Source organism: Telopea speciosissima, chromosome 7 (assembly GCF_018873765.1).
Source record: "Telopea speciosissima isolate NSW1024214 ecotype Mountain lineage chromosome 7, Tspe_v1, whole genome shotgun sequence".
Classification (NCBI taxonomy): domain Eukaryota; kingdom Viridiplantae; phylum Streptophyta; class Magnoliopsida; order Proteales; family Proteaceae; genus Telopea; species Telopea speciosissima.
Window position 1 is genome coordinate 17,604,381 of NC_057922.1, and position 118,561 is coordinate 17,722,941.

The 118,561-nt window shown below is 39.0% G+C and overlaps 5 protein-coding genes across 7 annotated transcripts; 2 read left to right on the forward strand and 3 right to left on the reverse strand.

Moving 5' to 3' along the window:
* The first annotated feature begins 13,481 nt into the window (after window positions 1–13,481).
* Window positions 13,482–21,204, forward strand: LOC122666914 (nuclear transcription factor Y subunit A-10-like). Of its 2 annotated transcripts, XM_043863027.1 has the most exons (8): window positions 13,482–13,683; window positions 14,180–14,356; window positions 14,393–14,446; window positions 18,475–18,593; window positions 18,710–18,778; window positions 19,868–20,008; window positions 20,459–20,869; window positions 20,963–21,204. In XM_043863027.1, the coding sequence occupies exons 2-7, from the start codon at window positions 14,245–14,247 to the stop codon at window positions 20,861–20,863; spliced, it is 900 nt and encodes a 299-aa protein (XP_043718962.1). In that variant the 5' UTR covers window positions 13,482–13,683; window positions 14,180–14,244; the 3' UTR covers window positions 20,864–20,869; window positions 20,963–21,204. The 2 variants fall into 2 exon arrangements, with proteins under 2 accessions (XP_043718962.1, XP_043718961.1); XM_043863026.1 differs by having other exon boundaries at window positions 13,484–13,683; window positions 20,459–21,204.
* Window positions 21,205–22,581: 1,377 nt separating this feature from the next.
* On the reverse strand, window positions 22,582–59,180 carry LOC122669878. The gene is made up of 3 exons (XM_043866757.1): window positions 58,777–59,180; window positions 23,316–23,423; window positions 22,582–23,232 (listed from the first exon to the last, which is right to left on the reverse strand). The coding sequence occupies exons 1-3, from the start codon at window positions 59,077–59,079 to the stop codon at window positions 22,921–22,923; spliced, it is 723 nt and encodes a 240-aa protein (XP_043722692.1). The 5' UTR covers window positions 59,080–59,180; the 3' UTR covers window positions 22,582–22,920.
* A 10,255-nt stretch (window positions 59,181–69,435) lies between these two features.
* LOC122670060 (glycosyltransferase BC10-like) lies at window positions 69,436–70,799 on the reverse strand. Its single transcript, XM_043867012.1, has 2 exons — window positions 70,614–70,799; window positions 69,436–70,580 (listed from the first exon to the last, which is right to left on the reverse strand). Exon 2 carries the CDS (start codon window positions 70,517–70,519, stop codon window positions 69,455–69,457), a length of 1,065 nt encoding a protein of 354 aa, XP_043722947.1. The 5' UTR covers window positions 70,520–70,580; window positions 70,614–70,799; the 3' UTR covers window positions 69,436–69,454.
* A 6,936-nt stretch (window positions 70,800–77,735) lies between these two features.
* LOC122669459 (protein IQ-DOMAIN 5-like) lies at window positions 77,736–95,492 on the reverse strand. Its single transcript, XM_043866227.1, has 7 exons — window positions 95,302–95,492; window positions 92,817–92,934; window positions 88,604–88,852; window positions 86,991–87,218; window positions 84,636–84,749; window positions 78,595–79,075; window positions 77,736–78,160 (listed from the first exon to the last, which is right to left on the reverse strand). The coding sequence occupies exons 2-7, from the start codon at window positions 92,898–92,900 to the stop codon at window positions 78,006–78,008; spliced, it is 1,311 nt and encodes a 436-aa protein (XP_043722162.1). The 5' UTR covers window positions 92,901–92,934; window positions 95,302–95,492; the 3' UTR covers window positions 77,736–78,005.
* An 11,981-nt stretch (window positions 95,493–107,473) lies between these two features.
* On the forward strand, window positions 107,474–116,192 carry LOC122668864 (dnaJ protein homolog). 2 transcript variants are annotated; one of them, XM_043865419.1, is made up of 8 exons: window positions 107,474–107,734; window positions 108,971–109,139; window positions 109,239–109,380; window positions 109,465–109,741; window positions 109,855–110,053; window positions 110,208–110,551; window positions 113,087–113,097; window positions 116,179–116,192. In XM_043865419.1, exons 1-6 carry the CDS (start codon window positions 107,585–107,587, stop codon window positions 110,531–110,533), a joined length of 1,263 nt encoding a protein of 420 aa, XP_043721354.1. In that variant the 5' UTR covers window positions 107,474–107,584; the 3' UTR covers window positions 110,534–110,551; window positions 113,087–113,097; window positions 116,179–116,192. The 2 variants fall into 2 exon arrangements, with proteins under 2 accessions (XP_043721354.1, XP_043721353.1); XM_043865418.1 differs by lacking the exons at window positions 113,087–113,097; window positions 116,179–116,192 and having other exon boundaries at window positions 107,475–107,734; window positions 110,208–110,744.
* Window positions 116,193–118,561: the final 2,369 nt, after the last annotated feature.

Here is a 118,561-nt window from a genome sequence, read left to right on the forward strand (position 1 = left end):
TACTTCATTCAGATGTTATAGAATGAATAGATATTATGAATATATTTCTTATTTAGGTACCTTTTGTCTCCAGGTCAAAACCTTGTAAGGAAAATTATAAAGTAAAATCATCTCTTTTTATATAATTAGCTGAAAAAATTCGTTCTATGTGGGTTTTACCTGAAAAAAAACAGAACCTTACAGAAAACCAGTTCTTTTTCCCATGAGTTGAATAGTAGTCACATAAGTTTGTATGTAGTTACTATGTCTTAGTAATTGGCAACAAAAAAATAAAAGAAAACTCATAAACATGAAATGTTGAGCTTTCTAAACGCATATAGAGACTATATGTAAGTAGGGAAGTGAATTCTGTTTACAAAATGTACAAACTAGTAAGTCATTATACGATTGTCAAATTTCAATTATGTGCTGTAGGAAGTTCTATCTACATGAGCAACTACTCCAGAGACAAGAGCCCAATTTAAGAGGTTAAGACCCTGAGTTAGCTCATAGCCATAAGATTATCATCTTTCCCTCAAAGTTCCTTGCTTTTCTCCTCGTAATCCCCCATATTGTGGCCATAGGGGTCATATCCATAAAACATTGCCTTAAGAACCAAACATATCAGTGGAACATAAAACAACAAGTTAATCTGATATCTCTATGATTCCCACATAGGGAAGCTCCAAGTAGTAGCTCCATATTATCCTTGCAGTCTCACATTATGGAGCCAAAGTCCTATTCAAGGTCACTTACCAATTAAAACCGACCACCCTCCCTTCGAAGGGCAACTGATTTCTAAATTCTTGCATTATCTATTCATTCCCCCACTAGAAAGATTTGACCTGAATAAACCATTAGCTCCATAATTTTTTAAACCAGACCGAACTAGCATCGAACTGGAAAACCCATATTATTTCAATTGAAAAAGACTGAAAATGGAATTGAAATTGCCAAAATCCCAGGCAAGCCCGAATCACCTACCTTTGGCTTCGGATCCCTTGAGGATACCTATATATATATATATATATCAAAAGATGTTATTTCGAGGAGAAATGATTGAGAAAAATCATGGTTGGGATTTTTTGTTCATAGTTTATTGGGGTTTTTTTTCCTGGTTTTCTCCTCAAACTGATAAAAAAAAATGGGAAAAAGCCAGAACTGGGGTGTTTTTTTATTTGATCTCTGAGCTGGTTTTTAAAATTACAATATGCTCCATCCCTCTGATGTGTCTGTTCCATAGTTCAAGAACTCGCGAGATCTTGGCGAGTTTCTCGATTTTTTGAGAAACCGAGACGAGGTGGGATACGATACAAAATAATACAAGATCTCGGATTGACCCATGGAAATGACCCATTTACTATGTATTTACTTGCCTAACTCGACAGAACTCTTATATGCTTGTTGTGGAGCACTATATGCAACATTACAACAGCAATATGTCATGGGAAGACTATGTGACACTAGCGGGGACTAAATACTTGATTCAAAGTCATTTTATGTGATGATAGTTGTAACACTGTTAAACAATTTGATGTATCACTTTAATATTTCTAATTCTTATTTAAGTTGTTTAGCTATTAATTGAATGTTTTGCTTGCTTTCTATTACTAAATTATGTGTAGAGTAAGGTATTTTAGTGCGTCATCGCCTACCAACCTATGGTCGGAATTGAAACTCATATTTGGACTTTGTTTTTGCAAAATCTGATAATGCCATTGTGTTTCCTAAAATAGACTGAATACCTAGTTTCAGACCCAAACTAAGTCTAAAACCCACCGAGTTGAGGTTTCGAGTCGGAAAAAAAAAATGTACCACCTCGGCGAGGTCTCGACTCGACTCGGTTTTTCCAAGGGCCGAGTTGGTACCGAGACCCGAGTTTTAGTACCTTGGTCTGTTCTTGATTGTGAACTCTATTAAACCATTGATATCTTGTTTCAGATATCCGAAACAATCAAGATATGAGGCATTATTTTATGCTTCAAAGCTCTTTAAAGTGCCCGAATGCCCGAACCTTGTTTACGTTCGGTTGATGATGGTTCACTTATCCTTCTGATAATATTTATGTGTGTCTACTTAATTTTCATAGTAGACCATTTCTGTATGCAAGTTAGTTCAATAATGGCAATTGCTGTTGAAACTTGTGAGTATTCTGAATCATTCAATTATTTTTGTAAAGAATATTGTGAATCATCCAGTGGTTTAGCTCCTTCCCCCTGCTACTCTTCTAATAATGTCTTCTTTTTTTTTTTTTTTCTGATATTTTTCTAATTAGCTCAATAACTTCTGGCATTATTATAATGCAGTAATCTATTCTTATTGTATTGTGAATAACTTCCAAATCATAAATTATTCTCTTGTGATGCTTATTTCATTCAGAACAAAATTTTGAAAGGTGTTGTTTTCATGGATTGTGGAACAGACTTGGGATCTGGCCAACTCATTCCAGGTCAGTTACATGCTCTCACGATAGATCCCCTTATGTTAGTTCTTATTGGAAATTATACGACACTATATGTTTGCTAATAGTTATTTACATGTTTCTCAAATTCAATACAAATTTCATTGGAATTGCCCACAACAACTCTGCTTAATCTAATTAAGAGGCATCTGGCTCCCCTATTTTCCAATTGAAGGAAAGTGAAATTAAGAATTAATGTCCAAATATTTCCTCTAGGGGTTATTGTTCTATCAAATTTAACTGCAAGGACTCATATACCAAGGATGAAGATAAGAGTGAATCTATGCCACTTATACAGTGCCGAAATTAATTACTAAGCTCAAAATAGTCCATCTTTTCAGTTGATTGGCCCAATGCTTTTTATTTTCCAAGAGGTTCAAAGCTTGGATTAAGGAGGGTTGCCAATCAAAAGCTGATAGAAAAAATCTTAAAAATAAAAAGGAGTTTAAATCACTCTGGAAAGGTTGGGTTCTACATTAAAATTCATTGTTTTGAGCTTATAGAGAGATGTTGTATTTGGTAATCTGTAGGCAAATCCAAGTAGATGGGTTATGGAGTTCTTGAGATGAGTTTATGTTGCTATTACTATTCTTATATTTTGTCCAAGTTGAAATGTTTATATCTGTTAGGCTCAGGTAGATTCCATAGAAAATATCCCTAGTTGTGAACAATTTAAGGTCTAACCTTAGGACAGACAATTGCTCTTAATGAGAGAATGCCAATCAATTTATTTTAAATACTTTGAATTGGGTTTGATGGACACATTAATCCAACAACTCCAAATTAAAGTACACTATAAAAGGTTCAAGCTAGAATTTGGATTGTTTCATTTCTTGTGTTCCTTGTACTGTGATAAGACTGTTCATATTATTGGCTATTGTTGAGTGGGTTGGCCCCACATTTGATCCTCTGTGTAATCACCTCTCTAGTTACAAATGCTATGTTAGTTACCTGTGCTTATCCCCCACCTTCATTTCCCTTCCCTCCTCTTCCTTCCCACCCCCCATCCCTCCCACCCACCCACCCACACACAATAAAGAGATTTAAAAAGAAAAAAGGAAAAGGTTATCTGAGCTGCCACGGCAGAGTACGCTGGCACCTCTGTGTCTATCTATCTCCTTCTCACGTGAAAAGACCTCGATGCTCTCCAACATAAGATATCATTTTGTCACACCTTATTGGTGTGCTCCCCTTTGCTGCTTGCTTAGAGAACCGTCTCCCAAACAAATTATGGATCACTATGTCCTTGGAGAAAACTCGAAATTCATAATGAATTTTACTATGCCTTTCCTATGTCATTTACCTTGTTTAGGATTACGGTATTATATATATATATATCCTCAAAGTGGGGAAAAATGGAATACAATATTGAAGAATATATGACAAATTATTTATGGGATTTTTTGATTGGGATAGAAGATGACTAAGTTTGATTTGTATGTCTTCATATCTATATAAGGTTCTCTTTGTTTGGATATCAATCTTGCTTTCAGGTGGTGATTTCATTTTTAGAGTGTTTAGTATGATTTTTGCACCCTTTTTTTGGGAAATAGAAACCAACGGAATCTAAAAATTATTTATTAATTTTAAGAAATCAATCTGAAATTGAAATCCAAACAAAAGTGTAACCGAAGTTTAGCTTGCCTTATGGTGTACATTTTTTATATTTTTTGGTAAAACTTATAGTGTACATTAATGATCTCTTTCTTGTAGGTATGTAGGAATATCTATCTATGATGAAGGCTTCAATATATGATGAGTTACTAACTTCTACGAATGTGGAGAATTGAAATAGTTCAAAGAACCCTGCAAGTTAATTACTATAAGGGAAAGAGAACGCTACCTGGTTATGTGTGGTGCGCAGCCCCTATGCCAACCACATGGTCATGCAAAATGACCGGCACACCCTTAAAGATTTCTGCATTTTCTAGGGGGGGGCATGATGAACATTTCATGAGGCCCTATGTCTGGGCATAGGGTCCGCACGTGCAGATCAAGTCTTTTGTTCACATATAAAATTTCTGTCCAAATAGATAGTCTAGTGGCAAAGTAGAGATTTGAAAATTCAAGATTAAGGGAGAGTACGCAATAGTGGTTGAATTATCATCGGTGTGCAAGTAAATCCCATACATTAGGATGCATTACAATACACGAGAAGATATTTGATTGAATTATTCTGGAAATTTATGAAATGGCTAATTTAGAGTAGACTATATACCATCCAACGGTCAAAATAGGTACCATGATATTTCGTGGCACATTGAAGATGGATTACTTTGATAAACTTATCTTTTTTTTTTTTTTGGTAAAGACTTTGATAAATTTTTGGTAGATTCAAAAAAAAAAAATTTATAATACTTAAGCATGCCAAACCCATTTAAAAAGAAAAAAAAAAAAAAAAAAAAAAAACTTAATTATTGACTTGGAGCAGCAGCATGATAAGTACCGCAGTGTGAACATCTGAAATTGATGCACTACCATCTAATCAAAGGGGAAAAGGATCCTGTCGGGGAGCATGGCCTGTGAGCCCGACACAAGATGGGGTGAAATGACTATTTTGCCCATATGAAAACCAAAAAAATCATGCCATAATGGATGCTTTTGGGTGCTTGGGCAGAAAATTCTTCCCCTAATTAAAATCACATTAATATGTTATATTGAAAATTTTTTAAAAGCTTTATTCAGGAACATTAACCAGCTGGAAATTTGTCAAAGATGATAGATAATGCATCTATCTACTCATCTACCACAAAAATAAAAAAATTATATTTTGATAATCATCTACTTCAATCGATGTAGACTAAAACAAATGGGAACTGAAAAGGAATAGAGAAAAATTAGAAGAAATACTTAGGGGGATCGGACCGCTTTCAAGGAGAAGATACCTAGATTTCGATTTTTAAAGGTTTACAATATTGATACTCGCCGCGTCCCCACCCTTGTCTGCCTCCCTAGCTAGCTAGAAATTAGGGCTGATTCGATGATGTTAATTCTGCTAAACTGGTTAGAAAACTGGTTCATCTTGCCATGACACAGGCTTTAGTTTTGTATATCATGGGAACAATGTAGATTTATGTCTCATTCTCAATTAAGGCATTGGTACCTACCAAAACTAGATATGAGGAATGTGGGAATATAAAAATTTTTCAAATTGCCATGTTGACATAGTATTATTGTATGGCTCTGGTTCTTCTAGCCCTCGGTACGTTAGACGTGGCGTCTTCATCAAACCTTCTGAGACTAATGTGTAACATTATCATTATCATTATCATTATCATTATCATTATAAAGAAAGAGACTCACTTGATGATCGATTTCGAAAAAGAAAATCCTCATAACATTTTAAATGCTTGAAAAGAGATTCAAATTGAGATGAACAAGTTGTATTTAAATTTCTAATTGTCACGAGTCATGATATATAGGGGTGATCTATGAGAGAATAATATATTTGATGCTAATCCCCTTGCTTAGTGGCAACTGATAAGTCATTTGGGTCGAGCCAATTAAGTCCAATCTGTTCCTGTTTCGGATCATAGAAAATCATTTAAGAATCTATCAGAATCGACCATAATCTGCCCTAACCCTAGAAATCAGATAAGGATTTATGGTCGATTCAAATCAGCTGGAATTGAGATCGACCTTGGCTGTCCGGTTTTTGAAACCGTGTTCTTAATGGATTCTTTAAGCAAGAAAATTAGTTGATACTAAGATCTTAGATTTCCTTATTTGCTTGAGAAATAGAAGGTTATCCATATTCATTAACTAAGCCGTCTAAACTAACCTTAACATTTAATCTCCCCCCCCCCCCCCCAAAAAAAATATTATAATCTAAACATTTTAAAGTATGAATCCCAGTCTTACGTTTGCTAGATGCTCGGGAGAGCTCCGCTTAGTTCGATCTCACGCGCGTTACAGCCATTTCAGTGTGTCAAGAATGGAAACATTGGAAAACTTGCATTGTTTTTTTTCAGTAGCAGTTAGTATTCTAAACATGTACAGCTGGTCCTTGGCCGGATCATTATCCTCTCCGTTTCCTGTCCAGAACAGTTGTCCGGTTTCTCTCATAGGTGGCCCAAAATGACGACCTAACCTCATGCCCGAGTCAGGTTAAATCGTCATTTCTGCCTCCTTATGAAAGGAACTGGACAACTTTACCAGACAGAGAATCGAACAAGATAAAAATTCGTCCTTGGCCTGGTTGTTTAACAATGTTCGGTTAAGAACTTGTCCGAAGGTAGAAGTGTGGTCTCCATAGACCCTGTTGAATCCCTTCGTGGGCCTTTGTGTTGGGCCCTATAGTAGGTCGTCTTGTATGGCCTACGGACCCTTGAATTTTTGCTAAAAAAATAAAAGAATTTGTCGGTAGAGAAAAGAGGAGAAATGAGTGGGTGAATTACTTGGAAGATGGACAAAATTGAGATATAATAATATCACACACACTCTAAAGAGAAAATGAATAGTGGTGTGGGGACCAGAGAATGTAATACCATAGAGATGTCCTTTTGCTTATACTGATTTCCTACCTTACCACTATTAGTGTGTGAGGCATTTATCTGTCACGGAGTGTGGGCCAGTGTTTCTTGTGTCTGTCTTTCTCCTTCCTCAATGAATGTTAGAATTGTCATTTTATAGGGGAAGAAGATAGATAGACATGTGGGAGTGCTGGTGTAGGTCACGTGGGAAATATTTTTCCAGATATATTATATATTAATTGAAAAAGTGACACCCAAAAATATATCAATTTGAAAATTCAGTATAAAGACAATTTTTTATTTGTTTTCGTGAAATTTTTTCTTCTATTCTATGTAACGGCTTTGGTGTAGTCTGTCTGCCTTGTATAGTTTTGGAGGCATTTTTGTTGTCCTTAGCCTTTTTCTTTTTCCTTCAATACAGTTGTTTTTCTGAGGACCTAAAACCCACACAAAAACAGCTATCAAAATATAAATAGCTTCTCCACTTTGCGCCAAGTTACAAGTATATATCAACAACATCATAGTCTTATCCAAATTAAATGCGGTCAACTATATGGATCTTTGCTCTCCAATCAGCTTTATTCGAATTCATACAAGATACGTGGTCTAAGCTCTGCGTGTCTTTGTTCACCACTTCTCCTAGTGTTATTTTAGACTTGTTCTTAGTTCCCACAGTGAGCCTGTCACCAAAGGAGTTGTTGTGCAACCGAGAATTGCAGCTAAATTGCCATCTTCAGACAGTAGCCTTATGGAAGAAAGATGTGTTCTTATCTCCTTCACTCAACCATTGGACTTGAGAACATTGTGCCCAGTACCTCTCTTCTTCAAGCCAGGCCTCCTCAAGCTTCCCAAGTAAAGGCACCTCCTTTACCTAGAGAAGATCATGATTTTGGTGTTGTTGTACTTTCCCCAACTCCTCAGAGAGCCATGCATTTTGATATTTAGATTGAAGTAGGTGATTTAAGTGTGATATGTCAAACATTGAAACTTCAATCCAAAATCCTTGATGTGAACTGTATTATTATTCAAAATAGAAACATATATTTATGAGAGAATTTTGTTGTAACAAAAGTTGGTGATAAAGATGTTGTAACTTTACTTTTTAGTTCTTTTAATATAATACATTCATTTTTTTTTCAATAAGGGTAAATCATGTCATTTCATTTAGATAATGAGAGCTCTTAAAATGACATAATGATAACAAGTCACTTTCAAATTATTTTGAAAATCTTTTTCTACTCCTCACTTAAATAACTTTTAGGAATAAGACAAGTGGACAATCAAAGAAAGTTACTCACTAGATAACAAGATGCACTCTTAAGGATGTAAATAGAGCAACTCATTCTCTAGCTAAGAAAGTCATGTCCATGGCATGTAGGACAGTGTGGCCTAACTCCACTCTTTGGCTTACGGAGTCTGATTCTGCTTCAATGGTTCTTTTTGTCCAAACGAGAGTTATCCCTTGGTTTGTCCTCCAAGATTGGATAATTAGTCAATCTTTCTTGAGATTCATTCCTTGGAAGATTACTCACTGCTACAGAGAGACTAATCATATTACGGATTTCTTGACGAAAGATACTGCTACTTTTGGAAATTCTGGGTCCATGATCAAATTTCCAGATCATATTGCAGAGGAACTTGCTTTTGATGCTATGTCTCGTCCTAGATTCAGGTTTTGTTAGTTGTTGGAGGCAGCCTGAGCCGATGGTTAGTCCGTAGGCAGGTGATGTCTCCTTTTAGCCTGGGAATGCCCAGGTTTTCTTATTGCCTTCTTTAATTTTTTTCTTGTATTTTTCCCAGATCCTTTGATTAATGAATCCTTTTAACTAAAAAAAAAAAAAAGGAGAAATCTGTAATCAAAACGCCTTGTCCTTGGCATCTCCTTTCAATTAAATATCCCTTTACCCAAAAAAAAATATGCACTCTCTATTTTTATATAAATTAAGCAAAAGACAAATAAAGACATGACATCATCAGGAAGGGGACCGTGATCCAACTTCAGTTGATTATTTTATTTTGTAGGAAACTAGGTTGATTTTTTTAGGTGAAATTAAGATTTCTATTAGATATAACCTAGTTATTAAGTGAGATCAGGTATGAAATTAGGTCATTTAAGATGGCCTAGTTAATAATTGGATCCTAAGATCTAGACAGTTCATCATGCAATATTCAAGGAACCAGCTTGGAGTAGGCATTAAGGATTCCTCTCATGATTGGCATTTATTTCATTGTAGTCTTTATTAAGAAAAATATTAATTATTATCATAAATTTTCTTGTTCTGCAAAATTTTGAGACAAATTATACCTAAAGAGTTGGTGAGCTTGGTTTGGGTTGGTTCCAAAATACAGATAGATTTTACAATAAATGACTCCACCCGACGTGGATCACAAATCCTAACGTGCACTTGTGTAATGTACTGTAGTGTAGTGTAGTGTAATGTAGTCTCAAAAGGGATCTCCACTTGGTCGAATATTGTTGACCCACAAGAGATCCACACGTACGCGTCTATACTTCTAAACTAATTATATATAGTGGAGAAACTTTTTTTTTTTTTTTTTTTTTTGGTTGAGTATACAAGCAATAAGCATCATCTTTAATTAACTAACTAGTTCATGGGGCTTCATGTTCATGGGGGAGCGAAAAATATATAAATCAAAAAAGGAAATAGATCATGGATGAGGGGACCAGGGATGTAGGGTAGCCTTGTTATGGGATTTTCCTGTTTCTTTTTCCCTTTTGTGTTGATTGATTAGCTACTACTCTTAGTGTGTTAGGCATGCATGTGTTTGCATTGTCTATTTTGCAATTTGAGACCATAAATATATATATATATCTAAGTGAAACTATAATGGATGACCCACACACCCATGCCAAGTTCTGATCTTTATAACACCCCCCCCCCCCCCAATAATAATGACTTTAATTAGTTTTAATTTTGCACTTTCAAGGGAGACCTTCAACTATGGATCGAGGCAAAGTTCTCCCATCTTAAAAATAAATTAATTAATCCTATCTTAGGAGTATTAATGCTTAACTAATGAGAGCCCAAAGGAAGTGCATGGTTTAATTAAGCTTCTCACTGTTTTTAATAGTCCTTTTTAGTACTACTCTAAGCCAAGAACCCTTCTTGCTTTAGAGATTTGGCAATGTCATTGCAGATTATAGAACAAACCCTTCTAGGCTACAAGACAAAGATTATGAAAGTGTGATACCCACTTAACTCAGATTTAAAGGTCGATACACATTGGTTCAAATTGCTGTTTTTGAGCTTCTTGAATGTTAAATCAGACAATTTTAACTCTTAACCCTTTTTAGGATTGAGATTTAATTAATAATGGAACTAATTAATCTACAAGTTGGGCATAGGGCAGTGGTACAAAATTCTTGTTTCATAATGCTTCAATTATTTTGGACATCTTATCTTTGGAAATGATAAATGAATTAGATGATTGGATTTTATAAACAAGCCTAGATGGTTGACATTTTGGCTTTGGTCAACGAAATGTTAACAAATTCACAAACTTTATTTGAGAATATTTTTCTAAAATCATAATTTTAAAACTTTGACTACTCTAATAATTGGCTGCTCTCAATTTTCGTATTTAAGAAAATTTATTATACTAATCCAAAACAACATTTTGACCAAAACATAATTTTAGTTTATTTAGCTCAAGTAGAGTAATTGTTTTCCTTTGGTATCTAAAATATCTAACATGTATAAGACCAATTCTTTGATAAATAGGTCACCTCCTTTTTTTTATTTTTTGGGAGAGGGGGGGGGAGGGGGGAGGGAAAACAAAATATAAAGGTCAACTCTAATGTAATATTCATTAATTCAATCTTAGTGTACTACCTATTCTTGTTTCTTCTACCTTGTACCTTGTATCTCTACGGGAAAAAAAAAAAGAATTTATCTCTTTTCATTGATATATATCCAAAACCTTCCTTACCTGTGCTAAAGAATATCGCAATATAATAAAAAAGATAAATATTTTAAGAAAATACCAACGATTCTTGTCTACATTGGAATATTTTGATTTTTATTAAGGAATACCTTCATCTCCTCTCCTTTTCCCACAAAAAAAAAATAATAATAATAAAGAATAGTAATATGGAATAAGTAAAAAAGTAAGCCAGTTTGAAAGATACATACGTCAAACATTACTAATAGAAAAAATATATGATTTGGAAAGATACGTAGATTACCATCAAACTTTTAAGTTCTAATGAATCTAAACCCTATGCAAACCCGCCTCCCCCCCACCCCCCAAAAAAAAAAAAAGAATTTAATGCTGAATTTAGCTTGTCTTCCAGGGAGGCGTGCGCCTAGGGTGCTGCCAGGGGGCATCCAGCGGTTGAGCTATGCCGCACACATCTCGATGCACGCCTAAGGATGTGTGCAACACAACCCAACGGCTGGCAGTTCCCTGGGCGTTCCCTGCTCCCTGGAGACGATCCTGATCCTTTAATGCTTATTCTATTAGGATATTTAATCTTATAAGAAAAGAAAATTCCTTTCAATAATTCATTAATTTGGTGATGACTGTATTATGGATAAAGATTACTCCCAGAGTCCTAGATTGTACCTAAAGAGGGGGGAAAAAGGTTGGGGGGGGAGGGGGACAAGTGGATTAGTTGCATTGGACCATGTGTGATGATGGCCCCACCACTTACTCCTATCAGACTTTGGACTTTCTCCACCACCAAGGTCCCAAACATGGATTTGTATAATAATAATGCAGTTATTAATGAGAAAGAAGTATACATATATAAGAAAGAAAGAAAGAAAGTATTTATAAAAAAAATGACATCAATTGTGGGGGAGGAGAGGTGATCATCAACAATCCAAGTAGGTTGAATTTTGATGTTCACTATGGAAGTGTCGATTCAATTTCCACCAAGATGTAAGTTCTAAGTAGGGGTAGTGGTCCAATTAGAGGATCCTAAGATCTTATGAGTCCCCATGTGTTTTTTTCTGTGGGATACATTTTGGTTCGGTATTAACTTTTTAAGCATTCTTAGTTGAGGCTGAGTGAGAGAGAGAGAGAGAGAGAGAAAGAGAGAGAGGGGATTAAATTAATGCACAAATGCTTTCTTTTAACTTTTGGTTTTGGGAGTTTTTTTTGGGGTAAGGAAATAGGAATAGTGGAGGTTTGGAAATTAAATTAACTTAATTAGTGACTTAGGAATCATCATGTAAAAGGTGCTAAAATCAAACTTTTCTACCACCACCGGACATTGTCAGTCAACAGCAGCTTCAACTCCAAATAGCTTATTGGAGCTCCACTCCAGCTTGGCCAAGGTGGGCTTGCCGGCTTGGTTAAATTGTCAACTCAGGAGATCATAGACAATAAATTTTAAATTTGAGGACCTTGTGATCTGAATTCTGAACCATGGGGTTTAAGTAAGCAAAATCTGGAAGCAAGGGATCGGCCTCCATGAATTCCAATTCTTATTCAGCCGGAATCGCCCTGAACCCTAGAAAATTAAGTACCGATCCAATTGGGTCGGAATCTATTGTCTGATTTTGATTCCTCAAATCATAGTCTGAAGTGATCAAATCGGTTATAATGGGTAGTTCTAAAATTCCACACTTTCTGTCTAAAATCTGAACATACCACATGGAATCCTTTGGGACGTACCCAATGTATGAGGCTCTCGCTATTGCAGAGTCTGAAGAGGCTGTTTCCAGAATGATCCTGTGCATATAAAAAAATAAGATTTTTACTGATATTTGATTGACTGTGCTGGTGTGCACGCTATCATAGAAGCTAAGAGCTTAGCATTTTGGTTTTACCATTTCATATGCTATTTTGAACCGGAATGATTTGATCCGGCCCGACCATGTACTAATGTAACCAGTTCCCTGTGATCAGAAGCCCAAGACAAGCCTAACTCAAACTAAAAGGTTGAGCCGAAGCCGAATTTGGAATTTGGCTGAGTTAAGCTCAGGTGGAAGTTGAGATGAACCATCATCCAGGGGTAGACCATATCCATGGATGGAGGAGGCATGGACCATATGAAACGGGGACCATCTATATGACTCATTATCCCTCCAGGTGTTAATCACTTATCTTAAGATAATTGTCATTATTAATGAATATCGATCTTCTTTAGTTTTACAATTTGACTGTTATGGTTTTGCGGTTTTGCCTCGTTTGGCCATTTACCACATACTTAATTTGTTTTCTTTCCTTGGGGCTTAATAATAGTTTAAACCCAGAGAGAAATGGAGCCATAGAAAGCCATAGAAGAATAGTTTTTTTTTTTTTTTTTGTTTTTTCTCAAAAGAACCCAACTTGGATTAAAGATCTGTAAGGGGAAAGGATTCTAACCGTTGGATGTTTAGAAAATTATATAAATTAGAACAAATATCAGATTTCAGATGAAAGATTCAATATTTCCTCTTATATATATGTATAGGCAGGCACATACCCTCTTATACATGTCCATGCACCGAGTTGCAGACCCTTTTTACAAATACTTGCATGAAAGCTTCAGCCCATTGGTCTCTGTAATGTAATTCCACGTTACTATATATAAACATACTTTCTCATTAGTCTCTCTGTCTCTCTCTCTCTCTCTCTCTCTCTCTCCACTTGATATTGTACAGGGCACACGCTCTTGCCAAATGGGGTTTCCTCCTTATGCGTGAGCTGGTTTGGCAATTGAAAGTTTGAAACGAGTCTTTCATCCCCCATCCCTTTCCTTTTCTTCTCTTCTTTCGTTCTTTCTGTGTCAAGTCTTTCATTATTGACTTTCCTTACTGAGTAAGTACTCATCTTTAACTTGCCTCTTCTTGTTACCCTTCTTTCTTCATTCATGGACTGTTATCCGTTTGTGCTTCATTTGTTTTAATCTAATGATTGAAGGTTTCCTGGGTTTCTTTAGTTAAGTGGCCTACAGTGAATTGCAGTCTGCTCTGTACTCATCTCATGTGTTTTCTTGTGAAGAATTGATTATGGGTTTTGTGTGTTTGCTCTGAATAGTGATGTGGGTATCCGGAATTTTGCCTTTTTTGGGCAAGAAAAGGAATTTGAGATAATTCTCACTTCTTCCAGTCTGATTTCTCACTCCTTAGTTTTGTATGTCCCTCTTAATCGAGTTGGGGGTTACCAGAATCAGCTAGACTTGGTTACCCTGTCACAGTGTACTGATTTCAAAGATATTGATTTTATCTTCTTGTTAGAAGTCGCCCATATTTGCTTCTCTTATTTGTTTCTTCATTCTTTTGGGAGAAATTGTGATTGAAACTTCGGTTTGCAGGTGACTCGGTTGAACTTGTGAAGAAAATTCGGTGGTTTGGATTATTAAATCTGTGGGTATCGAGGATGGAGACTATTTCTGCAAAAGAACATGGAAGCAACTTCAATAATCCCATTTTCCAGCTGTCTCCGGTTACTTCTGTGCCTTGGTGGAGCGCTCTTGGATCACAGCCGGTCTACCAAGCTGCTTCTCGACAGGTACAGCGTGCAACAGACCCTGCGACGTATAAGGAGGACAACAGTACCGCTCAGTTCACTATCTTTCCTGGTAATCTTCTCACCTTTGCCATTTGATTATGCCATACTTGCTATGTTAGTGGTGTTTCTAGAATCATATTTCATTGCTCCTTGTTTTAAGATTAATTGGGTTTGGTATGTGAACCGAAAAGTTCTATACAATTGTTGCCTTTAGCTTCCATACAAACTTTTCTGTCAGTTTCAAATAGATTTGACAGTCTCTCTGTTTCATGATAAACATCTGCTGTTTCCCTTTCCTGCATGGCTGGACCAATAGGAATCATTGTGTTTGAGGAGCTAGAAATTCACTATGTTTAGTGGATAAATGAGTTAAACTCCACAAGATAACCTATTGGATAGGTTCTAAAGTCTAAATGTTGCACTTTCTGTTTAATTTTAGTCCTTTTTTTGGTTGCAGTTCTTCACTTTCTTCATTTGTAGCTATTCTTCAGTTTCCAAGGCTCGATATTGATTTTCATGTACAAAGAGCAGACACTGAAGGTGGTCCAGGACAGCCAGTTAAACAGTTAAAGGGCATAGAAGTGATAGACTGGGAATTAATAGCTTATGGATTAGAATGGCAGTATTTGATTGGATATGGGATAATGTATTTCAGGGAAACTGTGTATATAAGGCTGGGAAATGGGCTGTGTGGAGTAATTGGTTTAGAATGGAGGGGTAAAAGAGATATTTTAAGGTAATGAAGAAGGGTACAAAAGACTACCTCATATCCCAGACGCGTGGTCTGTGGTGTCCACCTTCAGTCTCTAAATGTCTTAATAAAGTTTGGGTCACACGACTCACCAGTGGATTAACAGCCAGACTAAATTCTAGATCCAATAGTCAACATTTTAAGTTTATATGGACTGTCATGTTCATACTTGTTGATATAGAGTTACAGCTTCTTTGTTCTTGAGAATTATGCTACACATGGGCATCCGTTTGATGTCATTTAACACTTGCTAATGTTTTTTTAACCTGCAGTCATTTGGAAACCCAGTCAAAATCTGTAAGGACTTTGTGTGGTAACTATAAGAATTAAGAGGACTAAAGATAGATGTTAGTCATGTTCTGATTTTGATTCAAATTACAAGAGTGAGATATACAATAAAATATCTCTATGATAAACTTTTTTATGACATCATTTTGCCTAACACCACCTGACCCATTCATGCATGCCAGTATGAGGAGAAGCATGTGGTCGTAGAGTGTCATTTCCTTAAAAAAAAGCTGATAGTATATATGTCCTTCACAGCATCCGTTAAGCCCCCACATATTTCAATAGGTTCACTGGTGAGAAGCCAAATATTACTGGTAGTCCTCTTTGGGAAATTTAGAAACCTTATTCCCTTGGTTAATAGTGGAGCACCAAGTCATAAGGATAGGTTTGCTGCCTAAATCTCGCCTTAATTATCTCAACCTCTTGAATGAGATGGTGGGACATGTAGGTATTGGTGCAGTACCCCCAGAGACCCCAATCTGTAACACCATATGGTGGTCTTTAGGTGTATTGAATATTATTTCAGTACGCCAACTGCTATATGAGAAAGAATCAAGATCTATGTGAAGACCCTAATCTTTGGGTACATACAAGCTGGAAAGATACTAAAGGGAATCCTGATTGTCATTTTATTAGAAAAAAAATCAAACAAAATAAAGGGTATCTGACTAGTTAATGATCGAAGGGTTCCGTCGACCATATGGTGCCCTTTTAACCCACACTAGGCACTTTCGGGATAATACAGTTCCATGTTTACCTTAAAAGGATCCTGATTCCTGAGTTAGTGGAATATCAGGCATCTGAATAAAGATAAGGTTGGATTTTGGATCTAAGCTGGATGAGGTTGTGTTTGATCCGATAAGAGATGAGTCAGGGAACTAGGTTAAGATGGAAACTGGGGGTAATATAAATTCATATGAAAGCTTATGGCATTCTGAACTGGGAAATTCTTGACTACAGGGAATGCGGATTACGGTGCAAATGTAATAAGTGGTTGAAGACATGTTACTCTTAAGGCATCCTTCTCCATTCTTGTTAACAGGTCTCCGGCAGTTTCCTTTAGGGGTTTGTGGGATTGCTGCAAGGGGATCCTTCATGCCTCTTACTTTTTTTATTTGCGTCCAAACCTTCCTATAGATTGACAAGAATATCTGTTGAAGGTGGAGGATGGTTTGGGTTCCAACTGTTACAATTCACTGAAGTTCATTCAGAGCGATTTTGACAGCATTTGCGCATACCAAATAAGGTTTGACCAGAACATAACTTCTTCAATATAAATCAGATTTAAGCAATTTGGGATTTGTTGGAAAGCTGGTTTTGTGTTCTACCTAATACTAGAAGTCTCATGTAAAAATAAAATCATCTGACTAGTCAAACTTCTTAGAGAACAAGAACATTTCTCTAAATCGTGAACAATTTAATTACTTATAGATAAGATCATATTGTCTAAGAACAGTATAAATCAAATGTATGTTGGATTGTTTCAAACTTCCAATAGCTTGCTTCTTCAGTTCTGTTGTCTTCTAGTTCTATGTTGATTTTTGATGACTTGACGTGACTTAATGTGGCTTAATGTTGATTTTTGATGATATAAGGTATATATTGTAGCATACTAAATAATGTTAGAAAAGGGAGAAATAAAAAACAACACTTGGGGGCGCTTTGGTCGCCTAGGCGGGCGCCTTATCGCCTAAGCGCATAGACACCCTCCAACGCCTTGGGTCGCTTTGCCGCCTTGACAACTATGATCCTGGCACCAGTTGTAGGTAGGTTAGAGAAGCTCCAATTAGAGTTTTAATGGCATAGGAAAGGCGATCAAACAAAATACTATCTTGTAGAGTGGGAGAGAGGATGATGGGGTAAAATGTGGCATTATTGGGGGGAGTGGTTGTCACAGTTTGGTGTAGAATTGGACAGCTTGTGGAGGTGGGTGATTGTGTCTAAATGAAATCACATTGACTTTGAAGGGTAATTGACTATTATTGTGGGGGTGGTCAGAGAGTATAGTCTTGGAATGACCATGGTGGGTGTGGGTGTGCTGTGTATATGGGTTACCATTTGAAGCTACAATTCCCAGAAGCGTTCTCTATCGTGTGGAATGAGGAGGCTACATATACGGATCAAAGTGAAGGTGAAAGAGCTTAGGAGCCTAGATTCCAACAAAATTTATGTGATTTAGGAACTCAACCCCTGTGAAAGATGTGAAATTTATTGGAAATTACTAGCACTAGGGATGGCCAAGACCTGAAGTTGGTAGAAGAATTAGCTCAAGTAGTAGAAACCATCCTTGGTGCAATTATAAAAATCTTCGGCTTCCAGCACGAAGTATTTGCAACTGAGAGCAGCCACTTTGTACAAAAAAAATGTCTAATCCAACCCTCCTGGGACCCTGCGAAAGCGGGACTTTCACTGGGTTATGGCTACTGATCTTCTTACTAATCTGGTAGCTAAGTTGAATTTTTTGACCCTTTTTCTCCTCTTGGATGTGACAGAAGTTTACTCTGTATGCCCTTGGTGGCAGCAAAATTCTATTAAAGGTGGGAATAGTTTCTGCTTTGTTATAACATGTGGTGGATGATTATGGTGTTTCATGTGAGCACTTGTTTGATATATAAAGTTATTTGCAGTTTTCTCTTAGTACATCACAATTAAAGAGAAGAGGTATATAAAGACTCAGATCTGACAGTACTTCTGCTGATGATTTAACCATTGAGAGATTGAGTAACTTTATGTAGAATGTATTTATGGCCTTCTCCCAATTTGTAATTCTTTTCCTGAATCCAACAAGAAAATGTCTAATTCTGTCTCTTCTTCTTTTATACAGTTTCCATTGTATCTTATCTGGCTTGGACATTCTTCTCCCCCACCCCTTCCTTTCCTTCTTTGAATAATTGTTTTACTTCCAAAAAAAAAAGAGTGAAAATAGGTCTATCAATTTCCAGGAGTTGTTGATCACAAACTTTTAGTCATTGTTTGGATTTGTCCCCACCATTCCTGGTCTTCCTGGTAACAGAGGTTGGTGCAACTCTTATTTGACCACCTGAGAATTTCTTATTCAGGTGATGGCAAAGACTATGTGAAGGCGCAAAAAGCTCAGCACCTTTCCTCAATCTTATCTCGGCAATCATCTCTGCCCGAGTACCAAGCTTCTGTTGAACTAGGACTTGCTCAACCGATGGTTATTTTCCCATTTTGCCTTGTGCTTTGGCCATTTGACTTGATTGATTCTTGATTACAGTAATTTGGATTCAGTTGCTGATACTTCTCTTGTGTCTCTTTGTTGACAATCTGTAGGTGTGTACGAATTATCCCTATATAGATCAATGTTATGGTGTGTTCACAACCTATGGAGCTCAAACAGCGGTAGGTTTTTCTTTCCCCGTATACCTCTTCTTCTAGTGCTCTTCACTCTCTAGTAAAGTTGTCAGAATTTCAAGTTCTGGAGTTTCTATTTCTATGGTTCTTGATGGATTCTTGATGGAGCTAAGTAGCTTTAGATATATTGCATATCTTGATGGAATACACAAAGATGTGTTGGACAAGTGACACCAACAGACCAAACAGATAGACTGGATGATCCTAATAGTGAAAGTTTTTCCTTTTGACAGCAGGGGTTAGGCAGGAGCCTACCAGTTCTGAGGGATAAGAACCTTAACTCTTGGAGGTTACAAAGACAAGTTTAATGTGAAGTATCCATATCATTGAATTCGAAAGGAACAGCAGGAAGAACTGGAAATTGCAAATATATTATTAAAGAATACAAAGACAATGACCTATTAATTCCTTTTACTAATAAAAGAATTGAAGCTTATGCTACCAATAAGCCTCAGAGTGGGGATAGTAGGCATCAGCATATTTTCTGTACAACATGACAAATCTAATACCCGGGTTGAATCTCTAATTGTTTTCAGGAATCATATTTTATAAGATAATTGAACATTTATAAGGCCTATGCATGATGCTGGGAATTGAAAATTTTGTAAATATGAAATCTCAAAGCCAATTAAAGGGAGTTGGAGACTCCTCAAAAGGCATCAATAATACAGGAATCTAGATCTCTCAATACTGTTCTAAAGTTTCCAAATAGATTCAGCATAGAGTTCTGGCATTCCATAATTCATGGATGCTGTGCTACAGACTTCTCATATTAGTATGAGTGTAACCAAATATAAGATGGGAGAATTATGTATGCATATGTGTAAAAACAAGAAAAGGAAAAATTACCTGAATATATTTGGAGAATGAACTAGAGAAGACAGCCTTATTGAAATATGTCAACACGGCTAAACTTACTGATATTTGAGTTTTATAGCTCTTCAGTTATTTTTCTTTTCTTATGTGTTGTGTCCGTAAACTATTCAATCCAATCTCTGGCTTTGACTTTTAGTAGTGATCATCTTATTTAGTCTGGACATGTGATGGCTAATTCCTTCCCCTTTCACAATGATTCAGGGTCGCATGTTATTGCCATTAAATGTGACAACAGATGATGAACCTATTTATGTAAATGCTAAGCAGTACCATGGAATCATTAAGCGCAGGCAATCTCGTGCAAAGGCTGAGTTGGAGAATAAAGTGTTTAAAAATCGGAAGGTGCAGTGTTTAAATCTGAATGAACCTTAAAATCAGATCCCAACCCCAAAGAATACATTATTTTGCAAAGTTATTGTTCTGTTCGTGGCCAAATATGTTGATGTGAATGATCAGGTGTAGTTTAGAGGGCCATTACCCAGTGTTGGTCCCGCCTATGCGGGTCCGGTTAGGGGCGAGTTTGGGGACGGTCCTAACTTCTGGATTTTTTTTGCAAAATGGCCACTCTCAAGACTCAAACCTGGACATTTGCCCTGGCAGTCCAAACCTTTTCCCATTGCTCCAAGCAATGGCCCCTAGGTGCTTAGTTTGGAGGGTATACCCCAAATAACCTTGCCTGTTTATAACTTCTGTAGCATGGCTTGCCAGTCAATTTTATTAGTCTATTTTCCTTTGACTGGGCAATAGTTTTCAATGTTGCATTGATCTAGGTTTGGATTTTCTTTTCCACAGCCTTATCTACATGAATCACGCCATCTCCATGCACTGCGTCGAGCAAGGGGATGCGGTGGCCGCTTCCTGAAGACAAAGAATGGAAACAGTGGGAAGGTAGGGACTGACACTGGCAAAGCAGGTGAGGGGCAACTTTCAGAGTCTAATGGTTCTCCAAGTTCAGACGCTCTACAGTCCGAGAGTGGCAATTTAAATTCATCAAAGGAGGCATCTGGTGGTTGTTCAAATCTGTCAGGCTCAGAAGTGACTAGTGTGTACTCTGGAGATCTCAATCTGTTTCAGATTGATCATCTGCGCCCATCTACGTTCCACTCTCTTTCAAACATCATGGTAAGTGGGCAGGGTATCAATATTTCCAATAAGTGGGTTGCAGCAGATGGCTGCTGTGACCTCCTCAAAATTTGAATGTGGGGATGGCTTTGGGGTTGTGTAGGTTGTAGCTTCAGTTTGTTGGCAAAGCTCTAGAGCTATGTAAATCCTACGTAAGCAACCCCATCCCTGCAGCAGCTAAATGGAGCTCTGTTGCAGCGTTGTTTGTGGCTGTTGCAATGGGCTCTTGTTGAGGGATAGTCCCACCACCATTTGGCTGTTTAAAAGGCAAATCATTCTTGGCTTATCTGCATTGAGGTTCTCCTGGTCACTCACAGTCTTACGGCTGTTGATGGTGCTGGAGATCTTAATTGTATTGTATTATAACAAAACTCCCTATCAGTGTTTGGTCAGTTGGTGCACTAGACTTGAAAATTTGGATAGAAGTGTTGTTGGGTCTCGTTCATGTCAAAGACTGATTTCTGCTTGTATCTCTTTAACTCCTTTTAGATATATTGTAAGAATATCTGGTGTGTGTGTTGTTTTGTCAGGCCATTTGTAATGTTTTGTATGTGCTCCTGTGCACTTGTTGCAGATATTTTAGTTGACAATGAGATCCCTTTCTCGTGTAAATACGAATTTTCTATTAGCCCAATTCAAGGTCTTGCTCATCACAAACAAACTGATGCCCCAGGGACTGTTTGGATTGGGGTTTCGGGCTTGGCCTGGACCTGCCCAGAAAAACTTCCATGCCTATGAAGCCCCAAAAAAAGCCCACAAAAAAAATTTTGTTCTTGGTGAGAGCATGTGGGAAGCTGTGCAGTGGATACTCTTGAATTTGAAGTCACAGGATTACCTCAGTTTTGTGTACTAAATCGATCACTGATGTGTTAAACGAATATCAGAACCTGGAAATCCAAAGGGTCATCACCGTGGCCTTAACTTATCAGAATGGGTTTTTTTTTTTCTGGGGTTCTGTATTGATGCAAATGTCTTTTTTGCCGAAATAAGTTGTTCAAGGGTTTTGAGTCTCGGAATCCGACTGGGCAGGCTCCAATCCAGCTGATAGTGGCCAATATGACCGATATTGACAGCATTGGGGCCGTATTCTTCAATCCATTCTGCCATACCAAAGATTTAAATCGTTGTTGTTCATGGACTTGAGCCAATAAGATCTGATGCCTGTACTGGGTTCTTTGCTACGACCCACCGTGATGTGAGAAATACTGGACAGGTTGGCAGGTAAAGGTTAAAAGAAACAACGTTATACCAGGGCTGTGATAGGTCGACCCGGTCCTGGTCAAGGATTGCTTCTTTATTATATTTTGGGTCAAAGAGTACGCTAACTGGCTAACCAGTCGCGTAGCTCCTGCAACAGTTGCAGTAGCCAATGAAAATTGTGCACAGAGGCACTGGCTTGGATGCAAGCCCTTTCTCTATCTTTTGCATGGCTTCACTGATGATCCTCAGAGTGTTGTGTAAGGTTCTTGGGTTCTTTAACTGTGAATCTAGACGAACTACTGAAAAAAAATGCTCCTGTGAAGGACGCAAGATCGTACAAGATTGCTGGACATACAACACCTAGTTCTGCCGTGTGGCAAGTCGGATGGTATTCTGAAATTTTAACAGTGCCAAAGTCGAATAATTAGCTCATGCTGAAGAACAGGAAAACCATTCATTCTCAAGAAAATGCTCTCACCGTGGAAACCTTCTAATTATTTTTCCGTTCCAAAACATCATTGTCAAACCAGGATTTGGTCACTATAACAAAAAGTATGACTTTTTAACAACTGTTGGGGGGAGGAACTTAAACATTGGCAGCCCATAAAAGATCCAGTTCATTCAATACAAAGTCTACTAGTCACAATAATTCTGAGATCCAGTGCAGTTAAAATACCAATAAGGTCGAAAGGAGAGGGAAGGGGAGAAGAGATCAGGTAGTATCAATTTACAGAAACTTTTCAGAACCACAAAGAGAAAAAGTAAGAAGTATGAAATAAAGAACAGTGAACATCACAAAAACTTCCAAAGAAAAAAAAAAGGTAAGAGATGCAATACAATACAATGCTACAAGCTCCATGCTCCAAGCGGAACTCCATGAAAGACATGCACCATCACCCATTGGCGTAATCCGGGCACACATCAACCAACAATCAGAAGAAATTGTTATACTGGCTGGTAAGAGAATTCTTGAGGTTTGAATACAGGCCATAGAGGGAGTACTGCCGCAGGTTTTCCACTTCATACCATGAGTTAAGTGAAACATAATGCTTATCTGTGCCTGAGAATGCCAACTGTATCCCAAGGCTACAATCTGCAGAGCCCCCTTGTCCTTTACATTGAGAAGTTCTGATTGCACAATACTGTTTGTTCAGGCACACGAAATTAGACTTCCCTGAGCATGAAGAGCATCCATCACTCTTCCAGTAGAAGTTCTGCAGCCGACCTTTATTATATTCAAGAACCTGCATTCATAAGATCAAATCAGTTCTGGTAGGACCGGAATAAAAGAAGGAAAAAACCAACCCGAACTGATACCATCTCCTACCAGAGTAAAGCTGGTAACAATATAGGTATTGTTTGCAACAAATTCAGGAATGGACCTTGCCGCATACTTCCGACCCGCAAATGCCACCATGTACCCGCCATAACTTGCCTGGATGATCAGTAAAATTACTCCATAGAGATTAATTATCATATCAAATGGTGATACACATGTAGGGAATCAAGGAAAAGAATGTCCTTTTTATATCTTTGGAAAATCATCCTAACATACATAGTAGAGGGCATTTTCATTATCAGTGGGCTTAAATGTGATAGATGCCTCCAGAAACGATGAAACTTTGGAAATAAGTTCTCTCACTCCGAGTTGAACTAAAGGAAATTATCAATTTCATTAACACTCCCCACACCCCAAACAGAAGAAAAAGGAAAACCTTAGAGTCCTTGGCGGCTTGGTTGACTACAGGTAAACTAGAGTTTAACAAGTAATCATATAAAGATTTCTGAAACTAAGAAAGTTGGAGGTCAGGACTCAGGAGGGTGAAAAACCAATAAAGATATGCAATATACTTATTTTAAATCCGCCAAAAGAGAAAATTAAGACATCTTATTTAAACAAAAAAACGAAAAAATATACAGCAAGTGAGGGTTCTAGCTTCTGTCCATTAAAAGCAAGACTGCATGCAGAGCTTAAAATATAAAAAATAATATCAATAAAATAAAATAAAAGCTGTTTATTATGTAAGAATCAAAGAAATAGACAAAAAGAAGAAACAGGACCAACCATCCATCCATCCAGACCAAAAAAAAAATCAAAGTAATAAACTATAGCAAACAAAGATGCTTAAGTGAGCAACTGTCCAAATAACCCCTTCCCAACAGATCTACTGTTCCTCTAACGCAATTGATCGTGTGCCAACTATTCAGCAACTCAGCCCATTTGTGGCCTATTGAAACAGAACCATAATTTCAAGAATATCCTTTCTTGCTGACACAGATTCCTTAATATCTGAAGTTTCCACTCCATGCAAAGAGATAACAAGAGGAACCAAATGCTAAGGTCATCTACCCATAGGACCGAAAGCCAAAGTCCTCCAACTTAACAGCAGCCTAAAAATGGGCAAACCAGAAGATTCCATAAAGGAACAAAAAATTGTTCTAAAATATTTCTGGAGATGGAAAATTTTGTAACAGCATATGGCAAAACACTTCTAGCATCATCTGATTTATCTCTACAAAGACCGTCTCTATTCAAAATATTCGATCTGCCATGGATCAAATGATCAGTGATTGAAATCTTGCTTTAGTTGCAGTCCACATGCCTGGAACTTTAGTTCTACAAAAAGACTTGGAATAGACAGATGGAAGGTTTGTACTGCACAATTGATGGTAACATAGTTCAACTGAAAAGTAGCATTACCAATTTTAATTCCCTTGATTGGAAGAGAACAGTTGATTCTCTTTGCAACCTACACAGCCCCTGATGCAGTTGCACAAGCCTGGCTGGACAAAGCCCAGGCCAACGAGAACAGGGCCTACATTTGGCCTCCAATTACAGTAGGGGTAGTTATGGTATTTTACCTTTAGTATTTTTGTAAACAAAAATTGATTTGAAGTGGGGTCTTTAGAAGCTACCAACCGGCATTGGAACAGGGGTCTAGTTCAGTTTTAAGTTGGTCTTTGAGTTAGATGTAGAGTAGTTGAGTTCAATTTTAGTTTTTAATAATTTATTCAATTTCAGTTTGTAAATAGGAAAACATATATGGATTTGTTCTGTTAGCAGCTATATATATAGCTGCTAATAGAATGATAGGTGGAAACACTGTGCCAACGGACATGGCTATATTAGGGCATAACCAATATAGCACCTAAGCGACCAAGAAAGCAAGGCAAGCTCTACTGCAAAGATCCATATCATACTGACTGGACTTGGTAGCTCAACCGCTCAACCTTACTGAAGAGACCAGACTCCAGTCCATCCTTCAACAATTTCATTGCCTGGACAGCCAGCCCCAGCCTATGATAATTGAGCTTAGCTGGCTCTTCAGCTTTCGAGAAGATTCGGACCGTCACTTCTCTGTGTGGAGAATGCCCCCCTTATTTAGTCAGTTATTTTCATAGTTCAGAGAAGATTCGGACCGTCACTTCTCTGAAAGCAAGGTTCTTGCCTCCATCTCTCCTCCCTCCTTGGAGTGGGGGGAGAGCGAAGCGAGGGGGGAAACGATCCATTCACTAGAACATAATGGATCAAAGTTCAAGTACTAAAAGTTCTCTTGAGAGAGCCCCTGTATCAACTTTTTGTAAAAAATGCCTTTCTCTACGGTGACTTGCAAGAAGGGCAGCTGCCTATTGTAGGAAATTAACAAGAATAAAGGAGGGAAAGGATGGGTAACACCTGAGAAGAACTCAGATCTGAATCAAGCTGGGAGAGAGAAAGAACAGAACTGTCAACCAGCTAGCATGTGCAGTAGTAAAAAAACTCAGAAATTCTATTATTCCACTGTGTGTTGATTAGAGGGATAATATATATCTATATATAGTTGCTTATCTGGTGATCTGACAACCTAATGTCCTAATGGTTGTACCATAAACTGTGTTTTATCTTTCAAAACTGTATTTTGCATGCACCCTAAGCATTTCATACGCTTCTTGATCATTTCTATGTGTATCTTGCGTCTCTCCGATATGATACAATATGTCTCTTAAAATCATCCTACCATTATAATACCCAATACCGATTCTTTAAACCTTGGTTTGATCACATCTCCTAGGATGGTATCTTCTCCCCTATTAGCAGAAATGGTTTTTATCCTACAAATAATGCATAATCATGTTCTTATAAGGCTTCCACTTCATCAAGCTTCAATCAGGTTCGGTGGGTTGTCTGGGAAGATCCAGTCACATCCAAATCTTGCTTGTTCAACTTGAAATATTTTAACTTTTAATGATATTCTTCCCAGTAGACGTAGTTTAAGTCAAGCTGTAAATGAACTTAATGTCTAGGTCCATTATATATGAAAATGAGTGAAACCTGCTGGAGTATTTGTTTCTCTTATCTCTTTCTGTGAAATATGGGAAGCTTCTCTGCTTGGCATTTCCCAAATGCTACCTGCCAACTCTTGGCCAGACCCTATGGTGCAATCCCGGGTTCGAAAACCCAGTCTGGGATTGCTATGGGACCACTCAAACACTAATCAACTCAAATATTAGAAGTAACGGCAAATATGCAATTTCTATAACAGTTCAGCACTCTATAAATGAAAAGTAACAAGCATGGTTGTAAATTCACTACGTCAAAACAACCATGATTTCGATCAGGTTTTTGACTATATTCAGCACATTTCGCAAGTTTTGACCCCGAACCTGATTGAACATTTGAACCATCTATATAAATTCACTTATATCTCCATCGAAACTTTACGAAACCTGGGCTCAAAATGGTATCAAACCAAGTTTGGCACTGATTTATGCCAAATATCATTTAAGTAAATGATTTTATAAAAAATCATACCCCCTATTTGAATCAAATAAAAAATAGTTAAAAAATCAAGTTCCAACAAAATAAAGAGACAACCACCCATTTCAAGAACAAAAACTAAATTTTCAGTTGTAGGGGCAATTTTCAACTTTTAAATGCTAGGGTTTTTCTCAAATCTAAAAATTTCATAAATCTTATTGTGATAGAACATCACTAAAAACCAAAATAGCAAAAAAACAATCTTTGGTTTTGATGTATAAAATTTATTTCCATTCAGGGCGATTTTAAACAGCATTCGTGCACACCATATAAGGTTTGACCAGAACATAACTCCTTCAATATAAATCCGCTCTGATACCAGTGGAAACTGAAGGATCGTACTACGAGTGGAAACTGAAGGATCGTACTACGAGTGCTCAGTGTGTGTGACTGTGTTCAGGGAAATAAGGCGGAAAAACTTATGATAAAACTTGGTCTTATGAGATTTGAAGATAAGTAAAAAATGCAAAGAAATTATAAACTTGTGCTTTTACAGGAGATCTGAATTACATTCTTGATATCATTCAAGTCTTGGAAATAACTTACTGGTTTTGGGAGAAGACTAATAGTAACTACTTGCAGGAGGCAAGCCTTGATCGGGGACGAAAGCTTGATACAGGTTTGGTTACAAGATTGGGGCTTGAGGACAGGACTTGTGCTTCGATGTTCGAAGTCTTTTACAACTTCAAAAATAAAAATGAAAAACTAAAATGCTTGACGAAGGCCTGGAGAGGATAGAGCTGAGTTCTCTTCTCCAAAAAACTCCCCCCTTTCTTCTTGCGAAGTTCGGTCTTAAGTAGACTTTTTTGGGTCTTGAGCAGGGCTTGCGAATCACGAGGTGCCTCCGTGAATCACGCGTCTTTTGTCCTTTTGGCCGAAAGAAGAATGGAATCAAACTTTTACTGTGGCCGAAAGATGATTGAGAAATGTCGGGTGGAGGGTCCCAACTTGGACGGATGTGCCGACATTGCTTTCTTGTTTGCCTTGTGAAAGGCATCTCGAAAAGGGTCTTCTAGAAAGATTCTTCCCGGTGGTAGTGGGGACACGTGGCATTCCATATCCGGGGGCAGATTGTTTTCCACATTGTGTTCGTACTTGTTTAAACTCAATATTTTAATTGCCGAGTTGTGGCAATAGTGTGATAGGAGTTATCCTTACGTCACACTAACGTAGGCATCCTTTTCCCTTTCGGGTTGCCGGATTGCCCGTTAGCTAGGATCCATATACCCGGAATCCGGGTGTGCTAATGGATTACTTCACGGGTCTCGAGGCTGCCCGAGTTTCTTCTTGTAGACTTGGGCGATGAGGTGGAGAATTGTTGCGTTACTTCTTCGGGCTCCTTGTTGGGATCTTGGGCGTATTCTCCTTGATGGAGATGCGGCCCAATGGATCCTCACTAGAATGGGCTCCCCGAATGGGCTTCTTCTTCTTGATTCTATTGCGACCAGTTGAGCGCGATTTACGCTGCCGGGCTTTGGAGCGACTCTGCTGCAGTTGGACTTGGATTTTCTTGAGCACATTAGCTGGGCCTTAGTTGGGCTGTAATTTGGGCTTTGTCTTTGGACTTGCTAAGGGCTTTGATGAGGGTTTCCTTGGAGCATTTTGTGAGATCACATTTATCCCACCATTTTACTCGAATCCTCGATGAGGGATTGATGGACCACTCATCGGTCTCTTGTCCGGTGGTCTCGTATTCCCGATACATTATCCATGCAAGTTTGCGGTGGATAAAAAACCTTAAGAGATCTTGCTTTCGGGGATGCATTCGGTGTCTTGACAAAATACATGATAGGCTTCAAAAATGGGATCGGTAAGATGTCGAGGATTGGACCGTAAGTGGTCCACCATTTTGGGAACGATGGGATAGAGCTGGAGAATTTATAATCGAAGCGAGAAAAACCACGAGTGCTTATTCGCGGTTACGTACAAGAATGCATGGTGCCATGCATCGATGTAATCAAAGAAGTGGTACTCTTGTGGTGGTAGTTTTGTGAGAACTTCTTATGTTGTAAAGGGTGTGCGCTGATCGGTAGTCTTGAGGATCTTGAGAATAGTAAGCGATGTGTGGGTCACGAGATTAGGGTCTGTTTTATCAAAGTTTTGTTTGATCTGATGGAATCGTGTATCTATGAGGATGAACTCATAGAATTCTTGGGACTTTGCATTCTTGAGGTATAGTATTGCCGGTCCTTAAAAAATACTCTCAGGCGATGTCATTAGGGGTTTGGCGGCCTTTGGTAAGTTGTTCATCGAGGATACTAGGACCTCGTAGTTTGTTTTTGGATGTCTTGGCTTTTGGGGGTAAAACTTGGTTTGAATCGATGTTGTCGGGTCTGAACAGCTATTGAGGTGGTTCTTGTGTTGGGACTATTTGGGTGGAGCTTGTGGCTACTACTTGGTTGTATGGGACACTTGGAAGAGGTCAAGGCCAATTGTTTTGATGGGGCTGGTTTTGCGTAGGAGCTCTTGGATTTTGTTTTTGGTAGGAGGCTCCTTAGGAGCCATGATTCGAAATGACTCCGGGTCTGCAAAAATTCCCTTGTGAGAAAATCGGGGATGGAATTCATTTCTCCTTTTATGTGTTCTATTTCAAAATCAAAGCTTGATAAGAGTGCTTGCCATCTTGCAAAAATCTGTTTTGATGCAATATTTTGAACATCATTTTTAAAACTTGTTTGGCACTGCTACGCAATCAACTCTTACTAAAAATCTTTTGTTTAGTAAATCACTCGAAATTTACGAATGCATAAGACTCTGATAAAATTTCCTTTTTAATGGTACTATAATTCTTTGGGCTTGGTTCCATAGTCAGGAAGTATCTTGGCTCGGGGTTTCCTTCCTCGTCAATTGTTTGAGGACTCCTCCATATCCTAGGTCGGAGGCATCGGTCTCAACAATTTTTGGGAGGTCGGATTTGCCGAGGAACTAGACGGGATTTCTTTTACTAGTTTCTTGATATCTTGAACGGCCTTGGTATGGGTCTCACACCAGTGGTTGTTTCTTTGAGTCTTTGGTACAGAGGTTCACAGTGTCTTACTTATTCCTGGGAGGAAGTCTCTAACATAATTTAGGCTTCCTAGAAATCTCTGCAATTGCTTCTTTTCTAGGATTTCATCGGGAAACTTTTCTGCAAGACCATTGTCCTTTACATGGGAATGATGGTTCCACGATGTATGTAATGGCCTAAGAACCTAATTTTAGTTTGGAATAGGTCCATCTTCTTTTCGATAGTACTAGCCCATTGGTTTTGACTACTTGGTAGAAGTTTCTAAGGTGCTTAAAGTCTTTGGTCTATGGTGTCCGAGAATATTAAGACATCATCTATGTAAACTATTGCGTGACTCGCATGCGGGTTGAATATATCATTCATTATGTTTTGGAATTCACTTGGGGCATTTTTTAGACCAAATGGCATTACATTCCATTCGTAATGACAAAGGTGTGGTGAAGGCTGTTTTGTATTTGTCTTGTTAATGAACCTGGATTTGCCGATATCCAGTTTTAAGTCAAACTTTGAAAAGATCTTGGCTTTGTGAATTTTTGGAGTAGGTCTTTCTTGTTAGGGATTGGGTATCTAATCCATTGTAGGACATCATTAAGGGGCTTATAATTTATGACCAATCTTGGTCCTCCTCTTTCTATTTTGCATTCTTGTTTACATAGAAAGCGTATGCAACTCAGGGAGACTTCTTGTTTCTAATGAGGTTTTATTTAATAACTCTTGGATTTCTTTTTGCGGAGTCTCTTGAAGTTCTGGCTCATTTGAATGGGCCTGGCCTTGGTTGGAATGTTTTTTTACGAGAATTCCTTTTCGTATGGTAATTTTACTATGTGTCTTTTCTGTGCCAAAAAGCATCGGAATTGAACATAGATTATCTTACTGGGTTCTTAATCTATCAACCAGGTTTTATTGGCTGTTCTTGTAATTGTTCCATGATCTTGATGTGCATGATTTCATTTTTAAATGACTTAGGTGTCTTTCTTTGGCTTTTATACTTCTAATGGTAGGATCCTTTGTTATAGATGCGACTTTTGCTGCGTCCTATTTGTTACAGTCGAAGGTTCTAAAAATTCAAACGTAATTCTTTGTTTGCCTATCTTGGTGGTTAAGCCTTTGTTGGTTACTTTAAAGGGTTTAATTAATTCTATGAATGGTTGTCCTAAAATTACTGTCCATCTAGATTCTTTACTAGGATAAAGGCTTGTTTGAAGCATATGCCCGATTGCATATATGTACTTCGGGTAATTTATCTTGAACATTCATGTATTCACCATTGTTCGTGGTAAGCCTCTGTGCAGTTTTTGGTAATCTTGGGTTGGAATTATTCCTTCTTGGATCTGAGTTCAGGTGGGCTCTGAGTGCATGAGACTCTTGAAGAAAACTTATAGGAGGAGCCTATGGTTAATTTGACCTTTACATGCCATTTTTGGGGAGAAGTATATATGCTTGCTATGAAATTTTGGGAGCACGATTCTTGTCACTGGTTCTGTTTCTTCCTGAATTTGTTTTGATTTTCCTTTTAGTTTAATTAACTCGACTTTTACTTCTTTTATTTCTCTTTTTAAATCTTGGGTAGTAACTTCCGATTTGTTATTCTAGTGTTTTTGAATTACTTGCGGTCTTCCTTTGTTCGAAACCTTTTGGCGACCTGGTTTATATCATAAGCCTTAGGTCTTTCTTTGTTTTCTTCTAAAGCATGCGGCTTCTTCGAGCCTTGTTTTCTAATTTGAGCGTCGCTATTTGTTCAATGGCATCAAAGAAGGATTGTCTTATCATGCCGATGGATTTGGTTTTGAGCCTTGGCTTTGGTGGTGCGGGAGCATTCGCCATTTATGGCGGAGAGGTTATGCGATTGCGTACAGCGCATCCGGTCCCCGTGTCACTGCTACTTTGGACTTTGAGTCTTGATCTTGGTTTATTTGGTTGATGGCCTCATAGAAGACTTCTTCTTAGAGTCCAAATCCTCTGAGTCGGACTTAGCGAATATTTCCGAATATTTTTCTTTGGGTATTCTGGTCCAGGCTAAGTAAGCTAACCCTTTTGGCTATTCTACGATATTTGGCTATGTGGCACTGGTTTCCCCACGATTAAAACAACCTTTGGGTTTTTTACGAGGTAGTTTTGGTATCATCCTTTTTTGGTTCTTACGTGGCTTTGGTTTGGTTGAACCGTTTTTCTTATTGAACCTTGGTTTTGAATAGTACTTACTTGGTTCATATTTTTATACTTGTCTTCTTTGTAATGCTTGGATGATTCTTTGAATTTATGGGATTTTCTTTTATGTTTCTTCTCAGATTTTGGGGCGGGGAACCCATCTCATTCCTGAGAACCCTCCTAGTTCTTTTTTATAGGACTTATTTTCTTTTTTTCATTTGTTGGGCTAGTCTTGGAGTGCGTACGAAAGACATTGCTTCTTCGTGGATGATACTATTTAATTCCCCGTAAGTGTAGCGTCGTAGGGAATTTCTCCGTTGTTCTCTTTTTCTCGGTTTACTGTTTTATCTTTTACGAAAATATTACGGGAGGCACATTAGGAATTTTTCTTTCCAGAATGGGAGATTTGCATCTTCCCTGGACATAACTCGTCATGAAGATATCTTTGTACCACTTAAGGTCATGTAATTTCTGCATTTTAGGTTTGATAATTGTTCGTGAGATCCATCTTTGAGTTTAGACGGATCTCTAGGAAATGTTTGGTTAAGTTGAAGATGAGTGTATTCTGCATCCTCGATAGGTCCATTCTGTCTTGGATTACTTCTCCTTGGTCATCAATGCATCGCATACGGGATTGCTATTCTTTGTTCTTGGGTTAGGACGAAGTCCACCATCCTTTTAATTGGCTGTAAAGCACGAGACTAGAAGATCGGCTCTTTGCACGATCGGAAGTTTCTTTTATCCGGTAGGCATTTGCTACCATTGTCATCTCATGTAACTTATTTTTGATGTTATATTCGGACATACCGTCATGTTCCATTCATGGAGTTACGCCGCTGATAAGAGGCACGGGGATACATTCCCTGTTCTCTATTTGTAGATCTAAAAAAGCGGGTTTTGGCTTGGACCTTTGGTAATAGTCTTCTTGATCCTATGTATGGGCGGGTTTATTTTCTTGAGACCTTATTACATCGACTTGGGCTCTTGCAGAGTCTTGGGATTCCTTGTTTGGTGTCTCTGGTATTACTAAGCCTTTGAGCCTCTGTTGATTTCTTTGATGCATCGACTCTGTTGAAAGCTTTTGCAGATCTCAAGCTTATGTTATGAGGTATGAATAGAGGCCTATGCCTCGAATACTTGGGTGTTCCTCGAGATGGTGAAATTCCCTGGGAATCTTGGGTTTTGTTTGTACTATGTTCTCTATCCTGTTTATTTGTCTTCCATGGTTAGGAGGTCTTTGGTTTGAATAGTTTTCTAGGCTGATTAATTTTTTGTCGCTCTCGGTGTTTCCAGGATGTTGATGCAAGGTGCCCCTATGGTCTCTGTTGCTCCTGTTTTTATCTTGATTATGTTATAGGGAGGATGAATGGATTGATCTCCTCATCTTTATCTGTTATCCAGGAGTTGTAGTCTTGGGTTGGGGCTATGTTTTCAAATGGGTATTCTAACCCACGTGGGCCGGCGTAAATGTCTAGGTAGGTGAAGAATATTATGTTGGTTCTATGTTTGTTCATTTGTTCGTACCAATGTTCTACGATTTTAGCTTGTTGGTGCGGAGTAGTGTTTTTAAAAACCATTCTTTCTTGTCTTTATTTATTGGAAGATCAAAATCTTTTCTTAACATTGGTTTGTCTATTTCGAACTCTTGTTACGCTATTATTACTCCTACCTTTCCTCTTGGTGGCTCCATCCGGGAGAAGGATGGGGAGTTTGGCCTTGTATTGTTTCATCCTGGTTTGATCCATCACTTAGATTTTCTAAACTTTTAAATTCATCATACATCCCTCTACAGGATGCTTCCATGTTGTCTAATTCTGTTAAGTTACTAGTTGGATGAGTGGCGTAATTTGAGGGTGTGCCAGTCGGCTCGGCAGGTTGTTGATGATTTTTTCTTCGGGGTCTTACGGATGGAGACTCGGCGGGTTCTTTGTCCTTAGGCTGGTTTCTAACAAACACGATGGACACCTCGCCATCACATGTTTGGGTTATGTATTCTACCTCTTTATTTTCTACTGTGGCACGGGGCTTGAACTGAAGTTTCCATTCATCCGGGAAGGCAATGTCATCCCATTTAGTCATTCGGGTAAAATTGCCCTGGCATGAGCAAAGTCTGTTTCTACGAACTTGGTGTATCCTTTTTCAGATTTACGGAGGCCACTAGGTCACGAGATTTTTTCATGGCCTTATCTTGGATCCTATGGACTCTGCTATGGGTATTGATCCAGGCTTCATATTGTAGCCATGGGACTTGAAGTTAATTTTTAAAGAGTCTAGTATGTTAGCATCTTTTAAGGGTAAATTGATATCCGGGTAACAATTAAAATGGACTGGTCCAGTAGACATTTGGTTTCAATGGCTCTCTATGAGGAGTCATCAAAGTTGAAACCTGGCGTCTCTTAATGCCAGGAGGATGGATGTGTTTAGCCCTTCCCTATGGAGGGCTTTACGCAACTTGGATTAAACCTATATGCGAGATAGTTATATTTTTGTTTTAAGCTGTTGAAGGGTTGTTGGGTTGAAGAGGCATATTTCATGCGTCTCCGGACTAAAGTCAGCTGTTTGTTCAAGCTATCTTGATAGCCGGTGAAAGTGTGCAGTGTCTTGTTTATAAACTTGTTTGGTCGGAATCTTTGGGATGGTCCATTTTTGGAGGTGGTTATCCCTCCTAAGTTCATCGCTCACGATAATCTTGGAGTTTGAACTCCAGTCATCAATGGTACTTGAAGACATGGTCGATTTAATTGGTCCATCAATGGCACTATCCCCCTTTTAAAAGTGCATTTTACCGTTTTTGAGCGGGAAAAGGCCGCGAACTATAATACGCGCCCGATCGCGGGTCTTACCTCTTTACGCCCCTTGAGCGGTCAGTGCTAGTTTACCCAACCTTTTCTTCTTAAAAAAATGAAAAATCGAGAAGTAGGTGAAGAGCACAAGAAACGAGCCTATTCTTGTGCTCTTCACCTACTTTCAGTGATTTTTCATTTTTTTTACGAAGAAAAGGTTGGGTAAACTAGCAATCGACCGCTTCAAGGGGCGTATGAGCGTAAGACCCGCGATCGGCGCGTATTACTAGTTAGTGCCTTTTCCTACTCAAAACGGTAAAATGCACTTTTAAAAGGGGGATAGTGCCATTGATGGACCAATTAAATCGGACCATGTCTTCAAGTACCATTGATGACCGGAGTTCAAACTCCAAGATTATCGTGAGCGATGAACTTAGAGGGATAACCACCTCCAAAATGGACCATCCCAAAGATTCCGACCAAACAAGTTTATAAACAAGACTCCATGCAGCTTCATCAAGCTATCAAGATAGCTTGACTTTAGTTCGGAGACGCATGAAATATGCCTCTTCAACCCAACAACCCTTCAACAGCTTAAAACAAAAATATAACTATCTCGCATATAGGTTTAATCCAAGTATGGTAAAGCCCTCCATAGGGAAGGGCTAAACACATCCATCCTCCCGCATTAAGAGACGCTGTTTTGAACTTTGATGACTCCCTCATAGGAGCCATTGAAACCAAGATGTGCTACGGACCAGTCCATTTTAATTGTTACCCGATATCAATTTACCCTTAAAAGATGCTAACATACTAGACTCTTTAAAAATTAACTTCAAGTCCCATGGCTACAATATGAAGCCTGGATCAATACCCATAGCAAGTAGTCCATAGGATCCAAAGATAAGGCCATGAAAAAATCTCAGGACCTAGGGCCCTCCAAAAATCTGAAAAAGGATACACCAAGTTCGTAGAAACAGATTTTGCTCATGCCAGGCAATTTTACCTGAATGACTAAATGGGATGACATTGCCTTCCCGGATGAATGGAAACTTCGTGTTCAAGCGCCTGTGCCACGGTAGAAAATAAAGAGGTAGAATACATAACCCAAACATGTGATGGCGAGGTGTCCATCAAGTTTGTTAGAAACCAGCCTAAGGACAAAGAACCCGCCGAGTCTCCATCCGTAAGACCCCCAAGAAGAAAATCATCAACAACCCGCCGAGCTTCGACTCGGGCACACCCTCAAATTCATCGCCACTCATCCGTAACTAGTAACTTAACAGAATTAGACAACATGGAAGCATCCTTAGAGGGATGTATGATGAATTTAAAAGTTTAGAAAATCTAAGTGATGGATCAAACCAGATGAAACAATACAAGGCCAAACTCCCATCCTTCTCCCGTGATGGAGCCACCGAGAGGAAAGGTAGGAGTAATAATAGCGTAACAAGAGTTCGAAATAGACAAACCAATGTTAAGAAAAGATTTTGATCTTCCAATAAATAAAGACAAGAAAGAATGGTTTTTTAAAAACACTACCTGCACTCAACAAGCTAAAATCGTAGAACATTGGTATGAACAAATGAACAAACATAGAACCAACATAATATTCTTCACCTACCTAGACATTTACGCCCAGCATCCATGGGTTAGAATACCCATTTGAAAACATAGCCCCAACCCGTAAGACTACAACTCTCCTGGATAACAGATAAAGATGAGGAGATTGAATCCATTCATCCTCCCTATAACATAATCAAGATAAAAACAGAGCAACAGAGACCATAGGGGCACCCTGCGTATCAACATCCTGAAACACCGAGAGCGACAAAAATTAATCGCCTAGAAAACTATTCAAACCAAGACCTCCTAACCATAGGAAGACAAACTAAATAGGATAGAGAACATAGTACAAACAAAACCCAGATTTCCGGGAATTTCACCATCCGAGGAACACCAAGTATTCGAGGCATAGGCCTCTATTCATACCTCATAACATAAGCTTGAGATCCGCAAAAGCTTTCAACAGAGCCGATGCATTCAAAGAAATTGAACAGAGGCTCAAAGGCTTAGTAATACCGAGACACCAAACAAGGAATCCCAAGACTCGCAAGAGCCCAAGTCGATGTAATAAGGTCTCAAGAAAATAAACCCGGCCCATACATAGGATGAAGAAGACTATTACCAAAGGTCCAAGCCAAAACCCAGTTTTTAGATCTACAATAGAGAACAGGGAATGTATCCCCGTGCCTCTTATCAAAGTGGCGTAATCTATGAATGGAACATAGACGGTATGTCCGAATATAACATCAAAAATAAGTTACATGAGATGACAATGGTAGCAAATGCCTACCGGATAAAAGAAACTTCCGATCGTGCAAAGAGTCGATCTTCTAGTCTCGTGCTTTAGTGCCAATTAAAGGATGGTGGACTTCGGCCCTAACCCAAGAACAAAGAATAGCAATCCTGATATGCGATGCATTGATGACCAAGGAGAAGTAATCCAAGACAGAATGGACCTATTGAGGATGCAAGAATACACTCATCTTCAACTTAACCAAACATTTCCTAGAGATCCGTCTAAACTCAAAGATAGATCCGAACAATTATCAAACCTAAAATGCAGAAAATTACATGACCTTAAGTGGTACAAAGATATCTTCATGACTGAGTTATGTCCAGGGAAGATGCAAATCTCCCATTCTGGAAAGAAAAATTCTAATGTGCCTCCCTTAATATTTTCTAAAAGATAAAACAAACCGAGAAAAGAGAACGGAGAAATTCCTACGACGCTTACACTTATGGGGAATTAAATAGTATCATCCACGAAGAAGCAATGTCTCTTTGCATGCACTCCAAGACTAGCCCAACAAATGAAAAAGAAAATAAGTCCTATAAAAAGAACTAGGAGGGTTCGTGGAACAGATGGGTTCCCCGCCCAAAATCTGAGAAGAAACATAAAAGAAAATCCCATAAATTCAAAGAATCATCCAAGCATTACAAAGAAGACAAGTATAAAAATATGAACCAAGTAAGTACTATTCAAAACCAAGGTTCAATAAGAAAACGGTTCAACCAAACCAAAGCCACGTAAGAACCAAAAAGGATGATACCAAAACTACCTCTTAAAAACCCAAAAGTTGTTTTAATCGTGGGAAACCAGGCCACATAGCCAAATCGTAGAATAGCCAAAAGGGTTAGCTTACTTAGCCTCGGACTGAATACCCAAAGAAAAATATTCAAATATTCGCTAAGTCCGACTCAGAGGATTTGGACTCTAAGAAGAAGTCTTCTATGAGGCCATCAACCAAATAAACCAAGATCAAGACTCAAAGTCCAAGAGTAGCAAGGAACAGAACCGGATGCGCTTGCATGCAATCGCATAACCTCTCGCCATAAATGGCGAATGCTCCCGCACCACCAGTGAGGCTCAAACCAAATCCATTGGCATGATAAGACAATCCTTCTTTGATGCCATGAACAAATAGCGACGCTCAAATTAGAAAACAAAGTCTCAAGAAGCCGCAAGCTTTAGAAGAAAACAAAGAAAGACCTAAGGCTTATGATATAAAACCAGTCTTCAAAAGGTTTGAACAAAGGAAGACCGCAAGTAATTCAAAAACACTAGAATAACAAACTGGAAGTTACTACCCAAGATTTAAAAAGAGAAATAAAAGAAGTAAAAGCTGAGTTAATTAAACTAAAAGGAAAATCAAAACAAATTCAGGAAGAAACAGAACCAGGACAAGAATCAGGCTCCCAAAATTTCATAGCAAGCATATATACTTCTCCCCAAAAATGGCATGTAAAGGTCAAATTAACCATAGGCTCCTCCTATAAGTTTTCTTCAAGAGCCCTCATAGACTCGTGGAGCCCAAATGAATCAGATCCAAGAAGGAATAATTCCAACCCAAGATTACCAAAAATCGCACAGAGGCTTACCACACAAATGGTGAATACATGAATGTTCAAGATAAATTACCTCAAGTACATATATGCAATCGTGGCATATGCTTCAAACAAGCCTTTATCCTAGTAAAGAATCTAGATGGACAGGTAATTTTAGGACAACCATTCATAGAATTAATTAAACCCTTTAAAGTAACCAACAAAGGCTTAACCACCAAGATAGGCAAACAAAGAATTACGTTTGAATTTTTAGAACCTTCGACCTAGAACAAATAGGACGAGCAAAAGCGCATCTATAACAAAGGATCCTACCATTAGAAGTATAAAAGCCAAAGAAAGACACCTAAGTCATTTAAAAATGAAATCATGCACATCAAGATCATGAACAATTACAAGAACAGCCAATAAAAACCTGTGTTGATAGATTAAGAACCCGGTCAAGATAATCTATGTTCAATTCCCCGATGCTTTTTGGCACAGAAAAGACACATAGTAAAATTACCATACGAAAAGGAATTCTCGAAAAAACATTCCAACCAAGGCCAGGCCCATTCAAATGAGCCAGAACTTCAAGAGACCGCAAAAAGAAATCCAAGAGTTATTAAATAAAAACCTCATTAGAAACAAAGAAGTCTCCCCTGAGTCAGGTCTCGCTTCTATGTAAACAAGAATGCAGAAATAGAAAGAGGAGGACCAAGATTGGTCATAAATTATAAGCCCCTTAATGATGTCCTACAATGGATTAGATACCCAATCCCTAACAAGAAAGACCTACTCCAAAAAATTCACAAAGCCAAGATCTTTTCAAAGTTTGACTTAAAATCTGGATATTGGCAAATCCAGGTTCATGAACAAGACAAATACAAAACAGCCTTCACCACACCCTTTGGTCATTACGAATGGAATGTAATGCCATTTGGTCTAAAAATGCCCCAAGTGAATTCCAAAACATAATGAATGATATATTCAACCCGACAAGAGTCACGCAATAGTTTACATAGATGATGTCTTAATATTCTCGACACCATAGACCAAGACTTTAAGCACCTTAGAAACTTCTACCAAGTAGTCAAAACCAATGGGCTAGTACTATCGAAAAAGAAGATGGACCTATTCCAAACTAAAATTAGGTTCTTAGGCCATTACATACATCAGGGAACCATCATTCCCATAGAAAGGACAATGGTCTTTGCAGAAAAGTTTCCCGATGAAATCCTAGAAAAGAAGCAGCTTAAGAGATTTCTAGGAAGCCTAAATTATGTTAGAGACTTCCTCCCAGGAATAAGTAAGACTCGTGAACCTCTCGTACCAAAGACTCAAAAAGAAACAACCAGCCTGGTGTGAGACCCATACCAAGGCCGTTCAAGATATCAAGAAACTAGTAAAAGAAATCCCTGTCTAGTTCTCGCAAACCCGACCTCCCAAAAATTGTTGAGACCGATGCCTCCGACCTAGGATATGGAGGAGTCCTCAAACAGATTGACCAAGGGAAGGAAACCCGTTCAAGACACTTCGGACTATGGAACCAAGCCTTAAGAATTATAATACCATTAAAAAGGAAATTTTATCAAGAGTCTTATGCATTCGAAATTTGAGTGATTTACTAAACAAAAGATTTTTAGTAAGAGTTGATTATAGTGCACCAAACAAGTTTTAAAAATGATGTTCAAAATATTGCATCAAAACAGATTTTTGCAAGATGGCAAGCACTCTTATCAAGCTTTGATTTTGAAATAGAACACATAAAAGGAGAAATGAATTCCATCCCCGATTTTCTCACAAGGGAATTTTTGCAGGACCCGAGTCATTTCAAGAATCATGGCTCCTAAGGAGCCTCCCTACCAAAAACAAAATCCAAGAGCTCCTATGCAAAACCAGCCCCATCAAAACAATTGGCCTGACCTCTTCCGTTGTCCCATACAACCAAGTAGTAGCCACAAGCTCCACCCAAATAGTCCCCACAAGAACCACCTCAATAGTGTCTAGACCCAAGACAACATCAAGATTCAAACCAAGTTTTACCCCAAAAGCCAAGACATCCAAAAACAAGATTACGAGGTCCTAGTATCCCTCGATGAACAACTTACCAAAGGTCGCCAAACCCCTAATGACATCGCTCGGAGAGTATTTTTAAGGACTCGCAATACTATACCTCAAGCAATGCAAAGTCCCAAGAATTCTATGAGTTCATCCTCATAGATATCGATTCCATCAGATCAAACAAAACTTTGATAAAACATACCCTAATCTCGTGACCCACACATCGCTTACATTATTCTCAAGATCCTCAAGACTACCGATTGGGGACACCCTTTACAACATAAGAAGTTCTCACAAAACTACCACCACAAGAGTACCACTTCTTTGATTACATCGATGCATGGCACCACGCATTCTTGTACCGTAACCAAGCAGATAAGCACTCGTGATTTTTCCGCTTCGATTATAAATTCTCCGCTTCTATCCTACCTGGTTCCCAAAATGGTGGACCACTTACGGCCCAATCCTCGACATCTTACCGATCCCATTTTTGAAGCCTATCATGTATTTTGTCAAAGACACCGAATGCATCCCCTCGAGCAACAGATCTCTTAAGGTTTTTTATCCACCGCAAACTGCATGGATAATGTATTGGGAATACGAGACCACCGCACAAGAGACCGATGAATGGTCCATGAATCCCTCATCGAGGATTCAGAGTAAAATGGTGGGATAAATGTGATCTCACAAAATGCTCCAAGGAAACCCTCATCAAAGCCCTTAGCAAGTCCAAAGACAAAGCCCAAATTACAGCCCAACTAAGGCCCAGCTTAATGTGCTCAAGAAAATCCAAGTCCAAAGAAAGAAGAAGAAGCTCCACTTGAAGCCCAAAGAAGTAAATCGCAGCCCAACTCGGCCGCAATAGAATCAAGAAGAAGAAGCCCATTCGAAGGAGCCCATTCTAGTGCAGGATCCATTGGGCCGCATCTCCATCAAGGAGAATACGCCCAAGATCCCAACAATGAGCCCGAAGAAGTAACGCAACAATTCTCCACCTCACGCCCAAGTCTACAAGAAGAAACTTGGGCCACCTCAGAGACCTGTGAAGTAATCCACCTTAGCACACCCGGATTCCGGTATATGGATCCTAGCTAATGGGCAATCCGGCAACCCGAAAGGGAAAAGGATGCCACGTTAGTGTGACGTAAGGATAACTCCTATCACACTATTGCCACAACTCTCGCAATTAAAATATTGAGTTTAAACAATAGCGAACACAATGTGGAAAACAATCGTCCCCCGGATATGGAATGCCACGTGTCCCCACTACCACCGAAGAATCTTTCTAGAAGACCCTTTTCGAGATGCCTTTCACAAGGCAAACAAGAAAGCAATGTCGACATCCGCCCAAGTTGGGACCCTCCACCCGACATTTCTCAATCATCTTTCGCCACGAGAAAGTTTGATTCCATTCTTCTTTCGGCCAAAAGGACAAAAGACGCGTGATTCACTGGGAGGCACCTCGTGATTCGCAAGCCCCGCTCAAGACCCAAAAAGTCTACTTAAGACCGAACTGCAAGAAGAAGAAAGGGGAGTTTTTGGAGAAGAGAACTCACTCTATCCTCTCCAGTGCCTTCACAAGCATTTTAGTTTTTCATTTTTATTTTTGAAGTTGTAAAAGACTTCAACATCAAGCACAAGTCCTCCGTCCTCAAGCCCCAATCTTGTAACCAAACTCAGACAGCTTTCGCCCCGATCAAGGCTTGCTCTCGCAAGTAGTTACTATTAGTCTTCCCAAAACCAAGAAGTTATTTCCAAGACTTGAATGATATCAAGAATGTAATTCAGATCTCCTGTAAAAGCACAAGTTTATAATTTCTTTGCATTTTTTACTTATCTTCAAATCTCATAAGACCAAGTTTTATCATAAGTTTTTCCGCCTTATTTCCCTGAACACAGTCACACACACTGAGCACTCGTAGTACGATCCTTCAGTTTCCACTGGTATCTGATTTATATTGAAGGAGTTATGTTCCGATCAAACCTAATTTGGTGTGCGCAAATGCTGTTTAAAAATTGTCCTGAATGAAGAACTCAAATAATGCAAGTAGTGGCAATACTGTAAATTATCGGTAGTTCAAGGCTACAAGAGGAAGGAAACAATGGAAGGGAATGTATAAGAATGGAGTGGTAATCTTGGAAAGCATGAACAAAAAGGGGGTTAAAGATAACCCACGATAGAGGATGTCTTCAACCTCACGATAGGGGCAGTAGTAAACCAGTGGTTTCTACCACAGAAACCCTTCGAATGAGAGATCTGTTCCTTATGAGATCTAATCGACTTAATACTTCAAGTACTATATCACATCACCCAGCCCTGTTGAATCCAGCAAAATTTAATTCTAATCATCAACTCAACTAGCAACTGAGTAGAGAACTCTAAAATGATGGACTGGCGGTAAAGCAATACCAGCAGTGATTCTAGACCTGGTTCTCTCATATAACAAGAGTTTTATGGCATAACCTCCTGGGAGTGTCTTTGGTAGGTACATACTCCCAAGGTATGAGAAGGAATAGAAGAGGGATGAGGGAGAATCGAACCAGTTCATGAGGTCCGACAGTGACGCGGGGACAGGAATAGAAAGAAAGGAAGAAGAAAATCCCAAGAGGGTGGTTCAGTTGGCAACGATCAACACCTCACAATTAAGAGGTCATGAGTTCAACTCTTCTTCGGGCCTATCTATCCAAAAAATAAAAAAAGAAAGGAAGAAGAGGGGAACAAGGGAGAAGAGGAAAAGGCCACACAGCCTGCAGTAGCACCACACTCACAGCGTGAGAAACTTTAATTCAATATTTCATTATCAAAGCTGAAAATCTTAATTGAGGTGCATTCATATAAATAAGAAAATAAAGACTCATAATCCCCCCCCCCTAAAATAGAAATTAGCTCAACTAAGGAAACTACAACAACAACAAACTCAACCGTCATGGAAAAGGTTGAGTTGGGTTTGGCGTTTCGTTTCACAAGGTGCTTTTGATTTTCTCTAAATTTCTTTCCGCCCTCTCTCCTCTCCCTTCCATTTCCTTAACTCTCTCTTAGTTCGGGTTCCACGTCAGATAGGTGTCCCGGTTTCTTCGTGGGAATCTATGTTAGGAATGGGCTTTTAATACTTTTCTCGGTCCCAGCCATTCTTCTCTCGTGTGGGTCCCCTTTCTTACTTTACTCCTCCTCGCTTTTTACCCTTTCGTTTCGATTTCTCTTTTTTACACTTCTTTTTCTTTTTCCTTTGCTGGTTACCTCTGCATTTCCTTTTGTCTGGTTTGTTCTTTTCGCTCGGTGGTGATTACCCTCGTCTGTGCTTGCTCTTTGACGGTTTTTGGAGTTCTCTGGTCCCCTCCTCTGCCTCTCGGTCTGGTTTCAATGTCGCAGCTCCGTGTTTCTGGACGACGGCCCTCTTCCGCTGCTTCACCTGCCCCTCCGGGCCGGGATCGGGGAAAGTCTGGGGTTTGGGAAGACCGGTTTTATCTCTGTCTTGGAGGACGTTCTTCCGCCGTCTGGAGGGCTCCAGTGCAGGCTCCTCCTGCTGGATCTGCTGTGGGCTCGGGTACTAAACCTGTTTTTCGTTCTAAGATTTTGTTTGGCTTACTGGCGGCCTTCTAAGGATACTCTATGCTCTAAATTAGTGGACATTTGGGAATCTCTTGGTCTGGTTTACATCTGTTGTTACGATCGCAGAAGGTTTATGGTGGAGTTTCACTCCAGTGATGATCGAGAAAAGGTCTATGCCCTGGGTCCTTAGTGGTGTGGAAGGTGTTTAATCAATCTGGTTCCACATGCTCTGGATGATGACCGTTATGCTTACGGAAGGTTTTCCCTGTCTGGGTACAGCTCAGCCCGGTTTCGTCTGAGGTGTTCTCCTTTCATATGATTAAACATGCGGTTTCTGGGTTCAGCAAAATGTTGGATCTTCATCCCAACTGCAGCGAACTACCTCCTAATGTGGCTCGGGTCAAGATTCTGTTTAACCTGAAACAACCTGCTGTCCTTGCCATTGAAACCAGAAACCTTATGGGTGAAGTTCTGCCAATTTCTATCAAATATGAGATTTTCAAAATTTGTTTTCGGTGTGGGCGCTTCTTCCATGTTGCTGATTATTGTTCCTACAATCAGTATCCTGATGATCGCTGGCTTCCAAAAGGATTCTTTGATAATGCTCTGACTCATCCCTTGTTTATTAATTGTACATCGTTACCTTCCACCTCTTCGATGGATATTAATATGATGGAACCAGATTTGTCTTCTTCGGATGAAATGGGTATTCCATTTAATACCTTTGATAACAGTGTGGATATGGAGGTTGAAACTCCCCCTGGTCTGGTTAGTGAGGTTGATCATGGTTCTTCTCATATGGTTGCTCTTTCCTCGGCTACTGATAGTCACAGCGACAGTGTTGTTCCCAGGGTGGAGTTAGTTCAGCCGGAAACAGCCAATCCGTTGGACCTCCGGACGACAGATCCCTTCTCTGGCGGGCTTGGTGCCGTGGTTAGTCCTCAATCTAGCGAGGATACATTCATCTCCTCTCTGTTCATTGACTTGCAAACTCTACCGTCTGTTGAGGACTTCTTTGTGGAGAATGTTTTGGCTGAAGTCTGTGTTTCGGGTGATCTCTGTAATCAATCTTCCACTCCCGTTCCAATGGTTTGCTCTCCTCTCTCGAATACTCCTTTGTATTTTGGCACCGATACTACTGTTCCTACAAGTTCTGGACATCTTTTTCTAATTCAGCCTCGGGTGTTTGTGACTTTGCTTCTTTCCCTGATTCCTTCTTTTTGTCGCCCCTTTGCAAGAAACGCAAGCTTGTGTGTCCAGATATCCCTCCCTCTCTGGCTGCCGAATTCACTTCTTTCCGTGGTCTTTTGGAGTCCTCTCTAGCTTCTTCCGCGGACCCTGCTTCTTTTCTCGCGTTGATCAAGGAATGGCTGGGGGAAATTTCTTTGGATTCATTACGATGATGATTCAACTGCTTCTCTTGACGCTCATCCTTTAACCCAGATCCTGGTGAAGTTAGTGGGACACCGGCGCCTGGTTCGGTAACTTTCTTTCTTTCTTACTCGCATTTTTTTAATTACTTTTCTGTCTTTTTCATTATTCTCCTTAGTCTCTCACTTTGCATCTTTGATCTTAACCGTCGTGCTTTGCTACGTTCTTTGTCCCTAGAAGACATTTTCAATTTTAAATTTTAAATCTTTATTTTTAAATTGCCTCTCGCCTGTTTGTTCTGTTGGTTCGTTGCTCATATGCTCTGTTTGCCTTTTCTCTGTTTCTTCTATTTTTTTTGGATTCGTCATGTTGGTTTTTGCTTGGAATATTCGTGGGATTAACAATGCCTTTTCCAAGAAATGCTTGACTCACCATATTATTAGACTGAAACTTGATGTGTTTTTTCTGTGTGAAACGAAGTGCCTCAACCATAAATTGCTGAATTTAAGGGAAATTGCCAAGGATTATAAATTGATTGTGTCGTCGGATTGCCCGATTGGACACAAAGGAAAAGGAGGTCTCTGTGTGTTTGCTAAATCCTCTCTGGTGATTATGGATATTATTACTAACCCCCTGTTCTTTGGAATTAAGGTTGATGGCCTCTCCCTGGGAATCTTTTGGATTATTTGTATCTATGCACCCCCTCTGCCTAGCCTTCGAACTAACTTCTGGAATGTGCTGGGCTCTACCTTCTCGTCGTTAGTTGAACCTTTCTGTATTATTGGGGATTTCAATGAGCTGCTAGCCCAAACTGAGAAACTGGGGGGCATGCTTTTCCACCCCTCTCCCTCCTCCCTCTCTCTTTCAAATCTCATTTCTAACCTATCTCTTGAGGAAGTAAAGCCTTTTGGTTCTCCCTTCACTTGGTCTAACCGACAAAACCTCCAAAACTTATCAAGGAATGTTTGGATCGGGCCTTTGTTCCCCCCTTTGGCTCCACTACTTTCCCCTTACCTCTCTAAAAAAGCTTTCTTCTATGGGTTCTGACCACAACCCTACTATCCTTAATACTCATCAATCTAAACCTTCTTTTAGAAAACTGTTTCATTTTCAACTAGCTTGGACCTATCACCCGGATTTCAACCGGCTACTTTCTCTAACTTTCTTCGTGGATGGAACATACAGGTGTTTGGACATATTGATATTTTGAAGAAGACCCTCTTTTCTAATTTTGAAAATTGTGAAAACCTCAATTCCCCCCCCCCTTGCTGATACTTTGACCTCTATTGCATCTAATTAAAAATGGATCTTTGAGGAGGAAGCCTTCTGGCTTCAAAAATCCAGACACAGCTACATCAGGGATGGTGATAGAAATAAAAGATTTTATCACTCTGTGGTTAGGTCCAATTTGCGCAGGAGGAGTATTGACTATCTTACGTTGGAAAACAGTGAGAAGACTTCCAACCCAATTGCTATAGCTAATGCTTTTGCTGATCATCTGCAACGGTATTCACTTCCTCTAATCCTCTTTATGCGAGTTTTGTTGAATGTCTCTTCTCGAGAATTGTCCCTCCTGACCAGCTTAATTCTCTTTGTGACCCCCCTTCTATGGAGGAAATTAAACATGCTATGTTTTCAATAGGCCCTTTTAAGGCTCTAGGGATTGATGGTTTTCAAGCCTCTTTTTTTCAACGTTATTGGGAGGTGATTAAAAAGGACTTATTTCTGTTGTTTCTAATTGCTTCACCTTTGTTAAGATTATCGTGTTTAGTTGTTTGGGGTTATTTATGTCTTTATGGTTCTTTCTAATTAGTTCTAATTAGTTTTATGTCTCAAGGGTATTTTGGGGGTTTTCTATTGTAATTCACTTAAGTTCTATTATAAATAAAACTGCCTCTCACGATTTAGTTATTCAACTAAATCGTGAGAAGTCTTCTCTCTCTCGGTGTTACTCTTTCTTCTCTTCTCAGATCTTCTTCTCTCTTCTATGCTTTCTTCTTCTAGTTGTCTTGCTGGTTAGTTTTAGTTTCAGTTCTGTTACATGGTATCAGAGCATTGAATTCTGATCCACGAGATTCTCCTTGCTGCTGCTGTTTTGAAGGTTTTTCACCTCTTTATTTATATCGTGGTCTACAGCAACCATATGCTGCTTATATTGATCTGAACTCTAGTCATATATTCATGAAGGACTAGAGTTCCCTGCTATGCTGCAACTGATTGTGTATGTTCCTGCTGCTGTTCGAAGCCCTTGAAGATTGGTTCCTTGCTTGTCCCTAAACCCTGACAATCGATATTCCAAAACCCTATGGAAATCGATTTGTTTTTCTTTTGGGATCTGTCCTTCATTCTTGCTGCTGGATTTACAGTGATTATACATCATTATTGCTGGTTATCTTCATCAAGATTAAACTTCTGTATTGGGCTGCTCTGCCCTATTCTTCAAGGCTATCGATTTTACCCTGATCAGGGTTTTTTTCTTTGGGCTGATATCGATATTGGTGTTTGCATCTATTAATTTCCCTAATGGCTGATGCTAAGTCTTCTACCGACAACTTTAACATTCAGATTACCAGTGTGAAGCTGAATGGTGCTTCTAATTATCTACTTTTGTCTCAAGCCTTTGAGGTCTAGATCACTGCTCGCCGGAAGATGAAATACCTTACCATGGAACCTCTGCAATCTACTGATGACAAATATGATGATTAGAAGGCTGAGAATGCAACCATTCTTTGCTGGCTTTGGAATAGCATGGAACCCTCCATTGCTTCTAATGTTATGTTTCATAAAACTGCCAAGGGTGTTTGGGAAGAACTCAAGGAAAGCTACTCTCAAGATACAAATCTGTCCCGAATTTATGATCTCTATGAGAAATTCTTCTCTTTTAAACAAGATGGAAAATCCCTTGGTGAGTATTACAGTTCATTGAAGGGGATGTGGGAAGAACTTAATGTATACCAGCCTATTTCTACTGATGCTGCTGTAATTAAGTCCCAACGATCTGAATTTTTGGTTGCCAAATTTCTCTCTGGGTTAGACTCTGATCTTCAATCCATCAAAAGTCAATTGTTGACTGGAGAGAAGATCCCCTCTATGAATGAAGCTTATTGTCGGCTCCAGAGAGTTGTATCCCCTTCAGTGGTGAAGTCTGATTCAGCTCCTACCAACAAAGATAATTCTGCCCTTTTCACTTCTACTGGAGGGCGTGGCCGTGGTGGTGGTAGTACCTCTTCTAGTGGTCGTGGTTCTAATTTTGGGCATGGTCGTGGAGCTGATTCTGGAGGTCGTGGGACTATGTCTAACACTGCTGGTTCTGGTTCTGTTGATGCTAGTTCTCGATGGTGCACTCATTGTAATCGGTCTAATCATATTGTTGATAAGTGTTGGCTCAAACATGGCAAACCACAGTGGGCCTGTAAGCAATTTGCAAATTCTGCCATTTTTTATGGAGGGGCTGATTCTGTGCACTCTTCCAACACTGCCCTGGGATCCTCTACTGATGGTGGTAACTCTTCTAATGATTTAGTCTCTCAACTCTTACAACGAGTCCAGCAACTTGAGACTTCTTCTTCTACATCTACAGCTGTTCTTGCCCACTCAGGTACTACTGCTTGCTTCACATCCTCATCCTCTCCGTGGGTCATTGACTCCGGAGCATCTTCTCACATGACCGGTAAGCCTTATTTGTTTTCATCTTACACACAGCCTTCTATGTCATCTCGGATCTCTATTGCAGATGGATCCTCCATACCAGTCACTGGTCATGGGAAAGTTTCCTTGTCTTCTGACATATCTTTAACTGATGTTCTCCATGTTCCCAAGCTTCCTCTTAATCTTTTGTCTGTTAGTCAATTAACTAAAACTTTGAATTGTTCTATAACCTTTCACCCTTCTTATTGTGTCTTTCAGGATCTTGCAACAAAGACGAAGATTGGTGGCGGGTATGAGAAGGGAGGCCTCTATTACTTTGATTTGGGAACTACATCCACTGCAGCGGTTGCTACTTCTCCTGGCGTATCTCCTTTACATTGGCACTATCGGCTAGGATCCTTCTCTATCTAAGCTGTAGCACCTTGTTCCCAATTGCAAGTCTGTCTCCCGTATCAAGTGTGAAGCTTGTGAGCTTGGCAAGCATCATCGTACTATTTTTCCTTTGAGTCCAGAGTCTAGGAGTACTTCTTTATTTCAGTTGGTTCATTCGGATATTTGGGGTCCTTGTAGGGTCAAAAGTCGGTTAGGATATTCTTATTTTGTTAGTTTTATTGAAGATCACTCTTGGATGACATGGCTATACCTCTTAAAGGATCGATCTGAATTTGTATCTGTCTTCAAACAGTTTTATAATGAAATTCGAGTTCAATTTGGTGTTTCTTTAAAAACTTTGCGTACTGACAATGCCCTTGAATTAATTCAGCGTGAGGTCTCTCAGTTTTGTTCTGACAATGGCATTCTTCACCAAACTTCTTGCTCTTATACACCTCGGTGTTGCAGAGCGCAAAAATCGCCATTTGTTAGATGTCGCTCGTTCTTTGATGTTTCATATGCATGTTCCCAAACTCTATTGGGCAGATGCAGTGTTGACAACTTGTTTTCTGATTAATCGTATGCCTTCATCTATTCTAAATAATCATATTCCTTTCAAAATAGTGTTTCCTGATAGGGCTGTTTTCTCTCTTCCTCGTGTTTTTGGTTGTCAGTGTTTTGTTCATGTGCTTCGCCCAGGGCTTGATAAGTTATCTCCCCGGGCTGTTAAGTGTTTGTTTCTTGGATATTCTCGTACCCAGAAGGGGTATCGATGTTTTGACCCTGTTACTCGCTAACAGTTTATTTCTGCTGATGTTACCTTTTTCGAGAGTTTCCCTTATTTTGCTAGTTCCTCTGTTGATGTTAATCTTGATGAAGTTGGTCGGGTTGCTGCCCCTGCTCCTCTTCCTCTCCCGATAGCTGCCCCACCCGTACAGGTTTATGTGCGTCGTCACCAACAGCAGCCGCTACTCCCACTTCAACCTATTGCAGCCACTCCTTTACCGCCACCAGCTGATTCTTTGACTGCAGATCCTCCTGTTGGTGTTGATGATCTCCCTATTGCTCAGAGAAAAGGTACTCGTACTTGCACTACCCGTCCTCTTTATCCTCTGGCAAATTCTGTGTCTATTTCTCATCTTCCTCTTCATTTTCGTGCTTTTGCTACTGTATTACATTCTACTTTTATTCCCACTTCTTATACCATTGCTATATCTCACCCTGAGTGGAAAAATGCTATGGATGTGGAGATGGAGGCTCTCATCTCTCGTAAAACTTGGACTTTGGTTGATCTCCCACCTAGTAAGGATCTTGTTAAGTGTCGTTAGGTGTACACAGTGAAGTACAATCCCGATGGTACTGTAGAGCGGCACAAGGCCCATTTAGTTGCCAAGGGGTTTACCCAGACCTATGGGGTCGATTATTTTGAGACTTTCTCTCCTGTTGCGAGGCTGAATTCAGTTCGTATTTTGCTTTCTTTGGCTATTAATCTTGACTGGCCCCTTTTCCAGATGGATGTGAAGAATGCTTTCTTATATGGTGACCTGCAGGAGGAGGTGTACATGAAGCAACCTCCTGGTTATGTTGCTCAGGGGGAAGATAGTGTCCGAGTTTGTCGCCTTCATAAGGCAATTTATGAACTGAAACAGTCCCCCCGTGCCTGGTTTGATAAATTTAGCAGTGTTGTTGCTAGTTGTGGATTTTCTCAGTGCTACTCTGGTCACTCTATCTTTATCAGACGACAGGGGTCTAATGTGGTCATCCTAGCAGTATATGTTGATGATATTATTATTACTAGTAATGATGCTTCTGGGATTGCCCAAGTGAAGACATATCTACTTGACAATTTTCAGATTAAGGATTTGGGTAACCTTAGGTATTTTCTTGGCATTGAGGTTGTTTGCAGTTCTCGCGGTTTAAGCTTGTCCCAAAGGAAGTATGTTCTTGATTTACTTGATGAGACAGGTATGATGGGTTGTAAACCTATTGATACTCCTATGGATCCTCATGTCAAGTTTGGTGCTTCTGATGACACAGACTTTAGTGATCCACACCAGTATCGACGCCTGGTCGGTAGACTTATCTATCTTACAGTTACTCGTCCTGATATTTCTTTTGTTGTGGGTGTTATCAGTCAGTTCATGCAGACGCCTAAGCAAGTTCATTGGGAGGCTGCTTGTCGTATTTTACGTTACCTTAAGGGTGCTCCTGGCAAGGGGCTTGTCTATCGCCGTCATGGACACACTAGCATTGTTGGATTTTCTGATGCCGATTGGGCTGGTTCTGATGGTGATCGTAGATCTACTACAGGTTATTGTACTTTCTTTGGTGGTAACTTGGTTACTTGGAAGAGCAAGAAACAGACTACTGTTGCTCGTTCCAGTGCAGAGGCCGAGTACAGAGCTATAGCTCACACAGCTACTGAATTGATGTGGGTTCGTTCCTTTACTCATGAGCTTGGTTATTTCAGTGATCAGCCCATGGAGATGTACTGTGATAACCAGGCTGCTATCTATATTGCCAACAACCCTGTGTTTCATGAACGAACCAAGCACATTGAAGTTGACTGTCATTTTGTTCGCAATGCTGTTCTAAAGAAGCTGATTACTACTCCCAGTTTCAACTTGGAGATATGTTTACCAAAACTTTGTTTCGACCACAGTTTGCAAGTGGTTGTTCCAAGCTGGATCTTGGTGATGTCTACGCTCCAGCTTGAGGGGGAGTGTTAAGATTATCGTGTTTAGTTGTTTGGGATTATCGTGTTTAGTAGTTTAGGGTTATTTATGTCTTTATGGTTCTTTCTAATTAGTTCTAATTAGTTTTATGTCTCAAGGGTATTTTTGGGGTTTTCTATTGTAATTCACTTAAGTTCTATTATAAATAAAACTGCCTCTCACAATTTAGTTATTCAACTAAATCGTGAGAAGTCTTCTCTCTCTCTCGGTTTTACTCTTTCTTCTCTTCTCAAATCTTCTTCTCTCTTCTATGCTTTCTTCTTCTAGTTGTCTTGCTGCAGGTTAGTTTTAGTTTCAATTCTATCACAACCTCTTTCTCTATCCCGCAGAGTGTCAATCATACTTTGATCTGTCTTATCCCCAAAATTGAAAATGCTTCTAAGCTTGGTGATTTTAGACCCATTAGCCTGTGCACGGTGAGTTATAAAATCATTGCAAAAATTATTGCCTATCGGTTGAAGTTTTTTCTCCCATCTTTTATTTCTCCTTGCCAGGCTCCTTTCGGCAGATTTCTGACAGTATTATCATTGCACAGGAAATCTTTCACTTCCTTATTCACAAAAAAGGGAAAATGGGGTATGTTGCCATTAAAATTGATATGTCCAAAGCTTATGACAAGATTGAATGGTCTTTCATCTCTTCCATCTTTGGTTTTCTTGGGTTCGGGGACAGATGGTGCAAGCTTATCAATGCGTTAATTTCCATCCCGTCCTTTTCCATTAAACTGAACGGGAGCCCCTTTGGGTTGTTCACTGGTTCTAGGGATATTCGACAGGGATGTCCTCTTAGCCCCTACCTTTTTATCTCGGGCATGGAAGTGCTTTCGCGCCTTATGACTGTCTATAGGGAGTTGAACTTGTTTCAAGGAATTAAGGTGGCCCGAAGTGCTCCTGAGATTTCTCACCTGTTTTTTGCTGATGATATTCTCATTTTTTGCAGAGCATTGCCTAAGGATCTCCTGACTATTAAGGCAATCCTTGAATTATTTTCTGATCTCTCTGGACAGGAGATAAATTTTTCTAAAAGCGGGATCCATTTCAGTAAAAATGTCTCTGCATCTGACCGGACTCATTGCTCTATTTTGGGCATTTCTGAAATGAAAAAAGAGACTGCCTACCTTGGAACTAATTTATTTCCTCTTAGATCAAGATCTAAGAGTCTTTCCCCTCTTATTACTAGAATTAATAATAGACTTTCTGCATGGAAATCTAACTTTCTCTCCTTTGCAGGGCATAGTGTTGTTATTAAATCTGTGCTTGGTTCTCTACCTACTTATCTTATGAACTGCTTTTACTTTCCTAATAATATCTGCAGGAAAATTGATTCTATTTGTCAGAATTTTTGGAATGGGGGTTCTGAGAATCAGTGGAAAATGTCTCTTATCTCTTGGAAAAAAATTTGTCACCCTTTTTCTGAAGGAGGGCTTGGGTTTAGGAGAGCCAGGACTCATAATAATGCTCTCCTTTTAAAGCTTGGGTGGAGACTTTTGACTAATGAAAATGCCTTGTGGGCCCAAGTGCTTAAAGCCCGCTATTTCCCTTACACTTCCCTTTTTTACCCCAAAACTCTCTAAAAAGGGTTCTTGGACCTGGAATAGCATCACTAGAATTATTGGTTTCTTAAAATCCTTTAGCCTTAGGAAAATTGGGAATGGTAGGGATACTTATTTCTGGACTGATCCTTGGATCCCGTCCATTCCCGAGTACACTATCCATGTGGACTCCTCCCACCGACTTTACCCAGAAAAAGTATGTCTATTTTTTTCTAACAACCTCAATTGGGACTGTGACAGGCTCAGACATTTTGTCCCTGCCCTAGCACAGACCATTTCTCTCATTCCTATCTCTGATTCTCATGACTCTTGGTGGTGTACTCTGGCTAAGGATGGCCGGTTCAGTACTAAAAGAGCGGCTAACTTTCTCACCTCTCTTTTCACTACATGTGATTTTGCTTCTTTCAATTGGTGGAATTTTTTTTGGAAACTAAATCTACATCCTAAGTTTAAAATGTTTTTCTGGCGTGTATTAAAGGCAGGGATTCCAGTTAAGGATATTGTTTCGAAGTGGCTTCAGATGGATCCCACTTGTGCTCTCTGTGGCACTTGTAATGAGACCATCTGGCATATCCTTTTCTCATGTGAATGGGTTAAACATATCTGGGCAGCTGGTCCTTTGGGTTTGAGAACCGAGTTTCTCACCCACCCTTCAATGGAACAATTCTGCATATCCACTCTTCTCCCTCGAAGGCTTGACAAATCCACCCTCCATTGGTTTTTTTTCTGTGCTCATTATAACTTGCTATTTTATTTGGGATACTCAAAACAATTTATGTTTTAAATCTGTTAAACCTAACCCTCTCATCTTATTGCGAAAGGTTACTAAATGGTTGCAGGATCTTCATATCTCCCCTTTTTCCAATTTCATCCCTTTGAGTAATTGACTCTAATGAGGAAGATTTACTCCTATCTTCTATGCCTGATTTACCTACTTTAGAATTTCCTATTTTGTTATGCGCAGGGACCGATTCCAAAGACCTAAACACTTTTGGTTGGGCCTTTGGCATTTTGTTAGATGGCAAATTCATTTTGGTGAATGCAGGTTCCATTAAGAGCAACCATACACTAGAAACAGAGTTGATTGGGATTAGTCACGGGTTAAATTTTGCTTCCAAGAGAGGCGTGAAGCTGAAAGAAGTTTGAGTTTCGGATAACTCTCTGACTGGACTTCTTCCAACTCCACTCCATTCTCCTTGGCCAAACGAGCTTCTGACCCTTTTCTGCAGATTTCGGTCGTGACAAAGGACATCCAGTTCAGACAGATCACTAATGAGAGACTTGTAACCTGGTTGCGATCACAAGCTAAGGCAGCTGCTAGACAGTCTCTTCCTTGTATATATGAACAATGTACCAATTTGCCATCTTCCTAGTAATATAACTTTATTTTCTTCACCAACAAAAAAACCCCAACAAACTCAGCCTTATCCCAACTCAATGAGGTCGGCTGTATGGGTCCGAGCAAAAACAAAATAAGAAAAAAGGGGGTTCAAAATGGTAATACAATGCGTGAAAGTAAAAGGGAAGAAGCACAGCCCAACAGAACAGGAAAATCTTAGCTACATGGATCCTTACCCTCCACTCGGCTCTATCAGAGGTCATACTTGGGACAAGCCCGAGGCTAAGCATATCATTTCTCACAACTTCTCCTATGGTCAATTTAGGTCTGCCCCTACGTCTTTTAGCTCCTTCAATCGGAATCAGATCACTCCTCCTTATTGGGGCATCCCCAGGCCTCCGTTGGACATGGTCGTACCACCTTAAACGACTTTCTCAGAGCTTGTCATTGATCTGGGCAACTCCCAGATCAACTATGGAAACTAAGGAGACCAATTTAACTCAACTAAAGAAACCCTCCATACATATGTTTTACTGGGAGTTACCTCTTACAAATTGGACTCTAATAAAGTAAACCAACAAGATAAGGAAATAAATTAATAATAAAGAAACTAATATCCTATCTAGATGTTCCACATTCTTGGTCAAGGAAACCAGAAATGAATCTTTCTCTTTTTCTTGACTGCGAACTGCATCACCCTATGAATTTCATTTGAGAGAGAGAAAGATGATTGCACATCAGCGCATCAGCTGTTGGTTGAAGCTTTTCATAAATATTGACTGAGCGGCCTATGGAGCTAAATGAAATGATCTTTGCATGGCCTTATATTCAAAGCAGCAAGAAGGTTGTGTTAATTTGGAAAATGGTACCGTTATGATTTATTGGTGCATATAGGACAGAAACAATAGAATCTTCTAATGGGCTCCATCCTCTAAAATTAGGCTTGCTAGCTGTTTCGACACAAAGTCCACCTTCCAGATTCCACAATATCATCTTTTAATTTTTTTGTGCTTTCAAACCACTGCAAGTAACATTCTTTCCAATCATTAAAAATTGTGGCAAGATGTATCCTTCCACCATGAATGCCCATGATCTCTGTGGAGGTCAACTGCATAAATAAAAGAAATGAGATGGTGGAATCACATTGCCATCACTCATTCTCCGTAATTCTTTGGTCAACACTTCTTATTCAATTGCCACATGGAGTTAAGAGTTAGAAAGAAGATGCTAATAGACATCAGATGAGCTAACACTTGACCCAGGGTCACCTGCCCTCTCTATCACTTCATAACATATAGGAGCTAGTCGACTTAAGGCCAAAGGATGTAGACCTTCTATTTACTGGTGGGAAATGCAGGATGGATGATGATTCCTGCTTTCTACAATTACTTGAAATGTGTTTGGATAACATCCTTTTTCGATTGGGTATGGCTTAGCACGATTTGAGGGATACTAATATACAGGATTTTTTATCTCACAATTCAAATCTCAGCCCCAAAGGAAAGCACCTTTAATGTCGCAAAAAATTACAGAAAAAAAGGCCACCAGATTCCTTTATAACAAGATGGCAGATTTTGTAGTTTTATGAGGCTTTCAACTGGCATTGGAGTGACTTCCCCTCAAACTTTATTAATGGGAGTGATGATGCTTCCCCTATCACACAGACCTATCCACATCTATCCAAGTTTGCCAAATGAAAAAAAAAAATGAGTAAATGATTTACGAGAGTAACAGATCTATCTCTCTCTCTCTCTCCTGCTCTTCTGTCACCATCATCCTCTCTCCTGTGATGCAAGTGCATTGTTTGGTTAAGTATTTTAGCTATTATCTAGGGTCTTTTTTGTCTTTTTCTCAAATGGAAGCATAAGAATCCGATGGTTAGGAATAGCTAGGTGCAAAAGGAAGTTATGGTTTCAAGCATAAGAGCAAGTAACATGATTAGACAAAGTGTTTTTTGCAGATAAATTGAACTGTTTGAGTATTAAACACCTTCCATCCGATTCTGCATCTCCGCATTTTTGTCTTCCCCCACCCCTCCACCCCCACCCCTCCATGCATTCCCACACTAGGCTCCTCAATACCCTATTAGCCTCTCCTTCACTAAAGTTGAATAGCAGCAATAGAATTCATCGCCTCTTTGAGCATCCCAAATCCTATTCTTTTCCAAACTACACTCACTTTAAGATGTAACCCAAAAGCTCTGTTATTTTAATGGCATAAATCATAGAACTTAATTGATGTAGCCAATCCCAAACTATAGGGAATTCAAATAGAGCATTACTTAGCTGATGGAAGTGTGTTCACACAACTGATATTCCTATAACTCATTCTCTCTCAAGGGGGTCATAATTCATCTAGAAATTTCCCATACCGGAATCAGTAGGATATTGATACTGCTTCAATACACTTTTTTTTCTTTTTTTTTCTTTTTTTTGTAAATGTCCTAAGTGACAAGTATTAACTAGAACCAGAAAATATATTTTTGGAAGCTGTGCTGGGCCCCCTTAAATAGAAACCATTTGAAGATGTAACTGGGAGCAGTATACGCTGTTTCTTCAACAACTGGATCTTTCCTTGTTTGACCAGAACAAAATAATTAAAAATTAGACATCATGCAACACACATCATATGAAGTATAAAGATGCTCCATAGAAATATATAACACATCAAAAGAGACCCCACAATCTGATTATTTGATACATCAGCTTTGACTTAGAGATTAGGTCATAGGCTTTATAATTTAGACCTTCATTTAAACTTCATCAATTACTAAATTAAAGTTTTAAAAACAAAAATAAAAATAAAACCCTTCACCCTTCACATAAGCCTTAGTAATTCTTATGTATGTTAGTCTAAACCTTTAAAAGTTCATATCAGACTCATGCGCATCACACACAAAACTGGTAGCAGTGTAGCATCTAATAATAATAGGGAACCTACGGTAAACTACACTAAAATTTCGACCTTCAAGGAGGACTCAAATTATCAATAGAACTGACAGCTATCGCTCAATCAATAAAATGTAAACATCATAAACTGTGCGAGAAAAAAATATAATAACAAAGGGGAGGACTCATAAACAACGAGAGTTGTGGGATAGCATGCCAAAGGGCAAGTCCTAATGCCTCCTCTAAGGTAGAAGTAGAACTACAGAACTTGGCAATTGAATTATGAGGTGCAACTTTGGGGCCACTAGAATGCACTTTTGTATTGACCGGTGGTATGCACAGTAAATCTGTGAGACCTTAAGCTCACACCAAAATCATTAATCCTTCTGCATTGACTCATTAAATTGTCTCTAAATGGTATTAGCACAATAGATTACCAAGATCTACATATCCTCTAAGCTTAACCCACGTCACAGAAATTAAATGAAGAAGCCAAACCCTAATAAACAGTTCAATAGACTTAGAACATGAGGTGCCCTCAATTAACATAACAATGGCATAAACAGAAGAACTAGATTTTGACAGAATTTAAAAAAAAATAAAACCTAGAAAAAACAGATCGAGAAGTTAAACATAAAAGCGTACCGGGAAGAAGTTGCTGGTGGTGTTGATGGTGAGTAGAGAGATCTCGTCGACCTTGGGCCTGAAGAGTGCGAGCTGAGAGTTAGCTGAAGATAGACTGAGGCGGCGGTCGCAGGGGGAGAGCTGAGAGTGGTTATAGAAGAAGGAAGTCCTCGAAGCAAATGCGATCCCGAAAGTGAAACCATCCCCTGTCTGTACTGTCGTGTCCGAACAAGGCTGATACACAGGATTCGTATTGGCCGCATCGACCAACACCATCATCGTCAACACCAGCGCAATGAGCATCGTCACCATCTTCATCTTCATGGTCCAAAGCTTCGTCAGGAGAAGAAACTTCCAGCTTTAGTTCCTCCTTTCTTGTTAGTTCTTCCTCCTCCGAGTCCAAGACGCAGGTTCTGAAGTCTGAACAAGACCTGTATCCTTCAAGCTTTACGCCTTTACCTTACCTACTAATACTAAAAGAGGAAAGTTTAAAAATTAAAACTAGAGAACACGTTCTCTGTCCGGCATAACCTTGGTACGAAAGAAAACCGCTGGATTCGAATCCAAATAATTACGATTACCGACCGCCGTAATCGTGTTGCCCTTTTCTGGTTCCGACGGTTCTAAAGGAAACTGCCCCTTTTCCTGCTGCCCCCAATCGTAAGCGCAAACTTTGGAATAATCCCTTTCTCCTTGATTCACAAATACCATTATCTTAGGTTTTCGTATTTTCCAAAATACCCTTTTAGGTTTTAAATCGGCGCTTACAATTGGGGCAGCAGCCAATTTTCATGCTGCAACCAATTTTCGTCCCTCCCTCTCCCTGTCTCTCTTCTCAATCAAGGGTACACCATAATTGGGCATATTACCTAAAAAAAAATACTAGCAGGAGCTGGCATGAGGGGACATGAGACTCCGCGTCAAGAAGCGAGGTCTCGTGATCAAATCTTCGCCGCTGCATAATTTCTTGGGGTCATCCGCCTGAGGCTCACTAGGGCCCAGAAGCTCCTGGTTCGTGCATGGCATGGGGGTCATGTACGAGCCGACAGGGGATTTAGTCGGCCTAAAGTCGAATACCCCTCTTGTCTCCAAAAAAAAAAAAACTAGCGGGATCCTGCAAAAATTTAACTGCTACCCCGGAAGCAGTCAAGTAGCTGATACTCCTAGTAGAGATATTTTTCCCTTAAAATTTTGTTACTTTTAACCAAAATGTCTTAAACAAAAAGAAAAAGGTCAAGGAAAAGGAATGCCCGGATGTTGGAGTAAATATTGGGATTAAAAATTAATTTAGATTGGGTTCCAACCTTAAATGTTGCTGTAAATATTCAATTTCCCCGGGTGGATTTCATGGAAGCAAGGCAAGGAAGGAAGGAAAGTTCTTGAGGAGGGCTTGATATGGAGAATCGGTACTGGAAATCATATTAAATTCTGGTCTCACAAATGGGTTCCTTTTCTTCCCCATTTCAAGACTCAGTATGCCTGCCCGAATGACTGCCCAATTCAATGGGTCTCAGATGCCATTATTCAAGATACAAGACAGTAGAATGTAGAGCTCCTTGATGCTTGGTGTAGCCCCTCGGACAAAGAAGAGGACAAATGGAGAATATCTGAGATAATAGGTTGGATAGAGAGGTGGAGCATTGTGATTTCGGTCATGGAGGTATGAGATCACCTTTTTGCTATTATCAAACACAGTAACGGATTCCTTAGCCCGAAAGGCCATTTCTATAGCGTGTATGAAAGTCTAGCCGAATTCCACTCCGTGGCTGAAGGAGGCTGGTTGTACTCCAAATTCCACATGTTTTACACGCTTTGAATAGAATTCTTCTTACCAATATATATATATATATATATATATATATTGGAGTTGCACACGTGGATGCTGAGGCGATGCCACATAAGGATAGCAACTAAATTTTATCCATTTTAGCCGTAGGATGGGATTAATTTAATGGGAGAATGTTCTCTGTGCCGCAACGCAGGCTACTCCCAGACACATGGGCAACCTATGCAAGGGGGGCAGGGTGGTCATTGGCTCCCACCCCCATGTGCCTGGGCGCAGCCTACGTTGTGGCACAGAGAACAGCGCCCCTAATTTAGTTTAAATACAACTGCTAAATATTTGTGTATAAGTAAATAGTGATAACTACATGATTGACCACTATATACGAAAACTAGAGAAAAATACAAAACTCTTTCCTTGATATGTCACTATTGCTCTTGTTCATTGCAGAGAGATTCATGGGTTGAGTATGAAAACATGTCTTCTCTCGCCAAACCAAAAATCCTCGTCAAGACATTGAGGATGCCAAGAAGCATACGCGGAAGATCCAAAACAAGCCAAGGCTGGAAAAGGTTGAGGAACGTCACTAATCACAGAAGAAAGGAGCAACGTATCTCAGCCAAACTGGAAAGCTTTGAAGAATACAATTCCTACAGGGTACGGAGAGGTAAAAACTCATCGGTTATTTGAAGAAACTGCAAATTACATCATCTTACTCATTGCCCAAGTGGAAATTCTCCAAAGATTGAACAATTTTTATAGGTCGTATGAGAAGAAAGAGGCTGGCTTTAATTCTGTGTTGGTTTTAAGTTTTATACAACTTTTTCTACAACTTTGTTTCTAAGCTTTCGATTAAGAGAAGGACCAAGTTTCCCTCCACCCACGGTGAATGAGATCTCATTCATCGCGGAGCGAAAGAAGGCAGAAAAGGGTATAGGATGAACCCCAAGGGGCAACGCAGTTGGCAAGGGATGAGGCCTAAGGAAATTGAAGGTCCTAAGTTCAACTCCGCCTCCCCTCTTGAGGCCACTTGCCTAAGAGGAAACTCCCTAGTGAACATGGGGGCCTAGTATCTCCCTGTTTGTGTGTGTTGCAAGGTCGTGCACAAGCCCTGGGGGAATTAGTCGGCCAAAGGCTGGACACCTCCAGTTCCCAAAAAAAGAAAAGAAAAGGGTATAGGGTGAGTATCTTGAACATACTAAAACCCTAGGAGGGGTTTGTGAACCATCCTCTATGGATGGAGGGAAACTTAGTCCTAGGAGAAATGACTTGCTTTATGAAACGTTTTTTTTTTTTTTCGGTGGGGGTTAGAGATGATGAGGTGAAACCCAATATTTGTAGATGGATTTGAAATTTCCTTTTCATCTTTTTTTTCTCCTATTTTTTTATCCTTTCCTCCTTTGCTAGGGAGAAGGAACCATTGAAATATGGGTTTCTATGTGTTCTATCAACTTTGTTTGATATTCTATTGATGTGAGAACTTGGGAGGCTATTAATTTTGTGTTTGTTCAGGAATTAGGGTTAATATATAGTAAAGAATGAAAGCAAAACTTTGATACTACTCCCCTATATGACTATATTGGAATATGTTGGTCCACTAAAGTGTGTGGAGTATTTTTGTCATTGTTGGCAACGTATTCAGTCATATTGGTATTGTGGCAGCAACTATTGGTGGTTTGGTAGAGTTGGAATGGTCAAACGGGCTTCTACACAGTATCAAGGGCAGTTTGGTCAGTTGGCAGAGTTACAGCGGCATCCGACCATAGAGGATGACAATTGGCAGTATATATGACTCCTGAGAAGTGTTTGCCAAAGGCCCGAAGCAGCAGGTGAAGGTTCCGTACATCAAAACCTGTGATTTCATAGGATCGCGCAGTGGGGTCAACTTTAAACTATTTTTGGAAGGGACAATGGCAGAACTAGGCAAAACACTCTTCATAATAAATGTATCTCATTGAATCATGGTTACAACGCAATTTGCTTCACCTCTTTTCAATGTCAAATGAAGAAGTTATGGGGTTTTTCGTGTCGTTGAGCGAAAACGAAGCGAATCTGGAGAAGGACGCTTTCTCCATTCTTAACCAAATTTTTTACTTAAATTTAACGACCATTCTATAGATAGTCGTTTCCCTTTAATTTGATAAAGTTTCAGAATCTCCACGAGCGTCGGATCAACATCTAGTGCAAGATTCCTCTTGGACATCGCTGATTGATGCAAGATTCTTTTTTAAAAAGAAGAAAGAAGAGAAAGGAAATAAGGGATTTGGTACTGGAGTGTGACATCAGCATGACATCACCTCCTATTTCTAACGAAGATGTTATTATGAGTTTCTTTGACATGTGTCCTCGTTACACATGGTTTTGTCTTGAAGAATCTAGTTATTTATGATTCTGCCACTGGTTACTAGTTTTGGAGCATCCAACTTTGGAAGGCCGTATCTTAGCCATCCGAAGTCCAAATGGGACGAAATATTTTTTGAAATTGGGTATATTTTCAAGAGGAAGCCATTGGAAGTAGTTGTAGCATCATCTGAGCACAAAAAGTTGACAATATCACTGTTTTATGCTCGATGACTCCGTATTGAAGATGGTTTGAGCAGTGGAGCATACACACACACAGTTTCTATGCGTCTGAGGCTTCATGATTGCTTGATTATTCTGCAAGAGGTAATCCTTAAGTGTAAATCCCTATTGTGAGTTTCTAGGTTACATGTTTAGTTGAAAAAAACCATAGTTTAATTGTAAGCCAATATTGACCATTGTATTGGGGGATTTGGTTCTGTTATTTGCAATTAATTATTGTAACTCTGTCAAGTGGGGGCTTGTACAGAGATTGGGGTAGTTGCCCTCGTTGTGTGGTTGCACAAACTGAAGCAAGGATTGGGAGTTCCTAGTTGGTTGTAGCCATCAAAATTTGAGTAGTGTATTAAGGGAATACGAAACCCTATACGGGTATTCCTTCGTGGACGTAGGCACTCTGGTCGAACCATGTATATCTGGTGTTCTGTCTCGCACTTATTTTCAATATATATTTGAAGTGTGTGTTGTGCAGAGTGGAGGGACACTGTCTGGTAGACCCAGCCACGTTGTGGTGTGTGGTGGACGTGTCGGTGTGATTGGTAATTACGGGACTGCCCCGACCAATCTTGAATTGTAATTGAGAAAACATCACCAGTGTGATATCTGTTAGAGATTGGAAGAAAGTTTTTGGTGACCCTGATTCACCCCCTCTTAGTATCAACCTGAGTTTATCAAAATACTATGCTTCTAAAAGTATGAAGCAACCTAATTTCCGACCTTTCTTATATCTTTCATGCAACATGCATTGAAGTGTTCTTCCCTCTGTATAAACTGTCACCGTCGCTTGAAGCTTGGGATTTCTTTTTGTCTTGAACTTCAGCCAATAAATTGGGTTACAGGAATTGGAACTAGTAGGGTTTTACCTTAGAACGGGGACTAGACAAATGACCATAAAAGGAACACTTGGACCTAAATTGGTATATTAGACTGGGCAAATTGATAAAATACACAAAGAGAGGTCAAATGCCAAAGAGTTAGACTGTCTTAGCCAACAAAGGCATGTCGGACGATGTGCGATCGATTGACCTAAAACCATACAGTGTTACTTGAAAGCAATCTGACAGACGATGGACTGACTTCGGATGATGTCTAGGGATTGAGCTCCTCTTTAGGGAGGCCAGCACGCCCAGGGAGCATCCAATCATTGGGCTGTGCTGCACACATCCCTAGGCATGCACCGAGATGTGTGCAACACAGCCAAACCCTTGGATTCCCCCTGGGCACTGAGCTCCCTGGAGAGGAGCTGGATCCGATGTCGAGACGATATATTGGTTGATCGTTGATTGCTCAGATGTTGTTAACGGCTATAAACCGGTTATTTCTATAACAGCTAGATCCCAAGGGGTTCGACTAGCCATGTCAAGCGGTTGAGCTTTGCTAAAATTAGAGCCGTTGGAGATTCTTTTTGGCCAATTTTTTTGTTATTCCTTAACTTCTATTTAGTGGGATTTTGGGAGAGTTTTTACAAAACTTTATGAACTCAATAGGTAGATCCTTTTTTTTTTTTGAGTCTAATTAGTTATGAGAATCATAGAATGGCAACTTCATTTGTATACCTATTTTCTTAGAGGTATTTGAGCTTTCATTTATAAGTTTGGCTCATGAGCCATAGTCATTTCTCTTAATTGGAAGAGTGACTCCAAGGGTTAATCACTCATGTAATTGGGAATGTTTGATTGCTACCATTTGGAAAACAATTGGGTTTGAGTGTGAGTCTGGGGAAACACTTGGTTTGGTTGTAAGCCAGGAAAACGTGTATATGCTTAATTGCTACCAAGGGGAAAGAAATTGAGAGAGGGTTTGATCATTGCCATTGGGAAACTGATCTTGATAGTGGAAATTCCAAGTGTGAGAGTAGCACTTGGTAGTGGTTGTAGGCAAGAGGCCGAACCACTCTAAAAGCATCGTGTTATCTTGTCCTTCTCTCTCCTGTTTTTTGTTATATTTTTGCATTCATCAATTGGGAAAAGTTTTAGAATTCTGCATTTCCTAATTCATGTCTCTTGAAATGCCTACCGGTCCAGCAAATAGCATATTTCATGCTGCCTTAAATTTGAGCTCAACTTCTCTACCCCCATCAGTGTTTCTGTCAAAGGCTGTTCTAAGCAAGCTCAGGTGGCGTTGGTTTAATCGAAGCTTCATCTGTCATCATGTCTTCAGTTTGGGAATCAGTATCGGAGTTGGTTCACTGGTGGAGAGATCATAGAATGCCCTCAAACCCCTCTGACTCTACTAACCTCCCCTACCTCTCCCTGTAACAGATCTAGGAGCAGAGCCCTCTTTCAGTCGACCATCCCTAATTCTCTCTATCTCCATTCTCCCACCCACATGCTCTGCTCTAATGAGGATCTGTGACTCAAAAAAACAAAAAAATACGTAGGGGTGTAAATGAATAGCCAAAATCCGTTTCCGTATCCATGTCTGTATCTATTTAGCACTATCCGAATCCATCAAAAAACTAAACGGATGCGAATACGGATAAGTTATAGCTATCCGAAAAACCATATTTACATGTAGACGGATAAAATATCTAATCCGTATCCATGTCCGTATCCGTTCAATAGCTAATTGGATGCAGATGCGGATATAGCACTATCCGAACCGAATCCGATCCTTTTACAGCCCTAGGAATCCGGTGGTTATGATCTCAATAAAATTAATTATTCAGGAAAGCAAGTGATCATCACCTCACTTGGTGAAAATTTCCGGCACTAACAGCAGCAAAAATAGGCCCGTAAATTATATTTGGGCTTGAGGTTAAGTTATGGTCCTGCCGTAGATGATTATTTGGAGTAAGACACTCAGACCTCAAATCAATGTCTCGGCCTCTCGGGGACCAGATCTACCTGCGCCCAGTTGGGCCCAAGTTATTTCAAGTCCTAAATGGAATTCGGTGTGTGAGCCTGGGCCATTCTAGTCTTTCCAACTTTGTCTTGGATTTACTATTTAATAGCAGCTCCTCACGAAGTAGGAAACATAAATAGCTTTATCTCTTACCAAAAACCCAAAAAAAAAAGGGTTTATAAAAATCATAGGAAGGGAAAGGATCCATCTGGCGGGCCAACCACTGAACTGGTCCAATGCTGGTTAGTACCCACAAGTCCAACAAGTTAGACCTCCAACCATTCTTGGTATACAAACTGGATTAATAATAGCCCATGCGTTCGTTCTTTTTGTGTTTTTGGTAATAGCCCATCGTTCATTCACAAAGTTGAAAAGGGGGAATAGGGATATGATGATCATGATTTCGTGACTCCCACACTTCAATAAATACTACAATACATACAAATAAACACCTTTTAAGTCCCCACCTGATTTCACCACACAACCACCTTCCCACCAAACCAAAACTTTGTTGGGCTTTTGAGTTGGTGGCTTGGTGCTTTCTCTCCCTGTCTCTGGCTTTGGTCGTGGGCCTTGATATTTTTTGACGCCCCCCCGCGGAACCTTTGCTCTCTTACATCTTTACTCGGCTTCTGTCCTTCTGTTCCTCGGAGTCCTTGCATCGCCGATTCGCTTTTACCTTAAACGCAGCATTAAAAAAGATGACTACCCCAGATTAAAGATCGGGAACCTGAATGGAGTTTAAAGATCAAGGATCGAATCTTTGAAGAACCACCACGGTGAAGGAGGATTTCCCTCAGACCTTGTTTGTTTGGCAAAAAGAAAAGTTGCAGGACCTTAGAATGGAATACTTCGAAAATTTTCTATCATATTATGAAAACCAAAGTTGTTGTTTGGGTGATAAAGTAACAGACAATATACATTAAATGTTAAAATATATTAAATATTTTGTTTGCTTATGTGCTAATATAATTATCCCATCCGTCCTTCTTCACAATAGTATCCATAGGATTTTACTGAAAAAATGAAGATATATGAATTATATTATTATTTCGTTACTCCACCGCATCGTTTAAATCCTGCTTATTTGGTTAAAAAATAGGATGAAAAAGGAAAAAATAAGCAGCTAAGGCAAATAGGGGTAGAAAAGAAAAAAATATAGGCCCCAACATGTAATTGGGTAAATAGGCAACAAAGGCAAGGAAAGGATAGAAAAGGATGAGTCCGGATTCTCAACCCACATAGGGTGCCACCCCATATGGATCTCACCGTCCATGCGATGTGGAACCCGCCTCAAACGTGCGGGACCCACACCCCATGGACGGTGAGATCCATGTAAGATGACCCTCCATGTGGGAAACTAATCCTAACTCATAAGGGATGAAATGAAATAATAAAATAATAATATAATTCATATCCCCACCTTTTCCACAAAATCCTTCCTAATATGATATGACTTTGAAAAGAGTGGAGTGAGATTCCCTTAGCCATATAAGAAACAACATTTAATACATGTTAACATTTAATGCATGTTATTTTTACTTTACCACCCCATGCAAACAAATAACTTAGTTTTTAGAAAACCTTCAGAGTATCCCACACTTTTATTCTCACCTCACTTTTTTCATCAAAGAAAATATGCCTCATAGTGTGAGATGAGTGTCATAATGACTCGGGTGGTATTTTGGACCTTCTACTAGTAAGAAGAGTAATAATGGCCATAGATTTGTGGGTGTTTCCTTCACTCTGGGTGAAGAATAACTTTCTCCAAAGATAAAAGAGTGTTCGATTTTTTTTGGCAAAAAAAAGACTACCCAACAACGCCCCCACACCCTCTCACATGGGGCAATCAAATGACCACCCCACCCCTCCCTTTGGATGCCCATGGGATATCCCATTGGCCCCTATTCTAACATTGGGCCAAGAAGCAAACCCCTTCTTTTCCTCTAAATGGATTACTTGAAAAAGAATTTCCAAGTAGATTCTTCATTTTTACCATGGGAACGAGTGATGTGACAATTCTGACCATTAGATACCTAAAGAGCGATATCAATAGACCACTAACCTAATTTTTCATAATTTTATTCAATCATATACTTTCCCATGTATTAGTACGCATCCACATATTTTTCCATACACACTTAATGTCTTTGGAATGTTTCAAAATCAATATTTGGTCACTTGAAAAATTCCAATTGAATTAAGACTTTACATGTGAGTAAGGAACCTTGGGGTCTACCTGTCTATAAATCTTAGGCCCTATCTGATCTATCATGTGGCAAATATTTAGGTGCCAACTTGAAAATTCCTTTCTAAGTTATCCGCATAGAAAACCCTCTTCTTAAAAAATATGAGAGCTAAATCTAAGATTTGTACTACATAGAAAGCCTAATAGGAACTATTTTATAGAAAAATAGACCCAAAAGTCCCATGCTCACATGTTAAGTTTCAACTCAATTGGAGATGGTTAAGAGACAAAATAAAGTTTTTAAAAATCCAATATAACCAAGAAAGTGCATGATAATAAATGAGAAGATATATGATTAAATTTAAGTATGAAATTTGACAAAAGAAATTAAAACCATTCTCTAATCATTTAATAATCAAAATTACCGCATCACCGGTTCACATTGTACAATTAGATGGATCATTATACATACACCATGGAAATAGATAAACTATGGACATGACCATCTATAAAACCTAGGAGTATCAAAACCTAGCCTGTAACGACAGAACCGAAAGAGTTATGAGCTTATTGGATCATGTTTTGGACTGGGGTTTTGTGACACCAAAAACAAATCAGGCCAGTTTCATGATAAGACATTGAAATGAACTTACAAAATCGGACTGAAACCGAAACCAAACCCAAACCGATACAACACGGTGGGAAACCAACTCAAAATTCATTATAAAAAACTATTTTTTTCATACTTCTAATACATCTACATGGTAAACCGAAACCAAAACCTATAAAAAAAAAAAACCGAAACTGGTTCAAATCGACAAAAAAAAAAGGGTTAGGGAAGAGCTACACGTTCCCGCCATTCTACCGCCACCGACAAGAAGAAAAGATCGAAGTGTACACCACAACAACACCTCTCCATTTAAGAATAAAACCGGTTCAACTCACCAGGATTGTCCAGTTCAAACTATAAGCGAGGATATCCAATGAAAAATCCAGTAGACCGGAAACACCGTATCCCGAATTGTAAGGCTGACGCGGCCTGACCGGCGTCATTTTTTTAGCCCTTTTTGACGGAATCCCTGTACGACCAATTCATTCCCACAGGCCCAAACACTAGACCGGGTCAACTCGCCCGAGTCAGGTTGGGGAGACAGAAACGGTGTCCCGACTCCCGAACATTGAAAGGTTTTCACTCACACCCAGCCAGATCTCCCAAGAGATCAGACGAGGAACAACAATGGCTACACAAAGAGAATGAATCAGAGAGAGATCGGACAAGAGCTAATTACCTGGGGAATTCTACTTTAATCCCTGAAAATGACGGTATCAGCAATCTCCAGCAAAGGCTGCAAACAATCCGGCGAGAATTTCCTCGCAAACAAGTACGAGTAAGTCGAGTTCGACAACCGTAACCTGTACACTAGCTCTGGAGACACTTCGGCTCGCCTGTAGGTATGAGGGTGACCGTTGATGCTACCAGTCCAATTGACCCTTGTAAGCGTGTAATGGGTACAACCCTTGGGATCCTCCATGGAAAGTAGAGTGGGGAAATAATGCTCTTCTGGGTAGCAAGATTCGGTTTTCAAACAGGGCAACCTGAATTTCCTCCATAGCTTCCGATCCTTGATCACAAGCAACGCCTGCCGTCGCGCCAATATGAAGAACTGTGACCCAACTCGGAATTCCTCGAAAGGTATCTCAGGCATCATCACATCCTTCCCTCTCGCAGTGTACCTCTCCCATAGCCCTGGCTCTTTGTCCAGTATCTCTATGAAGCTTCGATAAGTAACTCGACCGAATCGAGACGAAAATAATTTAAACGACGAGGAAGCGAAGAGAGAATGGTAAACGAAACGGAAAGAGTGAAGTGGGACGCAATGTTGGGAAAACAGAGCGAAAAAAGTGTTTGAAGGGTCATCGAGGAGAGCAGTCGCGAGGAGTCTCCGAGCGGCAGAGATAAGAGTCGGAGACGCGCGTTGGGTCTTCTTTGCGGAGATAAATCGGCCATCGAATATCGAAGCAGGAGACATCACTAGAGCAGATGGATCGGCATGGATGTAGATGTTATAGAGATGTTCATTGCCCTTGAAGAAGCGCTCCCACAGAGGAGCGAAGACGAGTTCGGAGTTTGTGAGGAACAAAAAAGCGATCTTGGGAGAGGGATTGGTAGTGCCAAGGTGTGAAACGGTGACAGCAGCGGAGGAATGTGAGGAGGCAAGAGAGGCTCGGTGAAAGAGGGCGAGATCGTCGAGTTCGTCTGGAAGAGAGATCGGAACGTGCCGAGGAGAGAGGATTCGAGGGGCCAGAAGGAACAATAGAGGCAGAGAGAGTAAAAGAGCGAATGAGAGCACAAATGGGGTTGAAAACATGGCTCAGTGGAACAACGAATGTCGCGAAATGGTGAAAACAGACCCAAATATGGGTTTCTCTTTCTTTCAGTTTGTTTTCCCCTCTTCAGAAAGAGAAGAAGTGGACAACAACACAGAGAAATGGCGATTTCGGTTTTCTTCTGCTCCCTTGGGGAGTGAGAACCAGGGGCAGTGGTTCGAGAGCTTTTGAAGGATAACAACAGAAAAGCTTGAATAGATTAAATCATTAAATAAAGGAGGAAAAGGTGGGGGAGTTTAGGGTTTCTCAGATTCTCGTTACTGCAGAGTGGAGACATCATCAAGAAATCAAGAAATCAAGAAATCAAGAAGATTGAAAATGAAGGGTGTTCCAAACTCAATGATTTAAAAACAAAATTGTATGCTACACAGTTTGGTAGTATTTGTTTATATTTATTGGTTGAGGATCGGACATGTCGCCAGTTTTCGGTAAAGCTAACGATATATACCAATCACAGGGTTGGACATCTTTTCCAAAGAGAAGGAGAGATGATGACAATTATTGGACAGCTATTTTCATTAATAAGACTTGAGATGAAAGGTAGATATTGAGGGTTTCCTGCAAGGCAGCGTGGCCGTTGGGTTAATGGGGGTAATATGCGGAATCATCAATTAGGGTGGCATTTCAACCTTTTAGGGGTCGTACGGTCATTTTGCACCCTTTGATGTCTTGGTACCAGGGTTATGCTGCCTTTTAAGGTTCTTTTACCAAATTATTGTTAATGATTGATTTTCTCGTTGGGTTGTATACCAAACATTAGCGCCTGTATGTGTTCATCCCTCTCCTCTCACAAGAGGGGGGCATATATGTTATTTTACAAGAGAGAAGAGAAAAGAGAAAAGAGAAAAGAGAGAAGAGAGATAGACATGCGGAGGCACAAGTGCATGCTACAAAGTCTAGTAGTATTTTTTTTTTTTGGGGTTAGAAATCTAATAGTATTCTTTTCCCCTTATTATTAGGAGAGGGTTCTCTAAAAGGCAATGTGGCTCATACATCAACATGCAGACCAATGAAAGCATGTGTGACTGTGTGGAAGCATTAATAGATGCAAGATTTCTATCTTTCATGGGGGCGTGGGCGATCATTTCACACCCCATGTATTTGGGTGTAGGGGTCATGCTGTCTTTCAAGGTTCTTACTCTCTTAGAATACCATTGTAGGAACACTCTCCCTTATTATTTCGGGAGAGGGTTTCTTAAAAAGCAACCGAACCCATGGGGAGTGCATACAAAGGCATCAATATGATGTGATGTTGTCTTTCATGGGATAGGATGGTTATTTTGCCCTCTCATATATTTAGGTGCAAAGATCATATTACCTTTGGCCCTTGCACCAGATGTAGGAGCACATGAAATTACTGTCTTGTTCCTATGAAATAAAAATGAGAATCCCATATTGATGCCTATGCACATGTTTTCATTGCCCCGTGTTGATGGAAGGCTATGCGACCAAGCAGTTTTTTTTTTTTTTTCTTATTATTTATAATCTACGCGGACAAATTAAATTAAATAGATACAAACACACAAAGGTGGTACGCCCTGGGGGCCCACGGCTCATAAGTAAAGCCTACACCAAGATTAATAAATGAGTAAGTTGTCAGTTACGTGGGATCCATTCAGTTCAGATACGTACTACTCTTCTTTGGGAAGGCAAATGATAAGATTTTACTTCTAGCAATGGCTTACAACCAGGCATGTCTACAGTTTCCAAGCAACCAAATGTATGGCTGAGATCTTGTCCAAAAACATGTCCCTCGTATATTATTCCATTATTTTACAACCAAAATGTTCTATATTTGTAAGAGTAGTGAAGGAAATGTTTAGCATAATCTCTTTGATTAGAAAAATAACTAAACTAACTTCTCTATCAATAAATTTTAATTAGGATACAAGGCATTAATATTCGAATTATATAAATTTACGACTATTGTATGAGTAAGAATTCAGCATGACCGGTTGTTTTATTTTTATGGTTGAAAGAGGGGAGGGAGATTCCTAAACTAGATGCTGAATAAGAGAGGTTAGGCTCAAACCAGCTGCGCTAGCAACTGTCCTCAACTAGATGGTTATTTGTTCTCGAATTTATGATTGAGTTAAATTGATTTATCCTCCTATACTCCATTTATTTTCATGTAAAAACCACATCAAAAGAAAATTTTCAGAAAATACTACTTTTCATCAAAGGATCCAAGATTTCTCTCTTTCTTAATAATGGAATGAATTGATTACCCAAAAGTAGAGGGAAGAAAAACTAATTAATACCCACAAAAAAAAACCATGTAAACAATTTTCTTTTTCGTCTTAGTTTTGGATAATAATTTAGAAAGAGTGGGTGATGTTAGAAGCATGAAAACATTTTCATTTTTTCATATTAGTTTTAAAAAATTATTTAGACAGAATGTGAGTGTTTTTAACGAGAATGGATCATCTGCACGTACCAATAGGTGAACGTACGTGTGGGAGCCAACCACCTGTCCTATTTTTGCCATTTACAAAGGAAGGAAGGGGTTTTTTATTGAAACAAAATTAAAATGTGATTGGCTCTCACATGTACGTTAACCTGTTGGTACGTGCAGAGGAACCAAACTCGTTTTTTACAAAGGTTTTCGTCTATGAAGGTGTTAGTTTGCTACAATTATTAAGGATCTCAGTTGGTTGTAGCGAGATCTTGGGATGGAGTTCTACCTTCACCTGGGTGGAGGTTCGAGATTAGGGGTATAGTTGGAAATCCGGTTTATTTACTTGACTTGTCTTTTAGAAAGAAAAAAGATGATGATTTGGCCTTGTTACGTTTTTTCTTATTTTTTAATATAATAAATATTTATAAATTAGTAAAAATCATGGAAATACTTTTACAAAAAAAAAAATAAAATCATGGAAATATAGAAAAAGGGAAATTCAGAAGAAGAAGAAAAAAAAATTAAGGATTCACATGTAAATGCATTTTGAGTTTAAACGAACAAGTGACAGTGAAAGTGGAATTCATCATTTCTCTTTTAAGTGTAAGTGTAATTCATCTTTTATTTTTTTTTTGTTTCCATTCACTCAGATCTCTTCCATTTCATCTATTTTGTCTGGATCCTCCTTTTCTTCCGAAGGGTAAGGAATTTTTTCGATGGATCTTTGTTATTCCTATTTAGTCCCTTTTGTTTCGGAGGTTTCTTTCAATTTCTTAGTGACAATAGATGATGACATTCTTCCTAACTTGTAGACACAAGTGATAAATAAGAGAATACTAAAGATTTGAGCCATAGAATTTCTCAATTCTGACACAAGGTCCTTCTTAGATTGAATAAGTACATTACATCTGATAAAATGATTTTGGTGTATCCAGAGTAATGCTAATCCAACTCATTTACTGAATAAAACAAACACGAGGAGTTGAGGGTTTCTTACTGTTTTAGAATATGGATATACTATTTCACTCAACTCAGCTTCAAAGTTAAATTAACTTTATGGTTTTTAAAAAGGGGGCTAAACTCATCGAGTCTGTCATGATTCGGGTAAAATAGTGAATCTTATTTGATTCGGACGATTTAGGACCGAGTCTCGTCATTTTTTATCCTAACCTAGTTAACACGACTCTGGACCAAGTTTTCCAAAACTTTGATTCGACTCGAGCTACTCTGTCCAATCAAAACCTGGTTTTCCAACTATGATTAGAGGTGCTAAAAAAATATGGGAAAAAAATCTCTACTTGGTGGTGTTTCTTACGCCACCAAGTATGGGCCAATGGGTGAGCATAGCTTAGTATCTACTCAGGGGGCAGAGGAGTCATCTCATGGTTCCATGTGAGAGGACCTAGGAAACACCACCAAGTAGAGATAATATATCTTTTTGGGAGAAAGAATGCCACCTGGGCACATGCTGCGCTACCCTTGCAACCATACATGGGTGCATAAAATGACCATTGTACTCCTATGGAAAGACTGGAATTTTCTGGAGGTGTGATAGTCATTCTACGTACCGTGTGTCTGGGCGTAGAGTAGTGTACTGCACATGCCCCACCTGACTTGTATTACGTGGCACATGATTTTGAAGTTTCAACTGAATGGATGGATACGTGAGGGTAAGGTACTAATTAGATCCACTTTCTGATTGTCTTTCAAACTTGATGATGTTCTAACTCCGTCATATTACCCATTTTATTAGATTATTCTTTAGTTATTTTCAACCACCGTCCTATTTTGGTCATAGCATTTACTTTTTGAGTGGGTCTTATTGGCAACAAAACCATTCTCCGACCGCTCACCCTTTCCATTATATCCATAAAGAGTTAATTAAGTGTTTAGAATTTTCCATTTCATCTTTAAATATGATCCAAACACAATGTGAGTGGGTGTAAAAAAAAAGGTTCTCAACTTAATCTTCACTTTTACGACTTCATATATTTAAGGAAGATTTTGAAGTTTCTAAATCAAACATAGACAAAGTATCAAAAACCTTAGTGGACTAGTAAACAAACAATCCACAAGTTAAAAGGGGTGGTTAATTAAAAAAATTATTTTTATCCCAAAGATGTAGTCCAAGAGAGGGTAAGTTGGAAATCCTAAGCCTATATAAATTAAGGGAGAATGTTCTCTGTGCCACAGCGCAGATTGCGCCCAAACACATGGGAAGCCTATGTAGGGGGCAGGGTGGTCATTGCGCCCACCCCCATGTGCTTAGGCACAGCTTGCGCTACAGCACAGAGAACAGCGCCTCATAAACTAATTCAAAAGATGTGAACAAGCTACTTGAACAAAAAATCACTATCACAAAAAGACGCAATATTTGAGTGGTTTAACAAATGCCTGCATCACTGTCCAACTTGAACTAGGATTTTCACTATGATATAGCATTTCCCGTGTTCACAACAACCCCAATAATTTTTACACGGGATAACTACTTACAACCTAAGTGTATCAAATGCTCATGCCAAACCTAGTAGTTTGATAGACTTGCCACCAAATCTAGTTGTTTCTTAGGCTAACAACCAAATTTAATTGTTTTAAGGTTCTCTCACAACTAACCTTTAACTCTCAGAGGAGTTCTTTCTGAGTTTTTGAACACTCAGGCTCTTTGGTGTTGTTGCAGCTTAAGAATTCAAGCCTCTTGATAGGTAGTTATATAAATCAAGGATCATGATCCTCTACGATGCGCTGCCCATAGCGGTCAGAGCGGCATACTAATAAGGCGAGGCACAATGACCGTCTTACCCCCATTCGGACAAGGCATTCGGGCAAGGGTAAGGTGATCATTGCGCCGCTGTGACCGTTACGGGCAGGCACGCCATAGAAGATCTGGGTTGATAAATCAAAGCACAATTGGCAACCCTCTATCTAGGGTGGAATGGTGGATATTCTTAATAAAGAGAAGTAGTTCTCTGTCCTGAAATGCTGGTGTAGACCAACACTCCCATGTGTCTATCCCTCCCCTCCTCAAAATAAGAAGGTAGAAACATTTTTTTCATATGAGAAAGAAAAAGATAGACTCATGGAAGTAGCGACATAGGCCATATTACCATACAAGAACTTTCTCTCATAAAAAAAAATTACAATTTATCACTTCAAAGTTGGCAACAAGATTCACCACTCTTTTTCTTATTTCTAAGGTGTCCTTTTTACAATGTGACAAAGGGTATAGTGCGCGCAGGGTGCCAGGCTCCCAGCTTTCTTCCCAATTAGTGAAGAAAGTGAGTGACACCCACCAACACCAACACGGGCCACCAAACTTCATCCACCCGAAACCGGACAATAAATCCCCTCATAATACCCCATTAATAAACTCCAAAAGGTACACCCGCCTGATATGACTGAAGTTTTTGTCCTCACTTCACTAACCAACAACCAAGTGGCGTTAGAGCTACAGCCCTGCTGTTAGCTATCCTTTTGACTTGCTAGATACGTCTGCAAGGTAAGTTTACTTTACTTTATTAATTTTTTTTTTTTTGGCCCTTTTGAGGGAAACCACATTTTATGTTTGAGGAAATCTCTTTCTTGTGGGTAAGGTGGCCTACGCACGAGAAAGTATCAGGTGGGTAGTCATTTTCTTTATTTGGGGTATCATTTTGGCACTTCTATATTTGGGCATGAGTGCTATATTTTCTCACATAAAATTTTTGGGAGAAAGTTTTTTATCTGGGAGTGTGGTCTATGCTAGCACTCTCATGATTCTATCTCTTTTCTTTTCATATGAAAAGATACATTTACTCCCTTGTTTTGAGGAGAAGAGAGATAGACACATGAGAGTATTGGCATAGGCCACACTCCCAGACAGAAAACTACTTCCTAATTTTTTTTTTTCATTTTATGTTTTACTCTTTTAGATTTTGGAATTGAGAGGGATCAAAGATTCAATAGACAACAGGTTTTTCTCAAGCTAAAGTGAACAAGGAATTCTTTCACCGATGGTCATTATTGGTATATACCAATGGGCATATGAGAACAATGAAGATTTTTTTTGATCTCCACCATATAGGTGTAGTAATGATGACCCTAGATTGTGGATGTTTCCTTCTTCGAAAATTTCCTTAAGCCACATTTGTTTTATTGGTGGGGTTGGAATGTTAAAGCGTGAATACCTAATAAAGGTCCCAAGAATTTCCAAAATATAGCATGTTTGGTTCACTAGAGTAGGATTTCTTGTTTAACGACATCCCAATTCACTAGACTTTGGCACTGTTCATAAGGAAAGTCATTTTTTTTGTTTTTATGAAAGTGTAATCATACAAACCACACACCAATCCCAAAAGGTTAACCGACTTTTAGGATTGTGGAATACAAGGAAAGTCATTTAATGCTCGTTGGAAGATCCTACTAATCCAATTCAGATCCTCTAAAGCATGCTGCCTATAGCAGTCTGAACAGCACAGACACAAGACACAATGCAATGACCGCCTTACCCCTGCCCGCCTTGCCCGAACAGGGTAAAGCACAAATCAATGTTTGTGAGCACACTCCCATTGGCCAGCACACGTGTGCAGGGTCTAGAGGCCCCTGACAGCGATCTCTCTCCCCTTATTTATTTAGCTGTTTAGCATTTTTAGTATAGTTCTATTTTCCTTGTTATTAGTGTCTTGACCTTTCAAGCAAAGAATTGTACTCTTTATTTTTTGAAGCCGTTTTTTGGCTATTCCTCAATTTTTTCTTGAGCTCTGTGATTTCCTGTGAATGTGTTCTCTTGTTCTTTGTGGGTGTTGCAGTCTGCTTGATCTACAAACTGAAAGAACTAGAATGCCTTCACAAAATAATTACCAGTAATTACAACAGTTGAAATAATCTCCCATTATATTATTGTGGGTGACAATTGAAACTGCCTCCCAACCGCGCCACCATGAAATTGCCAGAGTAACCGAAAGAAAGGAATAAAAGCAATATGATCCCACCTCCAAGATAGAAAGGACTCTGTTATATACAAGTAGAGACAGCAGCATCCAAGCCTCCTCTTGGCAACTCGGTCTTGGAATACATCATCTTCAAATTGATCCTCAAGTTTGAAGCTCAACTACCTGCTGGACACCATTTCTTTGGCCGGAATCACGCCTTCCATCGAATTTGGTTCTATCCTTAATGGACTTCTGTGCATTAGATGTCTTGTCGACAGTGTTTCTACTGGAACGCCTGGATGTTTGTCCTCCAAGACCTGTTTGCAACCACATGGATATCAGGCCAGCAAACACTGCAGGAATCAAAGAAAATCACTAATGATTGAAATCATAAAATTGGTATATGCAACTCTGCCTAGAATTAGAAACCAGTCTGCAATGGTTTCATCTAGCTTGTATCCACAAATGGTTTTTTAATGCATAAGACTATAAGGCTCTACAGTGGCGTTTCATTAGAAAAAAGGCAACCATAAGAATTGGACCTGCTGATTCATGCCTTGTGCATTCATAGCAACTGCATATTACAGGTGCATAACAAAAATTGGACCAAAATAGTTCAACCAGAACTAGAACTGGAAAAGCTCACAACCGCTTTAGTGAAAGACTGTAGCATGGCTTTCAAGGTGGGTTGAGCACAGTTGGAATACAGATAATATAGTATATATTGTGCCTGTGTATGGAAAGGACTTACCACTGTTTGGCAGGGACAAACGCTTCTTTGCCTGGGCATCTAACTGTGAAGGTCTCTCTTTAGGATTGCTATATGATCGGGCCCCAATACCAGAAGGTCTTGAGTTTGCTTCTTCAACTGGCTCTTCAGAAGATGGCTTAGATTTTGGCTTACTTGGTACTGTGTCGGATGTTGGTAGCACATTAGCTGACTTGCTCATTGAAGAGCCACTACCATCAGATTGAGATGTGGTTTTCTGATTTGAGTGAGGATTTGACGAAATAGGCTTCTTGCTGGCAGATCTGAATTGTGTCTTTAAGTCATTCTTCCCCTCTGCTGATCCATTCCCATGGATCATAACTCCATCTCTGAGATTGATGTCAAGGAACCGATTCTCCCATGGACGAACTGCCATCCATCTCTCCAACCAGTTCCAACCCCAGTTGCTTTTATCTGGTTGAAAACCTGCTGGGGCTGACTGCTGCCTCGACCCTGCTTGCCACTGCAGGAATAGAGATGAAAACACTACGTAACATCTTTAAAAACACTACATTACATCCAAACAGTTTAATATCCAGTCCAATGGTCAATGAAAACACTAACCAAGGCATGTGTAAATTAGTGAGTTACTACATAAAGATCTTTACATTGTTATACACTTTATTTTGGGTGGGGGGAAGCAAGAACTTGAAAATAACAGCTACATAGCATCTTTAAAGTATAACTAATCAAACTGATTGGAAACAAGTACCCAATTCTTCCATTTAATCCTATTTCAGACCATATCAGCAGTTGTAAATGCTGACATTTTTCTCATAGTTTCAAACCTAACTCATTTTCAGCATTCTCCTTATCCTTGTAACACCTCTGATTTGCAACATTCATCCTCTTAATTGGCTCATTCTTTGGTCCTCATTGCATATGGACAAACCAGCACACTTGATTTTCCCTAATCTTGCCACCAATCAGTGCCAGTCCTAATTCCCTTCTGATTCTACTTTTCTAGCCTGGCCACTCATCCATCTCAACTCTTATCTCAGCTACTCACATATATAATGTTTCTTTATTGGTAACTATTCAGCCCCATAAAGAATTGCGGTCTTAAACCATCTAATAAAATTAACCTCTCTGTTTTCATGGAATGCATATGATGTAGGGCATAACCCAATCAAATCATTGTTCTAAAGGCTGTTTCTTGTGAGACACAGGTTACCCCTGGCAGGTCCATCCATAGTTTTGTGGATCGGCCATTTCCTATCCAAATTCCCCAATCGAAGTTGGAATAGAAAAACTGCAGTTCCATAAATGAACCCAAGAGCTTTATTTCCTCATTCATGCATAAAAGCCTCCTCTTTGTCTGAAACCCTATCTACGGTTTCTGAAACCATTATCCTCTTAAAATATTTAGATTAGACACCACAAAAACATGGATTAAGTGATTCAGAGGTGGACTGAAGTATCCTAAGAGTTCTTCATCAGATGATTTCAGGATGAAGTCTTCTTTCTTAAACTCCCTTTTTATTTTTCTTGAAAGAAATGAATATATTGGACAAGAATGAATACGTGGTAAGCCTACATCTTCCTTACCACTTGCATATCTAATGCGTTCTTAATTTTCATCTAGACACACACACACACACAGAGACAAAAGAAAAAACAGACAGAGCATATGCTTCACTCTAACTTATAACATAGAAGACAAGACAATTAATTCAAACCTTCACACTAAGGTTATTCCAAGGGCAGCCAAGGGTATCCATATTTGTCAAAGAAAATATATTTTTGGATTTCCTCACTGAAACAGGAATGTTAGACTGCGAGTCTAGTGACTCACTCATTGATCAAAATCATAAATTGGGTGAGGATAGTGGACAACTGATCAATGATGCTGGGAGATATCAGAGAGATGATGGCAAGCTGATTTATCTTTCACTCGTCCAGACATAGCATACTCTGTCAGTGAAGTTATTCAGTTCAAGCATGTCCTAGACTGGTCATATAGAAGTTGTTTACCAGATTCTTAAGTATTTTAAGCCAGGCCCAGGGAAAGGTTTATTGTTCAAGAAAAAAATCCACCTAAGGATTGAGGCATACACTGATGCAGATTGGGCTGGATTAGTCACAGACTGAAGGTCAAATTCAGGACTTTGTTGGTGAGAATCTAGTAACAAGGAGAAGCAAGAAACAATCTGTAGATGCCAGGTCTAGTGCAAAAGTAAACTATGGGTCATGGGGTGTCTGAACTTCTGTGTCTGAAAAAGGTGATCCAGGAGTTGGGTTTTGAGGTAGATAAACCTATGACACTGTATTGCGACAACAAAGAAACTATCAGCATAGCCCACAATCCAGTTCAACATGACCATACCAACATATTGAAGTTGATCGTCACTTAAATCACTTTACTAAGGATAAACCTCAATCTGGATCTCTCAGTATACCATTCATGAGAACTGAAGAACAAGTGGCAGTAATGTAGTCCTAGAATAGAAGATAATCCTACTAGGAGCCAGATATAAGCAAGGTCTGGTCAAGCCTGCTGTTTGGGGCTGATTAGGGGCTGTTTTAGGGCAAAATTAGGGTTTAGGATGGGAATTTGGGAATGGGGTTTATAGGGTATTAATGGGTAGGTCTAAGGGGTCAATATGGTATAAAAAAGTTAGGGTATGGATGAGTTACAAAATTCTACAATTTAGGGCAGAATTGGATTTAGGGTTTTAGGGTTCCAACGGATTAATGGAAGGGGTGATAATAAGAGTAGATGGAGCTTAGGTTAGAGGATTAGAAGAAGGTTAAATGCTGAATTAATAAACTACTTACTTGAAAGATTAAATCTTCAATGGCAGCAACTTTGAAGAACTAGAAGAAGGACCTCCCGATCTACAAGATGCAAGGAGTCGATCAGAGTCCACCAATCCCTTCACCTTGATATTACCAACAAGGTAGCCTTGATATTACTCACAAGGTTCACTCAACAGAAGAGAAGGCAGCTATGGCAGCAAACAAAAGCTTTTTCATTAATCAAATTCGTGTACAATGCTGGCCTCCCTTACAAACTTATATAGAAGACTCAAAAATAGACTTAGACACTAAAAAGGAATGGCCTAATCCTATCCCAAACCTATTAGGTAATTTAAATTGACTAGGAAACTAAAATACTAAAGCAAATAGACTCAAAACATAGCTGGACTTATAGAGTCCTAATCCAGCCCAACTTACATCGCATGACCACTTAAATTGTCACATGACCACTCAACCAAGTCACATGATCCCTTAAATTGAACCAATTGGATGCAGCCAATTTGAACCGGTTCAATTAGAAAACATAAAAATAAACTAAGTATTGGGCTAATCCCGTATGCAACCTATGTACCCCTAGTTTAGGCTCATTAAAGTGGCCTAATACATAGAAAACCCTTGGGAACAAAGGCCCAACATGTATATAACCCAACCCTAGGCCTATTTCTAAAGAAATAAGCCAATATTTATGATAAACCTGCATCAACTCTCCCCCAACTTGAAAAAATTCGTCCTCGAATTTTGCAGTGATGAGGGGAATTCAACATGTGATCAGCAGCTTTGACCATCCCCAAACAAAATTCCGATGAGGCAGGAACATTGGGGATAAAGTCTTCAATGCGTGGAGCTTTCTCTTCGAAGAACCATGGTGGCATAACAAACTCTATGTGTTCTGCCTGTGAATCAGCAGCAACTGTCAATGTCTCGTCCATAGAGCCTTCAGTGTTAGCAACCTTCTCATCTAATGCATGAGACACAAGCTCCACCTCTTCAAGAGCAGCATTTTGAAGGTCATTGTTTTCCTTTGGAATGCTCTCAATCAGCTTTTCACCTTCTACTGGTTCAGCCTTATCTATATTGGTTTCTTCAACATAGATCACTTCAGTAGGATCTTCTGTTGGTGCATCTGCCATTGGTGGAAACTTCAAACACGATCGATGCCACTTGCATTTGAGTTGACATGTTCGGCGATCCCTGTGGTTACGATCGATGTGGTCACCTTTGGTTGTAATCCTTTTAGAGTAAACAAATAGTATAGACGGTGTTGATCAGGTAGGACACACGAGTTGTTTTCAGGTTCAATCCAACCTTGTCGCTCGTCTAACCAATCACCACCTACTGCAATAAAACTCTTTGAATGTGGTATCGGCTGACACCAAGCACCATTATGGTATGAAGAACACCCAAATTCAACACAAACTTTACCTGTAGGCATGATGCAAATCTCTCCTGATTGGGACAACATATCCACCACGGATTGTGAAATAATGTTGTTACGTCGCCTCTCATCAACAATTAATATGGTTGTGCTCCCATTGGGTAGACGAACTCGGGTCTTAAAAACGACTGGAGGTGGGTCTTTCGAGGCTTGGTTGGAGCTTCCCTTCGCCATAGCTTTGATATCAATTAATGTAGTCCTAGAATAGGAGATAATCCTACTAGGAGCCAGATATAAGCAAGGTCTGGTTAAGCCTGCTGTTTGGGGCTGATTAGGGGCTGTTTTAGGGAAAAATTAGGGTTTAGGATGGGAATTTGGGAATGGGGTTTATAGGGTATTAATGGGTAGGTCTAGGGGGTCAATATGGTATAAAAAAGTTAGGGTTTGGATGAGTTACAAAATTCTGCAATTCTGGACAGAATTGAGTTGCAGGTTTTGGGCTTTAATGGAGTTAGGGTTTGTGGGATTCAAACCAAAAATAAAGGGGATCAATTGGGGGAAAGGATTAGAGGAAGAAGGTTAAATGCTGAATTAATAAACTACTTACTTGAAAGATTAAATCTTCAATGGTAGCAGCTTTGAAGAACTAGAAGAAGGACCTCCCGATCTACAAGATGCAAGGAGTCGATCGGAGTCCACCAATCCCTTCACCTTGATATTACCCACAAGGTAGCCTTGATATTACTCACAAGGTTCACTCAACAGAGCAGAGCAGCAGCTATGGCAGCAAACAAAAGCTTTTTCATTAATCAAATTCGTGTACAATGCTGGCCTCCCTTACAAACTTATATAGAAGACTCAAAAATAGACTTAGACACTAAAAAGGAATGGCCTAATCCTATCCCTAACCTATTAGGTAATTTAAATTGACTAGAAAACTAAAATACTAAAGGAAATAGACTCAAAACATAGCTGGACTTATAGAGTCCTAATCCAGCCCAACTTACATCACATGACCACTTAAATTGTCACATGACCACTCAACCAAATCGCATGATCACTTAAATTGAACCAATGGGATGCAACCAATTTGAACCGGTTCAATTAGAAAACATAAAAATAAACTAAGTATTGGGCTAATCCCGTATGCAACCTATGTACCCCTAGTTTAAGCTCATTAAAGTGGCCTAATATATAGAAAACCCTTGGGAACAAAGGCCCAACATGTATATAACCCAACCCTAGGCCTATTTCTAAAGAAATAAGCCAATATTTATGATGAACCTGCATCAGGCAGATATCTTGACCAACGGACTTGTCTCTACAAGTTTTAATGTTTTGTTAGGCAAGCTGGGAATGTCTAATATGCCTCAGCTTGAGGGGGAGTGTTGGTATATAACATGTAAGTTTCTGGGAATAGTTATGTAATGAGTATAAAATAAGAATTAGTGTTATGTATGGGCTCGTCTTGTAATTTTTCAGTCTTTTATGACAAGTAATAAGGGAGAAAGGCAGCCTTGGACTGACCTAACTTCTCTCTCTACACTACTAATACTATTGCAACTCTCCATGTCAGACTTAGTTCTATACTATACAACAGAATTTCTTGACTATCTCACTGTACCTGAATATTATAATAAAGTCCCTCTACTAACTAAAAATTTTACAAGTTTCCTTAAAAAAATCATGTCAGAAGATATAAAAGATTTATTAGTCAATCAACTTAGTTCCTTAAAAAATTAGTAGTTATAAGAGACTGTTTATAAAGTGTCAATGATACGGAGCACTACTATTTTTAATGACCAGTAAATTGGATTACCGCCAAATCAATTAAATATGATTACTGGATGCTTTTTTATGTTCAAGACAGGCTTCTACTAATTTTTACCTGATGAGCCAGAGCATATGCCATGGCTCTTTCACGCTTGGCTGCTGCTTCTTGCCTCTTCAATAACTTGGTCTGAATCTCTTCCACAGATCCAACACTGTCACACCACCCTTCCTGCATCAGTGATACAAACAAATGATATAAGATCACCTAATGCACCAACAATTTATTCATTATTCAAAGCCAAATCAGAATGTTAGACTGGAATCAATAAAAGTGTCTAAAAATAGTGAGATCATGAAAGCCATACAATTTCCCTACTAAAAAAATCCTAAGAAATTAAAATAAAACTCGCATAGTATCACTGAATATTTAGAAAAGGAAACATTTATTAGATAAAAATGCTATCCCAAAATCAACTCATATAGTCACTTTTATCTAAATCTTAAAAATTCCAACATATTTTATCAAGCAAAGCAAATTCTCAGTTCCATCAGTCAATAATGTCATTAATTCCATTTGTTCCACTCTAGTTGTCTTGAACAGGTGGAGTACTGAGTGAAAATCTTCCACCTTTTACATCTTCAATTCATAGCTGTAGAATAATTGATTCATTCTGAGAAACCTGTCCAGCAGATGATGTCTATGGTTATTTTCTCTATGGAGCCCCAATCCAACCCATGCACTGGCAATGAAGAATACTACCCTTCTTTTTTCAAAGCATGCCAAATCTGGTACAGAGAAACAGAGTAAATGAAAGAAAAAGAGAGTCGGTGAGCGACATGGATTTGATTGATCAGATTCATGGACTCACAAGTCAGAGCTTGATCTAATCATTTCCACTTCATTTTCTTGACCAAGCCAAAACTCACTTAATCAAGTTAACTCAAGAATTCTCGCGTCGTAGCTGATCTACGTACCAAAGAAGCAAGGGTGCTTGTAGATCAGCTCACAAACCTATTACTAAGACGCATTAGCATGCTTTGACACGGAAGTGCCCTTATAGATTGCTGCGCCCTTCCGTTTTTCAGCTTGCTGCTCGCTTTCTCGCTTCCGAGAGGCAAAGGGAGCCTGATTTACAGCTACCAAGCCTGGCACAAAGTGAAGGGATTGGATTTCACCTATGATCAGATCAGTACCTGCACAATTCTAGAAAAATGACTACCCTTCATAACACAAGCTATACTCTACTGATTCTTGATGCTTGAACCTAGAGTTTTTTCGAAGGACTCAATAATTGGTAGAATCAGAGGATAACTAGAAAATGACTTGAAACTATTGATATTAGACCAGAAGGAAGGGAGGAAGGCCTTTTTTTACAAGGATACTGTTTCAGCCCTCTGAACTATGAAATAATTTTTGTTGGCCAGTGCATTCTTGCTACTGCTATTAGAATGACCAATGAAAGATATTCAAATATCAAAAGATCTTCAACACCCAAAAAATATATTAAGCATCTTTATTGCCACCAAGACCATTCTGTCACCATAAAATTGACCCTAGATTGCATCCTTTATTTCAAACCCCACTCTTGCCCCATGTTGAGACTAAGCGACCCAAGGCATTGGAGGGGTGCCTAGGCAACATGGTGCCCGCCTAGGCGTGCAGTATATGTAATATAGCAACGATAATTTTATATAAGAATGCTTATATACAACATAAAAGCCATATGCAATATGATATAATTATGCTAGTAATGACCTAATATGAGAAAACCAATATATAATAAACAAAGCACATTCATCAAAACACAAATCAACGTAAACTCGTTAAGTGTCAAAAAAATTGATATAATATAAGGCATGTTGTCACAAGGCCATAAGGCGATGCCTAGGCATCCAAGACGAGCTAAGGCAGTCACCTTTCTTGCATCAAACAAGGCGTGTTGTCGCCTACTCGCCTTAGATCCAAGAAGGCAGAGAGCATCCTGTACACCTCAGCACATTTCAAGTATGGATCCATCCATTAAAGTTTGCAGTTGGTATAGCTTTATGCCTTCATCAATTATTGTTCTTTGTTTGTATTCTCAGTATAAGGTTCTTTTTCATTTATACACAAATATAAAAAAGAGCCTTTAGAAGGCAAAAATTATAACTTAAATTCTTATTATACAGGTCAGTTACTCATATTTGAGAGTCTTACTGAACCACAACCACATACATAAAAATTAAACAAGGTCAGCAAGATCTGTACTTCCATGCACCTAATTGAGAAATTTGCATGATTGTCTCTGAAATTATAACACTATTTCAAATTTTATAACAAAACAAGGCAACCATTAGTAATTCAGAATCTAACAAGCCAGTATACATTCAAACATCAAGTTTAGTTCTACCATTTTCAAAAAATCAGGATCGTGCTAAGCTACATGGAGAAACATGACTAAGAAATTAAGAGCATATTGATACATCTCACCTCAATTTCTCGAACGTGAGCCTCATGTACCAGCTGTTGCTTAAGTTTTTGCTCTGCCATCTGACATTCCAATGTCATGCGAACACGGCGTGCTCGAACACGAGCCTGAACTCTCACCAAGGCTTGCATGCAACGAAGGGTTATTGCAGCTTGCTTTCTCACAGCATGACCCCTAACAAGGGCCTGAAGTCTCACCAATCCTTTCAAAGCCCTAAGTGCTCGTCTGGCCTGGGAAATATCCACCAGACATTCCATTTGTATTTCAAGACCATTAACACAAACAGTTATACAAAACTATAGAAGAAATCAATAATTTATGAACTAATCGAATTAGATGGAGGAGTCTGCTAATAAAGCTCTTGCATGAGCCCCCAGATAAAAGTTGCAACATGAAGATAGTGCTTTGCAAGAAAGTGACATTGTACACTTTTATCAATTATTTGCCCAATTATGAAGTAGTTTCAGTTCAGTTGATAATTACTAGAATTCCTAATTGATTACAAGTCATATTATTGTAGGACTAATATAATAGAACATTTTTTGGTTAGTTGCAGACAATATTTTAGCCAGCAGCAGAAGTGATATCATCATGGTTCCAACTCTGGCAGTCACCATATTGTTAAAAAATTAGTTGACCAACTTCCTAGTTCCCCTTTGTGCTGCACAATTCTTGAAGCTTGACTTGTATTTCTATTTCTAATTTACCCTTGGGTAAAGGGCGTACCCAGTGCCCGAGGCTCCCGCCACTGTGGGGTCTGAAGAGGGTCATAATGTACGCAGCCTTACCCCTGCTTTTGCAGAGAGGCTGTTTCCAAACTCGAACCTGTGACCACGTGGTCACAATGGAGCCACCTTTACCATTGCACCAAGGCCCACCCTCCTAATTTACCCTTGGGTAACAGAAATTAATGACGGAGAAAGAGAAGAAGAAACTAACCAACGATTTGCAGCAAGGTCATAAGTGAAGTTGTTCACTAAAAAGAACTTAATCTCAAGAGCTAAAGAAACTTATACAAGTAGTTGTCAATTCAGCAAACATAAATCCGAATCTCAATAAACCACATCCGACGCATGCTACTCCCCAACATTCTGGGAAAAGATACATTAATATTAAGAATGGTTTCCAACCATATACATAAGCTTAACTCAGCAAATTGGTAAATGACTGCATTCAGGATCACTGTTTTTTTTTTTAAATAGATATTATCGGTACCAACTCTATAGAAGGATGGGGAAAAGGTGAGGGCTAAGAGGCTCAAACTCAAGACCTCCTGATGAGCATGGGCATACCACACCATGCTTCACCAAATGTGCTAGGCAGTTGTCCTCAGGTCACTGTCATATTGATAGATCTCATTCAATATTTACTTTTGCAATATAAAGGACGAAGACAGAACCTAAAAACTAAATTTCAGTGAAGATCAGTAATGAAATATTCAGCTACCAATGCAATCTGTATTTGTTGGAAAATGATGTGCAACTTGGACCAGGATGAAATTCCCATTTTGATTACTGAGGCTTTCCAAATAACTACAAAGTGCTTACACGAAATAAATTTTCTAGATTTGACAATTTACAGCTGTACAAGTTGAAGAAGACAAATATTTTAATACCAGAAATCCTCTAAATGATGTTTGAATGCGTGTTGCAGCCCATTCCTCTTTGAAATTCTTTTCAACTTGAGCAGCAGGCTGTACTTGTAGTGAGCTAGCAGGGGAGCCAGAAGCATCTGAACTTGATTGAACCTTGGCATCCCCTGTTAAAGGATCTGTGTTATGAACAAACTCATCTTTAAGAGTACCACTATCGATGCCAACAGAAAGTCTTCTCCGGTGCCAAAACCGATTAGCAGGTGCTGACCGCTGCATCATTACCAAAATTAAGATAAATGCCCTCAAAAAATGAAAGAAAATGTGAGAAATGCAGAAAGTTTGTCAAGTTGCTAAAAAGATAAGATTCCGTTATATCAGAAATATTCGAGCCTACAGATCAAATCCTTCATGGCAACAAAAACCAAGGAAAGAAATTATCTAGACTTAAGATTTGCTTAGTGCATCATGATATTGTCAAATTGCAGGGCAGAAATTCTGCATGCTCTGTGAAACTAATGACATTTTTTCTTTTTTTTTGCCGGCTGATTTACCAAACAAGTAATAACAGGAACATTAAGCATCAAATTGAAATACCCAAACAGGTCCCTGAAAATGCGAATACAAATTCATGGAAGTGCGGCTTACAGGAATGCAACAGGTTGGGGCCGGTACAGATTCTGGCTATTCCAAGTCCAAACAAATTGGATGAGAAAACGTGGGATTAGGCCATATGATTGCAAAAATGGGGGAAATTTAGTTTTAGGGAAAGCACATCCCCCAAATTTCATCCCACCCAAGAATGTGAGTGGAAAAGAATGTCGGGCTCTCTGTGATACAGTGGAACACCTCCCTGGATTTTAATTTTTTCTTCAATTGTTCCACCCACAGTTGTTTCTGAACAGTCTACAACGGACAAGACTTTTTTTAAAAATTAAAACTTAAAACATGTTATTATAAGTTCTGCATTAAAGATGCCTGTTCGTCAGCTTATAACAAATTAACAAAGAACAAACTCCCCGACCCCACCAAGACCCTGAAATAATAGAGAAAACCATGATGTTTGCATGATTCTATCCTATGGATTTGTGTCCATTCAATCTGAATAGTCCGTTAATTTTTCCACAGAAAAGTGATGAAACTCGAGTAAAGTTATCAAACCAGTTAATGCAATAATCAGAATGGCCTGATAAGCAGATAAGAACTAATGGTTAGAAAAGTAAAGATAGGTCAGGAATCCACCTTCTGTGGTTTTGGATCCACCCAAGCCATAGGCCATTACATATATGTATAGAATTCGTAAACTGACCCTCTAATACTCCTAAACTAACTTGGAATTCAAACTATTACTTGAAAGAGCCAAAACAGATTCATGTTTGGCACTCCTCTAACCAGGCCTCTAAAACCATATAGCATAGAATCAAAAAGTTAAAAAACCAACCAGATTTCCTAATTACTCTAGGACTCCAAATATGATTCAGTCTTAAGCACTAGGACTCTGACCAACTTAATCAACTAGTAAATCATGTAATCCTACCTCCTCCCCTTATTCTAGGCCCATTAAAGTTACCAATTACAATGAAATCCCCTTGGACCAAAGGCCCAACACATATCTAACCCAACCCAAGGCTTACTTCCATTAAAATAAGCCTACTTCTGTGATTTACCTGCATCACCAGTCCAGCCTGATGTTGACTTGCTCAATTTGAGACCCACACATAAAATTAAGCTCATGATGCATTAACCAATTACTAAAATTTAAATCTACCAAAAATTGACTAGGCCCGGTTAATATGACCCTTATGACCCAACAACAACAACTAAGCCTTATCCCAACTAAATGAGGTCTTGCAAAGACAAAATAATAGTAAAAAGAAAAAAGTATAACAACATCAACAACATTCAGCAATATCCCACCTAAATGAGATCAACTACATGGATTCTTGCCCTCCACTCACTCTATTCAAGGTCATACTTGAGTCCAGGCCTAAACTATGCATGTATTTCCTCACTACTTTTCTTAGGGTCATTTTAGGCCTGCCCCTAGCTCTTTTAGATCCTTCAATCTGAATCAAATCATTCCTCTGTACTGGTGCATCCCAAGGCCTCCGTTGAACATGGCCATGCCACCTCAAACGACTTTCACGGAGCTTATCCTGTATTGGGGCAACTCCCAAATCAGCTCTAATATGGTCATTCCTTACTTTATCCTTCCTAGTTTTGCTGCACATCCATCTCTGCTACACTTAGTTTATCTATATGACGCTTCTCAACGGCCCAATAAACATTTAATTCACTTGACGAAAGTCAGTTCAGTTACCTGCACTTAATCAAACAATTCACGTATTTATGTGTGTATGAAGGGCACATGTGTGCAACTGTACACATGCGTGCACATGTGCTTTATAGAATAATATCTATTCAATTTTCCAGTGCATCCAAACAATCAAAAACTTTTTTTTCCTTTCTTTGCACTGAGAAAGTAACCAAACACACCCTAATCAATCATCCTTTTATCTAGACAAAGAAAAGGAGAGAGGGAGAGGGAGAGGAAATTGATGTTCTATGCAGAGATTGACAGCGATAGGGGTCATCGTCATTGCACACCACCAGAAACAATCAGGGCATCCCTTGATGTAGGATATTTCAAAAATCTAGGGCTGTACTGCTATGAAATTGACGGTATAGGTTGTTACAGATCAGTGTTTAATTGAATACGTAAATGGGGCAAGATCAGGGACAGGAGTGTGTCCTGGGTCAGTGAACAGAACCCGTAAACTAAAACTTTGCAGAATGTAGAAGAAAAGGGGGAAAAATAGTATAAGAGCTTAGCAATAGATAAGTAACAGCACAGAAGTAATAAAAGCAGCAAAACGTTTCTTTTCAAATCTCCAACTCTCCTTTCACTGCAACATACAGCTCTAATATAAACTACAAATAGGAAAAGAAAATAGAATAAAACAGACCTTCCAATTTGGGGACTTTTCATATTCTATCTGACTCAAGTTAGGAACAAATCTTAAGACCTAAATACCTCCTACCAACCAGATATTCTAAACCCTTGCCCAGGTAACTAGAATCAACTCATGGACTTCACTAATGGGTCATTTACAAATAAAAGACCCTAAAAAGTAAACCTAGCTCATCACATATAACCCTCCACTCACTAATAAAGCCAAAAGCCAAATAAAAGAGAGCTAACATAGAACTTAGCCCACTTTATTAAGATACTCCTATGACCCAAAACACAATCTATCATGGTCCTTTGAGGGAAAAAAAATTGGCAGACCAAAGTAGATGATCTTGCATCTCAATCCTGACACCACTCCATGATAGATAAAGGGCTTGGATTAGTCAGTGTGGGACAATAATTCAATAGAGAACAATGTTGCTGCTGGGAGAGGAGATCTTGATGATGAGGAGACTTGCCATTAAAAGAGAGAAATCAGGGCCTGTGAGACGGGCAAAGAAAATATGATCTATTTTTGTATTTTCATAAATCTCAGAACATGATCTATGCACATTACAAGCACCGAATGGACTGGATCCAGTTTCGCAGTGGGTCCCTTTCATTTATGGATGTGATCTTTTCACACAAGCATTCAATGCTTGTATTTCTAGCACTTTCCTTTGTTTTTCTGGTAAAGGAAAGACACTGACGAAAACTGGGTAAAATGGGGGTCACTGAAATATCAATTAAGGAAATAAGCTTTGAAGTAAACAATCATGGCATATTGCTCTAGTAAGTGAAAATCAATCAGCATGTCATTTCACGTTCAACTAAGAGAGTCCCATTTTCAGGTCAACCTTTGGGAAGTTTTAAACCATTGATCTAGGCAAGACAACAGTGACAACTTCACCGACATGAAATCCAACATGCTGATCAAGTCAATGACAAAAATCAAGACTTGAGCAAAAACAGCTAGGATAGGAAAAGAATGTAACCAAGAACACAGGGTGGTGGAAGAAATTCAATGACCAGCTCAGTTTTTTTTTTTTTTTTTTTTTTTTTTCCTTTTTTGGATAGAGAGACCAGCTCAGAATTTCAGTTTGAGGAAAAAAACAGTAACTGCTGATCCCCAAGTCTCTAACCATGATAAATTTCCGATTTATACAACTTTCTCAGTATGAAACAAACAGCATGTCTTCTAGGATTTCGGAATGGTATATAAGATGAAAATAACTACTAAACAACAATTTAATAACAAATACATATACAGAAGGCAATACTACTGACATTCTCATCCTTATCTGAAGATTGTGACTTTTCTGACTTCTTTAAACCAACCAATGTTCTCAGCCACTTCCCTGAGCCACCCATGATCACAAACACTTTATCTCTCGCAGATCAAAATCTGTAAATGGCAACTAGGATATCAGTTCTTGTCCTGCTGTTCTTATGTATCACATTATTTAGTACAAACAAAAAAGAAAAGATGATGGATGAGCTCACAAACTAAGGAGTTACTTAATAAAATTATATCTAAGAAATAGCTAATCAGTTATACATGCTGAACAAATAATAAAAAAAAAAACATGAAATATTTTCCTGAGAAAGGAAAACAGACATAACTTCATCAAGAGCATACATGATCAGCTTTTAGGCATTTTGGGGACAAAATATTCAGCGGATCATCATAAAGGTCAGAGCTCCAGCACAAAAAAATAAAGGGAAAAGGTTCTCTGAGCAAGTGGCAGAGGGTATGCTGGTACCCGCTTTCTCTCTCTCTCTCCTCCTCACATGGAATGACCTTTCTGCCCCCCATTTATGAAACCATTCCATCACCCTTCATTGGTGAACTCTCTTATGCCGCTTGCTCAGAGAAAAACAAAAAATGGAACCTATACAATGATTATAACATTTAAAGCCTTGCTCTTTCAGATGTTTATATCATGTTGTTACCCATTTATGAACCCATGGATATATACAAATCTATATGTGTGCTCCATATGGTCAATATTTTATTAAAAACAAATCTTTTGTAACCAATTATATATTTCCGATACCAGGTTATTTCCATATCTTATAATTAATAATTCACATATATTCTAACTAATTATTGCTAAGGGGAAATTTCTAAATATTATCGGTTATAAGACGTATACTTATGTATGTTTGCATCTTTATACATGTATAAACCATCCAATCCCAAATAAACATAAATGTTAACACTTGTGTAAATTATAGGTTCTCTTTTTTTTCTATCAAATTCAATTCAATCAATACAACCAATATATGCTAGGATAAATGTAGCCTTCACTTTGTTATTGAAGTCATCAGCAAATGCCACAGTTTTAGAAGACTCTCCTGAGCAAACTATTCATAGAGTCAACCAAAATGTGATTGAAGGACTCCTAATACAGTGGCCATATTATTTGATTTGTATCTCAGAGATGGTGATTAAACTTTCATTAAAATGAATAAGAAAAATATCCTTGAAGAATTATTACTAAATCTGTATAGAGCATACGAGGAAAGAGGTTCCAAAATCATACAGGCTGGAGAAGTCAAATTGTCAAAACAACCTCCTTAGCAATTCAATTTAGGGTAGGGTAGGCTCGGAGTCTGAAGTTCTCTCTTTCCCAACCAGTAAGCACTTTTGCAAAGTGAACCTTCCCGTGGTCAAAACAACACTTAAATATAACAACCAGACCTTATCAGGGACAGGGACCAGACTATAGAGCCTAATTCTAAATAATTAGGGCTTGCTTTCTCAAATCACATCTATGAACGATAATTCCTGTATCTATTGCTCGCTTCAATCGGACTCTGACAGCTTAGGGAAGAATGCTGGGTTGCTAACAAGGCTCATAATATCCTCTTAGGGTGGTCTCGCTCCCATTTCCTTCCTTCTGTAGTTGCGGTCTTGGTGAACCTAGGATCCCGCAACTTCAACTTGTTCCACCAGGAGGGGTTCGAACCCACAACTAGAGAGAAGCAACTGCTCTAAACAGGAAGGCAGGAAGCAGAGGTATTCTCCAAAACCACCTTCCAGATGCAACCTTCTGTTCGCACATATTTTCCTTTCCTGCTGTCCACTAATTTAACCCACGTATATCCTTCAGCAACAATACCAAAATGAGATTTTACGCGACAAGGAGTGTTTAGAACAGACTGAATTGATGAAATAGAAGCTACCACAGTATTCTAAGTCTATCACAACACAGGAACTCATGTGCTGCACAATCAGATACAAGAATGTCACCGCATTGAACAATACAAGAATCCGCAATGCAGCTCTCTCCGAATATTATTTCATTTTTAGCCATTTCGCCTAATTAGCCGAACTTTAAGTATAGACCACTCTGTCCTTTAAAATCTCAGTCAAAAACTGAAACGAATACTCGACTAGGCCATGACAAACAAACAATTCCAAAATTCTCACGTCACCTGCAGGCTCCAAGATGACTCTACCCAAACCTTATCTTCAAACAAAAAAAGCACATAATGATCACAGAAACGGATAAAACGAGTCCGGAAGGGCTAGTGTGCAACCTAAGCAACAACATGGAACAAATAGTGTAACACAAAAATGATTTACACTTGACATCATTATAAAATCCACAGACAATTAAAATCCAATCTCTATACGGAGCAGATCTGCAAATCATGAACTCAGCAGACAGTGTGAACACAAAAACTTAGTCGCCGTGAAGCAGAAACTGAAGATAATCAACTCTGTAACACAGAACAAGTTAAAATTCTGAAACTCTTAACTCACCTGAAATCCATGAAAACACTGCCGTAGAACACACAAAGAAGCCGAACCGCAGTTGAGACAAAAACAGGACCGAATCAACATAGAAGGAAAAGAAATAAACCCTTTTTAAAGTCGATCTATTATCAATGAATCAGTCCAAATCAGTCTTCCTCCCTGTCGATCCTTTTTCTAGTTGAATCAGCTTCGAAGATCCCTCTTTTTTCATCTTTCCTGAATTTAACCGAGCGGAAAAGAGCGGCGTCGGTAGAGGCCAAGTTATCTAAATTACGCCCGGAGGAAACAAGACTTGGATGTTCGACACGATCGTTTTTGAATTTAGGTTCGAGTCAGGGTGTGCACTTGTGGCTCTGTTTTGCGCAGTCGTCGTCGCGCCTTTTTGGCTATTAACCTTTTCTAATGCTGGGCATCCTGTGTATGTTAGCCTTCTTTCTAACAAATTACAAAATGGAGGGAAATCAACTTAAAAGTTGAATTAGTTATTAAGGCCAGAGATTGACCTGACGCCTTTGACAATGACCTGAGAATTGTTTTCCGGAACTACCCTTATTTCAATTCTTAAACTACAAAAAATACCACTTGACCGTTACGTATCAGACATTCAGGCTCAGAAGTTGTCGATCTGCATGCAGTCTGGCAGACTTGCAGTGCGTAACTTTTCCTAAAGTTGAAGAAAAAGTATTTCCCGTGTATAATGCTTATTGTGCACGTGCATGCAGGAGGCATGCAGGGGCGGAGCAAGGATTTTTCGTTGCCGACAACGAATCAATATCAATATAGTAAGGATGGATCATGCGTCTTGTTCGGGTTGGATATTGCCCAATGTAAAAAGAAGAAATTGTCTCTGAATTGGTGGGAGAACGGTTCAAATGAAATCCAATCTGTGGGAATGTTTTATTTGAACGGTTGTGAGTTGTTCAATGGGTATCTCTCCTTGAATCGAGGTCCTCTCCAATGAGACAATCGTCCAATAAACATCCATTAGCTGGGCTACCGGCACGTTGATTGGGCGTGTGCCAGGCAAGCCAGCCATTGGATGCCTCATTGGGCAATCTCTTTATTGGAGAGGATCCTGATCCTCACTCATCTTTGTCCCTTGTTGGGAAATCCAATCGGTGCCCCGCATGCCCAGGAACAAGCCTTGATAAATTAGGTTGGAGATCTACGTTCGAATTAATGTAATGGCCTCTCCCAGGGTAAGTCAATAGGTATGTGAAAAGAGAGGCCTCATGATTCGAAGGGGTTGTAGTAATGGAGTGCACTATTACTATCGAAAACTGACAAAGGCTGTTGTATATTGAAGGTCTCTACTCGCATACACCCGGTTGCACCTATAGGGGGCGATTAAGGTCTTAAGGAGACTGCTCATTAATACTAAGAGAGATGTATTTACCCCAAAGGATCAGTTTAATTGGCAAAAGACCAACTCCTCAAATAAGAGGTCATAAATTCAAACCACCTTGGGGCCTATCCCTATCCCCTAACACCCTCCCCCCTATTAAAGCTCTCCAATTCCAAAAAAAAAAAAACTTTATTGATAAAAAAAATTGATTTTTTTATTCAAATTTGAGGGTTAAACGGTCTAATTTGACTCAATACAAGCAAATTGAGGGGATAAAGGTCTCAGACTCTACATGTAAATTTGACCGATTCCAATTTAATACGATCTGACCATATGGACCACCTCCAATCCATCATTCTTGTGCCCTTTTGAAAGCAGGACTAATCACTCTATTGTAAATCTAACTGCAACAGTAATTTTTTGTTGTTTTTTTTTAGGGGTTTTTTTAACTCTATTTTTATAAGAGGGGAGAAAACGCTCTCAAAGAGTGATAGACACAAAGAGACACTAACGTAAGCTCCACAAAAGACTCAAGATAAAAATCATAAGAAGGGTATGTGCAGCGAGAGTCCGTATCCTATCCAATGAGAATGAGACGTGCATCCAATGAACATCCAAACGGCTGAGCAGACTGGACAAGCAAGCACCGGGATGTGTGAGAAGTAGCTTAATGAAGTCTTCAACACTAGGTTTTAGAAATCAAACCAGGTGGAGGTTGAAAGTTTTCTGTCTAAATCGGAATATATATGAGACGTGAGTCTCCTCACTTTTTTGTCAACTCTTAGCATTTCACTTTCCCCACTTTTGTCATTTACTCATTTCACAACCCTTGTGATGTGACTTGGCAGGAGAATTTGAGATTAACTTAACTTCCTCCAGTTCATTAAATTGTTTAGTTTACATCGGATGAGTGAGTGTGGTGTTTGTTGTGTATATCAATCATTTTATGATCTAAAAAATTGATTAATTTTATGGGTTAGACAGTGTATGATATATATGATTTGTCTACTCAATCCCTTTTACCCAGTGTTTTAAGAATTCGATTGGATCCGAATCGATTCAGTTGGAAGTGATATTCTAACTCATAAAATCAAGCCACACTAAAGATTAGCCCAATCAGCAGGCCAAAATGGTTCAACCAGGCTAGATTTTCTATTAGTAGTCTTGTTCAATTATTGTTGATGACAGTTTTGTTAGGGTTTTGGGTTTTAGCACAAGATTGTTTAAAGCAATACATCTTACATATCAAGTTTGAAATAATACAGGTTGCTGTCTCCAACTAGTATTTATAGAAAAGATTTATAATTTTAGGTTAAATGGATTTTAGCCAATGAAGCACACCACAGTCTAATTCTTTATTCAAGTAAATTTATATTAAAACATATATTAGAATTATAGAATATATCCAACAAGTTTAACGATGTTTCTAGTTAGATAATGAAATGGAACTTTGAACTGAAATTAATAACGAATGATATGAGGGGCATTGAGGTAAAAGGACAGAAGTTTTGAGAGAGATTGGTTGAGTGAAGCACTCATTGTTCACAAAATTAGAGCAGTAATAAGACAAATAGTGTTGGGTGGATGGGTTTGTTTGTTCTCACGTAACCCACGAATATATGTGGATTCCCCCTGATCACGCCAAAGGCCGAAAGGCCAATTCCCAACTCCCAATCTAAGCAGGTTGCAGGGTTTCTGATACAACTTTATGTTTTATCGAGGCAGGAAGATTTTGGACTCACCGAGTCAATTTGGGTGAAGACATCCTTGGGTGTCAATCGCAATCTTTTGACACTTAAAACTAGATTTGAATTCCAAGTGTCTGAGACCAAAATGAACCATTAAATCCGTGTTTTAAGTTGGATTGTTTCAGGTTTTGATGTGGAATTAATACCAAAAACTAGCTTAGGTGCATGTGATTATTTTCAACCACCAGTGTAATGACATTTAGGGACAAGTTTGTTAAATCAGTTCAAGTTAAGGTTGTTTGCTGATGTGGTCCAAATGCCACGTGCACCACACACTAGGAAGAGTTGCTAATAAGGTGGTTAATAAAGTTACTTTATCATATTGGGTACCTACTTGATGGTGATAAACTGATAGGTACAGTTCGATAAGAGAAATAAGGGGGTTTCTAGTCTCAGTGATTGTACACACATTACTGTCAACTAAGGGTGTCAATTTGGGATCAAAACCAATCAATATCTATCATATATTTGGTACAATTTTGGTATGGAAAATGAATTTTTTTTTGGTTTGGTATGATATCGGTTTCTAAAGCAAAACTATTCAGTATGTATTGAATCAAATCGAATTTCTTGTTTTTGTACCAAATCGAGGCTGTTTGTGTGTACAAATATAACATTCGTATATAATATACAACGGTAACCGTAAAAGTAAAAACAACATATCCCCCCCCCCTCCCCCAAAAAAAAACAGATATAATCGCAAAAATCAAAACCCTAAGCTTACTAATCATTCTAAGTTTCTATTCTTAATGTCTCTATAGCTCGGGTTGTGACTTGTGCAGCACTGTGCTTCTGCGTCATGCTTCTCCAACTCTTCCTCAATGCTCAAGACGGCAAGACAACATAGCAAACAATTCAGAAACCTTATTTGATATCAAAGAAACCGTATTTGATAAGGAATAAAGAAACCATATTTGATATAGAATAAAAAATTGAACCGAAACAGTACCGAGTCAGTACCGTATCGGTATTAAAAATGCAATTTGTATTCGGTACGATATGATTTTAGTACCTACTTTTTGATACCTCTCTCTCTCTCTCCACTGCTCCCAATTCTATAGGCTAAGGCCACTCCTACCAAAATTACCTTACGGTGGGGTTAGGCTTATTAATAGGAAAGGGGGGACGTCCCTTGCGGTAACTCACAGGTCCCCTCTGTGGTAACGTAGAGGCAGCCCTTGAGGTACCTCAAAATGTGTCATGTGTCACATTGGATTGGCCCGAAAGATCCTTTTGCGTGCCAAACTTTTGATTGCGATATCTCTCAATCCGTAAATCTGATATTCGCGTTCCCATTTGAAAGGTCTTGAGATAAAATATTCAATAATGTAGGAATTGGGTGGTGATTTGGCCAAAAGTAGGTTCAAAACTGAACCCAATGTTTGCGGTCTAACATAAGGATAAATTTGGTAAAAGAGTGGTTAAATCAAACATTTTTTGCACCATTTTAGGAAATGGCTTAAAATGATAAAATATACTAGAATATAAAATTTGGGACCAATCCGAGAATAGTTGGGCACTTAATTAATACCAAGGACATTTTTGTCATTTCACCGATAAAACCTAATTTTTGTGAAAATTGATGTCACGTTTGCACCAACCTTTAGGTTTAGGTTACGTATGATAAAACACACATATCCTATGAATTTTTGTCAATTCTAAAAAGACTTGGGCATAAAGTGGCACCAGGGGCATTTTGGTATTTTTGCTGGCAAAACCGTAATTCATCTAACTGATATTTCTAATGAGATTCCAAGGGAATCCTTCCATCAATGGTTCCAAGCTTCTCGACGTTCAATGTCTAAACCTGACAATTTTAAAAGATTATTGCAATGCCAATTAGATCTCTGATACTAACGAGTCATTGGCAACTAGTGGGTTAGTAGACACACTAAGGGTGGAGCGGTTTCATGGAAATCAATAAAGCAAACCTATGGTACATGTTCCACCATGGAAGCCGAGAATGTGACTTAAGAGAAAGTTGGCACTGAAGTCGAATGGCTAAGAAATCTTTCGATGGTCGATGCACCGTTGTGGCCAAAGCCTATGTTATCTTGTGATTGTCAGGCTAAAATCGCTAACGAAAAAAAAAACAAACAGAGGATTTACTTATAACCCGGGTACAGAGCATTGGAATGCTCTAGTATGGTTGTTGAGGTATTTGAAAGGCATTATATATTACGGGTTTCAGTATAATGGAAACCCGACAATTTTAAAAGGGTATTGCGATGCCAATTTGATCGTAAATACTAATGAGTTTGGAGTCAGTGGCAACTAGTGAGTTTGAAGAACTAGGGGTGGAACGGTTTCTTGAAAATGAGTAAAGCAAACCTATGGTATAGGTTTCACCATGGAAGTTGAGTTTGTGGCATTAGAGAAGGTTGGTGTTGGATGACTCAAAAATTTGGTCGCCAATGTACTATTGTGGCCAAAGCATGTGTCATCTACATCAATACATTTGTGATAGTCAGGCTGCAATCACTAAGGTAAAAAAAAATAAAATTTACAACGGACAAAAAAAAGAAGTATATACATCTAAGGCATGACCTAGTGAGGATATACATGAGGGAATGACAGCTATAGATTGGTAAGGTTAGAAAAGAATCTGGCATACCTGTTTAAAAAACCTCAAGCCACCAAGGTTATTAATGAAACTTGTAAAAAATGGACATAAGGCATATAACAAACACCCTACCCATGTGATAAGAAGTCCCTGGAATTGGGTTAAAAAGATACCAACGAAGACATTGAATGACTTGTTTACCATTGTACTGCCCATTCTATTTAGATGCTAAGGTAATATTCACCTTGATGAATGAATGATGAGTTTTTACTCTTAATCAACCATATTTTCCATAAATGTATGTGTGTGTGTGTGTGTGTGTGTGTGTGTGTTGGGGGGGGGGTGTTAACCATGGTGCACATTACAAGCTGGCTTAAGTGGATGTAGAGGAGAGGGCGTCTACTGATGAGAATTTTAAAGGCAAATTCTATAAACATCTATGATATTGAAATGAGGACAAGTCTAGATAAAAGTGTCCACATATTCGAACGGGACATATCAAGGGTTGAATGCTAGGATATAGTTGGTGAGTTAGTCAACTATATCGATGAGGAAAGATTCAAGAAATCTAATTTCACTTGTACTTTGTAGCGTATCTCATCAGATTTAGTATAGATTCAAATCCAAAAGACATCCAATGATGTGTCCTACTGCTTCTAATGTGCTCATCACTCCATTTTGGTTTTATCGGTATTTATTAATATTGGTGGGGGTAATTGTTATATTTTAAGGTTTGAAAATTCAAATTACCTCTTATATTTATAGGTGATTTTGAGACATGCATCTACATTGATAAAAACATTTCTTTATAGAGATGCACCCATACATATGTAAATCTTCTAGAAACATCTATATATGTAGACATCCTCTAGGGGCATTTACACATATAAAGAGGTCTGCATACATGTATACAAAGAGATGTAAAGACATAACCATATAAAGGGGTGTACCTCTACATAAGGACATGACTTTGTAATAGAATGTGTCTCTTTACCAGACAGGGATGTCTAAAGGGTACTTGCTATTTGTAAATAAAGGATGAAACTAATTCTTCTCTACAATTTTGTTTTGTTAGCCTCTCTTTTGTTAGCTTTGCATTCTTTTTGTCCCTCTTTATTGTGAGTATTTTTTGTTGGTGAGCACAATTGTTGAGTTCCAACATGACCTAGTTGTTTGAGTGCACATCAACCAGAGGGCCTTCGAAAGGATGTTTCATCTTGGAGGCTAGGACGTGTTGCAAAGACCTTTTACACCATACAGGGCAACAACGTTCTTGAGGAGAGTAGCATTGACATGACTCAAACTTTAATTGTTCGCAATGTTGTTGCTATGTTTCCTATTACATTGGTGGTGTGACATCGGAGACCATTCATACACTTGGAGTTTTTAAATCCGATTTATAATGTAAGATTTTTTTTATTCTCTTTGATGCCTTTATTTTATGGATTCAAATCATCTACTGCCGAGCTGCCCGGCAGGATCGTACTGCCAAGACACAGTGAGGCACCTTGCAATGATCTCCTTACCCCTACCCAAATGGGGGTAAGACGGTCATTGCACACCTCACTGTGTCTTGGCAGCACGGTCTTACCGGACAACTCGACAGTAGAGGATCCAAAATGCTTATTTTACTACACCAACAACTGCAAATTAATAAAAAATAAAAAATGAATGTGTTATTTTGCATTTAAAACTCGACAAAGTGGCATGAAAATCACAGAAGGTCAAATTGGTTTTAAAACTAGTAGAGCTAATTGAGAGGATTATATTAACTTCTACTATTATAGATATGAGATGTATTTATTAAACCAAAAACCTGCTAGAGCCAACCTAACCTACGATCTAAGACTAGATATCCTAAGCTTAACTATGTACCTACATAATATTGCTTGGGTTCAAAATGGGCTAAGCTTAGCTTACACTCTTAGACGTAGATTGGGCTTGGCTCAACCATCTAGCCCACCCAGCCTAATGCCCATCTCTAGTTTTTATTATTTATAGAGAAAATTACTTGGACACCCCCTGTACTATGGCTATTTTGCTTAGTCTTCCTAACGTTTGAAACAATTACTTGAACACCCCCTACAGTATACCATTTCTTTCAAGTAGGTCAAGTCCGTTAGTTTAGTGAGGATGTCATCGGTTAAATTTTTTGTAATGCTTAAACTACCCTTAAAGGGCAGTGAAGTGACCCTTTTACCCTCTTCCTACAACCCACCGATTTCATATTCAAACCCTAACAGATTTAAGAAAAAAAATCTTTTTTCTTAAACAAATTTCAAATCAAAATAACCCAAAACCCTTAATTGATTTCAGATTCAAACCCTAATAAATCTCTTTCATGGCCGATTCAGGTACAAAAAATAAATAAATAAATCTGAGATGCCGTTGCACTGTTGCCCAGAAAACAATCAGCAAACTTTGGACATCTTCTTCTTCCTTTATTTTTTATTGTTAAGGGCTGAAAAAAATGTTTAAACAATACATTGACTGCCGGTTCTGGAAGCAGCAGCCATGGCTGCCTTTTTTTTTTTTTTTTTCATGTGCATACATATATTTTCTGTTTTCTGTTGGATATTCGAAGACCCAGATCTCAGCCATCATACAGCCAATAGGACTGAGACTTGGAGGGTTGTTCTTGCCCCATTCAAGAAGCACTCGACCTGCCTTTGAAGACCTATTGAACACAGATCTATCAGATCTGGAATTTTCTCATGGGATTCATATCGGCTCACTGGTTTTAGGATTGTCTCTGCTGCAATCTCAAAGTGCAACTTCTCTGCAAGTATTCTTTTGATCAAGCCCATATTCGAAGAATTATTCTTTCTCTAGAGAGCTCCACTCGATCCAGGTTAAAGGTCTATTTGGCGAGCTGGTTTAAGCCTTAGTTTAAACCTTCTAATTTTGATTCTCTTCCTATTTCGGTGGACTGTTAATCAATCTCTCTGCTGGTTCTTTGGATCTACTATTTTACGTAATCTTTTGGGGTTTGGCAAAGAGAGTGAGAGAAAGATTTTGCCGTCGTCGTGACGAAAACAATGGTTCGATTTTTTTTTTAATGGTCGACGGTAGGATATTCTGGGTTGTTTGCAATAAAAAGAAGAAGAGTAATTTGGTAATTTATCCACTGTTTTCTTTTGAATAGGTGATAAGGGTAGAAGACGGGTAATTTGGTCATTTATCCACTATTTTCTTTTGAATAGGTGATAAGGGTAAAATGGACATTTCCAATTAAACACTAACAGCAAACTAACACCGTAAGGTTTCGGGGGGTGTCAAGTAATTGTTTCAAACGTTGGTAATCAATCGTAAGCAAAATGGTCATAGTACAGGGGGTGTCCAAGTAATTTTCCCTTATTTATATGTACCATTTTAGAAAATGATGCATCTTGTTGCTACTAAGTGGGTGAACAAAGGAGATGTAACCTTATCCATGACATTGTCCGAATAGCAATATCTTTTCGTGTTTGTTCTTTCCCTTGTATTTCCAGGATTAACATTGGTATTACTGATAGTCTGGCCAGGAAGGCCCTATCAATCTCGTGTAAAATAGAATGACCAAAAACCACTCTTTGGCTTCAAAGTTTTGTGTTCAAGATGCCTTAGGTTGTTCACGAGATCTCTCTCAATGAATAATTTAATTACAAAAAAAGAAAAGAATTGTAACTTGTAACCTTACTTTTTTGCACCTTTTCTCATTCCCAAAAATTATTTAATATAGCATATAATGTTGGGGTAACCTTATCATTTCATATATAAACTCCATAAAATACTGCATTAAATGAATTTCAACTTTTTGAAAAATTCCTGCATTAACTATTGCAGTACATAACTTTTGTAAAATAAGATAAGGGGCAAAAAGTAGGGTTATAATCTTGTGAAACCAACCTTGGTTACAACAAAATTTTCCCTTTAGGAAATAATTGCAAGTATGGGTCTTGATTTTTTTTATTTCATATTTAAAGACATAATATTGAAAAATGATCTCAATATCAAATATGATAGTTTTAGTGACCAAAATATACACATCTTTCAAATATGGATGAAAATAGACAATATCGAAAACCATAACTGGAAATGTGCAATAGAGAAAGTCATTTTTTTGGGTGTGGGGAGAGGGGGAGGGGGTGGAGACTGCCCTAATCTAAAAGATCTATTTTCGGTAATTTAACAGTACACACCAATCACGAGGTTTGATATAGGATGGGCAAAAGAATCTTTTCAAAAGGGGAAGAGAGAGGGTAACACATGCTGGAGATCTGATGAAAGGGATGGTTTCATACTATGCCGCGCAATTTAGGGCCAATGGAAGGAGAGGGTTTCAAACCGTACAATAGGGGGCTTTAAAGAAGAGAGGAATGTGGGAGTCCCATGGATTATATACCATTTAGCAAAATGATGACGGAGGAAATCAACCCTATAACTCATCCTAGATAGACCTTGGGCCTTGATTCCCCAACCCTAGCCCAGTATGAGGGTTGGAAAGCGAAGTCCAAGCCCAAAAGATTTTCAGACTGATTTTGGGCAAGGTTGGACTTTTTCGGGCCAAGCTTGAACTCTTAGATAACAAGGAGTAATATGATGGGTTATATATTTTCATTTTCATATTTACGTTTTGTAATAAATCGATGTAATATATTGTAGGACTATTCACCAAAAAAATATATATTGGAGGACTAAGTTTTCCTCTACCTATGGACGATGCTCACCCACCATCCTAGGGTTCACAAACCCCTCATAGGGTTTTAGTATGTTTCAAAATATCCTTTCGATACCCTCTCCCGCCCTGCAATTCCTATTCACCGTGGGAAGAGGGAAACTCAATCCTATATTGTATGTATTGAGCTGCTTTAGCTATCCATTAGGAAATTTGTCGTAACAATCAAGACAATACAATATCTTCCTACAATACAATCATTTGGTCAAATTCAATGGTTGAAGAGTTTCTCTCTTCATCATGGGTGAAGAAAAATTGATTGTGTGAAGAGAGAATTGGATCCAATACACATTTAAATACAATAATAATCCAATAATGTAGGGTTTGCGAGGTCCTAAAACATCTCTCTATTGGACGAAGTGGACAATAGCCTCTCCTATGGTGTGATACCTTTTCTTGCCCATCCAAAAACCGTGATCAGACATTCCTCTTCATCGTGGTTTAAAAAAACTCAGTCCATAATTCTAATATTGATTACAAAAGGTTTTTTTCCACTGATTTCCCCTTATTCGTTTTTGGTAGACTTTGACTTCCCTTTAGTCACAACTAAACATAAAGGCAGATCCAAAGATGGGAGAGGTGTCAATTTAGGATCAGAATTGAACCACCCAATAGCTTATTGAGACGGATCTGGTCCTAGTGATATACTATTGGTCTGGACCGATTCTGGTACGGGTCTCCCAACGGTTCTAGAACCGATAACTCATTAAGGACCCGGTAGCATCAGAACTGTTGGAACCGGATGATATGTAAACAAATTGAATGGCAAATTAGATCTCTAAAACCCTAAAAGGCTTTAAACCCTAACCTATTAATAATATTACATTGTTTGGGACTTTTAACTCTCGCTCTTTTGTTGCTCTTTAAATCATAAGTATATGAGTTGAGTTTAAAATGAAAATTATGAACTCTTAAAATTGTCTATTTACTTATATATGCATCAATGTCTTTATTTTGAATTCTACAAAACTATATCTATGAATGATGAAACTCCCGTTTTCTTAGAGAAACTCTCATTGCCCTTGTGTTGGGCTCAATAATGTTTGGAAATGATTAAAAATCGGAACCAGACCACCCATTAGTTAACGGTCTTGGATCTCAAATTTGGATTCGGTACGCTTATTAATCCAATTTTGATCTTGGCACCTTAGAGCCGAAACCGCTAAGAATCCGGACCGATAACCCAGAACCGGATACTAAGGTCAATGATTTTTAGTTCACGATATTGGGACAGAAATTGATCATAGAAATTGATCATAGTGGATACCGATATGGCACAACCGACACCGATTCCTTAACCTGATTTTCCCAGGAAAGAGGAACGGTTGAAATTTTGACTCTAGAAGGTAAAGTTGAGGTCGTCGATAAAGCATCCAACGGGGAAGGTTCCTTCCGTCCAAACATCGAAAAGTCGAGAGGATTCCAGACTCTTCTTATTTTCTTTTCTGGTAGTGCTGTCAGCGGTGAAACTTTCCCAAAGATTCGCTAATAATCATCCTGTGAGCGGTGAAACTTCCCAAGATTCTCTAATAACCAATCCCCACCGTCCAGTTCAAGGACAATAATAATAAGGATACGCATGTATAAATAAATAAATTCCCATTAACCAACTACTCTTTGCTTTTTCTTTCTCTCATTCCTTATATTCTTTCCTCAAAGCGAACTCTCGCTCTCGCTAGGGTTTTGTGTTTCTTTGATAAGACCTCGGCCCTGCCAGGGTGGTGTTCTTCGTATTCCCAAGGAGCTAAAATTTGCAGTTTTGGCTTAAGAGTTTAATCGATTTTGTGTTTCGGTTTGTGAATTCTTGTTCAATTTCAGTTGACTTCTGTTCTTCTCGGTTGGAAGATCGAGAGAGAGAGGTTGAAATTGAAGATTGAGTTTTGAAGGTTTCTGAGGCTCTGTAATCTTGAGCAAACATGTTTGGAAGGGCGCCCAAGAAAAGCGATAACACTAAGTACTATGAGATCCTGGGTGTCTCGAAAGATGCTTCGCAGGAAGATCTGAAGAAAGCTTACAAGAAGGCAGCCATCAAGAATCATCCAGACAAGGGTGGAGACCCTGAGAAGGTACTATAGTGCTTCATCGCTTTAGTTAGTTTAGTCTCGTATATTTTCTTCTTGTAATTCTTTCTGTTTCCTCTCTTTTAGTAGTTGCGCTAGAGCCACTTATGTTTCACTTGTTTGATTTCTTTCCTTATTCGAATATTGTTACCTTCTATGTGATATTTATTCGCTTGAATTCTCTCCCCTTTTTGGTTCTTGTTCCTTTCGAGGACATGCGGGTTTTTCTTCCCTATTGTTAGTTCTCCTTGTTTACAATGTATTATGGAATGTGTCATTGAACCTCCACCTTTGGCACATTCCATAATACAGTGTGAATCTTTTACCTAAAAAAACTACACCTTTCTCTGTGTCATTGTTTTAGTTGATTAGAAAGTATGGTCGTACTGTTTGCAAGGTTGTGTAATTTCAGCATAAATTGTTTCATTCGCTTTTTTCAAGAATTGTTTTATTTTACACTGCGGCAACTTTGTGTTGGGTTAGAGTTGTTTCTGCTAGAAGTTTAGTCCCACGTCGGCTTACAGCCCCCTTCTACACATGGAAATCCCTCAACCTACCAGTTCGAAATTTTGGGATGGAAACTTTACGTTGTTTCACCGTGTTGGGAGTTTAGTCCCAACTAACTAGCCTACAACTACACCTTGGAGTCCTTACATCTAACAGTTCAAACTTTTGATATGGAAACTTTACAGTTTCTCGTCACTGCCAATACTCGGAGTTCTCTAGCTGTTGAATCAATTTGGTCTGACCTTAAAATTATATTGATTTGTAAAATGCGTGAGATGGAGCTTTATAGGCTTTGCAATTGATATAAATGATTATGGTCTCACAGGCATCCATTGGTTGGATGGTTAGGATCTCCGGAAAATTTAGCAGTGATTTGAATTGGACAGTGTTGGTTTGATTCAAGTGCACTCCTTGAACGGTTAGGATCTCTGGAAAATTTAGCAGTGATTTGAATGAGACAATGTTGGTTTGATTTAGGTGCTGCTATAGGTGGGGATGCAAAGCGGCATCACCTTGTATGCTATGCGTATGGATGACATGTTCACTTGGCAATGAACAATGGATTCTATAGTTCCTTCTCTTGTGGTGTCATAGTTGGAAAATGTCTTAGGTGTCTATTATTCTTTGGCAATAATATTGTTTAATGAGCTGTTTTGCCTAATGAATCAATGTATTTTAACTTGTGACTACAACTGAATTATAATTTGAAATTTTGGATTTTTTCTATGGTTGCAGTTCAAGGAGTTGGCCCAAGCTTATGAGGTTTTGAGTGATCCTGAAAAGCGTGAAATCTATGATCAATATGGAGAGGATGCGCTCAAGGAAGGAATGGGTGGAGGAGCCAGTGGCCATGACCCGTTTGACATATTCCAGTCATTCTTTGGTGGTGGCAACCCGTTTGGAGGTAATTGTCTGTAATCAATCTATGGTTCCCAAATTCTGTTGCTTCGTTCTTAATTATATGAGTTTTTTGAAACTTGGCCTCCGAACTGCTTGTGACCAGGTGGTGGAAGCAGCAGAGGCCGAAGACAGAGAAGGGGAGAGGATGTTATCCATCCCCTCAAAGTCTCTTTGGAGGATCTGTACAGTGGGACATCAAAGAAGCTTTCCCTCTCTAGGAATGTGATCTGCTCCAAGTGTAAGGGGTGAGTATTGGTGCACTTGCGAGCATTATCATAAGTTCCAATATCGAATTGACTGATATGTTCTTTTTATTTGATGAATTCCAGTAAAGGATCGAAATCTGGTGCCTCCATGACATGTTCTGGCTGTCAAGGATCTGGTATGAAGGTGTCAATCAGACAGCTTGGTCCCTCTATGATCCAGCAGATGCAGCATCCTTGTAATGAGTGCAAGGGAACTGGGGAGACCATCAATGATAAGGACCGGTGCCCCCAGTGTAAAGGTGAGAAGGTTTTACAGGAGAAGAAGGTGCTAGATGTTGTTGTTGAGAAGGGAATGCAAAATGGACAGAAGATTACTTTCCCAGGGGAAGCTGATGAAGCGGTACTGAAACATGCTCTTTTCTCTTCCATTTCGCATTGTTGGTGGCATATGTGACGTTATTTTGAAATTTAGTGCGTTAATATTATGGTCTTTGGCTTGGCAATATTGTGCAGCCTGACACCATCACAGGAGACATAGTCTTTGTTCTACAGCAGAAGGAGCATCCCAAGTTCAAGAGAAAGGGGGATGATCTCTTCTATGAGCACACGTTGTCCCTCACTGAAGCTCTTTGCGGGTTCCACTTTATATTGACTCACTTGGATGGTAGGCAGCTCCTCATAAAAACTAACCCTGGAGAAGTTGTCAAACCAGGTAAGGCATTTAATTTAAATTCCATAGGAATCATGGAACCCCTTAATGTTGCCCCTTTTATTTTGAACTTAACTGTTGATTCATGCTGGTTAACTTGCTTATTTTCGATTTTTTTTTATTTTTTTATTTTTGGGTGGGGGTTGGATTTGAACAGATCAATTCAAGGCAATCAATGATGAGGGTATGCCAATGTATCAGAGGCCTTTTATGAGGGGCAAACTATACATCCACTTTACTGTGGAGTTCCCTGATTCCCTGACACCAGAACAGTGCAAGGCACTGGAGGCTGTGCTCCCACCAAGGACGTCAACACAGCTGACAGACATGGAGCTGGATGAGTGCGAGGAGACTACATTGCATGATGTCAACATTGAGGAGGAGATGCGGAGGAAGCAGTCACAGGCGCAAGAGGCCTATGAAGAAGACGATGATTTACATGGTGGTGGTGGTGCACAGAGGGTCCAGTGTGCTCAGCAGTGATCGAAATATTGCAATGTTTGAGTGGTTGAGATAAAAGGTGGTCGTATTGGAGGAAGAAGGTAGAAACCAGGCAAGAACTATTAAAGGGAAGGTGACTACCAAATTAAACCAATTGTTGGAAAGCTTTCAGATCCAGAAGATGGGTCTTAGTGTATTACATAAATGAACAAGATGATGGTGATAATCTAGGCCAGATTTTGTATTCTGAACTATATTTTAGCTTCTGTTGCCATTGTTTCCTAAATTTATCGCCATTTACTGAACTTTCGTCCTTCTAACTGTTGTGAAGTATATAATATCTATCGTTCATTTTGTTTAACTTATGTTATGAGTGTTCGAAATTTGCCTTTTGTATGGCTCTAGCTTTTGACCTGCGCCGTGCCTTGATCAAGCCCTTTATGCTATCAGGGTAGTCAGTAGTCACCCGAAAAAGGGGGAGGGGGTGGGGGTGAAGAGTATGAGGGTATGTCACTGCACCAGAAAGAGGGATAAATTTGGATCATTATGAGGGTATGTCACTGCACCTAAAAATCGGTTCTGGTTGAAAGATTATTTTACATAAAAATATGCGATTGGTTCATTCTTGAATATTTCTTAAATTATTAATAATTTTAATTAAAATTTTGGGAAAGGATTAGGTATACTGCTAGCGGTAAGATAAATGAAAATAGAGGGTGTTAATTAACGTTAGTCGCCTCTGGGTCACCTTTTTTCTGGGTCCCTTTTTCTGTAAAAATTGTAGATCCTTATGATTTACATATATATATAACATACTAAAAGTTCAAGGTTAAATTTCAAAAGCCAAAGTTAAAAATTCACTTCGAATGTTTGTTAGAATGCCAGACTTTGCTTATGGGTGCTTTTGATCTCTCTAATTATTTTTTCGGACGATTGGCTTTCTAGATGTGATTTACACTAAAAAACAACAGTTCCTTTCAAATTTATTTCGGTTTGGTTTTGTAGATTTTGAGAAATGAAGACTAAGTTTCTGAGGTCGTGAGAGGATGAAATTTAGTCACAAGACACAACAGTTTCAATGCCTTAGATCTCATCCATTGGACATTAACAAGTCAATCGGCTTTGGTAGATGTAATTTACAGTCAAAGACAATGTTGCACCCATACTTTAAAATGATTTGGTTGCAGATCCTTCGAGTCTGGAGATATCAATGCTTGGAGCACTTTAGGTCGGAATAGGTTGAAATAAGGTTTTTGGCAGATTTGAAGGGGGTTCATATAGAGGATTGACCAATCCGATCGATCCACAGCAGTGCATTCTGAGGCGATGGGAATCAAGATTTTGGTTGTGGTTAATTTCAATTAAGATCAACCAATTTGGTCGATCCAATCCCGATTCTTTAATCCATATTAGGAACATTATGCGTCTCCTATGCCTAGTGGATTATTAATGCGGTCGAATTGTATCATGCCAATAGTGATTGCAGGTCAAGGGGGTTATTGTTTATTTGTTAAATCTTCTCTGGTTATCTTGCATACGATTGTTGAACGGTTTTTCTGTGCTGTTAAAGTTTGTACTCCTGAGGCGGGACCCATTTGGTCCCCCCCCCCCCCCCCCACCACCCTCATCTATGTTTGGGCTTTGGCCAACACTTGGCTATTGGTTACTTCAGCTGGATGGACCATTTTGTGTGATTGGGGATTTTAATGAGGTACTGGATCAGTTTGAGAACTTGGGTGGGAATGCTTTTAACCCTACCCCTTCGACTCGTTTATTGGCTGCTCTGATTCGGTCCCATAACCTTGAAGAGATTAAAATATGTGGTTCACCTTTTACCTAGTCCAATCGCTGCAGGCCCCCCAAATTAATAAAAGAATGTTTAGATAAAGCCTTTTGCTCTCCATCATGGTTCCACTGTTTTCCCTTATCATCTCTTAAGGATCCCTCTTTATGCTCGGACCATAACCCCATCACCTTCAATACCTCACCCTCTCTATACTCCTTTAAGAAAGTTTTCCACTTCCAATTGGCTTGGACCTATCACCCTGACTTTCAACATTTTTTGGAAGAGTTCTGGATGGCCCAATCCCCCGGGGCCCCCGACCCCTTCCAGTGTCGTTTGACTTCTTTCTCAAATCTGTTGCGCAGATGGAATCACAATGTTTTTGGCCACATCGACCTCCTTAAACAGAAAATTATATCTGAATGTGGCTTTCTGGAGAAGCAGGTTCCTTTTTGTAAGGATGACTTCTTGATGAGCTCTAAAAAGTTAAAATGGGTTCTGGAGGCTGAAGAGGCTTTTTGGCTTCAGAAGTCAAGACATGAGTATATCTGCTCTGGTGATCGAAATACCAAATTCTTTCATTGTAAGCCCAAAACCAATTTGCAAAGACAGAAAGTGGGTTACCTTGTTTTGGATAATGGTGACAAACTCTCCAATACCAAAGATATTGCCTTTGCTTTTGTGGACCATTTTAAATCTGTGTTTACTACTTCCTCCCCTTTAGATTCTACATTCATACAATGCCTTTTTCCCTCTTGTGCTGATATTCCGACGGATGGCTCTCTCTGCACCCCCCCCCCCCACTTTGCAGGAGTTACACAATGTGATTTTCTCTCTTGGTCCTCTCAAGGTGCCTGGAGTTGATGGTTTCCAGGCCTATTTTTACCAGAAATTTTGGGATCAGATTCATACACCTCTCTTCTCTTTTGTCCAACACTGCTTCTCCTCCCTCTCTATCCCGGCTTCTATTAACCATACTCTCTTATGTCTCATACCTAAGTCCTCCTCTGCCTCTGCGGTTACTGATTTTAGGCCTATTAGTCTTTGTACTGTTCTGTATAAGATTCTCGTTAAGATTATTGCTAACCGATTGAAACCTTTCCTTCCCTCTATAATTTCTACCTTTCAAGGGGCTTTTGTTGCCAGTCGCCAGATTTCTGATAATATTATTTTCTCCCATGAGATTTTTCACTTCTTAAATCACAAGAAAGGTAAGCTGGGATGGGTGGCAATTAAGATTGATATGTCTAAAGCCTATGATCGAATGGAGTGGTCCTTTGTTACTTCTTACTTAATTTCTTGGGCTTTGACTAGCATTGGTGTTCTTTTGTTGGGCATCTGCTCTCTTCCCCGACCTTTTCTGTCAAACTGGAGGGTACCCCTTTTGGATTTTTCAAAGGTTCTAGGGGCATGCTCCAAGGGTGCCCTTTAAGTCCTTATTTGTTCATCATTGGGATGGAGGCTTTATCCCGCCTTATTGCTGCCTATCGGGAGCTTAATTTGTTTAAAGGCATAACTGTTGCCAGAGGGGCACCTGAGAGTACTCACTTACTGTTTGCTGATGACATTTTTCTATTTTGCAGAGCTACTTCGGAGGATTTGCTTACTATCAAAGCTATCCTTGACCTTTTTTCTGACCTCTCTGGCCAAGAAATTAATTTAGAAAAGAGTGGTATGCACTTTATTGCCAATGTTCCTTTGGCTGATAGAACCCGATTGTGCAGGATCCTTGGGATCTCTGAAATAAAGCAGGGTTCTTCTTATCTGGGAACCAAACTATTTTCTCATAGGTCTAAGGTCAAACAGCTTGGCCCTTTGGTACAACGTATTAAACTTAGATTGTGTTCTTGGAAATGTAACCTTTTATCTTTTGCAGGTCGATCTGTGTTAATTAAATCTGTTTTAAGTTCTCTTCCGGCTTACCTTATGAGTTGCTTTTACTTTCCCTCTTCTGTTTGTAGGCAAATTGACTCTGTTAGTTATAACTTTTGGTGTGGTGATAATGACTCTTGTAGGAAAACTAGTTTGATTTCTTGGAAAACTATGTGCACTCCATGTCATAAGGGGGGTCTGGGTTTACGGTCGGCCAGAATGCACAACCAGTCCCTGCTGCTTAAATTGGGTTGGGTACTCCTTTCTGAACCCCAGTCGATATGGGCTAAAGTTTTGAAGGCTAAGTACTATCCCAAGACTTCTCTCTTTGATCCCTATATTCTGTGAAAGAGGGGATCTTGGTGCTAGAATAGCATTGTTAAGATTATTAAGCCTCTAATCTGTTAGTTTTTGAAGTATTGGGAATGGCAAGGATCCCTATTTTTGGACTGACCCTTGGATTCCTTCCATCCCCTCCTTTACCATTAAACCTGGTTTCTCTCAGAGGATGTGCCCTGAGAGATATGATTTGTTTTTATCAAAAATCTGTTGGAAGGAGCCCCTTCTACTTAATACTGTTCCTTCACTCTTATGTCATATCTTGCATATCAATTGTTTTGACTCGGCTGATTCCTGGTGGTGCACTTTAACTCAAGATGGCTGATTTAAGACTAAGGTTGCTGCTTCTTTTTTTTGTAACTCTGTAACTGATTTTGCTTCTATCACATGGTGGAAATTTTTTTGGAAACTTAAAATTCATCCTAAGTTAAAATTTTTTTTCTGGCGTGTATTACATGCAGGGATTCCGGTTAAGGATTATATTTCGAATTGGATTCAGATCGATCCCACTTGTGCTCTCTGTGGCACTTGTCATGAGACCCTCTGACATATTTTCCTCTCTTGTGAATGGGTTAAGCACATCTGGGTAGCTGGTCCTTTGGGGTTTAGGACTGAACTCATTACCTCCCCCTCTATTAAGCATTTCTGTACTTCCCTGTTGCTTGGCAGGCAGCTTGATAAGCCCTCTCTTCATTGGTTCTTTTTTGTTTTTATTGTTACGTGTTATTTCATTTGGCATGCTCGGAACTGTTCTGTATTTCGGTCTGGTAATCCTAATCCTTGGTTGACTTTGCAGAAGATCAACCACTGGCTCTGGGACATGAACATTTATCCCCCCACCCTTTTTAATATGAATTCTGTTTCTCCTGTTTCGGTGGATACTAACTGTCTTTCTGTTGATCCTTGTTTGGATTTACTTATTTTAGATTTCCTTGTTTTGTTATGCGCAGGGTTCGAGTCCAAAGATCTAGGTAAACCTGGATGGGCTTTTGATTTTTTGATACAAGGGAAAATTCGTTTTCTCACCGCTAGACGTTGTAAAAATTGTCATTTTTTGGAACCTGAGTTGATTGCCATTCTTAATGGCCTTGAAACTGCTGCTGTGAGAGGTTTGCAGTTGAAAGAATGCTCTAATTGCATGCTACCTAGACTTCTTCCAACTCCATCCCTTTCTCCTTGGCCTTATAAAGTATTGCCCTATTTTTTGAAGATATTGGATCCAACGTGTGGTGTTACTTTTAAAGAATTGACTAACCCTTCTGTTGTTTCTTTTTTTAAATCTTGTGCTGATATGGCATCCCCCAACCCTTTGTGCATGGATTGTAGAGTTTCCACCCCTTAGTTCAATGAAAGTCCTTTTTTCATAAAAAATAAATAGTGATTGTAGGTCCCAGTAGGTCTCGGGTTTGAGCCTCGCGTCACACATTCTTATCACACAAGCCAATAAGTAGTCCTCTCCATCCCTCCTCTAGTCAGCCCTCGATGGAATAGCACCAACCACCCCTCCCCCAAAAAACCTACAAGGCGCAACGACTTTTAACTTTTAAGCCATGAGGCCCTCGAGGCTATCCCCTCCACTTTCTTCTCCTTAGGACGTGAGAGGACAGCCTATTGAGTTGGAACCCATATTTAGAGATGGAAGACCCGGATGGATTTAATAAAGAGCACGAGATAACAATGAAAGGAGAGAGAGTGACCAATTGGAGTCAATGCCACCGATGTGGGGATCGTTCTCCCTTAGATATAGATTTTAAATTCTCTGAAAATTTTAGCATAACTTATTCAAAATGAAAATGCAATATCAGGAGGAGAAAGCCTATTATTTTCACTCGGTGCAATTAGTTGCAGAATTTTCTCTCTATAAAAAAAAAAAAAAAAAAAAAAGCATAGCAATGAGTAGTCTCACACTCTCACCTGGTGTGGATTGTGGCGTGAAGAGAAAGGGTGCCAATTTCTTTTAAAAAAATTTGGTTTTGATTCGATTCAAGATATAAAATTCACAAATCAAAACCGAATAATTTTCATAACCTTGAACCATAATCAATTGAATCAGTGTTGGTTTTATCCAATTCATATTGGTTTTTTATATTCAATTTCATTCGGTACATATATGGTCTAGGTAATTCTGTTAAGTGGAATGATATACTGAAACAAATAAAGTTAGGCAGCAAAGTACAAGTTTACAATCTCACGAAGATAAAACCCCCTTGGATTTACTTAATGCTATTAGTTGGTGTCGATATTGATACCATTATATAGTCGCCATACTGGCCTGATTCTAGATCGAACCAACATTTTTTTTTTTCTTAAAAGAAAAAACATATCTTTACTGTATTGGCCAATCTGTATCGATCACGGCCAATACCGATATGATTAGGCTGATATAGCCTATCAGATACAGATTCCCAATACTGTAACAGCCCCACAATGTCAAATCTAATACCTGTCAACCCTTTTTAACATAACTCAATAAAGAAATGCATAATAGTAATCTCCTATAACTAAACAAAGGTACATGATTGTTAGGTTTAAGATGATATAAGATAACTTTATACAAGTTACATTTCATTCAATTTGGTTTAGTTCAAACTGATGGATGATTTTTAATCTAAAATCGAAATTGAATCGAATAAAATGAAATTTAACTTTACAAAATAAAAATAAAAAAGTTATTTTTTTATTGGATTCAGTTCGGTTTTGTACAACCGATTTCAAATTGATTTCAATTCCGATTTTTGCTTGTAGTTCTACATTGGCATTCTTTGTGAAGAGTGGGTACTAGGGTAGTTCTTATTAGGTTTCGTTCAATCTTAAAACAGAATTAACCTTTGCCAATCCATAAAGTTATTTTAAACCCCGTCTTTGTTACAACAGGTGGAGTGCCGCCCTTTCTTACCAAAGGTCTTCTTTAAAGCTACCTACTATTTATTTTACTGAGATCTTATCATATCTATAACGTAAATGATGACTCCAAAACTTGAATTCAATTATTTATACCCATTCATTAATGTTCTACCACCCCCCTTAATCAATTTATGAGGGAAAAAATTCATTTGGCCTATCTTCTTTTTTTGTTTAATTTTTTTTTGGGTTGAAGATTTGGCCTATCTTCTTATAACATGTGAAATTATGATATGACAATTTTGACTGTTGGATGGTTACTACATGTCTTGCATTAATCACATGTCAAATTTTAGAATCGAATTCAATCAAATCTCACCATGTATATATATCTCAATATATGCTCATGCATTGTACAATAGTCCGACCACTACTGTGCACGTCCATAGTCCTGATTTTCAAACCTTTATTTACCTCTTGATAAACTTTGTTTTAAGGATATCAATTTATAAAATATACTGAAAATCGAACTGAGACCATTAGCTTAAAATTGAATCTAACCGAATCGAAATAAATCGATTCAATTTTGGTTAAAAAATGTGAAACGTTTTCTTGGTTAGGTCAGTTCTAATTTCATGATTGAAAGTTGAAACCGTTGAACCAAACTGAGTAACCCATTTCCAAAGTGAATAAATCATATATTTTTGGGAAATAGAATGCCACCCGGTCGTGCACCTTGTGTGGCTAGGCGTGGGAGCCACACAAGGTGCATGATCGAGTAGCGTTCTTTCTCCCATAATTTTTTTAACAATATAGTCAATGTGGATGAGAAATTCTATTCTTTTTTAATTTTAAAAAATAAAACTTTGGTGGGTTATGACTTATGACCCTAACAAATGTAGTTTTTGTTTTTTTTATTGGTTGAAGAAACCCAAACACCTAAAATAGGGCTCAAACCGAGAATACAAACAGGGTTAAAACCAAATAAAACCAAGCCAAGTTGCTCCAGTTCTGGTTTGGAAAATAGGCTCTGATTCAGTTTCGATTTCTGAATGTTGTATCTTGAACCGAACTGAAACCGAACCGATATACCCTTACTTTGTTTGGAATTGAAACAATAGAATAGATAAGACCAGAGAGCTTGGGGTCTTACTTATCTGTGACCTAATTAGATTTGATCACAAAACAAATATTTGAACCGCTTTACTAACCTTATGAAGGTGGGCCATTCTAAT

Coding starts and splice junctions, on each gene's coding strand:
- LOC122666914 (XM_043863027.1), top strand. CDS start 14,245: ATGGAGACTATTTCTGCAAAAGAACATGGAAGCAACTTCAATAATCCC. Junction 18,779..19,867: donor CCTATGGAGCTCAAACAGCG/GTAGGTTTTTCT, acceptor ACAATGATTCAG/GGTCGCATGTTATTGCCATT. Junction 20,009..20,458: donor AAGTGTTTAAAAATCGGAAG/GTGCAGTGTTTA, acceptor TCTTTTCCACAG/CCTTATCTACATGAATCACG.
- LOC122669878 (XM_043866757.1), bottom strand. CDS start 59,079: ATGAAGATGAAGATGGTGACGATGCTCATTGCGCTGGTGTTGACGATG. Junction 23,424..58,776: donor CCACCAGCAACTTCTTCCCG/GTACGCTTTTAT, acceptor CTGATCATCCAG/GCAAGTTATGGCGGGTACAT. Junction 23,233..23,315: donor TTGTTACCAGCTTTACTCTG/GTAGGAGATGGT, acceptor TTATGAATGCAG/GTTCTTGAATATAATAAAGG.
- LOC122670060 (XM_043867012.1), bottom strand. CDS start 70,519: ATGTTTTCAACCCCATTTGTGCTCTCATTCGCTCTTTTACTCTCTCTG.
- LOC122669459 (XM_043866227.1), bottom strand. CDS start 92,900: ATGGGTGGCTCAGGGAAGTGGCTGAGAACATTGGTTGGTTTAAAGAAG. Junction 88,853..92,816: donor CTTCAGATAAGGATGAGAAT/GTCAGTAGTATT, acceptor GTAATGATGCAG/CGGTCAGCACCTGCTAATCG. Junction 87,219..88,603: donor CATCATTTAGAGGATTTCTG/GTATTAAAATAT, acceptor GATATTTCCCAG/GCCAGACGAGCACTTAGGGC.
- LOC122668864 (XM_043865419.1), top strand. CDS start 107,585: ATGTTTGGAAGGGCGCCCAAGAAAAGCGATAACACTAAGTACTATGAG. Junction 109,140..109,238: donor TGGTGGCAACCCGTTTGGAG/GTAATTGTCTGT, acceptor GCTTGTGACCAG/GTGGTGGAAGCAGCAGAGGC. Junction 109,742..109,854: donor CAGGGGAAGCTGATGAAGCG/GTACTGAAACAT, acceptor AATATTGTGCAG/CCTGACACCATCACAGGAGA.